Source organism: Hemicordylus capensis, chromosome 6, assembly GCF_027244095.1.
Source record: "Hemicordylus capensis ecotype Gifberg chromosome 6, rHemCap1.1.pri, whole genome shotgun sequence".
Classification (NCBI taxonomy): Eukaryota; Metazoa; Chordata; class Lepidosauria; order Squamata; family Cordylidae; genus Hemicordylus; species Hemicordylus capensis.
In genome coordinates, this window is record NC_069662.1 from 143,634,972 (window position 1) to 143,754,896 (window position 119,925).

Consider the following 119,925-nt stretch of genomic DNA (forward strand, 5'->3'; position numbering starts at 1 on the left):
AGCCAAAAGCAGTAGTAGTTAAGTACAGAGTGATAGATGAGGGAGTCTGCTGGTAGAGGCAATTTTGCAGGATACATTTGAGGTCTTTGCACCTTGAGACTCGTGTTGTGCTTGTTAAGGCCAGTGAAACAGAGCTTAATATGAGGGTGGGTGGGTGGAACCAGTCACTTCCTATGGCCCTCGCATTTGCTGTGAAAGGACAGCAATGACAGAGCAAGTAGGCCTTCACCTGCGGTTAAAAATAAAATAAAATAACCCCAAAGAAGTTACAGAGCAGTACTTCTCAATGAGAGTTTTGACAGTTGCTAAAGTTAAACTTTCATGGTGGTGTGCTTCTGGCTTTGTCATTCTCCTCATGTGCTTATCAGTAACTTCTGCTGCAGTCGAGCATGTGGGAGAAGTAACTTCTCCTCCACACTTCAGGTAGACTGTCTGCCCTTTTATATATATATATATATTAATTTGTATGTACATTAATCCTTTGCCATTAAAAATCTGCAACAGCAGTTATCAAACTGCCCCAGGAATGGGGAGGAGGAGTGGAGTGGGTTAGTGATTACACAGGTGCTAGCCAATAAGCATCCCCAATGAGTGGATTGCCCCTGGTTCAAATTGGGAATTTGTGGGACTAGTTTTTCTGGGCTTCTCCTAAGACTCCCCCCCGCAAAGGTATATTTGTACTGAACATGGTGAAGAGGCTTTCAAACTCAAACATTATGACTGCCTTCACTCTGAGAGGAAAGAAGATAATCGGTTGACTAGAGGAAAGAAGGTAATCACCTTATGTGGTGTCCTGTTGTGAAACTGGTCAGAAGCATATTCAGCCTGAAGGAAAATGTTCATCATGAAATGCTCTTTAGAGAGGGAAAAAGTGAAGTGGAGGGATGGAGGGATCACATCCAAAAGAGGCTGAACAGGAAAGTAAAAATATCTGAAGAAGGGACCAACAAGACAAATAAAAGAGAACATCCATTAAGAAACCAGACCTCAGCTGCTTAAAAAGTCAGGTGCGTGAGTTATAGTTGTCTTGAGCCAGGCTTAACACTGACTGCCAACAAGCACTTCCACTGCCAATAAGCCAAGCTGACATAACAGTTGCATTAGCACAAATTGGGGAGGGGAGGCTATAACTTTATGCATTCATGGCCCCTTTTTTCCACTTTGTCCATTCTCTCCCTTAATGCATATTTTCATTATGATCCCCTTTCTCTGTGCTTGCCGAGCAAGTGGTGTTTAGCGATGGGCCCAAGACTGGTTATTTTTAAGTTGAGCTCATAAGCACTGCAGTCTAGAGAAGGACAAAGGTGAATTTCACATTGGAATTCTTTTGGTGCCTGTGCACTCCAGTCCTGACAATAATCTTTGGTCCACAGACCGTCATTCAGGAGATTCCGAACAGACAAAAGGAAGCGTTTCTTCACACAGCATTTAATTACTTTGCAGCATTTACTGCCAGCAGCTGTGAATGAATGAGTGCATGATTTATTACCGTCATGGACTAGAATACAGAACCACAGTGCTATCTTAAAATAGAGAACTACTGTATCATCTTAAGTATCACAGACTTACAATCCAACCCACCATAGGTTATCGTACGTAAAATGTAACCTCATCAACGAGCAAAACTAAACCAAACTATCATGTTACTTAATCAGTTTGCAACCACAAGTATAAGGCGGCAGCAGAAGCAGCGCCGAACGTAGCAACTCTATCAGTTATGAATAAATTCTGATCAGGAAGAAGAAGGGAAAGATAAAACCCATCAGGCCTGCCTGGCATTTTTAGTAAAACGGGAGTGATGGAAGCAGAACAAGTGTCTTAGTAAAAGGAGCAATGCAAAAGGACATGAATGACCCACAGTTTCCACTTCCCCACTTTACACTCATTATAAAGAATGTTTCAGAATCTTCCCTCCAGGAAAGCTGATGGCAGGACATATAACCATGCCAAAGTAAAAACCTTCCAAGATTTAAGGACCGTTAATTTAAAAAAAACAACAACACCTAGATGGAGTAAAGCCACACCTAACATTCCCAAGGGAAGGGTAATTGGGGTACCAGCGGATATGGTGTTGGCCACTTAGACTAGATAATGGCTTTAAAAGGGGGAAGAGACAAATTTGTGGAGGACAGGTCTATCAATGGCCTCTGAACACCAGCCACTAGGAAGCAAAAGTGGCTATTGGCTTATATGTCCCACTTCTGGGTTTCCCAGGTGCACAATATGCTTGCCCATTATGGATCAGGGGATGCTGGACTACATGCCCCTTTGATCTGATCCAGCAGGGTACTCATGTTTATTTCTGGAGAAGCATCTTATATATGAACATCCATGGTCAAATCCTGACCACTGGTCAAAGCCATAGACCAGTGGTAGAACATCTGCTTTGCATACAGAAGATCACAGGTTCTATCCCTGCCATCACTAGATAGGGTTGGGAAAGTCTCCTGCCTGAAACCTTGGAAATCCGCTGCCAGTCAGTGTAGACGATACTGCACTTGATGGACCAATGGCCCAACTCTGACACATCATCTTGCCTCTAGGTGAATGGTCTTGTTACATCTAGACGAGGTTAGGAATACATCCCAGGACCTCCTAATCCCAACTCTCCTTTTCTGCAAGTCTCTTGAATCTTTGTTCTGCTATGGAGCGTTTGATGCAGCAGGCTCCATGCTGGCACTGGTGGTGTATTTGCTGCACTATGCCAGGGGTTATTCTTTTGTTTGTTTGTTTGTTTTTTGTTTAGAAGACTGGATGATGGAACTTACTATGGACATCTGAAGACAAAGTATGTGTCACTTAGCCAGAACCAAATGCATTAACCTTGAAGGTTAGAAGACATAGCATATGTGCTTATGAGCCTTTGGAGCAGCCAAAGAGTCTGGCATAATAATATTGACTATTCTCTATCTTTTAAACCATAGGCACTTGAGCACAAATCAGATGTGATCTTGCTGTGCATCTGTTATCACAACCATTCTATCAGCTGTGCTGGGCCAAGACACTGAAATGAGCTGCTACGTCCCATTCCTTCTACAAACTCAGTATGGTTTTCTGCATTAAATGTCTGGGCCATGATCCAACGCAGATTTGAGTGTTGTTTTATAGCTGCTTCTCTCACAAACACAAAGGAATCTTCGGTAGATTAGCGAAGTGCCCAAACTGGCTCAGGCAGCCGCAGCCGGGACAGAAATCAATTCCTTTAAAAACCAGGTAAGCAGGTCCCTACCTGCTCCTCTGCCGCCCCGCTGCTTTTCCGGGCGCGGCACTTGCTTTCCAAAAGGCCACATGCGGCTGCAGCGCTGCTCCCAGCAGCCTGCACATGGTCAGCACACACATGGCCGCTGCACATGTGTGGCGGCCATGTGCATGGTGTTGCTGACCACACATATGGCTGCCACACATGTGTGCCACAGCCATGCGCAGGCTGCTGGGAGCAGTACTGCAGCCATGTGCTGACTTTTGGAACACAAGCGCTGTGCCCGGAAAAGTGGTGAGGCGGCAAAGGAGCAGGTAAGGACCTGCTTACTCAGTTTTTAAAGGAACCGATCTCCGCCCCACTGAACCGGTTCGGATCCAAGCACCCGAGCCAGGTGGGTGCTTCCCTGAGGCACTGAACTGGTTCGGGCACACCCCTAATGTAGAGTTAACTAAGAATTTATTCAGAAATGACATCATTTCTCCTCCTCCTTTTCCTCCCTTTTCCTTTCTTGTTCCACTCCTCTCCCCATTCGCTACAGGATCCCCACTGGGACAAACTTCTAAACAGTACACCAAAACATAAAGATTACTGGACAGTATACAAGAGTGTTTAAACTTGACTGAAATTAATGGCTCTAAGCAGGCTCGACTCTCTGTTGGATTGCAGCCCTGACATTGAGCAACAAGTAAACGAACAGAACATGCATTTGGAATCCAAGGCCCAAGGAATGAACAGTTTTTTCCAAAATGGCAAGTGGTTTAAAAAAAATAACCCAGTTACTTATATTATTAAAATGGTTACATATGTTGAAACAAAAACCAGCAATTCTAATGATGTTTGGTTTTCTACATCATAAATAACTGAGATTCCGTGAGTTGTTGGCACTGCATTGATTATGCTTCTTGTTTTTTTGTTTTTGTTTTTAAAAGAAAACATTAAAAACTGTGTTTCCAGAAACTATGCAGCAACAAGATGAATAAATTAAGGGGAAATGTAACAAGAAAGGAAAAGTATTTGTTAAATTAAAAACCTATTGTTCAACTGATTTTTTTTTTTTTAATGTGGGAGTCAATTGGCAATGATATGGCTTCATTCTATAGGGATTCCAGGGACTACCCATGGTGGGTGCCACAGTGAGCCCTAGACACTGCAGCAGGCATGCTCAGTAGTATCCAAGGTCACCAGGAACCATAGGAAATGTAGTTCCCCATGGTCCCTAGGGTTCATGGTCCCTGCCTCCATGCTCAGCTGAAGTATTATAGAGAATTGCCATGGCATAGGCTGCAAGCTCTCCCTGGCGCTTTCCAAACTAGACCTTACAACAGGGTCAGGACATATCTCAGAAGTGTGCTTCCACACACTGTCCCTACGCGGACAGCAGGGTGCCGTTCACATTTCCAATGCCTTGCTTCGAATTTAATCGCTGCAAAATAGAGCTAGGACGTTGTATAAAGAAGTTGCTGTTTTGCTGGGTTGTTAGTTGCTGCAAGACTGCTCCCCCTACTATTTAGGATCTGAATGCAACTTGCCCGAACGGAGGCATTTGGGTGCTGAAGAGCAGCTAGTCTGGAAAGCACCCCTGCTTGTGCATTCAGGTGTGCTTACAACAGCATTTAGCATCCATTCTGGGTCAGGTTCAGACTTTGAAGATGGCTCACATTCACATATTGTGCCGCATCCCACAGGCATTTTGCGCGCTGCGGGTGCTGCCGTGGCTTCCAAATGCAAGTTGGCAAGTTGCACTAGAGCACATGTGTGCAAATGCCAAAATTGTGTGAGGGTGTTGCCTGATCACACAGCCTTTGGAAATAATGGAAATTGTGTGAGGGTGTTGCCTGATCGTACAGCCTTTGGAAATAATGGAAATTGTGTGAGGGTGTTGCCTGATCGCACAGCCTTTGGAAATAATGGAAATTGTGTGAGGGTGTTGCCTGATCGCACAGCCTTTGGAAATAATGGAAATTGTGTGAGGGTGTTGCCTGATCGCACAGTCTTTGGAAATAATGGCTGTGCAATTGCACAATTCCCTCGCACATTCTTTCTACTTGCGCAAGTGCGCTGTAGTGCAACTTGCATTTGGAAGCCGCAGTAGCACCCACAGTGTGCAAAATGCCTGTGGAAATGCTGTGTGATATGTGACTTAGTCTTTGGGCCTAGACCAGAGTGGATCTGGCGGGGATAAAGCCATCCAATCTAGTGGCTGAACCTTCCAGTGTCAGGCTCTGCTTCCTAGTAATGCTTGCTGCATTTGGGGCCCAGTCCCATGTCACAAGCTGCAGCTCCAGCAGCTGAGCTCAGTAACCTTGGAATACAAAGCTTATCTATCTGTCTATCCGTCTATCTAATGTATATGCTGCCTGACTCCAGAGGGTCTGGCGGTTCACAAAATGCAAGAAAAATATAACAAACTATTAAAAAACCAGAAATTTAGAAATTTAAAGCGTTCAGAGAGGTTTTGTATGGAGATATTGTATGGAAATATATTGTAGTGTCATGGTTATAGAGTGCTGAATGAGAACTGAAGAAGATCTAGACTCAAATTCCACCATTAGTTATGAAGTTTACGGCGTGACCTTAGACCAAACATTAGCTCTCAGTCTAACCTACCTCAGAGAGTTGTTGCAGAATGACCAAGGTTGCTTGTGCAGTTGGGTTGGTCTTGGTGCCTGTGGTGCCTTTTGGGCTTTGGGCTACTTCTTTCATGAGATGGTGACTCTATTATGGGGAGGAGAGCTGGTCTTGTGATAGCAAGCATGAATGGTCCCTTTTGCTAAGCAGGGGCTGCTCTGGTTTGATTTGAATGGGTGGTAGCATGTGCAAGTGCTGTCTGCTGTAAGATATCCCCCTTCAGGGATGGGACTGTAGCTTTTGGGCAGAGCATGAAGAAGGTCTCAGGTTCTTCCCTTGGCATCTCCAGGTATGGCTGGGGGAGATTCTGCCTTAAAACTTGGAGATCTGCTGCATCTCCAGTGTAGACAATACTGAGCTAGATGGACTGACTGAGTATAAAGCAGATTCCTATGTTCCTATGATATGCACCCAAATAAAAACACAGAGAGTGTATCTTACAGAAAAGTTTGGCAAGACAGTTTATTGTCACAAAATAGTTAATACCAGAATAACTTACCATAGTATGAACTAAAGCGAAGTGTTTACTTTCTGATTTTATTTAAAAACTCACATTGTTATGACAAAATCCAGTAGATTAGGTCTCAAATGTCGTTCTTGTAGGAGCCGTTTTTTGCATAATGATGCAAGTCCATCCAAAGTATACTTCAACCGTTCATACAGTCGTAACATATATTTCCTGCTTTTATGTCAATGCAAAACAGCCATTTAGAAAAAAAGTAAAAATATATATATTTATGTACAAAATATTTTTCATATCAAATCATTTTTAATTGTACACTTTAAAAAAGAACAACCACAACCACAAATTGCTATGTTACATCAAGACGCATTCTACAAGTTACATCAAGGCTGATACCTGCTTCTAGATTACATTCTAGATTATATCTAGATTATATTAGTGCAATTGGAACTGGCTATGCTTGAGAAACATTTTGCATACCTGAAAGTCAGCTTCACCAAGGGTTTGATCCTTCTTGCTCTGTATGGAAGATTGCCATATACATCCCCCACAAATTAGAAATTGATAACTTAGCCACCTGCTTTTGATAAATTCCTCTGCACCCCTATGAAAATTTAGTAGGTTGTCCAAAGATCCGGTAGAGATTTAACGCTGGGTGGTTCACACGATCACCACCAAGTCAGTATTTGTGTAATTCCAGTCCACCAACCAGTGGTTCCCAACCTGTCTGCCCAAGATTCTAAAAACTTCCACCAGACTTCCATAACCAAGTTTTAAAGTTGGGCAGAGGAAGTTGGTAGAATCTTGGGCAAGATGGATCAGGAACTTCCAGCTGGAAAGTTCACACAACACACCCGCCGGGAGTGCACACTTGCTTCTTGATTTGGCAGCAATCATGCAAACCCACCCACTGAAACCTGGTGGTTAATTTTATTCTAGCTGTATTGCCTGAATTTGAACAAGCAAGCATATAAGCAAACTAGCAAATGTATGAGAAAATCCAACCCCACTTGGCATCAGGTGCTGCAACAACCCCTTCTCCCCAGCAGTCCTCTTACACATGAAGCGCTATGTTCCCGGGAGGGTTGCATGCACCTATTGGCATATGCAGGGATGGGCTGGATTTGTCCTTGGATTTTATGCCTGACCAATGGAGCTGTGGCGATACCGCAATCCATCACAGCTCTGCTTTACCAGATACAGGCAGGGTTCATTTGATCTAGGACAACACAGGGTTGAGTGAAAAGGATTACCAGTTTTCCTGGATCATGAACCCCTTTGAAAACTAGGCTCCTCAGCTGCATTTACCAAATTAATCTGCATACCATTATTCGGATGTAACATTCAACTCCCTTTTAGGAAAATAAACCAGGTTTCAACTTTCCCCTGAACTGGACCATGGACAATCAACTCTTTTTCCAGTTTTCTTTTTACCAACTCAATATAAACTATATTTGGCTTTACTGTTGCTTATTCAAGAGGTGAACCTGATTAGAATATTTATGTAGGGTTGAAGAAAAATCCTGTATACCTCCAAAAACCTGATTTTATACAACTCACCTCACTCAATGGCAGTCAAATTTAGAGGTTTAAAATGTTGTTTTAAATGCCTAATTTAGCATCTACTTTGACTTTAGATTGCTTCAGTGCCACAGTTGTTCAGTGGTTTGTTTGTCCCACATGTTTTTAATTTGGACTTTTCACTTTATATAATATATAGACTTCATAATGCATTCCCCCCCCTCCCTCCGCCTTCACTGAAATGGGGATTGTCTTTATTTGATACATTCCGTACCAAAATAAAACAACATTCTGGATGCATTAAGGCAATAACAGTTTCCGTCGTGGAAAGTTATTGAGCTCCAGTATAAATAATAAACTAAAGCACAGGATCTGGTACCAAAAAAGAGATCTGCTTTAATTACTCACATAACAGTTTCAATAAGTCAAGTGGAGGGTTTAAAAGTAAACGAGATCTATCCACGGTTTTCATGGCAACCAGGATTTTATCACAGTGGGTGCTTATTTTATTTAAATGTCTTAACTGTACAGAATTAAAAACTGTTTTCCTATGTGGAGCTTAAACTGCCTTGGAGCTTCTGTCTTGCTATTTGTGTTAACCTCTGATCAGTGTCAATGCAAAAGAGAATCTGAGGAGAGGCACTGTTAATGTGAATAACCACTCTGGACAATGCAGGTTTTTACATTCTCATTACAAAGTGATTGAAGCAAGAGCTGTTGCAGGTCCCGGGTAAATGCCCTTAAGGAAAGCAGTCAGGATGTTCCTTTAAAAGTTTTGAGTTCTTTGCTACTGTATTGCACTTCTCAAAGTAATTATTTTGGTATTTTAAGATACAGCAAATGCAGGCAGGAAAAACAATATGTGCATAGCAACTCCTTTTTTTACTTGAGCCAAAGAAACTGTACACTGTTTGGTAATGTGGTGGACTTTCCTTTATAAGATGTAGCAATTTTACTGCAGAGATTTGCTAGTCTCTGCTTCATATAAGGCAAACAACATGCCAGATGCTCCAGGGCCTTAAAACAAAACAAAAAAAGTTACTATTCTTCACCCTTTCTGAGGTCAGCTTTAAACTGGTCAGGATGCATTTAGCAGTACATGCAAAGGTTAAGCATTATGGCATTGACACTTTGAGGCACAGTTGTCTTGAGCTATGCCCACGTTCTAGCTAATTGTAAGAAAGCAAGGCACTTATTGTTATAGCAATGCAGACACTTAATGTGCAGTTTGATTAATACAATAAAATAAGTTAATAGTTTGATTTTTTTTTAAGGGGAAGGTTGGTTTTTTTCCTAAAATTTACATGCCCTTTATAGAGTTGATTTTACATTTTAGCTAAGAAATCAAACTGGCTGACATATTGAGCAATGTTACATGCGTGTTTCAACGTACATTTGTGCCGTTCTGCAGACAAAAACACTGTGAAAATTTGGTTGCACAATAGCATGGCAATTGTTTCCAATGGCCATACTAGTGTGCAATTCTGTCTGCACAATTTCTGCCCTTGTGCAAGAGCACACTTGCACAACGGTTTGAACATTATGTTGCAACATGCATGTATATTGTGCAGTATGTCAGCCAAAGTATCTGAGCCTGAGAGAGCATTTGTTTATTGCCATAACTAAGCACAATCCATTGGGAAGTTTTCCCGTGCAATCACTATTAAAATGAATGGGAGCTGTGTGCCATGCTCTTGTGTAGCACCTCCCATTCAATTTCATGCTGTTTGTGCTTGAGAACTTCCTAATGGGCTGCACCAATTATTATTTTTACTGACCATAATATAAAAGGAATCTGTTCTTCAATACTTGCTTCCGATCTCCCAATTTGACTTTATGGAAAAACTAAACAGCACGATAAATGTCCACTTGTGGCGAAAAGAAAAGAAAAAACTCTCTTTAAAACGGTGGTACTAGTGGCATTTTGACAGTCTTTACTTCTGATATATGGGATGACTTCTGAATGATGCAGCTGGTGGTTCCCTGTAGTTTGTCCTTTCCTTGTGCAAGGTTTGTTAAGGCCATTGCTGCGTTGATCTCCTTCCAATAGGTCTCGTCTTTGTTTGATCTCTTTCTGTTAGCTGCACTAGAGTCAAGCAACAAGATATGTTTACATGTACAATTATTACCATGGTCACTTTGTCAAGCACTTTGCCGCCACTATTTTTTGAAAGCGGCTTTCATCCACGTGCAGAGCGAGCACTGTGGTGCCAATGCAAGAGGATGGGGCCATTCACATGACCTACTGGGTGGGCGGGCAGGCAGCTTCCCAGAGCTTGCCTCCCCCGCAGACAATTGTTGGTTATCCATTGGGAGTGTGGAGCACACTCCCACACCATCAGCCCTGCTCAGTGCAGCACAGAGGAGGGTGGATTGATCTGAGGCCAGGATTCATTCTCCCGGACTCTGTGAATCCCACAATGCACTGCGTGACACACATGAGGCCTTGGGGGATTCCCCCAGGAGATGGGTGCTCTAGGCACCAGACTCTGTGTCTGCTGGGGCTACATACAGCCCCAGAGAACACATAAGCAGTTAGGTCGGGTTAAGGGAGCGCTCGCTCCCTTAATCTCAGCTAGCAGACAGGTTTGAAAGCGGGACTAGGTGGTGCTGGCCTGCCAGGATCAGGCCCAATCCTGGCAGTACTCACTTGCAGCCTAACCTGGGCTGGTTAAGTCTCAATATCTTAGTTGCGCTAAAAAACGAGTGTGCGCAAGAATGAAAATGCAGTGTGTTGCACTTCCACGACGTTTGCCTGGAACGCATGCTCCAGATGTAGCACAACTAGCTAGCCCATAGCTTTGCACTAGATCCTCCCACATGTGGTAAACTGCTGTGGATGTGGGCCAGTCTCTTTGCCAAGAAAAAGGCACACGAGGACAAGGGAGAGTAAGGCAAAACTGAACTTCTCTAAAATCTCTATTTAAAATTATTTTTTTCATATTTCTATACAAACAAATATTTATATACCGCTTTTCAAGAAAAGTTTCCAAAGCAGTTTTCATAGAGAAATAAATAAATAGATGGATCCCTGTCCCCAAAGGGCTCATAATCTTAAAAAAAACCCATAAGATAGATGCCAGCAACAGACACTGGAGGGATGCTGTGCTGGGGTTGGAATGGGCCAGTTACTCTCCCCCTGCTAAATAAAGAGAATCACCATGTTCAAAAGGTGCCTCTTTGCCCAGTTAGCAGGGCATCAGTTAGCCAACATAGACATCTCTGGGCGGTTTATGGTACGTACCAAAATTTAAAAGCACAGCCAAACAATAATCAAAACATTAAAATCTTTTAAGCAGTTTAAGATAATAATTAACTACATATATATTTAATAATTGCAGAATGTAATTAGTAATAATTATTACTAAACAATTAGTAATAATTACTAAATCATTATTATTAATAATTACTAAATGTAAATATGGACTATTTGCTTGGGAGGATATGCTCCCCTTTTCCATGCCTGCACAAGTATCTATTTCAAATCTATTCAAATAAACCAAGATGAGGTGTGACATCTGAATGGACCAATCTCAGGTTATTCTAACCTACTGACTTGAAACAAACTGAAGTCTGTACCCAAGGCTTGAAGTGAGTTGAAGATCAGGGCAAAAGCTTTCACAAATCTCCACATGCCCCCTTTTTTTGGCTTGTTCACTGCCTGTTCATGGCTCTAACTGTGTGGCAAATATGTTCTCACAGTTATTTGGTACAATTCTTTTGCTCAACACAAAGCCGGTTGGCAGGAGTCACTGCTACTGCCCTTACTTTAATTTGGCTTCAGATGTCATCATGTAGCAAAATCCAATAGGGAGATCAACTGGCCCTATCCAACTCTAGCACAACCAACTATAGATACATCATAAGATCATTGGAGTGTGGGGATGGGGGAGATGCAGAGCAATCCTATATGTTTTACTCAAAAGTAAGATCACCTTGTGGTAGGGAAAGAACAGCAATTTGAGAGCTAGTGTACACAGTTGCCATTGTGGTGGCTGCTCCTTGTTTATGGGTCTTCCGGCACGTTTATCATGAGCGCATCACTGCAAACCTCTCAGAGGTGTGCAACACTATGCAACAACAGTGGTTGTTGCTTGTGTCTACCGTGTTTCTTTTTAGACTGTACATTTAGAGCCCTTTGGGGACAGGGAACCATTTTCTCATTCCGTTTGCTGTGTAAATCAACTTGAAAACTTCTGTTGAAAAGCAGTATATAAATATTTGTTATGGTAGTAGGAAAAGCAAAGGAAGAGAGTTTATTTATTTATTTATTAAATTTTACATTTACATCCATTTTCCAATGGGGTTGGTGGCAGTGTTCCCTCTAATAGGGATTCCCAGATGTTGTTGACTACAACTCCCATAATCCCCAGTCAAAGGCCATTGCAGCTGGGGATGCTGGGAGTTGTAGTGAACAACATCTGGGAATCTCTGTTACAGGGAACACTGAATGGGGGCTGTAATGTTTAATGAATAAATAACAGCCTACCCATACATTTACCAAGAAATTAGTGTTTCAACAGACACCCTAATACAAGTTAGTCAGACAAGAATCAGAAGCTTTATAGGGTTAGGTGAAACCTGGTGGGTGCCTTCTTTCATTTGATTCCTGCTGAGCTGCCCATCTACACTTGCTCTGTGAAAAGCACCAGGCTGAAATGTGCATCGTCTTACATCTATTTCTGAAACATACAAGTGGCAAAAGCAGCGTTGACTCACCTTTCACACTTGTTTGGTCCATTCTCCAGAGTCTCTGAAAGAAGAGAGTCACCAGGTTAGTTAATTTCCATATTTCCTGTAAACATTTTTAAAGCAACATTGGATTATGTGGAAAGCTGAACACATTTTTTTGAACATTAGATTTCTTTTTTTAAAGTTTGTTTTTTTTTAACACGGGCTTTTAGAATGGAGACCCTAAAGGTCAAACTAGATGGGCCATGGGAACGAGGCAAACTGAAGCAGTCACTGTTATAGAGAAATTACTTATCCTCTATGAGCAACTTTAACTGAGAAACAAGAGTTTGATTTTTATTAGTAACTAAAACATAGGCTAAAAAATAATTAACAGACTGACAGTCTCTTATTCAGAGAGAGGGAGAACCTCTCGGTTTGAATTTAGAACAGCAAGTAAGGAGCAGACAAACTGTGACTCCACCCCCAAGCCAGGATAAAGATGCATTCAAACATAGACAAGCATGCCCCAAGCAAAGAACTGAGACAATGTCCATGGCAAAATTCAAACAGCAACCTCAGGCAGCAGGGTATTGGGGTGCCAGCAAAATGCCTTTCTGGCCTCCACTTTAAGAACAAAGGGAAAGAGAGGGAGGAGGCTACGTGTAAGGGGGACAGCATTTGACGCTCTACCTCAGGTACATAGAGGTCTTGAGCCGACACTGTGTGGAAGATTCACTTTCATTTTTTAAAAAAGTTCAAGGGCTGGAGGCCATATTGGATCAGGCTCTGCATACAGAAAGTCCCAGATTCAATTCCTGATGTCTCCAGGTAGGGCTGGGAAAGACCCTTTCCCCCTGCAGAGCTACTCCAAGTTAGTGTAGGCAGTTCTGAACTAGATGGACCAGCTTTAGAAGTTCACATGGCGGCTGTCCTGCATGCATATTTGGGAGAGCAATCTTGGCAAATTCCCAGATTCAGCAACAAGACAGCAAAGCAAAGCTGGAGAGGCAAACCACCCACAGGAGGGCCAGAAGAGATCCACCCATCTAAGGAGCAGAAGGTTCTCCCAGGAACGATTGGGAAAGTGCATAAATCCTAGTGATGTTCAGAATATTGTTTGAAATTGCACTTTCACCCAGATCTCCAACTAAACAACTTGTCCAGGGATATAGCAGAGCAAGATGTAGATGGCAAGAAAGTTCTGGTTCCTATATTTACCTTTGCACAATGCTACATTTTAAAATCTAAAAATCACTACTGAGTTTATAGGGATTCTTTTAAAAAATATATTAGTTTATGTTTTTCCAACCTGAAAATATGGCTACACACCAGTGTTTCTCACATTGTTGATAGAGCTGACACACACAAAGGCAGTTATCACGGGTAGCCTATCCCTGGCTAGCCTGCTCATGTAGAGTGCCAGGATCACTCCTGATCCCGATGCTCCTACACAGCCTAACCCTACTCTGAAACCCGGCTTCTAGCCAAGGTTAAGGGTACGAGTGCACCCTTAATCCACTGCCGGGATAGTGTGACACAAAGATGCAAGCCTAGAGTGCCCATCTCACAGAGGAATTCCCCAATGCACTATGCTCATTGCACGGTGCATTGTGGGATTCCTGGAGGCGAGAATGCATTGTCTTGGCCTCCGGAGATCCATGCTGCCAACAGCAGCACGAAACATGTTGGCGTGTAATAGCGCACCCAAAGAGGACGACAGCAGTCGTGGGTGGGGGGGTAAATTTGGAACAGCTTTCCTCCTCCCTGCCCACTCACGGGGTCATGTGAATAGGCTTACAGTCTTTTTCTGAATGAAAACTGGAGCCAATGTTTCATCTGTCTGGCTCACAGAGAAGCTTGCCCCTCTATTTCTGGATGGATCATTTTTCTCATTCTGCTTCTTGATGGGAATGATGTACTTTGGAACAGCAACTCACACAGTGATACAACAGGCAGCTTCCTCTGTGAATGGCTGTGTTGGGCTCACAGGAGCCTTTAATAGCTGGATTAATTTTAGTTTCTCCTGGCACACTGGCAGATCTCTTGTGGCATATTAGTATGCCCCCAACACATTATTTGGGAATTATTGATTCATATCAGTGTTGTTACAGCTTCATGCCCACAAAATGCCCAGCATCTAAAACAAACCTGTAATAGTGAATTGAGAAATACCTCTTTTCAGCTTAATGTTATTAATGTGCTGCATTTTTAATGCATTCAGGGATTCCCAATGCTCTTTACTATGTTTGTGCAAACTAGGAAACAGAAATTAGTTGGGTTTAGGGCCAAGTCATATGGCCATTTCACCCACTGCAATCAATCATCTTTATTCGGTCCATTGACCAGCAATGGACTGCAATTTCTTCTTGCACTCATGGCTGTTGGTCCCAGTCCATGGAAGGTCAATGGTCTGATTTGTTTTCCACAAGCAGAATCTGTAGTTTTGCACAGTTTTGCACACTCTGGGAGGTTTGCAGTGATGTGCTCATGATAAAATTGCCAGAAGACCCATGAACAAGGAGCAGCCACAATGGCAACTGTGTGCACTAGGTCTCAAATTGCTGTTTCTTCCCAAGCACAAGATGACCTTTTTTGGTTGCATAGTGGATAACAGCACGTACTATAAGCTCAGAAATCCCTCACACAATCTCAGCTAAGCCATGAATTCACATGAATTCAGTAACCAGGGCAATAAGACTGACCTAACTTATGTAAGGATTTCTCAATCATGCATTTCTAGGGGAGTAATCATGTTTGTTTACTGCAGCAAAACCAACAAAGGATTGGACTACTGCAATGTGCTCTATGTGGGGCTGCCCATGAAGACAGTTTGGAAGCTTCAGGTGGTTTAGAATGCTGCCACAAGGATGCTCGTGAATGCAAGTCGCTTCATGAGTATCACATCGATCCTGTTGCAGCCTCATTGGTTACCAGTCCGCTTCCAGGCTAGATTCAAGGTGCTGGTCTTGACCTTTAAAGCTCTACATGGCTTGGGGCCAGGGTACCTGTTGGTCCACATTCACCCATAAGAACCTGCCAGGGCCCTCTGTTCAACATCTCAGGCCCTGCTCAGGGCCCCACCACTAACAGAGATCTAGTTGGTGGGGACTAGAGACAGGGTCTTTTCGGTTGTGGCCTCTGGGCTTTGGAATGCCCTCCGTGAAGAGCTTCTCCATGCTCCCTCCCTCAGTGTTTCCCCCCCAAAAAAAACTAAAAACGCATCTTTTTAAAGAGGCTTTTTAATGTTTCACTTGTTGCTTATATCAGGTGGGTTCTTCAGTCTTTGGTTTTTATAATTCTATTTTTTTAGCTTTTAAAATAATTTAATTTGAAATTTCAAAAGCTAATTCTGATTGTGTTTTTAGCTTGGACGTTGAACGTGTTTAGTTTGGTTAATTTTATTGGTCTGATTTTATAGTGTAACTATTTTATAAATGTTGTGAGCTGCCCCAAGCAGTAATGTCCTGGAGAGGCAGGGTATAACTATTTTAAATAAACAAACAAACAAATAAATAAATATAAAGTCCTTGTAGAACCTTAAAGACTAACACATAAGTCCACTTGGACGGAGGCTGGAACTTCATGCATCGGATGACGTGGACTGTAGTCCATGAAAGCTTATGCTGCTATGCCTGTGATACCTTTACGGTGCACTCATGTTTAAGATAATGGCATAAGAAGGGGTCTGCCAAGGGTATGTAAAGTCTGGCTGCAATTCTGTGCGTTTACTGGAGAGTAAGACTCACTGAATGCTAAGGGACTTACTTTTGAGTAAAAACATATAGGATTGCTCTGCACATCTTCCCCTGCCCCCCAGGGATCTCACAGTGTATCTATAGTTGTATCTGCTAACCCCTGCTAACTGGGCAAAGAGGCACCTTTTAAACGTGGTGATTCTATTTATTTAGCAGGGGGAGAGTAACTGGCCCTATCCACCCCCAGCACAGTACCTCCAGTGACTGTTGCTGGCATCTATCTTATGTTTCTTTTAATATTATGAGCCCTGTGGGGACAGGGATCCATCTTATGTATGTATTTATTTATTATTTCTCTATGTAAACCACTTTGGAAACATTTGTTGAAAAGTAGTATATCAATATTTGTCGTTGTTGTTATCTCTGTCGTATGAATAATTCAACATGCAATGAGATTCCAAACCAACATAACAGCAAGATTTGGATGTGAGTGGCGGGTAGGGGAATCTGCCAGCCACATGTAGCCCTGTGGCCTCGATGCACATGTAACCATTCAAAGCCAAGATGTACCTTAATTTGCCCACAAGGCAAGACCAAAATCCTGCAGAAAAGAAATGGTGATAGGAATCCATCCTTATTTCCCCCATTTTACAAGTGGAGGGGAAAACACCTAATCTCTATACTGTTTGGAAGATTCTTGTAGGAATGCATATGTTGAGCTGAGAAGGAAAGCAACTTATATTCTGTACTCCCACAAGTAAAACTGCATAGGTCGATATTTGCAGCTTCAGAGCTCATCATCCTATCCTCTTTGAGCTTCCACCATTGCTACTGAAGCTACTCCACCATTGTAAAGAGAGACTGTCAGCAATAGCAGGCTGTCCAGGGAATTTCAAAATTTACCATTCAGAATATACTGCTTTTAGCAGACCCCCCCCAAAAAAACCCCAAACATTTTTTCTTTGCATTACAATACTAACAATCTGTGATTCTAAAGTCTCATCACCATGTAATCTTCTCTATTATCCTGTTCCCAACAGACATAATGGCTTTATGTGAATACATGTGGGAGAAAATAGATGACTGAAACACATCCATGTAGTTTTGTGCAAATCACTGATCTGCACAAAGCTGAAAAAAGACATGGCTTTAGGCATGATGGCAGGATCCAGGCTAGGTCAGGGGAAACCTTGCTTTCAAGAACAGCCCAAAGCCAAAGTTCTGTTTGGCTGTCAAAGGAACAACTAGCAGTAGTGGTCAGTGAGTGTGCCGGTGGAGGGGCGGCAGGAGGCACCTTTAAGAGTGAAAGAATAGGGGCTTACCTCCGCTCTCGCCACACCCAGCACCCCCTGCGGTGGGGGATCGCCTCCGCCACTCACCTGGCTTCCACAGAGCCGATCCCCCGACTGCGGCCAGGTGAGTGGCGGAGGCAATCCCCGGCCGCAGGCGGTGCTGGGCGGCACACCGCTTCTCTGAGCAGCATTCAGGTGCGGCAAGAGCAGAGGGAAGCACCTATCCTTTTACTCTTAAAGGTGCCGCCCCTCATGCCGCCCCTCCACCAGTGCCCTCGCGGGCCGCTACTGACAACTAGTATCTGATCTTGCAGGGAAAGGGCTAACAGAATACCTTTCCTAGACATACAGGACGATTAGAATTCGCTGCCCTGAGAAAGAGTTCTGAATGAAACACATTCATGCCAATCAAGTTGTCAGGCTTCTTCACATAGAGGCTGACAGTGCACAGTGTTACATGTTTATTGCATTTGCAACATAATGCCCACACAGTTGTGTAAATGCACTCCTGCACTAGCGCAAAAACTTCATAGAGTTGCACAACAGTATGGCCACTGGAAATAATGGCCGTATTGCTGTGCCGCGGCATTTTCACAATTTTTGCACTTGTTCAACTGTGTGGACGTCATGCTGAGACATGCACAATAATGTTGTGCGGCGTGGCAGCCAGAATCACTTGTGGGAGCAAGGACTGAGCATAAAGCCATTGTGGATTCAGATGTACGTCCAAAATGCTTGCACAACTAGTCACACACACATCTGCACGGCTGGGGTGGCTTGAAGTAATTTGGTTTGGGTACACTTCCTAATGAATACATCTTAAGGCAGTTCACATGATCAAAAACCCTACCCAGCTTTGGGAGCTGTGATCGCTCCTGATTTTAGATCGTGTGTAAGCAAACAACCAAGTAGGAGGAGGGGAGTGATGGTATGTGAGAGAGAAGCTGGGTAGGATGGTGTCATCCCACCCAGCTCGTGTATCCAGCATTGTAACAAGGTAGGAGGAAAAGCATTTAACAAGGTAGGAGGAAAAGCCATCTGACCCAGCTCCTCTCTCACATACAATCACTCCCCTCCTCCTATCTAGTTGTTTGTTCCCACATGATCGAAAATTGGGAGTGTGCACAGCTCCCAAAGCTAAGTAAGATGCCTGTTCTACTCCATTTTTGATCGTGTGAACTGCCTTCTTATTGGGTAGAGCTTGGTCAGGGCTTGCTTTGCTCTCTCTCTCTCTCTCTCTCTCTCTCGTTAAGATCTTACAGTAATGGATCTGGACATTTGTATTCAGTATCTGCTGTGAGATGTGCATATCACAAAGCCGTTAACAAATATAGATTTTAATTCACCGCCACAAGAACTGGGTTTGTGTTTGTTTCAGGGTTAAAAAAAAGAAAGAAAGAGCTATGAAGGAAAAACAGTCAGATGGAAAAGCAAGGCCAAACTAAAGATTGCAGCACAGGAAATATTTCCTAGGGCCATTGGCGGATGCACATGCGGGCGCATATTCTCATCAAAATTCAATATGCAGCACTAAGGCGATGAAATCTACCGCTGAAGAAACTGGGCATCTTCCAGACTAAAAAAATATGCTGCTGGAGGTGCAGTGGAGTGAGTCGATGAATTGATTCTTCTAGGAGTCGGGTGCCTTCATGTCACATTGACTTAGATGAAGTTCTGTGTGTTCAACACGTTGCACGATGCAGCCACTTTGAAAGACAGAGAGGTCATTCTCCGAGGGTGGTGCCACTCGGCATTGATGGAGGAAGTGATCTCTTTCTAGAGTCCTTGAGGATGAAAGACGCTCTTATTCAACAAGTGAAAAATGTTGTTGGCTATAGCATCTTCCCCTCCTCCTTGCCTCCAGGAACCTCACTATTTCATTAGCACCCGGGGAGTGCTATTTTCTGCTTGGTTAGGAAGGCCTCATCCTGTTTTCACTATTGGCCTAATAAGACTAGAATGCCTGTTCCCTATTGCTTCCAAAAGGATTATAAATCACTTACTATTGGAATTCTACACCCTATTAATAGAATTTTTTTTCTTTTTGGTGTATAACAGTATTAAAACTGTATCCTTCGGTGCCAAGACATTAGTCACCGGTCAATAGTAGCTCTGTGTCGCAACATGCTGTTTTTCCATGCCACATATTTATTATATGCCAGTGCATGCTGAATCCTGTAAGCACACATGAAGGTCACAACACTACAGTTTTAACCAATTGAGGAAATCAGGCAGACCCCCAAAGAGGCCAGTTTCAAGAGATACCTTATAAAGAAAGAGGAGTGGAGCCCATCAGATCCTATTCAGAAATAATTCAGGCCTTTTGAGTTATTTTCTAAGACATTTTGCTTGGACCACCCATTACAATACCATGATATGATGCCCTTCCTTTTAAAGAAGAAGAAGAAGGAGGAGGAGGAGGAGGAGGAGGAGGAGGAGGAGGAGGAGTTGGAAAGGAAGGCTTGGCTCCAATAAATCCAGGCTACTAGACTTAAGGACCCAGCATTCTTTTGGAGGATTGTTGTTGGGGTGGGGGCAGAGGACTGGCCAGGGACAGGTAGATATATTGTGGCAGAGGTTTGAGAAGCCCACTTCCATTTGCGATAAAAGTAAGAAAACTTATTGCCCAGTTGAAGTTGGGGAAAGCTCCAGCGGGAGATAATTTTCCAGCAGAGCTGATAAAGAATGATGCCCTTCAATTGGCAGGTGCATGCTTGGCATTCTTGAGCCATGCTGTCGAGGCAGAGGTGATGACGTGCAAGCACTCTCAGACTATTTTATTTATTTGCACTTACAATGACATTCTGCTCTTTCTCCAAGGAGCCCAGAGTTGCCTACAAGGTTATGGTTATCCCCACAACAACCCTTTGCGGTACTTTAGGCTGAGCGATAAGTGACTGGCCCAGAGTCACCCAGTGAGTTTCATGGCTGAATGGAGATTCCGACTCAAGACTCCCTGATCCTAGTCCAACATTCTAATCTCCATGCCACTCTCACGATGCCACCAAGCAAGGCAGTGGCAGCAGAAGCAGTTCCTAGCTCAAATTAGGAGAGGGTGAAGAGGTGTACTCCAGTGGGGTGAGAAGGGGGAAATGAACAGTGTGCTCCGGTGGGGTGAGGAAGAGAGGTGGCCGTGAAGTGGCAGAGTGGCACCCAACCCAGTGTTCCCTCTAACAGGGATTCCCAGATGCTGTTCACTACAACTCCCCTAATCTCCAAGCAAAGGCTATCGCAGCTGGGGGTGCTGGGAGTTGTAGTCAAAAGCATCTGGGAATCCCTGTTAGAGGGAAAACTGGTGGCACCTATTCCCCTGCACCTGAAGTGACCACTTAACCCTACCTTATTGTAGGCCTGCCCTTGCCAAGATGTCCATTAGATAACTGGAAATAATTCAGATGGTTTCTGGACCAGCATTGGGTCTCATTAGGTCCGGACTAATAACGCCCTGATAAGAGTTGATTATGTCAATAACCTACTTTGGCACAAGATGCCTTGGCCCAGCCTAGAAAATCCAAGTTTTTGAGCAGGAGAGGGTTTACAGTTACCTGGATTCTGGCAAACCTCCTGAGGATATATCCAAGCCAACTGAGGAGAGCTGGTATTGTGGTAGCAAGCATGAATTGTCTCCTTTGCTAAGCAGGAGCCACACTCCTGCAGTTTGCATCTGAATGGGAGACTACATGTGTGAGCATGGTAAGAGATTCCCCTTCGGGGACGGGGGCCACTCTGGGAAGAGCACCTGCATGCTTACATGAAGAAGGTTCCAAGTTCCCTCCCTGTCATCTCCAAATAGGGCTGAGAGAGACTCCTGCCAGCAACCTTGGAGATGCCGTTCTATGCCAGTCTACACAGACAGTTCTGAGTTAGATGGACAAATGATCTGACCTGGTATAAAGCAGCTTCCTATGTGGGAGATTCCAGAATCTGCCACTGAAATCTGGGTTATTCCATATTTTAGCAGCATCCTTACATTCAAAGTGCATTATAAGTGATACCCAGCTGAAAGTCTCTCTGTTACTCTTTAGGACTCACAGTTTTATGTTCTACATTTTAAAACCTTTTCCTCTTCCTAGTTATTGTATGAAAGATCCTTCCAAGAAGAAGAGAATGAATAGCTGTGCTTGCATAGGGGGACTGGGAATCTCCACTGTGGACAAAGAGGCTGTTATGTGAGGGTGTACAGCAGAAAGGGAAGGAGCGAGAGACAGAGTTCTTTTTTGATGACTCTCCAATATATTTCCTTCAGTAAATAGTAAAACAAAGACTTTATCACTCATAATGCCTCCCGGGGACACAGAATAGTGCTTATTTTGAGAGTTTATACATGGCACATCACTCCAAGGAACATGATTGTGTACAAAGAAACAGTGGAATTTTGCAAAAATTTAAACAATGGAATAATGCTGAGTTGAATTATACCACAGCTGGGTTAAATAATGCAAGTGTTAAATAAGTCGCTCATCCACCAAATTGTAGATCGGTCTTGCCAGATGTGCCTTATTGTTTCTTTCTGTCGAAGACAGTCCTTTATAACAACATAGGATATCACTTGCTGTGATGCCACTATCAAAAAGTCCTCACCAGTGTCCAAAAACCTGGCTTCTAGTCTCCCCCACTCCACCCCGGGGCACAGTTCAAAGTGCTCCATCACATTCTGTTTGACTCGGTAGCAGGGTATCTAAAGACTGGCGGCCTCCACATGAACCTGCCTGCTCCTTACAATCTTCTTCAGAGACTCTGTTATTCTGGTCTATGACTGTAATAAAGTGTAAGTAAGTAAGTAAGAGACTCTGCTCCAATTGCCTCTGGAGCTTAGGCAGGTGTTTATCAGATAAAGGACCTTTCAGATAAACGGCAATGGTGCCCCAGTTGTGGAATACTCCCCTCCAGCGATGTAGTTGCAAATTCAGAAGTGCAGGCGCTCTCCATGACAGCCCCCATGACCACCCCAACAGCCAGAGAAGCCAAGAAATACGGTGCTCCCTTCCTGCGTGTCCCCCCTCCCCTACACCCCTGCTCCCCTCAGAGACATTCACATGGCAGCAACTGTGTGGATGCAGTCAAAACCATTTTACTCTCCTGGATTTCTTATTGTCTCTCTATATTTTTTTCTACTCACACTGCCACTGCAGTTTTCTGTTTGAGATTTTATGATCTGAAATGGGTTTAGTCTTCTAATGTGTTCTTATTTAATGTTTTAAATATTTTTATTCCTCCGTTATCCCCCTTGAAAATGTTTAAACTGAAAGGTGGGATACAAATATTTTGAATAAATGAATTCCTCTTAAAAATTAAATTTAAATTAAAGCTTTATATAACATTTTCATTTATTCTGAAACTCTATTACCCAATGCAATAGCTGACATCCAGTCTAATGTTGCCTGTGCCAAAGAACATTGTGTGCACGTAACAGGAGAGGGGTGATTTTCTGCAGCCATCTGTGCTGCTGAAAATATGTCCCTGAAGGTTCTGCAGCCCTCAGGGACCTATTTTTTGGGAGATACACAAGGTTGCAGACAGAAGGGAGAGATGGTGGAAAATGCCCCTCCCTTGTTGCACACACACAACATGGTGACACAACGTTATTCAAAGATAACCCTGATACACAGACCAATACTGTGTGCACAGTACTGGTCTGGCTGTCAGCGAATATTTACTCAAATAGACAAATACCCTAACCCTAACCATCTTCTTCAGTTTTTATAGAAATTGGAGGACTAGAGGGTTTGGTAGGGCCAGGGTGACCTAAGTTTAACTAGCACACTGGGTGAGGAGCGGCTTCGGTGGCCTCTCAGGGTAACCCCTGCTAACTTGGCAAAGAGGCACTTTTTAACATGGTGACATGTTATTCAAAGATAACATTGATACACAGACCAATACTGTGTGCACAGTATTGGTCTGGCTATCAGCGAATATTTGCTCAAATAGACAAAAAGTGAGTACTGTGTGTGTATTATCCAAACCTTTTACCATATTTACCTAAATAGAGGATGACTGAATTTAAGATGATCCTCATGAAAAATACAGCTTAAATACAGATTATACCTGTATTTACCGGAAAGGAAGAGGATTCTGAATTTAAGACAACCCCACTATTTCTAATATCAAAGACTGGGGGGGGGGGGACGGGTGACGGGACACACTAGTCTTGGATTCAGGTAATTACGGTATTTAACAACTGCATGACCAGAACTTTATTAAGCTTACAGTTCCCTCCAGAACAGCCATCGCCGAAAATATTTAATCTCTAAAAACCAAGAGAAAAGGACTGTTCTGTTACTTCTCTTGCACCATACCAGAAAAGGTTTGATTGTGCTGGGAAACCTAGGACATGGTGCATAATGCAAATCTGAGACGTTTGCACAAAAGCTTTAAAATCTCAATTTTCACTTCATTAAATACCCTTTGGGCAAAAATCACAGGTAAGTTATGTAGAAGTTCAGTTGAAATGAACTAGAAGGGTGAAACAGCACAGCAGTGTAAATGAAAGAGGCTTGCGCAATGGAACTTCCCAATGGATTCTCCCCAAGTTCTAAAGGGTAGAGTCCTATGGACAAAAGTGAATAATGCTAGATACTTTCCTAGGGATGATGTAGGAGTGCATCACTTTGGTAATGTTGTAATCTTTGACCCTACTCTTGAGTTTTGTGAATAAACGAGTTTTCATTAGACACTCTTGTACATGCCAGCTTCCCCAATCATTTTAAGAGAGAATCTTCTACAAACTTTCAAAATTGCTGGGTGAGTGCCACTATATCCAGTCACATATGGAACATGAGCCCATGTTACGAAAAACTGGAAGCCAGTAATTCCTCAACTGTGCTCAGCAAGGCAAAACAAAAGGGGTAGAATCTGCCACCAGGAAGCTTTTAACTAATGTTGCAGGGCCCCTTTGCTGAATGTGACTGATGTCTCAGTAAACATAGAAGGATCTTGGCCATGGGGAAGAGCACTGCTGAATAATATAGCACCATGTTAAGTGCTGTATAGAATTCTGTTTCCAGCTGACAATGGAAAAACAGTGCATAAGAGGCATAATGCTAAGAGGCATAGAGGCCAACCTAAATACCATGGAGTACAATGGTGCTTATGTCAGTCACAACTATCTTCTTCAGTTTTTATAGAAATTCGAGTACTAGAGGGTTTTGGTAGGGCCAGGGCTGACCTTAGGTTAACTAGCACATTGGGTGAGGAGTGGCTTCTGGGCCTCTCAGGGTAATTGATGGAAGTTCATTAGCATCTAGTGGTGTGCACGGAACCACTGTGGCCCGGTCCGGCACTGAGGGAGGTCTACCTTTAAGGGCAGGGGGTAGTACTTACACCTCCCACTGCTCTTCCCCCCTCCGGCATGACGGAGCTGGTGGGGGCTGGGGGGAGCAGGGGCCCCACGGCCCCCGGAAGCCCCAGTATGCCCTGCACGAGCGTGCAGGGCATACTGGGGAGACCCCCGGAGCTGGGAGGTGGCTTTTCGCCTCCCCTCCGGGGGTCTACTCATGAGTAGCTGTGGCACAGAGCAGCTGTGCTGCAGCTACTCATGATCAGATAGCCCAGGTTTGCAGAGCACTCGCTCCACAAACCTGGGCTAAGGGGAGGGTTTAAAAAGCGGGTCACCCACTTGTAAGCCACCGGGCTCGCCTGCCATCCCGGTGGTTTACACGACCAGCCAAAATCGGGCTAGGCTCTCCTAGCCCGATTTTGGCTAATCGTGAGAATAGCCCCTGATACTCTTAGGACACTCCTAGTGTTCTCTTGGTTCATTCTTCTTCCTTCCACCAAATGGTAGCTACTAGTACAGGGTGCAGGCTTTCTATCTAAATTTGTAACTTCTTCAAATAAATCTTTGCTTGTTTTAGCCCTCAAACATTTGGCTCCAGATCTCATTTGTGAGCTCTGTTCTCATCGAACTGGGCTTCCTGCTAAATAAGGGGTTGATTCAAATTCCCCCCAACAGAAGACATTCCCTAGATCACTGCAGACAGCACACTCAACAAACATCGAGCCACTGTTTGCTCAGTGTTCCCTTCAAGTAGGAACCCTGAGCAAGTTCCCGACTTGCCCACCCCTAATGCTGGCCCCGGGAAGGGCTTCCACTTGTCAGTCCCTGGCTTCTCACAGTTTGCCACCTTACCCAACTATCATGCTCCCACGCCAGTTGACACAGTGTTCTCTGTATAGCTTAGTCCTCCTTTTCCAGCATCTGACAAAAAATATGCAAGCTTCCAAATGTGGAAAGGAGGAAAGATAAATAGTACAAGGCAGGTTGCATAATGTACATATTAGAGTGATGGTCCAAAATGTAGAGGCTGTTGACCATCACTAGGCGATGCTGACAGCCCCACATATATTTGGTGACTGGCCAAAATTATGGAGTTAATCAGGAAGCCCAACAGACAGCATATGCTCCCTGACACTTACATTCTGATCTCTCTGTCACACATACACAGAGCCACTTTCCTTGAAGATTCCTTGAAGCAAGGCCTCTAGAAAGCCATCAGGCATGCCACACCCTCAGCTCCCCAATCCCAATTCCTGCTCCTGTCAAGAGTGGAAGAAAAGGCTGTGCTCATCATTTGCCCTTCCTTCCTTTGGCAGTTTCCCCTCAGCATCTTTTATATCTCACACAAACCTAGCTACAAAAGCTACTCTCCCTGAGGTTCCCTAAGGCTCACCAGACTTTCCCCAAGTTCTATTTGCTGCCACACCTTCATTCCAGACTTCCTGAGCTCCATTAGAGTTGTACTAGTGACTCAAGCAATTGTACACATTCACTGTGCCCTCTCTCCCTCCCCCAATCTCTGGACATTCACCAGGAGCATTCCCAGATGGAGCTTTGAGCTCACAACTTCAGCGGAATGGAGAGTGTGCTGCAGCTCCAGCATGGAGCAGTCCAACACCAGAATGCTCCACATCAAGTTGACCACTGTTCCTATATTCCAGCCAATGTTCCCTGTAGCAGAGATTCCCAGATGTTGTTGACTACAACTCCCATCACCCTCAGCCTCAGGCCTTTTCAGCCTGGAGTTGTAGTCAGCTGCTCCCAGCATTCCTCTGCTAGAAGGACTAAAGTTATGCTCAAAGGTTTCAGCCACTGCAAAGCCAAAACTTGGGTCTGGACTCTACACACCATTGACACTGCTGTGCCCAACCCCGGGCGCCCCCTGCCATGGTCAGGAAGGTGGCAGGACAGGTGTGGGTTGGGAGAAGACTCGAAGGAAGGCAAAGCCCTAGTGTGATATCCTACGGATCTTCTTCTTGAGAGTTTAGAGAAGCAGTGACTTGCACAATCCTGCATTGGCTTCTTCTAGAAGGGAGAGGCTGAATGGAGAACTGTCACTATGGGACGAGAGGAAGCAAAGTACATGTTGTACAGTGTGTTTGGCAGTTCATTGAGCACTTCTGATGTTCATATCAACTCTGGCACAAGCAGACTCAACAGTTCTGCTTGCCATCTCGTGTGAACTGGCTTTTGTTACTTTTGGAGAAGGCTCTGTTGACCCAGTTTTTCTAAATAATCTAGAGAAGGAAAGAGTGGGAAGAAGAAAAAAGTAGGACATGGCTGAATGACACGTAGAGTTTACATATATGATTTAGTGGCAATTTCGTGTAATTTGCTAGGTTACTCACAGTTCTTCCAAACCACAGTTTACAGGCACACATGAGGTATGCGCAGGGCAAAGCTTCACAGGGCTACAGCAAAGGGCAAAGCTGAGTTAACTAGAGTTCATATAATCATGTTGCTTTAGAGGAATTGGAATCAATCTTCACAGGGTGTTAAAAAGGGGTGTGGGTGTGGGTGTGGGTGTGTGTTATGGCTAAATCAACAATATTTGAATGAATGATCAAAAGGTATTTTTAGTGTATCAGATTTCAATTTTAGGCTACCCTATCCTGAAGGCACACAACAAGTAATATTTTATATTTATGTTATATGTATAAAATGAATATAGGTAAAACTGCACAGCTATGGTGGCACAACCCCTTAGTCCTTAGCCCCTACTATAACTAAGTTTATGTACATGTGACTGAAACAATAATATATTCTTCCCCTGTTCACCCCTGCCTCCATTTTCCTTCCTTTCCCAAGATTATGGACCTCTCTATCAGATCTAGTCAGTGAAGAAATATGGGCAACGAAAGGTATGTGGTGAATGCTAGCTGTCTTTATCTTTGTTCAACAGATTACTGGCAGTGAAAGTCTCTGAATGTGGAAACCACTGAACTTGTAAGGCGATTCATTCTTCTCCCCACTCCTCGCCAAAGACGTGTGTGTGGACAGTTTAAAAGAAACTGTATTTTCTGAGTGATACAGACTTAGACTGAATGGACACAACCCTGAAATTTGATGGAAGGCCCCTTAGGGTTAAGGGTTCTCCGGGAATCTGCTATCAACTGTTGGTGACCTTCAGGCTTCTAAGAGTGCCTGCAGCTTTGGCCTTCATAGCTTCAGGTTCCATCTGATGCTCAACTTGTATATTTGTTAAGAAAAACAAACCCAAGTATGACAACACGCAGCAAGTCCAGTAGCTGCAAACCAGTGATTCCTGGCAACCTCATGCTCCTGACACAAGATGGAAGTTCCAGTCCTGGCATGTTGTGTGAACCCATCAGCATTCAGTTCCCCAGCCTCATTTGCCTCCATCACTAGACATCCACCATCCAACTTCAAACCTTGGTTACAGATATCAGGTCGAGGAGGAAAGTGCAGCCGGGGAACCAGGCACTGGTGGGTTTGCACAACATGCTGGGATCAAAACCAACTGCTCGTGCCGGGAGTGCATGCTCACTGGGAACCAGGACTTTATGGCTACTTGGCTTGCTAGGTGTTGTGTGAGGGCTCCCAAAAATGCTATAAACCTCCAGTGAGTTATCTTCCCAAGGAAACCAGAATCCAAGCAGCACTGCCTGCCTATGGAACTTCTCACCACTTGAGAAAGTGGAGGGTATATGTAGCATTAAATTAAGTTAAAACTACAGTTATACAAGGGTCGCTCCAGAGAAGTGGCAAAGAGGGGCAAGCGATTCAGTAGCAGTAGTTTGCCCCCCCCCACCTGCTCTCCCACTTCTGTTTCAGAAATCTAATATATGGGACACACCTCACACACCCATAAATGGACTTTGCCCCTTCTGTGCCCTCCTCCCATTTTTTTCTGGTGCCACCACTGCACCAGAGGAGAGCTGGTCTTGTGGTAGCAAGCATGACTTGTCCCCTTAGCTAAGCAGGGTCTGCCCTGGCTGCATATGAATGGGAGACTAGAAGTGTAAGCACTGTAAGATATTCCCCTCAGGGGATGGAGCCGCTCTGTGAAGAACAGAAGGTTTCAAAGTTCCCTCCCTGGCATCTCCAAGATAGGGCCGAGAGAGGTTCCTGCCTGCAACCTTGGAGAAGCCGCTGCCAGTCTGTGAAGAGAAAACTTAGCTAGATAGACCAGAGGTCTGACTCAGTATATGGCAGCTTCCTATGTTCCAGTTACAGTGAGGATGTTCTCACAAACAGCCAAGACTGGGCTAAGAAAGCCAAGACCGGGCTTGGCTGCCCATGAGAACCAGGTGGCACCTTGGTGGCAAACTTGCCAAAGAAGCCTGCTGGTTAGCCTTGGGCTAACTGCTTGTGTGCAAGCACCGGCTTCTCCCAGCTGGTACTGGCACAGGAGCAGGCTCGTGGCCGTCGCCCGGGGGGATCCCCAGAATGCACTGCACCCGGCATTGTGGGATTTCCAGGGGCCAGGATGACACATTCCGACCCCGCACACCTCCATGCGGCCCATCGCAGCCATGGACCATCTGGGTAGATGATTCACACATCCAGCAATTCTCCAGGGATCTTCTGCGGGGAAGGCAAGCTTCTGCTACCTTCCCTGCCGCCCGCCCTCAAACCCTGTCACTTAATCATGAGAATGGGCTTAGTACGTATGAATAACACACTGAAAAGCAAATGCAGAATGCACAATAGTCATACTCCACTTCCTGATGATCCAGCTAAGAATCACATCCTCTCCTTCTGTATTGTTTTAGAAAACAGTAACTGAAAACTTCTGAAGCTGGGGTGGGAGTTAAGAAGCTAAAACTGAGTGCAGCCAGGATAAGCACTACTATATAAAAATCCGATTCCTGGCGGGGAAAGGGAGTAGATTTCTAAGTCATATTTCATCCTTAATGCTGACATTATAGCAGTAAAATATGATTTAGTTAGACATGCTGGATGTGAGAGTGGGAGCAGACCTTCTACAAAATGAACACAATTAGGAGGTTTTAGAAATCCTTCACTAAAAAAAAAGTCATAGAATAAGAGAAACTGCCCAGTTCCTTGCCCTACCTTAATAATACCCCAATAAAAAGGGGGAAATACCCCCAATAAAAAGGGGGAGACTTTTAGAGAGATCACTTGTACCCTGAAAAGATAAAGGGCTCAATTCAATAAAGATTTGGGGAGAAGAACTGATCTTGTGGTAATTAGTATGAATGGTCCCCTTTGCTAAGCAGGGTCTACCTTGGTTTGCATTTGGATGGGCAGCTACTTGTGGACACTGCATTGCATATATTTATTTGACACATTTTTATTCTGCCCCATACGCAAGTCCCTAGGTGGTTCACAATCTAAAAACAGTCCCAGGTTCACTCCCCGGCATCTCCAGATAGGGTTGGAGATCTATTGGAGAGCTGCTGCCAGTCAGTGTAGACAGTACTGAGCTTGATGGACCAATGGTCTGTCTTGATATAAGGCAGCTTCCTGAGTCAGAGCTGGGCACACTGAAGGCCACAGAAACAAATGGGCTTGAGCGTGCTCAAGTGCTTCTTGGATTGTGGCCCAGATGTAAAAAAGAAAAGAAAAGAAAAACAGAATGAAATGTGATTGGCAAAGCACCGGGTAGCCAGAGTGCTCCATAAAAGCAATGCAATAGAATTTAATGATAATTACATACGGGGCTCCCCTGGGGGTCAAGTCTAGGCCAGTGCTGGGCAGAGGGTGGAAAAAGACATCTTCTTCCATGGGGCCCAAAATGTCGCTTCCATGGGGCCTGGTTGCTACCAATCATCTTTCTAGTTCCATGTTTTAAAACATGCCAAGTTTCAGTGTCTAGACAGTCCCCCTTGTAGCACGTGTCCCAGTTCAAGGACACTGGCTGTAAATTTCTTTAATAGCCTGCTTCTCTGACACTAGACTAATTGGACAGCTCTGATGTCAGAACAATGGAAATAATAGATGCTGTTTGTACTCTGCAGGAATCAGTACACTGCAAAGACTGCAGAGGTAGAAACTGTGTTGTCTTGAAATCTATTTCTTCCCGAAAAGGACAAAGTGCTGATAATGTGCACCAGCGTCCTCTGAAATGCAGCAAATAGGTAACAGCAGATAACAAAGTGGGATTCGGGGATTTCTCTTTTGGCAAAACATGTGCAATAGGCTGTGGATATAATGGAAATCAGAATGGGGCGGATTGAACAAATATTTGCACTGAATGCTCTGTCGCAACTGTGGAACTGAATATTGATTTGAGCTTCGCTTTTAATGTTAGTCTTTCTGACAAGCATACAGACTTTGCAGATGTCAGTTGACTACTAAATCACTCTTAACAATGCTGGAACCAGTCCATGAGCCTGAAGAGTCTAAAATGTTGAATGGGCTTCCCTCTCTATTATCGGCTGCTGCTTTGAGAGAAAGTAGTTTTTGAAGACACATTGCACTGGTAGAAGAGAGGAGGAGAGTTTGGTGAAATAAAGCCATAGCGCTGGAAGGAAAGGAAATGTGAAGATGAGTAGGAAATTTGGAGACACAAAATTGCACACACACCCATTTGCATGCAAGCTCGGTTTTCGGTGCTAAATATTTCTCAAGTCCTTTGGAAAAAAAGATATTTTGCAAAACTAAATCTGACAGATCACAATAATCTGAGAGATTTATATTTAATGACACCGAATACTCACCCAAATGTTGTGTGAAAATTTATTGGAGAACACTGCAAAGATTGGCTGCCTTAAATACAAAGGCTTCAGGAATTTCCCATTCATATCTTTAGGCCAAGTATAAATGCACAAGTTTTGCCTTCCTAATCTGTACGTAAAATGGTTAGAATTTAAGTTTATTATTTATCACATTATCAAATACAACTAAGAAGGAGTTAAGCAGCATCCAGTCCTAAGCCAGCTAGTATGTACATGACATGTCTTAAGATTCAGAGAGAAAGAGAGAGCGAGAGGACCTCCCAGGAAGATTTTAAAGAACAAACTCAAGCAATTGGAGGAGCACACTCATAATTCATGGATTAGAATATAACCAGATGGTAGGCAGAACCAACCATACCCAGCCAGAAAACTGATGCAGCTAAGCAGAGAAAAAAGGTTCAAAGTGGCTCTTATATCCCTTAACACAGTGTACTTCATTGTAAGGCCCGGGAACCTGTGGAGGCCTCCATCAACCCTAAATGCAGCCCCTTGACTAATTGTTGGTCCTGTGTGAAGTTTTGGCAGAAGCTGGATATTCTGCACAGTCCCCATGACATCATAGGGAGACAACCATTCCCACTGTGCAGTGTTATGAGTTGCCCAGCACCACTGGGCTTCTTTTAAGAGAAACAAAGCCCTCTTAAGCCTCTGCACCATCTTGGGCGGTGTCTGCAAAGTGCTAGGAAGTGTAGCCCTTCCCGGTGCTTTCCCCACAGAGCTCTTAAGAGAGGGCTCTATCTCTCTTAAAAGGCCCTTCCAGCACAATACTGTGTGGAAAAATCAGCACCGTGGAATATAGCTCTCACAATGAAAGCTTTTTTGGCAAAGTGCCCCCGTCCCCTGCAATTTAGTGAAGATTTTTGCCTGGGCAATTGTTTGGTCCTCCAAACAATTCATGAAAAACTTGAGTTAGGCTGGCATCCTAACAAAGCACGCAAGTTAGGAGGCTCTGCATCGACATGCGCACAACCCCCTCCATCCTCCTTCACATGCGCTGCTGCACCAGAGAGGAAAACCTCTCCACACTACTGTAAGAGAGGACACATGTTGCTGGCCCTCGAACACATGTTTCCCCTCATAGAGAGCACTTCTGGAGCAACAGAAGATTGGGGGAGATGTGAGGGCCCCCTCACATCCCCACAGAGCATCCTAACATGCACTTTGCTGGTAGACTGTCAGCCCGAGTTTCGATATAAGGACAAGGATAAGGCAGCCTCCCTCTTGCATAAGGATAAGGCAGCTTCTTAAATGCTTTTGGTCCAGCTAATGAAAAAAACAAAAGCCAATATCTCTTCAACATGCTTATGTTCAGCTGTGTTGACATAGTTGTAACTTGACAAAGTCTGCCTCTAATTATACATGGCAGTCATCTGACCACAGATAAACAGATATTACACAAACGTTTGGAGGGAATAATATTTGGCTACTACAGCTTTTGGAATATTTCACTCCACATCCTGACCTTAAAACACCAAAAATGATTCATAATGTTTTTGGGATTAGAGCATAAATATTTTTGCTGAACAAAGAGATTGGCCTCTCTGACCTCCGCGGAGTTTACACTACGTACATTATTCAAGAAGAAGAATTCTCTGTTTAGGGGCTTTGAATGCTGGTGAAAGATGGTGGGTCAGAGGATTTGGGTCTCAACCTAACAAATATCAGTGATGTCTCTCCCACTGGCTTTTATGGGCTCCAGACCAAAACAACTGCAAAGCAAACAGAACAGAATGTCACAAGAGTGATGGCTTTCACTCCTTCTTGAAGGAAAGACTCTATATTATCACAGGCCTCGTGTAACTATTAATTGTTCAGCCATCTCCAGAGAGTAGAACATAGTCTAAAACCTTCGCCAACGATCAAAAATCAAGCAAATGTGCCTTGCTGTGCTTTAATTACATAATGTGTATTTTATGCAGAAACTTGATTACTCTACTGGCAGATATTTATGCAGTGAAAAAAAAATGTGCGTGTCTTTTTTGCACTCGCGAATGATATAATAAAAATGAAGCTTTCTCTTCACCCCAGACAGATGTCAATTTGGAGATATATTGGCAGACATCCAGAGCTAACACAGACACTTCTAACATTCCTGCAGCTCTCCCTGAAGTCTGGGCTGTATTGCACTCTTGTGCAAGAGTATATGTTCCAGAGTTCGCTTGCACTCCAGGAGTACTTTTTAAGATCTGAAATGTGCTGCTGATGGTCAAGCAACATGTTTCTAGTCCAAAAGAGCACTTTCAGAGTGTAGGCAAGCTCTGGAAGGTATTTGTGCTCTTGCGCAAGAGCACAACACTATCTGCATTACAGTGACAGGGGTATGTTGGACGTGCCCATGGTAGGGAAGCCAGACACTGTCAGAGGCTGTCAACTGATTCAGTAATGGACACTGGCCAGTGAGAATTTGTATACACTGATTCACACAACAGATTGGAAGGTAAAGTTAGACCCTATGTCTAATATTGGAGCCGTCTGAATTGACAAGCAAAATATATAAGAAGCTGAAAATGGCACTGTAATGCGATCTTGGTGTCAACCAGACACGTTAACGGATTCAACAGCAAATCATTTTTAAGTATAATGGATCTGGAGGGCACTCAGATTACTTTTAAACTGTGACCTTGGTTCTCTGAACTAAGTAAAATATCTCCACATTTAAGAAAAAGGTAGGCTGACTTCAGTCTTGTATGTTCTCTCTCTCTCTCTCTCTCTCTCTCTCTCTCTCTGTGTGTTTATACTAGAACTCCTGTAGTCTTCCACTGTGCTTTCAGTGTATAAATTGAATGCATTCTGAAAGCTTCTTAATAGTAAACACACAGCTAATCTGTGTTGCGTGATCTTGAGTATGCATTCTTGCTTAAAAACATAAGAAGTGCTTTGTTGGATTAGAGCAAGGTTTGCCTAGTCCAACATTCTTCTCAACAATCCTTAGGGAAGGGTCGTACTCCTGCCCCCCCTCCAGTTCTTCAAGGGTTGGCAGTCTTGTGACATCACCAGGAGCTTTTTCAGATGGCGACTTTACTGCAACTTTACTTTGGGAAGGTGGGTGTGCGTTCACATATCAGCCAGATTTACCCTGAAGTCTGTGTGATATTTCAGAGAGTACTTCACACACTATTTGGGGTTTCCCTTCCGTATTGGAACCTAGCCCAATTTATGTCTAGGGGGAAAAAAAATCCTCTTTTTGCATTGGCGAATCTGTTATGCCCCAACTCGCAGTAAAGCCCTGTGGTAAACCTGCGGTAAAACCTGCTGTCTGAAAAGCCTTCAGGTCCCGCCTTGTGATATCGCTGGGTCTCACTCTAGAAATTTCCAGTTTCTGGACACATCCAACTTGACTATCCAATTGATTACAAAGCCTATGGGTGCAGTCTGCACTACTTCCCATGGGGACTGCACAGGAAGATGTCCCATATTATATGGAAAACAGACTTTATTAAAAATCCTAATCCCTAATTTTTTAATGGCAAGAATGCCCCATAAATCAAACATCCTCTCAATATATCTTGAGACCCTCGCAAGAAAGCAAGAGACTTATTTTGCCAAGCTGCCTATATGGAAGATTAAAACATAAGAATTAATCCAGCCCCGTTTACATGACATTTATTCTACATTTAAGTTAGCATATCATGTGGCCTGCACAAAACAATACATGCTACAATGAAAGCAAGCGCAATGCATGATTCTGAAATTAAACCGTCATCTAAAACGATGACAAACTCAATTGCTATAATGTAAGTTCCATTATATTTGGGGAAAAAATTAAATGATTGCACTGCACCGATCTATTTATTACAGGGTATCAGGAACTGGAATTGTATACAGCAGCCAGGGGCGTAGCAACATTGGAGTGGGCCAAGAGACAAGATTTAAACACACACACCCCCGCCGAAGCTCAGCTCATGCAGTAAAAAAATCTTAAATGAGGCTGAATAGTGGTAACAAAAAGCATAGTAAAATTTTTTATATGTATATATGTGTGTGTGTGTGTATACACACACACACACACACACACTAGAACATCATCCTAAATTGTTTTTTTAAAGGTTTTGTAATTTGAGGACGATGCAAGTCATTTAATGGTACTAGAGAAAAACATGCTGTTTTGGTAGCTCCAGGTCTTAACACTTGCATCAGTTTCGGAGGGTGAATACAACTGAAGGAAGCCCGGGCGGGTGCACGGCTGGGGGAGTCAGTCATGTGACTTGCCTCTGGGGGGCCCCTCCCCAAGGCAGTGGGCCCCCAGACAACTGTCTCCCCTTGCCCTATTATAGTTACGCCCCTGACAGCAGCCAAAGGAGATTTAGGAATGTGGATATTCTCATAATGGCAAAAATTAACAAGAAAGGAGAAAAATAGGGAAGGTAAAATACGACTACAGCAATTTATCAAAAATTTATGCAATGCACAACCCAAATCATGGCTGACTTTTGGGAGTGCTTGTTTAAAAAAAAAAAAAAGTTGAAAGGTGAAGGAAAAAAATTATCTGCATGTACTACATGGCTCCTTGGCTCATACTCTGTCTTCAGTCAACAAACAACAACAACAAAAATCACCATCATGAGCAAGAAAATATTTATGGCCAGGCTTTGACTGTAAAGTTCTAGAAATATTCAGATTTCTTTATATTTCTGAGGGGAAAAAGGCAAGATTTAGAGAGAGCTAAGGAACTAGTTTTATAGCAAGGACAAAATCTCATCCAAAGTTGCTTTCAGAAAACAAGCAAAAAAATCTGCTGTATCTATGAGGGCCACCATTTTTTTGTATACATATTATTATGAAGAAAGAGCCCAAGGGAAGCAAAATTATGCCCAACGCACTGGAATAGGAGGGGGTAGGCAGATAAGAATTACCACCCCTCATTTTTCCAAACTATAAATTGCTTCTAGCTCCAGACGACTTAGCTCAGGGAAATTCAGTTTGTCTAGGGACTATTCCAAATTGTGCACTGTTTCCCCCCAAATGTGTCTATTTCTTTGTCTCATTTATTTGATCGTATTTTTCTCCTCTCCATCTTTATAGCACTCATCTTTCACATGGTAATCACTATTCAGTGGCTCACAAAAGCAAACACGGAAAGGAACACAGAGGAGAGAACCTCTGCATAATCATTTTATGCACACGGAATTTGATCATACACAGGGTTTAAGTCATTCATGAATAGGGCCCAAAGGGAGGCACAACTCCAGAAAAACAAGCTTGCTTGTTTGGTTGACTGGCATTCAGAAACTCAGCCTCTATTGCCCACAGTAACAATTTGTAGTCTGTTTGGCAGAGGAAGGAATCTCACGGCAGGCTCCGTGGTTTAAAGAAAATGGATCTACAGCAGCTTAGATCTGAGTTTTTAAAATGTTCCATGTTATTTTAGTCCAAGTCAAGCCTTTTAAAATTAAAAGAAAATGTTGGCTTTAAATTAAGAAGTGAAAGTTCTATTTTAAAAAATAGAAGAATGTGCTTTTCTCAGAAAGGAGAATCGTTAAGAGAAACGAGGAGAAGTTTAAAACCCATTCTCTCGCCAGGGAGAGACGATTCTCTTGCTCGCTCTCTGAATGCTTTAAAGCAAAATATGTGAAAATCATTCATTTGTGGAACAATATTTCGGATGCTTTTGCCATTGCCGCTGTGGATATTTGGCACCAAGGGGCTTTTTCCAGTATTTTAGCAGCAAGACTGGAATGAAAAGGTGGGGCATCACTGCACACTATGCTCCGCTACGCTGAAGCCCCAGCCAGAATCATTTACTCTGCTTGCTGGAATCAAATGATTCCCCGTAAGGTATGTGCAATGTAGCACATTTCACCACTATGCAAATGAAAATATGGGGCTTTCTCCAGACCCCCACTTTGGCATGGTGCTGAGGTGCTACAGTAGGAGAGGCGGCTGCTTGTGGGATCATTTCAGCAACAATGGGCCATCTGAAAACCATTACGGCACAGCAGTGGATTTTCCACATGTTCATACACTGGACAAGCAGGTTGTCCTTGAAGTATGGTTCCCTGGGGAGAGGCGGAAAACCCAGAGAAAAGTATTCTACTGTCAGATCACTATTTAGCTAGAGCCAGACAAAAATACGGCCAAGCAGTCATTAGGCTGCCTGGCTGGCAAGAGGACCGGGCAAAAGAACGGAGACAACTCATGAAGGACGCAAAAGCACTGAGGTTCCTGATGAAGGCAGGAGTGGCAAACAGAAGGGGAAGATTTTTGAATGCTGAAGAGAAAATTAAATATAGAAATCTCTCCACTTTTATTACTTCTCACACCGCTGACGTCTATTTTTATAATGTCAAGGGACTTTAAAATGCCACTCTGTCACTCCATATAATCTCTCATTTAGCTTTTGAAACGCCTGGTTTTAGAGAAAAACAATAGGGAGAGGCTTCTAGATTTTTAAAAAACAGTAAGAAAATACATGCATGGAATTTGCTGTTTAACTTTGCATTAATTGATAATGTCAGTTGAAAAGGTGAAGCAAGTTGTTGGAAGCGAGTGCAATAATTTACTTTCCACCCCCACCACCCACCACCACCCCCGCCAAGTTGAAGAAAATAATTCCCAGGAATCACTTAAACAAAAGAACTCTCATTTTTCCTGGAAAGGCAACAAGAAAATCTGGATCTACACATTTAATGAAACATGAAAGTAGTATGTACCTGAACCCTAGACATATTTTAGGAATGTAAAATCCCCTGCTAACTGGGCAAAGAGGCAACTTTTACTGTGGTGATTCTCTTTATTTAGCAGGGGGAGAGTAACTGGCCCTATCCACCCCCAGCACAGTACCTCCAGTGACTGTTGCTGGTGTCTATCTTGTGTGGGGTTTTTTAGAATGTGAGCCCTTTGGGGACAGGGAGCCATCTTATTTATTTATTATTTCTCTGTGTAAACCGCCCTGAGCCATTTTTTGAAGGGCGGTATAGAAACTGAAATAATAATAATAATAATAATAATAATAATAATAATAATAATCTGCCACACAATACCCCAGATATAACTGTAGTTGAGAAGAAAGAAAAACAAGTCAAAATAATCGACATAGCAATACCAGGGGAGAGCAGAATAGAAGAACAAGAAATAGAAAAAATCACCAAATACAAAGATCTACAAATTGAAATTGAAAAGCTGTGGCAGAAAAAGACCAAAATAGTCCCATTGGTAATTGGCGCCCTGGGTGCAGTCCCAAAAGACCTTGAAGAGCACCTCAACACTAAAGGGGCCACAGAAATCACCATCAGCCAATTACAAAAAGCAGCTTTACTGGGAACAGCCTATATTCTGTGATGATATCTATAACAACAGCAACAACATTGACAATAAAATTCAGCCATCCTAGGTCCTTGGGAAGGACTCGATGTCTGGATAAAACAAACCAGTCAATAACACCTGTCTGACTGTGTAAACAAGAGAAGAATAATAATAAAATAGACTAACCAGTCTGTTGCCAATCATAAAGGCTATGCACATGAGCAGCAAAACCCAGGCTAGCTTTTTATAAAAAAAAGCCTACCCAGCACTGCCCTTGTGGCAAAACCTGACTTTTAACCCCTGCCTTTAGCCAGGGTCATGTGCATGCTCAGGCTGCACACAGCCCAAGCATACACAGAGACAGGATCCTAGAGGGTCTGTCTCACGGGGATATCCCCCAATGCACTGCGCTCGTCATGCGGTGCATTGTGGGATATCCAGAGGCCAGGACGCTCTGTGTCGGCTGCGACCGGGTACTCCCAGCAACATGTGCTGCCTGCCATGGCATGAAAATAGCCTCATCGTGTTTCCTCCTCCTCCTCCTCCTCCTCATCAGGCAGTTTGGGAGGAAACTGATTATCTAGATCCATTTCAAACTGGCTTTCGGGCGGGCTATGGGGTAGAGACTGCCTTGGTTGGCCTGATGGATAATCTCCAATTGGAAATTGACAGAGGAAATGTGACTCTGTTGGTCCTTTTGGATCTCTCAGCAGCTTTCAATACTATTGACCATAGTATCCTTCTGGAACGTCTGAGGGGATTGGGGGTAGGAGGCACTGCTTTGCAGTGGTTCTGCTCCTACCTCACAGGCAGATTCCAGATAGTGTCCCTTGGAGATGGTTGTTTTTCCAAATCTGAACTTCTGTATGGTGTCCCTCAGGACTCCATATTGGCTCCAATGTTGTTGTTGTTGTTATTACATTTATATCCCGCTCTTCCTCCAAGGAGCCCAGAGCGGTGTACTACATACAGAAACTACAGTTTCTCTTTCACAACAACCCTGTGAAGTAGGTTAGGCTGAGAGAGAAGTGACTGGCCCAGAGTCACCCAGCTAGTTTCATGGCTGAATGGGGATTTGAACTCGGGTCTCCCTAGTCCTAGTCCAGCACTCTAACCACTACACCACACTGGCTTTCTATAGATGTTGTTTAACATCAATATGAAACCACTGGGAGAGATCATCAGGATATTTGGTGCAGGGTGCTATCAGTATGCTGATGACATCCAAATCTATTTCTCCATGTCAACATCATCAGGAGAAGACATAATCTCCCTAAATGGCTGCTTGGAGGCAGTAATGGGCTGGATGAGGGATAACAAACTAAGGCTGAATCCAGATAAGATGGAGGTACTTATTATGCAAAGTCAAAATTCAGGAGATGAGTTTGATCTGCCAGTTCTGGATGGTGTCGGAACAGGTACGCAGTTTGGGGGTGCTTCTGGATCCGAACCTCTCCCTGGTGTCCCAGGTTGAGCCATTGGCCAGAGATACTTTTTATCAGCTTCGGCCGATACGCCAGCTGTGTCCGTTTCTTGAGATGAACAACCTCAAAATAGTGGTACATCTGCTGGTAACCTCTAGGCTGGATTTATTGCAATGCACTCTATGTGGGCGTACCTTTGAACGTAGTCTGGAAACTGCAATAGGTTCAGAATGTGGCAGCCAGGTTGGTTTCTGGGTCATCTAGGAGAGACACTATTACTCCTGTCTTGAAATAACTACACTGGCTGCCGATATATTTCAAGGGAAAATACAAGGTGCTGGTTATACCCAGCTTAAGCCCTGGGTATTTAAGAGAACATCTTCTTCACCATGAGCCTCACCACCTGTTAAGATTGTCTGGAGAGGTTTGTCTGCGGTTGTCTACTTGGGAACAGGCCTGCTCCCTTGCTGCCCCCAGCTTTGGAATGTGCTCCCTGTTGAAATAAGAGGCTCCCAATCTCTGGCAACCTTTAAAAAGGCACTGAAGACACATTTATTCACCCAGGCTTTCAATTAGATTTATGGTTTTAAATTTTTAATGTTGGTTTTAAATGTTTTTAAACATTTTGTTTAAATGATTTTAATTGTTTAATTTAGTTTTGATTTTAATTGTTTAATTTAGTTTTGATTTTAATTGTTAATTGATATTAATATTAATTGTTTGTATCTGGAGGGTGGTGGAGTGCTCTGGATTTTGTTCCCTGGCTGCCTTCAGCCTGGCTATGCTACTGAGCACAGTGTTCATACCGTAGAGATTGCCACGTGTTTGTGTTGCCTTGTAACCAGGGGTGCAGACAGAATGAAGATTTGAGAGAAGTCCTTGCTTAAATTGGAGGGTGGGGAGAGAAAAGCTTTCAGGGGTGGAGAAAATATGTTTTGAGAGGACAGAAAAGTACTTGGGGAGGGGGACCTCCTCAAATGCATAGGATGGGATCCATACCCCTGCTTGCAGATTCTAAGTTCAATGGCTAATTTCTGAAATGATATTTGGATCTTTTCACAATCAGAAAAACCCAAGTTGTCCCATATCAAATTGTAAAATGCAGGGGTCCCTTTGCAAATATATAGGGGTTTCCTGGCCAACTAGTTTATGTGGAAAGGGTCCCTGGCTGAAGAATATCTGGAAGCCACTGCACTGGAAGTAAACAAGGGTTGCAATCCTGAGCATGCTTACTAGGGTCCATTGAATTCACTCAGCGAGACTTTCTTCTGAGTAAACATCCACAGCATTGGCTATTTACTGCAGAGAACACTCCGTTCCTCAGAAGACATTACCCTTTCTAGAATTTGGCTGTAATAACCCCAACGTAATATGGAGGCTATTCACATGACTGGGAGGTGGGGGGTGGGGAGAGCAGATGGGCAGTGGGGAAAGCAGGTTTGGACCTACCTCCCCCCTCCGGAGATGATCCATGGTCATTGGTGGGATGCATGGATCATGTACTCCCACATGATCTGCACTGGAACATAGAACATAGGAAGCTGCCATATACTGAGTCAGACCATTGGTCCATCTAGCTCAGTATTGTCTACACAGACTGGCAGTGGCTTCTCCAAGGTTGCAGGCAGGAATCTCTCTCAGCCCTATCTTGGAGATGCTGCCAGGGAGGGAACTTGGAACCTAGATACTCTTCCCAGAGAGGCTCCATCCCCTGAGGGAAATACCTTACAGTGCTCTCACTTCTAGTCTCCCTTTCATATGCAACCAGGGCAGACCCTGCTTAGCTAAGCGGACAAGTCATGCTTGCTACCACAAGACCAGCTCTCCTCTCCCAGACCATGCTCCCACATGATCCGTACTGCTCCAAGCAGCGTGGATCTCCAGAGGCTGGAAAAATGCGCCCCAGCCTCTGGTGTTCCCACAATGCACTGTGCAATGAGTGTAGTGCATTGGGAGAATCCTCCATGAGTTAGGCTGCACACTCTCAGTTTGTGCAGCCCATACACACGATCCCAGCGCCGGGGAAAAGGGTGCGCTCGGGCCCTTAAACCCTGGCTAATGGCTAAAAGGTTGGGCTACCCGCAAGGGCAGCGCTGGGATTGGACTTGACCCTGGCGGTACACATGGGCAGCCAAACCCAGCTGGGCTACCCTAGCTTGGGTCTGGCTGCTCGTGTGCACAGCCCCATGGCATGAACTAATCTGAAACTGTGCATGATAGCTAGTAGTTGGTGGTTGATATGTTAAGTTTATCACCTCTCAGCTTGGCTGTTGGCTCTCACTGCTGGGAATGTTTCTGCAGCATTAAGAAGCAATCATCTGTGATGATTCATCACTGGATAACTGATGACAGCAGCATTACATGTTCAGGTTATTAAGAAGTAACTAAAGTTACTGTGCAAACAATGCATCTTCTCCCCCTGACATGTTACAGTTAAGCTACTTGGCTCAATAATCTTGCATGAACTATTAAGAAGTTCTGCTTCCAGTCAGATATTACTTAGTTAGATGGACTGACTGGTAAGCCAGCCCTGTGTGTGTGTGTGCGTGCACGCGTGTATCCTCCAGTTCAGTCTCTGGAACTATAAATCCTGCTTGTTTTAGTTGTGGATTTTATCCATTCTGTTGAGTCAGAATACATAAGAATGGTTCTCACAAGAGTTAACTGAATAGGACACGCATCCTACCGAAGTTTGGGATATGTGCACACTCTCAATTTGTGCTTGTGTGCTTGTAAAAAGCCAAGTAGGAGGTGACAGTTTGCGAGACTCCTGCTGGGTAATGTGGTGCTTTTGGTTAATCCATTCTTTGATCCAGGCCAGCTTTTGAATGGGCTTGAGTTACTTGTATTCCAGTCCTGGAGTAGAGGAGGGGCTAACAAACAAGCAAGCAGCAAGAGCACTGAAAAGCTGTCTGTACTTGCTTCTCTGTATATAATGTCTATTTCATTAAACTATTAATATTACTGATGATTCCACTCCACTGTCTTGTCCTTGCATACCACAATGCTACCTTGGATTCTACAGGTAGCAGGCTGTTTCTTTTGTCTCATCAAACAGCTAGGTACAGCTGCTGAGTAGGACGGAGCCTTCCTACCAAGCACAAGCATTGAAGATGATCACTCTACCTGCCACCGACCTTGCTTTTTATGAGCACACTACCACAAAATGGAAGCGCAGACACCTCCTGAATTTGGAAAAGATGTTTGCCCTACTCAATTAATGCTTACAAGGACATTATCTAAGCACATCTCTCTCTCTCTCTCTCTCTCTCTCTCACTCTCTCTCTCTCTCATTTTACTGATCTCCTATAAAAGAATTTTGTGGACAGCTTTCTCAGTCAAGGTGGCAAACATCTTGCTTTATGGGTTTGAGGTATGACTAATTAAAACAAAAAGTGGGGGACAACTGGGGTGAAAGTACTGCAGCTGTAGGGTGCAATCCAGATGTATTAAAATCAATGAGTATTTTCATGTTGGCGTCAATGGAATGCAGATCCCACCATAAACTCTCTCTCAAGGGCTGCTGCTGCAAGCTGAAAGAATTCTGGGTTCAGCCAAATGCTTCTATCACCGAGTTTCTCTACTGTTCCGATTATAGATGAATGGCCAGTTTCAGTAGAAAACATAAATCAGTATTTTACATTATGTGATGTGAGTCCCAAACCACAAATCTATAAAGGGAAACAGGATTTGCTGAAACAGATAAGGTACTAGTTCATTGCATAAAACCTTCAATTTTAGAGGAAGATTCAAAGAATCTGAAGATATATTAGCACAATTGTCATGAGGCTTTTTAAGAGAGAGGAACATGTTAAAAAATAAACCCTTTTCAAAATCAGCCTGCAAATTTATTTCTCAGGGAGAACTCACTCAATGAAAGCAGGTATTTTATCATTTGAACAAACATTCAGAATGAAATATGGCAAAGCACTTAGGATGCACTACATTTCAGAAATAAAGGTAAAGTGTGCTGTCAAGTCGATGTTGACTCCTGGTGCCCACAGAGCCCTGTGGTTTACTTTGGTAGAATACAAGAGGGGTTTACCATTGCCTCCTCCCACGCAGTATGAGATGATGCCTTTCAGCACCTTCCTATATCGCTGCTGCCCGATATAGGTGTTTCCTATAGTCTGGGAAACATACCAGCGGGGACTCGAACCGGCAACCTTATGCTTGTTAGTCAAGCATTTCCCCACTGCACCATTTCAGAAATACTGAGTGAATATTTTCACAGCAGTGCTGTTCATTCCAGCCATACCCAATATGATTTAATTTTGTCTTTTGTAAAATGTGAATGATCAAAGCAGAAATCTGGAAACCCAAAGAGTGTCATTATCAGGGGCATAGTAAGGTTGGAATAGGCCCTGGGAAAGGAAGTGAAGCAGGGTTTCTGCCTTCCTCCCCTCTCCCCGTGTCTTTGCTGCAGAAGAACTGTAAGGGCATGGTGAAAAACAAGATATTATCCACACACCTTTTCTCTCATTCCTATCACACACTCCCCCACATATAAGAGCAAAGAGCAAGCTGTTGCCCAGCCAGAAGGCCCCCTTCCCTCAGGGACATTTGTGCCCACCTTCTTCAAGTTTAGCTATGCCCCTGCCTATTATAGTCAGCCAATATAGCAATAGCAATAGCAATAGCACTTACATTTATATACCGCTCTATAGCCAGAGCTCTCTAAGCGGTTTACAATGATTTAGCATATTGCCCCCAACATTCTGGGTACTCATTTTACCGACCTCGGAAGGATGGAAGGCTGAGTCAACCTTGAGCCCCTGGCCAGGATCGAACTTGTAACCTTCTGGTTACAGGGCGACAGTTTTACCACTGTGCCACCAGGGGCTCTGAGCACACATTCCCACTTCCAACAAATAAATGGAGCGTAGGGGCTGCATGGACATGAAAGTGTGGAGAATTCATTTTATCCCATCCTCTACAGAGTTAAGTTGTCTGGTTTTTTTACCCTAACATATATCCCTGACTGAACCCTGATGCTCACTCCTCCCAACAGAGATTGTGTGTTCCTAGTGCTGAAGCATTAATCCATACCAATGCACCAGAGCTGCCAGAATGAATGGATGGGGCCCTTAATGCACTAGGTTAGACTAGTTGTGCCATCGAGTCGGTGTTGACACACAGAGCCCTGTGGCTGTCTTTGGTAGAATACAGGAGGAGTTTGCCATTGCCTCCTACCAGGCAGTCTGAGATGATGCCTTTCAGCACCTTCCTATATCGCTGCTGCCCGATATGTAAGGGCATTACTAGAAGGGAGGTAAAACTCAGATAATTCTGAAGGGGAGGGGAAGTGGCAAGCCTAGTCAGTGAAGGTAAACGGAAAGCACAGAAAAAGTTACTCTGTACTGCAGGAGAAAACTGGTTCATTGGAGTCAACAGCAAAACTGGCATTGTTTTTCTTCTGTCTAGGAAGAGGGAAAATGGAAGTGACTGCAAAATTGCACTTTAAAAAATGATTTTTTAAAAAAACCAGACATTAAATGAGGTCTGCAGGGGTAGCTATTAGTTCTTTTCTGGGCACATCTACTCACTGTAAAACGCCTCCAGTTTTATTTTCTCTTCAAAGAGCAGGAGATTTGCAAGTGCATTAATGCACAGACTGATATCATTGAGATGTACCTGCTAAAATCTACTCAGCACAGATGGGAGAGTAAGCCTACTGCTCTGCCAAGTTTAAACCCAGACTGAATTTTTACAGCTGGGTTATAAAAGCCTGGCTACACACACACACACACACACACACACACACACACACACACACACACACACACGTGGAAACACTGATACAACTTTAAATGCAGTGGTATGAACAGCACTGTGATAGCCTCTTATTACAGTAGGGACACAGAGGCCGACCCAACAGACACTGATATAGGCAGAATTTACCAGACTGTTATCTGTAGTTGTTTCATTTACATGAAGCAGTGGAAATAGACTGGAACACACAAGAACGCCATTCCAGATATGACTTTTCAATTCAGACATTTTTCCCCCCAAGAAATAAATTTTATGGGCTCCCCATTCCTTCAGCTTTAGTGCCAAGAAATACAGTCTCCCCAAGTCCAGCCCCTCCCTCCGCCACTGCAGAATGGACCTTTTGGGCCTTCGGTTAATCATACTCTTTCTTGCTCCCCCTTGGATTCCTGTGCGCTCCAGTTCTCTTCAGCTGAGCCCCAGTGTTCAAGTATTAACATATGCTCACACAGGGTGGTTGGTGCTTGATTTGGTGACCACCTTCTCCCATGCAAAAGCCTTTGGTTGAAGGGTTCTGCTCATGAAAAATGATATTAGCTGTATATACAAGCCTTAGTGTGCTAAAGTGCATCTACAAAACTATTGCATATATGACCAACTGAAAGACTGTAAAAATAGGGTTGCCAGACTTCATCTGACTGAAGCTATCCCCTTGATGTTTTCCCAATTAGCTTTTCCAATATCTTTCACAATATCAAGCCATCAAAACCTCCAGGGCTGCTTTGAATAGTTAGCTGGAGATGGATGCCGGTTCTGAAGGATTCCAGGGCAATTCAGCAGGGCTGGCAAGCCGGCAGAGCAGAAGAGAAATGATCAGTTTTAAGTACCACAGAGAAAAAGTTTATTCTTATCTTATCATTTAGGTTTAGATACACAAAGTTAGAAACTGAAAGGATTTAAAATTTGCAATTCTTCAAAAGGGAAGTTGTCACTCATTTCTGTTTGTCTATTTCAGAACACACTTTGTGGCACAACACCCTTTACGTGGCAAATTGCAACCCAAACACACCACTATTGAGCATGGTAAACAATTAAAGCAGACAATGAGAGAAAAGACACACACCAATATTAACTTAAGCAAGAACAAGAGTAACCCCTGACCTGGAAGGCATTCCTTTTATTAGGCTCTCCATGCACCAAGCTAGGAATTGTGAAGCACCAGAACTCTATGATTACATGAAGTGCAAAAGGAAGTTGAGAGTTTGCACACACATAGTCAGGGGCGTCACCAAAACTGGGCACGCGTGTGCTAAGAACGCAAGCCCTGGGGCCCTGGAGGACGACCCATATTGCCTCTCCTACCCCCTATATTGCTTACTCCCACTGCTCCACTAGCCCCAACTCTGTGCTGCAGCAGGAAACAAACAAAAAAAGCCTGAGTGGGTGGTGGAAGAAGCAGGACACAAAGGGGTAGCAGGCGGGAGAAAAGCATTGAGTAAAGGGGCAGGTGAAGGGGTGACGTGGGTGCTCCAGAATGTGTACCCTGGCCATCTTCAACCTGACTACACTACTGCACATGTGGGAGGCACAGCCAATAGCCACATACCTCTGTGCGGAGCCAGTGGGTTGTGCGGAGCACCATGTTCTGTTTTGGCCCAGGCTTTGCACAGACCTAGTAAACAATTAGTCAGGAAGCCATGTTTAGAGTCAGTGGCAGCCACCATTGGCTCATGGGCCTCGGAGTGAAGACGACTGGTTTAGGGGCGTGCCTCTCCCCTTCCCACTCTCTGAGTTTTCTGTGGCAAACACTGGCACATCCAGGCTCCCACATAAAGTGGTTGGTATTTTCATCATCTACATTTTCATTCAATTCTCTTTAGCACCCTGTTGTGTGTAATTGGACAGCATCCAGCCTAAGTTAGTCATGACTAAGTCCCATTGAGGCATATGGGATGTGTTAGTTGGAACTAACTCGTCTCATTGGTCTCAATGGTGCTTTGTCATGACTGACTTGATCTGGTGCCAGCCTTGGTTTTCTTTCCCCACAAACACACTGCAAGTTGTCTCAAAGTGGCCAGGTGAGGGGTATCCTACATAGTTACTCTGTTCTTGGCAGACAGTCCATTGACCACGTGCAAGTAGCAGCAAGGCTGACTCTGGGTGGCTTGAAAATGAGGCCATAGCTCAGAGGAAGAGCATCTGCTTTGCATGCAGAAGGCCCCAGCTTCTATCCCCGACATCTCCATGAGGTTTTTCCATAATGGCTCTATGCCTTGGGGTATCTGAAGAGTGAATCTGCTGCAGATTCGAGACATTTTAACTTGAGGGATTAGATGGACCATTCGCATAGCCATCAGCACCTCCATCAACACGTTAGCCCCGGAGTTTCCCCCCCCACAAAGCTGATAGAAATAGAGGATCCCCTCCCCCCCCCACAGAACTCAGGCTAAGCCAGAATTCGCAGCCTCCCTTTGGAGAAAAACAAAGCCCTGTCTGCCCTGGTCCCTGATAGCCTGCAGGGAGTTTGGGTTGATTCCAGCGACTATGTGGACTGGCACACTCCAATCAGGAGTGGATTCGGGGAAAGATCTGTCTGTAAAATCTCCAGGTAGGGCTGGGGAAAACTCCTGCCTGAAACCATGGAGAGCCATTGTAAAAACATGTGGAAAATATTGAGCTAGACAGACCAATGGTTTGACTCAGTAGAAGGCAGCTTCCTATGTTCCAATTTATATATATATTTTAAAGCAAGTTGGCTAAATACTTGCCCCCTAGTTTTTATAAACAATCTCCCAAAAGGATTGTGGAATTAGAGGCACGTGCTGGTAGAGCAACCCTAAACTGAACAAGATTATTGCAGAGCACAGTGTATTTGGAATCACACACTTCAGCGAAAAGGGACAATTTCCAAAAGCCTGCAAAGCAGCCATGCGTGTGTCTGTGTCAGTAAGAAACTTGATCCATGACCCACAAACTAAGTGTCCACATGGGAGGAGAATGAACTGTTTTAACCCACCCAGCTTTGAAACATTTAAAATTAAATCAGCAACTCTTTTATTGTTTATACAAAGTCTCATTTTCTTTTCCAGTTTTCACACTCTTTAAATGTCCTATTTTTAAAGTGGTGATTTTCTTACTAATTTAATTGGCTGCAGCCCTAAAAGTGGACTAGGTGCTGGAAGTGCTTAAAAGAGGTCAGCGTCAGGGGAAAAATATTGGGGGGCAAAGAAGGGGCAATGAGCATTTCTGGGGATGGGGTGAGTTTTGTCCCACGTATTAGATTTCTTAAAGATAAATTACAGTATATTTGGGGACTTTCAAAAGCCAAATAGTCCAAATTTGGGAAGGCTCAAGTACAAATGAGGGAGCAATGGTGCCTACCCTCTTTTGCATTTTTTGTTGGGGGGAAACTTACCAGATCTCCTTACAACTCCAATTAGCTTGGTGGATGCCACCCCCTCACCCCCAGAATGCCACTTTGAGCGGGACATTCTGGGAAGGTTTCCAGTTGATCAGAGCTGCAAGGAGATCTGTTAAGTTTTACCACCCCCATAAAATCACCAAATAGCTTTCCCACTTTCATGGCAAATAAGGCTGCACAACTGGGAGGGGGCGTTTTCTCTGAAGTGAGTCCTCTGAATTTTAGTGGAGATTAACTGTGCAAGAAGGCATGTTTAGGATTGCAGCCTGATTTGAATTTCTAGCTTACGATTCAGCAATAGGTCCTGGAATTGAGAAGCAGTTAGGTGTGAACTACATGTCAGTGGTGCTTGCCTCATCTCACTCCCGCCCAGAGGTGCACCAAGGCAATTTTGGAGCCTGGACCTAAAGGCCTTTGGAGGATCCCCCTCCCCTTCAAATTAAGCATCATCATGCTCGGCTGGGCAACCACACCACCTGGGACAGACTAAAGAGGACTGGGTGGGACCCAGGGGCTGTGGAGGCCCTGGACCGGCCCAGAAGTCCGGGGGTAAGAGCGCCTCTGCTCCGACCACCTTCAGCTCTGTCTATGGTCAGCACAGCTGTAGGACTACAGCGATGTTTAGACTTGTGCCTTTTGAACATTGTCCTGTTCACTGGTTACTTTAGCTGGACAAAAACTTCCAGTTCTGTTAATCTGTTGCAAAGCCAAAAGGAGAGGAGAGCTGGCCTTGTGGTAGCAAGCATAAGTTCTCCCCTTAGCTAAGCAGGGTCCACCCTGGTGCATATGAATAGGAGACTTGATGTGAGAGCACTGTAAGATATTCCCCTTAGGAAGCCACTCTGGGAAGAGCATCTAGGTTCCAAGTTCCCTCCCTGGCAGCATCTCCAAGATAGGGCTGAGAGAGATTCCTGCCTGCAACCTTGGAGAAGCCGCAGCCAGTCTGGGTAGACAATACTGAGCTAGATGGACCTATGGTCTGACTCAGTATATGGCAGCTTCCTATGTTTCAACAAAGAGTCTTGTGGTACCTTTAAGGCAAATACATTTATTATAAGATAAGCTTTCACGCAGGGGTGGACCAAGACATTTTGCTGTCTGAGGCAGAGGATAATACAATACAGTACTGCTCAACATTCTCAGGCCATGCTGCCCAGGCAGTGGGAGTGGGAGGCACGACCTCTCAGACTATGCCGCCAAGTCAGGCAGTGCTGGCGCAGGGGCTTCCTTAGCTTGCGTTCAGGGGAGGAAGAGGAGAAAGAAGAAGCGCCACCCAGTGGGGAGAGGGGAGCCAACGAACAGCATGCACCAGTGGGGTGAGGAAGGGTATTGGCAGTGTAGAATCCAAGGGAAAGAGCCGTGGTCTGCAAGGAGGACAAGGCCGTGGAGCGGGATCAGGAATATTAACCGTTTAATGAAATAGACATGATGGACAGAGAGGCCAGTGCAGACAGCTTTTCTGTGCTCTTGCTGCTGGCTACTTTGTTAGCCTTGCCTCTAGTCCAGGACTGGAATACAAGTAACTCAAGCCCCATTCAAAAGCTGGCCTGGATCAAGGAAGGGATTAACCAGAAACACAACAGGCAGCAGGTGGCAGGGAGGCCCATGGGGTGTGTGTGTGTGTGTGTGTGTGTGTGTGTGTGTGTGTGTGTGTGTGTGTGTGTGTGTGACGCCTGTGGTGGCGGTGGGGCCAGCACTTGCTGCCCCTGTGCCCCTCTTCACAGCCATGCCTGAGGCGACCGCCTTAGCCTGCCCATGGAAGGGCTGCCCCCACTTTCATGGACACTCCAGAGACTTGTTTTTTAACTGCCCAGTGGTTGCAAAGCTCAGACAGAACAAATCAGCGGCGATTCAGGGCAGAAATAGAAGGGATGGTAGCAGAGGCATGTGTTCCAACGTTCCTGTACCAAGAACCGTCCGTGAGTGAGGAGGGCAGCATCCTCCACCGGGCAGTAGTTGATCTCGCTCCGGTCTGTCCTCATGCTCAGCTGAGCTCCACCAGCAGAAGTGTGCTTAGCTGACAGAAAAGAGCTTAGAGCGAGGACTTGCAGGGAACGAAGCAAGGCTCGGGGTGGGGCCCTTTTACTCTTTCAGCCAGGTTCCTTGCCTGCTGCTTTCTGCAGAACTGGCACAAAGAGAGGTTTTAAAAGGCACTCAGATCTTCTCTGCCACCTCTTCTAGGACAGCGGCAGAACTAACGTGAAGGTGCCACATCCATGCTTTGGAACGGTCACCACGCTAAGCAGCAGTAAAGTGCTGTGGTGACAGGAGCAGTGCTATAATGGCGTGGGGGTGGGGGGAAAGAGACAAATGTCCCTGGGCCATATGTCCCCCTGGGACTTCTGGGAGCTGCTGAGGTCCCCCTTCTGACCAGTTCACTGCCCACCCTCACCCCTGTGCTCTGTCTTGGGTCACCTGGACACCGGACGCCCAATGTGGATGCACTGTTACCCCTTCCGCTGCTGTTGCTGCCTGGGGGTCAGCTGCTGCTGCACAGGGTCTGCCAGCCTTCGCAGCCCCTGCTGGCCATCTGTCGCCCACCTGCCTCCTTCCTTGGTCAGCTGCCAAGCAGTTTAGTGACATTATGGTGCTGGCTCACATCAGAATCGTCTCTGTGATGCAGAAGGAGTGGCCATGTGGAGCATGAGCAGCAGGCGGCTAGCGAGTTGCAGGTGAACAGTGGGTGCTGGCAATGATGGAAGCTGCCCCGAATCTCATTGCAGGGGCGCCTTCATCACTGCAATGCCCCTGTGTGTGGGGAGATGATTTCCACTGCAGAAACAATGGGGCAGAGCAGAATACTGAAGCTTTCATCAAGCAACTCCTCCCTCACTTCCTTCCACCACATCAGATAATCTCAGCCTCACTTTCTGATATACAAGATTTTTTTTTAAGTCAGTAAGTACAAAACCATCCTAAAATCATTTTTAAAACTCACTTTGTGGTAATAGTTGTATATAGTTCAGGGCCACTAGGTGGCACTGTGTGGAGAAAAGGGGAAGGTCTGGAAAGGGAAGATTAAAGTTAGTTTCTGTTTCAGCTCAACATGGTGTCCAGGCTCTTTGTTATCACCACACACAAAAAGAAGCTGAAAAGAGGTGGTGACTCATCAGCATCTTGAAGTCCTTCCGGCCTTCCTTGGCCCCTGAATCATTTTGTTTCCAGCTGCAAAGCCCAGCTAGAAGAAAAGTAGTACAGGGTGAGGTTGTGTGTTGGGGTGGGGGGCAGGGCAGAGGATTTGCAGGGGTACAAGGCAAGAGAAAGGCGTTCTCCTGCCACTCTGCTGCCAGAAAGAATCCCCCCCTCCCCTGCCACCAACAGCCACTTTACAGGAGGTTGATGATGTTCAAAGGCACAGGTCTGCCGCCGCCACTGTTTCACTCTTAGGGACAACACCATTGACTTTAGCTGGCTTGAAGCCCCTCAAATCATCTATTTTTATTTGCTCAACCCAGAGTTTCCTGAAACATTTATGTTTGGTAGAGGGGCGGGAATGAGAAGGAAGACTTTTAAAAGTGATTTTATTGCTTCCTCTCATTACCCCTGCTAACTTGGCAAAGAGGCACCTTTTAATGTGGTGATTCTCTTTATTTAGCAGGGGCAGAGTAACTGGCCCTATCCACCCCAGCACAGTACCTCCAGTGACTGTTGCTGGTGTCTCTCTTATGTTTCTTTTTAGTTTGTGAGGCCTTTGGGGACAGGGATCCATCTTATTTATATATTATTTCTCTGTGTAAACTGCCCTGAGCCATTTTTGGAAGGGCGGTATAGAAATCGAATTAATAATGATGATAATAATAATAATAATTTTCAAAGATTTTTTTGTGGGGGAGGGGGAGAAGATATACTATTTTCCTTATATAAATCTGTTAACTGCTTTTTCTTTTTATAAAGCTACATCGCAAGAGTCTAAAACTTGGCAGGATTGTTAATGTCATGGTGGGCCAGTGTTTAAGTTCTAAAAACAGGTACCGAGGCTGAAGATTTTGCCAAGTCTGGGGCGGGGTTGAAGAGGATGGAATTCATCTAAAAGGTGTGAACCACCAGCCAAATTACCTTAGAGTACTTCTCAAATTAACAGGAAGGATGAAACTATGGGAAAAAGGAAAGGATATCTTTAGCATTGTCTCAATTGGACAAATGTCACTAGGCTCGAGAGCAGGCATGGGGGGTGGAATGCTATAACCATGACCTTTTTAGTTTTTGAGCCTTTTTGGGACAGGAAACCATCGTTTCATTTCTTTTGCTATATATAAACTGCTTTGAGAACTTGTTTTTGTTGAGAAGAGGTATATAAATATTCTAAATAATAAGAGTAAGAATAAATAGATAATTCTGCTCTAAACTATCTCCGGGTGATAGCAGCTAGACACACCAAGAAACACCAACTTAGAAGGACCTTCAAAGCTCATGCATCCAAAAGATTTGTGGGGGAGGGGGAAGGAGGGAAACTAAAGGCAATATTAACTTCCCTCCTATAATGTTAGATTGAGATTTTAAGACCAAACTGCACCTCACATTAGAACTCTGTTACTGGAATGCTATTTTTTTCTTGTAAAAACAGCCACATTATTTCCAACTGGCTTACTGTCGTGTAACATCACTTGTATAATTTTTGCATTTGTGCAACTTGCGTAACTCATGCAACTGTGTGTGTATGCAACATTACTAGGCTGACAGGCAAATGTGTCGTATGTCAGCCTTCAACTGTCATTATTCATATACCACTTTAAAACAAAAACAAGTTCTCAGAGTGGCTTACATAAGAACATCTATGAGAAAAATGATTCCCTGTTTCCAAAAGGGCTCACAATCTTAAGCACAAACACACACACCAGCGACAACCACTGGAAGGACTCTGCGCTGGGTTGAATATGGAAAATAGCTCTTTCCTGTATAAATGTAAGAGAGCCAACTCTTGAAAAGGTGCCTCTTTGCCCAATCAGCAGAGTTTTACAATAAGAAGCGTATGTTGCAAGTTCCAGCAATGGAGCTGTCTTTTGGCCCTCAGGAATAGCAGCAGCGATATAGGAAGGTCCTGAAAGGCATTTGAGGTGGCAATGGTAAACCCCTCCTGTATTCTACCAAAGAAAACCACATGGCTCTGTGCTCTCCAGAAGTCGACACCGACTCGACGGCACAACTTTATATTGGGCAGCAGTAATATAGGAAGGTGATGGACGCGGATGCTGACTTCAGTGACAACGGCAAAGGCATCATCTCATACTGTGCGGGAGGAAGGCAATGTTAAACCCCTCCTGTATTCTACCAAGAAAGCCACATGGCTCTGTGGTCGCCAGGAATCAACACCGACTCAATGGCACAACTTTACCTTTAATAGGGCAGGAGAGAGATCCAAATTAGGGAAATCCATTTCAGCACTACTTTAGAGGTCATTTCACTCATTTTCTACAAGGGAGAAATATCTGCATTTCTACATCTGCATATATCACCTCATGCTTTGTTGCCAATATGCGTATCAATCAGTAGTTACAGATTTAAGAGGAATGAAGCAGAACCATTTGGTGTCACTCTTGTCAACAAAGGGTGTCAATTTCTAGTGCATTTAAAAAAAAAATGCAACCTTTGATTCAGCCAAAGCACCCACTAAGTTAGTTGCCGATGCTACTTACTGAAGAAGAACTTAGGTCAATTAAAGAGTATCAAAATACTACCAGCTTTTAGAGGCTGCGATTTTTATTTTGCAGTTGATAATTAATACTGTATGCTACCATAAGACAAGAGCTTAAAATAAACAGGAATGCTTAAACATGCCCTTGAAACAGTTGACATTGCAACATTTTTAATACATGCCTGATACAGAGCGGTTTGTGCTGTATTTGGATGGTACAGTTTTCATTTTCCTTCTATGTATGCTTAGTTTCACATGTTATAGGGGCAGACATTTCTCTTCAGAATCAATTTCTTTTAGAACAATCTGCAACACATTTCATAAAAAATGCCAGCATGGTGTAGTGGCTAGAGTGCTGGACTAGGACCGGGGAGACCCGAGTTCAAATCCCCATTCAGCCATGAGACTAGCTGGGTGACTCTGGGCCAGTCACCTCTCTCTCAGCCTAACCTACTTCACAGGGTTGTTGTGAAAGAGAAACTCAAGTATGTAGTACACCGCTCTGGGCTCCTTGGAGGGAGAGCGGGATATAAATGTAATAATAATAATAATCAATGGCGAGACACTTGGACAGGTTAGTCCAAACTCAATGGCGGGAACACCATACAAGCCATAAACACCTGGGCTATACCTCTTATCAGATACACTGCAGGAATAATAGACTGGACCCAGGCAGAGCTAGAGATGCTAGATCGTAAGACCAGGAAAATCATGACCATCAATCATGCTCTGCACCCCCGCAGTGATGTCGATAGGCTATACCTCCCTCGCAGCTCAGGTGGAAGAGGAATGCTGCAAGTCCATCAAACAGTAGAGGAGGAGAAAAGAGGCCTTGAAGAATATATCAAGGACAGTGAAGAAGATGCACTTCAAATGGTCAATAACGTGAAACTATTCAACACCAATGAAACAAAGCAGGCCTACAAGAAAGAACAAGTCAAGAACTGAGTAGAAAAATGGAAAAATAAGCCCCTGCATGGTCAATATTTGCACAATATAAGTGGAAAATCAGACATCAGCAAGACCTGGCAATGGCTTAAGAATGGCAACTTGAAGAAAGAAACAAAGGGTTTAATACTGGCTGCACAAGAACAGGCACTAAGAACAAATGCAATAAGAGCAAAAGTAGAAAAATCAACCACAAACAGCAAGTGCCGCCTTTGTAAAGAAGCAGATGAAACAGTGGACCACCTAATCAGCTGTTGTAAAAAGATCCCACAGACTGACTACAAACAAACGCAAGACAAAGTAGCAGGGATGATACACTGGAACATCTGCAAAAAATACAAGCTACCTGTAGCCAAAAACTGGTGGGACCATAAAATTGAAAAAGTTGTAGAAAATGAAGATGTAAAAATATTATGGGACTTCCAACTACAAACAGACAAACATCTGCCACACAGTACACCAGATATAACTGTAGTTGAGAAGAAAGAAAAACAAGTCAAAATAATCGACATAGTAATACCAGGGGATAGCAGAATAGAAGAAAAAGAAATAGAAAAAATCACCAAATACAGAGATCTACAAATTGAAATTGAAAGGCTGTGGCAGAAAAAGACCCAAATAATCCCAGTGGTAATTGGCACCCTGGGTGCAGTTCCAAAAGACCTTGAAGAGCACCTCAACACCATAGGGGCCACAGAAATCGCCATCAGCCATTTACAAAAAGCAGCTTTACTGGGAACAGCCTATATTCTGCGACCATATCTATAACAATTGACAATAAAATTCTGGCATCCCAGGTCCTTGGGAAGGACTCAATGTCTGGATAAAACAAACCAGTCAATAACACCTGTCTGACTGTGTAAACAAGAAATAATAATAGTAACAACAATGCACAGAAATGGCTCACATGAGGATTTGTGTCAGGTACTTGAATGGCTCCAAAAAGGAGAGTACAGTTTATTGCCCATTTTAAAAGTCAGGTTATATTTTATAGTTTAAAAAAAAAAATCCAGAAAGTAAAGAAGAAGAAAGTTGGCGGGGCAAACAAGATAATATACCTATACATCTGGCACTGACTGAAGAAAAGTTGTCAAGTGTGGAGTACCTTTCAGTTAGATGGAGAGCACTTTAACCATGGCCACTGAGAATTGTTGGGTTTGACCTATCAGTACAGAATATATTAGAGGTCAGATTTCCCTTATTTTAGGAGCATCTGAGGGACTGAAAGGAGGGAAAGGAGAAAGCAAAGAAGAAAGTGAGAGCAATTCCAGAAACCACAAAAGCCTCCCAAGTATAAACACCTAAAAATAAATCAAATATCTTCAAGATCTGGATGTCTGATGATTTTTTGAAAGCAGTCCTTTCCAGGTCTTCAGTCTAAATTGCTTCATTTTTATTTGCTCTGGCTCCCTTGCCGTCCTAAGAAATATAAACTCAAAATGAACCAAAGTTGCCTGTGTTTGTGACTCATTGAGGCTATTCACACGATCTCCGCTGGGGAGGGCAAAGATTGGGGAGGCATGGTTTCGCCTACCTTCCCCCTAGATGATCCTTTGCCAAGTCTTCAGCATGCCACCGCACAACACCCAGCTGATCCGCTCTGCTCTGAGCCCTGGCCTTGATCGCTCAAGGCCAGGACTAGCTCCCCTGGCCTCTGGATGCACCACACAACAATTATTGTGCATTCGGGGAATCCCCCATGAGTTGGGCACTCTAGCTACCCAACTCAGTGTGTGCTCAGGCTGCAAGCAGCTCGAGCACACACATGACCCCGTCACCAGGGTTAAGGGCACGAAGGTTAAGGGTGCCTTCGCGCCCTTAACCTTGGCTAAAGGCCGCAGTACGATGTAGGGTTATGCGGGAGGGCAGTGCTAGGATCCGCATAGATCCTGGCACTGCACACTAACAGCCTAACCCAAGCGGGGCTGCCCTAGCCTGTGTTAGGCTGCTCATGAGAACAGCCTTGTCAAATCACAACCAATGCATTTTTTTTTTTTAAGATTGCGACCCCCTTTAGGGACAGAGAGCCATTTTCTCATTCATTTTGTCATGTTTGATCACTTTGATCACTTTTCTTGCAGAAAAGTATTCCTGATCAGCCGAATCATTTAGCACACGGGTGTCAGTTATGCTTGAAATATTTATTATTATCATTATCATTATCTTATATTTATATCCCGCTCTTCCTCCAAGGAGCCCAGAGCGGTGTACTACATACTTAAATTTCTCCTTATAACAACCCTGTGAAGTAGGTTAGGCTGAGAGAGAGAGGTGACTGGCCCAGAGTCACCCAGCAAGTATCATGGATGAACTGAGATTTGAACTCGGGTCTCCCTAGTCCTAGTCCAGCACTCTAACCACTACACTGCCCTGGCTCCCTCCAGCCAGGATATATAAATATCCAGGAGATGCTGTTTCTTTCCAACGTGGGAAAGGAACTGTGTACAACCACACATTGTTTGAGTGAGGAAACTACTGTGGATCTACACTTGTCTCTTTTTGTAAGATGCACAACCTTTCTCAAAGGACCAAACTCAGTATCAGGCTGTATTCTTGTTTCCATCAAATGTTGGCTGTACAGAATTCTGATTGACTGGCTCCTGTGACAATCCTAAACTTCTCTCTTCCAATTCCAGGCAACGCTTTAAGGTTAATAAACAAAAACAAGTGGATTGGATTCTTTTAAAAGGGTCGAATAAGTCTTTAACCAGGTAAACATGCCCAACCTACCCAAAGCGTGGTGAGAAGGAGGCCAAAAAACCAGTGCTGGATTTGGAACCAAGAAAAAGCGTTATTCAAGGAAGAGTGGGGGGGGGGAAGCAGAGTTCATCCTACAGCAGCGGGGGAAAGCACCAGCTCCTATGTGTATGTACCTACAGGTTCAGTCACATTATGTTTCACACACACTAGTGATACGAAGGCTGGCTTCAGCCAACACAGGAAATGGTGAACTGTGAATTGAGAACTGCCTAGAGCCTTTGGAGCCAGGCTGTATATAAATTAAATAAATAAAAACTGCCGGTTCTGGATTGTCATCGGTGAGCTTGACTTCTGGTGTTGGCGGAGTTGTGTCAACGTTGTGCCAAACTCACCAATATTGACATGTTCCACTTGGCATGTGGTTCCAAACCCAACATCTGTGTCGGGGTGCCATGTTACCTGGTTGCCTGTGTGGCCCTGTGGAGTCTGGAGAAGGGTGTGGCATCCCACCTATGGGGCTTTCATTCCCTATGGGGCGGCAGGGACAAGAAGGGTCCAGGCTGGTCAGGTCCCAGTGGGCTTGAGAGGGCAAGGCAGGGAGAGCTGCAGGAAACAGCTCCAGGGAGACAGCTAGGTTGGGTGGGGAGGAAACAGGAAGCAAGGTCATGAAGGGGGCAGGGCTGGAAGTTGGCTTTAAGCCCTGTCAGCTCGGCACTGGGGTATTTAAACACAAGGGGCGGGGCTGGAAGTTGGCTTTAAGCCCTGTCAGCTCGACACTGGGGTATTTAAAGACAACCCAATGCTGAGAGTCTGCTTCTGAGTAAGGGAGCCGGGAGTTCTCCAGGAGAGGGAACTGGCTGAATGCAGCAAGCCAGGATGACGACAACTCAGGTGACAGAATAACCCCCTCCCCTGGCTGTTCCTGGGCTGACTGTGCCTACCCAGTCATTCTAGAGTTCAAGAAGGGCCAGGAGCCTACCTCACCACCTGGGAGTCTGATAATCTGTAACCAAGATTTGAAGCTGGTTCTAGCTGTTGAGAACCACAAGTAGGTTGGAACATGCTGATGTTGGGGGGTTCAGATGACATCCCCAATGTCGACATAGCGCTCCCGACACCAGAAGACAAGCTCGACAATGACATCCAGGAACCAGTGGTTCATTGCTTCCTGTGTTAATTAAGTTTAACAAGAGTTAAAGAATCTGCAAACCATGTGTTAAAATACAAGAAGTGATTTTTTTTTAGCACAAAAATGAGTGACTTCTTAAAAAGAAATGGGATTTTAGCTGGGGTTTGAAGGAAAGAGAAAAATGGCACCATATATCCACCACTGTGGAGACCTGTCCCTTCAGCTGTTCCTAGCCATGGTAGCTAAAAGAAACCTCCATGTTCAAAGGCAGTATACCTCTGAATACCATATCCTGTGGGCATGCAAGAGGAAAGAGCTCTTGCCTTCATGCCCAACTTGAGATCTTCATAGCAGCATCTGACTGGGAACCAGAATGTTGTACTAAATGGAGCCTTGGTCTGATCTGAAAGGGCCCTTATGATATTCAGGTAGCTGTTATAGGAAGGAGCTCCAAGCATAAGGGGCAGGGGCGTAGCAAGGTTGGAGTGGGCCCAGAGACAAGATTTTAAAATGGGTCCCCCCTCACTGAAGCTCAGCTCATGAAGTAAAGAAATCTTAAATGAGGCTGAATAGTGGTAACAACAGAACATCATCCTAAATTATTTTTTTAAAGGTTTTGTAAATTGTGGACAATGCAAGTCATTTAATGGTACTAGAGAAAGACATGCTGTTCTGGTAGCTCCAGGTCTTAACACTCACATCAGTTTCAGAGGATGAATACAACTAAAGGAATCCCAGGCAGGTGTGTGGCTGGGGGAGCATGTGACTTGCCTGGGGGGGGAGGCAGTGGGCCCCCAGACAATTGTCTCCCCTTGCCCTATTAAAGTTATGCCCCTGATAAGGGGTAGTAGTGGTGAATGAGTCAATTATACATAGAATTGCTACCTTTATCTATATATAGATATACAATATACGTGTGGGGGGTGTGTGTATGTACGTTCACGAATGTGGGGAAAGGGAAGGATAGTTCACATCCTTCCGTCAGCTTGTGAGCTAGCAGCAGTGGTATATGTTTCTTCAGTTTTGTTTAAGAATTCTTACAAGAGCTACAGAAAACAGCCAACTGACACTTGGAACAAACGTTTTCTTTAGGCCAAAGTATTCCTTCAATTTCAAAGTGATAGTGGTTAAAGGGCTTCTTGTGTTTGGTTCCAACTCTTGTGCTCTGATCCAGTTCTAGTCCTGCTTCCAAAAAAGTAATTATGCATTTATAAATACACCATAATGGAAATATGCATCCAGTTTACGCCTAAGGCGCCTGATCCAGTAAGTGATATGTGCATGGAAGCCCACAAATGTAGATCTCCTTGGGTGGATCAGAACACATCATCTTCAAGGAACACCATTTCACAGGTTCCATGATACGTACAAGGTATAATGCAGGAGTTCCCAACCTTGGTTCATTATGTCTGGGGATGATGGGAGTTGTAGTCCAACAACATCTGGGGACCCAAGGTTGGGAACCCCTGGTCTAATACATAGAAGAATGGCCAGAGTGGAAACTGGTCCATCATACTGTTGATCTGAAAGTTTGAATGAAGCTGCAATATCTTGTTTCTGTCACTAGACACCAAGCTCCTGTGTCAAAAATGAAACTAGAACAAGCCTAAAATAAAAAGCCAGAAGACAAATGCATTCACATCCATTCTTAGCAGCACTGAATGTCTTTGCAGGGTGCCTGCATAATTTGATCTAAAATCCTTTTGTGAACAAATCCTTTTGTGGACAAAATCAATATTTTTCTAAATGCTACCATTAATCTAATAATTTACCTACTCTTGGTCAAGATCAGTTAATGCTCTAGGACAGGGGTTTGTTTTTTTAGCCAGGGTGCCTGGTAGATGATCCATGGAAATAATGGCTGCACAGAGTTTAATTTGCTTCCTAATGAGCCAGTATAAAGTTCTTGAAAATAACTACCCCGAGTACTTATTTCTTCTGTCATTTTTACTAGACTTATATTATATAAATGGGTGGGAGGGAGTGCTTGGGTGATACTTAAGGATTTTGGGTGGTAAACAGGTGCAAAAAGTGTTAAGAATCTCTGCTCTAGGAGCAGCTGCTGTTGCCATACTACTGAAGCTAAGCAGGCATAGACCTGATTAGTCCCTTGGATGGGACACCATTAGGAGTCCCATGTAGGAGCAGGATATAAATAATTTAAAATTAGTTTTAAAATACTTGGTCAATAATTGTGATTCAAGATAGTACAAACAAATATTCTGTACAAACAAATATTTAAAACCTCATTTTTAAAGTTACACTAGTATTTTCATATACAAAAATTCTGAAATAGACTGGAAAATTCTGTTGTGCCAAACATTTTACTGTTGAGGGTTGCAAGAAATGCAAATTGTTTTTGTGACATTTTGTGGAACAGAATGATCCAAATTAGCCAATATATTTATAAAACTAGTAGTAATGCTTGTATTTTAGAAATAGATGGGATACATTTTAGCTTTAATATAATTTCAAAGCTATACGTAGATTCTGCTTTTGTGATTTATGCAAAAAACTTCAAGATCAGTATATAACCATGAACTTTTTCTTTTACTATGAATCAAATGAGAATTTTATGAGAGCACACTGAATAAAAGTAGCTCTATTTTGAGTTAATGAAAGATAAGCTTAACTGCATACTAAATAGGAGGAGTTCTATGCACATTAGAACAGGGGGATTAGAACGATCATGTAACACTTTGTAGCTTGTTTTTCCAAAAGCTCAGCCTGTTAACACTGCAGTGTGGTTATCGTACAGCTGCCTCAGCCTATTAAAAGACCCTTTTTTCTACTCAAAACTAAATGCTGGCAGGCAAAAGACAGAGTCCAGTAACAATTCTATTACTCAAGATTATGCCCATTTTAAAATTCCAGTTGTATAAGTATAGAAAACCAGAAGTTTACATGTCTTAAGTTACCGTATGCTCTCTCGAACAACACTCATTTTGAAACTAAAATTTGGCAGACGATTATCTCATAATGTAGACCAAATGCACTAGGAATGTTGAAAAATAGCATTCAAAAACCAAGACATTTCACTTGGAAAACACTAAGTATGTGACCACAGCTCCTACTCTACGCAAGATGTTTTAGAACTCCAAATATACAGCACCCAAACTGTCCCCTCAGCTCAAGACCTGCATGAAAGGTGTGGTCACTTTATCTTCAAATGGAAAAACTTGTTAGATCTGGACCTTTTATACCAAGCAGAATATGCATTATTTTCCGCCAGTCAAAATTCTTTACAAAGTTTAAAGCTTTAACTCTCTGCCTTGAAATCCCTACCAAGAGAGCAGGAAAAAAACACGAAGGGAAAGCAACTACTTCAAGACGCTGAAAGTGAATATACTGTAGACATGGAGAACTTCTAGCTGCTAAAGAGTTAGGGCATGGATATTATTTCCTGTGTCTGAAAATACCTACAAAGTGGTGGGGAGTGAAGTGGTGGTGGGAAGAGGACAAACCAGTCCTATTTCTTGAGGAAAAGGCAATCTCTTCCAATAGATTTACTGCAAAGCATTACTGTCAGTATTAGTTTGAGGCAGGAGGACACAGATTCACAGAGGGCAAATCAAGAATCATAAGATGGCAGGACCTTTCTGCAAGGATCACAAAAGAAGTAGCAAAGGATCATGGGATACAAGTTGAAAGTATGCCGAGGTGGAAGACTGAATCTCATGAAAATGGGATGTTTGACAATTGTAAACTGAATCAAAATAAAGTACTATTAGTCAGTCTCATTTAAAAAGTCTAGGAACCCATTGTTCCTGGAACAGCACACACAGAGACAATAGCCAATCCAAAGCCTCAACAGGAAGCACAAGAGTAAGAAGCAGGCAGCCAGTGCAGCTCAGAGGAGCCAATGATGCAGCCGTGATACACAGACTCTGAACAGCGCCTATCTAATTGGGCTTTCTTGGAGGGCTAATTGTGCCACTAATGTAAGGCCAAGAGTTGAACCCAACCCATGAAGTATTTTATCTTGGAAATCTTTTCCCCACAAGCAACAGAAGCCACTTAATGGCACAGCAAGGAAATGACTTGACTGGCAAGCCAGAAGTTGCTGGTTCGAATTCGTGCTGCTGTGTTTCCCAGACTATGGGAAACAGCTATATCAGGCAGCAGCAATATAGGAAGGTGCTGAAAGGCATCATCTCCTACTGCATGGGAGGAGGCAATGGCAAACCCCTCCTGTATACTACCAAAGAAAGTGGTCGCCAGGAGGCGACACTGACTCAACGGCACACTTTACCTTTACCTTACAAATAACTGATCTGCAAGCAAATCATCGTTACATCCTTGGCAGAGGAGAAAGTCTTATTGAGCTAGTAGAACATGGAGCCTTATATTTACCACCTTGTGGGCAACAAAGTTGTCTGTCTGAAGAACTAGAGAAGAGAGACCAAAAGAGACATGAAGGGAGGAGAGTTGGTCTTGTGGTAGCAAGCATAAGTTGTCCCTTTAGCTAAGCAGGGTCCACCCTGGTTTGCATTTGAATGGGAGACTACACTGTAAGATATTCCCTTCAGGAGATGGGGCTGCTCGGGGAAGGGCATCTTCATGCGGAAGGTTCCAAGTTCTCTCCCTGGCAGCATCTCCAAGATAAGGCTGAGAGAGATTCCTGTCTGCAGCCTTGGAGAAGCCACTGCCAATCTGTACTGAGCTAGATGGACCTGTGGTCTGACTCAGTATATGGCAGCTTCCTATGTTCCTATGTTGAGGGAGCAGATCTAGTCTTGTAGTAGCAAGCATGCATTGTCCCCTTTGCTAAGCAAAGTCCACCAGGCTTGCATTTGAATGGGAAACCACATGTGAGCACTGTAAGATATTCCCCTTAGGGGATGGGGCCACTCTGGGAAGAGCACCTGCATGCTTGCATGCAGAAGGTTCTAAGTTCCCTCCCTGGCAGCATCTCCAAGATAGGGTTGAGAGAGACTCTCGCCTGCAACCTTGGAAAAGCTGCTGCCAGTCTGTGTACACAATACTGAGCTAGACTGACCAATGGTCTGACTCAGTATATGGCAGCTGCCTATGTTTGGAGTATATTGTCTGGAGTACACTCATCACAGAAATAGCACTGAAGGTGGTACCCCTGTGATGAGAGATGCCAATCCTGGCTGTAACATATAGAAGTATCTGCCCCATGGAGCGCCGTCACCATATTGCAAGGCACTGTGTCCACATTCGGGGTGACTTCTGGAGAGCGTGTACAATCCACAACGTGGCAACAGCATTCTGCATGGCATTGGCAAGCACTTCCTCACATTATGGACAGGGCAGAGATCACTTGCTGTGGGAAAGCCATTTTTGGCAGCACCCAATGTCCATTGCAATGTATGCTCTGAACTTAAAATGCAGGACACATAATAAGGAAGCCCAAAAACTTACCCCACAGTGTTGCTGTCAAAGTGAGCTTAATAAAGAAACCATTCACTTTGTGTATTAAAAGTGTTCTAAAAATTAAGGCTGATCTCTTTTTCTGGAATGGGTTGGTGCAGAAAGAGACCTGCCCACAGTAGCTCAAGGTCTTGTCTCTTAATATACAGAAGCCTGAGATTTCGATATCAAGGACTGGAGCCCTACTCCCCACCCCCAAACAGCCTGTAGCTAAGCCCCATTGCCACAGATTCTGCTCCTCTACACCCCTCTTTTGCTTTTGAGCTTGGCAATTGTGGTCCAGAAAACATGACTCAGGGAGCTGGATTTGAGCCAGGACCGTTGGTTGCCAGACCTACTGAGATCCTTAAATAGCTTCTAAATCAAGAGCAGGATTGATTACATGCACTCAGACTATTGAACCAAGAAGCAGAGATCTTGGGAATGAACCATCAGCATCCTGCACCAAGACTGGCCCATGCCAAAGAAGACTCTATGAAGTGCTGCATTTCAGCAGCTCATGTAAACCAGATCCATTGCAGGACTAACAAGGAATACTCTAATTTGCTTCAGCATCATCTAACTTCAAGTATCTCATCAAGTCTATAGCACCCCAACTCCCCACAAACCTTCAGGCATTTCTCTCCCTTCAATGGCCAACAGACGCATTGCTAACCCAACACTCATGTGGAGTATCTGACCTAAAGGCAGATATACTGGCCTATTTCTGTATCAACAGTGCTAGATTAAATACAGGTTTTCCAAACTCTGGAGGTATCCACTGTTAATAACAGATTTGGATTTCAGTTATCCTTACGTACCTTTCTTGAAGAAAGGAACAGTGTAGTATAGTGAGGGGCAGTTACTGTACACATGCTCAGAGACATCCTTCTTAAGTTATGCTTTGCAAATTTAGCACCAGTATCTGCCACTCAGAAGGAGGTTCCCTGAGACGAGCCCAGATTCACAAAGCCATGCATTTCAAATGAGCCAGTAGTCCAGTGGCCATGGCTCCCATACTTTGCCGCAAGTTGCCAATACAAGTGAGAGGCATGCTCACTCCTTCCAAGTAACTCAACACCCTGCCCAAACTGAGAAGACTGGCCCTCATATTGTGCAGTGAGCCACTGATACAAGCAAAAGCGATGCTTGCTGTTTCTGAGCTACTCAGAACCACCATGCCCACACTGTTTGCAAAGGCGGGGTTGCTATGTGCCAGCTACACAATGCGTCATCACACTTGCGATTGGGGATGATGGGAATAGTGTCAGTCCTGCCTTGATCAACCATGCAGGTGGGGTGCAGACTGGTTCAGAAACAGTGGATGAAGCTCTCACTTGGATTAGTGGCTTGCTGCGGAGTATATCAGCCACTTTTCTAAGTTTGGAAGTTAAGAGTCATTTTCACACTTGAGCTACAGCTGGATTAGAAACTCTCTGGAAAGGACAGATCCAGTCACTCTCTAATAGTGCAATCTTTATTATTTTTCAAGCGGGGTCCACTTTGGCAAAAAAAAACAAAAAAAAAACCTCTTCCACGTGAGAGCCATTTCCCATGGAACTGTCCTCCGCACAGCACTGCACTTTTCTCAGTGCTAGGAGGGAGGGCCTTTTAAGAGAAATTGAGTCCTCTCTTAGGAGCTCTATGGAGAAAGCACTGGGAGGGGCTACACTTCCCAGCATTCCGGCATGCCTTCCAAGATGGTGCAGGAGCTCAAGAGAGCTCCATTTCCTGGCACTGGCACTGCAGAGTGAGAATATTTGTCTCCAGAATAAATTAGTCAGGAAGCCACACTTGGGGTTGATGGGGGCCACCACTGGCCCGCAGGCCTTACAATGAAGAACACTATCCTAATATATCTATCTGTAAAATGAGAATAATAATGACCTACCTCACTGGGTTATTGATCAGACGAGTGCATTTTTAAGTACTTGACTCACTAAGAGTGTCATAAATCAAAACAACTCTGAAAAGACAGATTATTGTGACTGCAAGGCAGGTTGAACGAATAAACAGAAGGGAATGACTTTTGAAACAATACCCTACCTGTCCGGTAAACAAAATTGCCTTCGGTCTCAGAAGATGACGGAGACACCAGTTCCTCTTCAAATTCGTTGGAGCTAAATGAGCCCGAATGATTCCTTTGCCTCGTTTTTTCCAGCATGGCTGCGTTTGTGGCCATGACATGCCTCAACGAGTCATTCAGGTAGCGATTCAACAAGCTGCTCTTGTATTTGGGGGGCGAGACGTAATCCTCGTTGGCACTCCCTTCTGGTCTGACCCCAGATTTTATTACTGAGCTTTCAGTTTTAATCACAGTGTGATGAACTGGTGTGTTGTATCCCCCTTCATTCATGTGGCTTCTTGGAGGGTTTTCACCATCTGAAGAGAGAAGACCCATCAGAGAGCAGCATTACCTAGGTATCGGTTTGTTGTTTTTTAAAAAAACACCTTATAAATAAGCCTTTGTGGGGAAAATGAGATCAGACTAGATTACCATGATGGTCTTTTCCAGGATCTATTCACCTGTTGCCAGCTACATATTTTTTTCCTGTCCAAAAAGCATTTGCAAGTAGATAGGCTCCCCGCCCCCACCAAACAGAGAGGGAGTATTTACTACAGTGCAGTCCTATGCTTCTGTACTCTAAAATAAATCCCACTGTGTACCAGGTAAGCGTGCATGTGAGACTGTGGCCTAACACACTTTTCTGCTCCTCAAGAAGACGTGTGCAAAGTAACTTGCTAAAGGGCAGTCCGATACATTTTGCTACCGGAGGCAAAGGATAATAGGACACCTTTGCCCACCTGAGGGCGGGTGCTCAGCATTCTCAGCATCCTCTCATGCTGTGGAGGCAGAGATGGCCTGTGAGCACTCTCAAACAATGCCACCAAGCCAAGCAGTGACAACGGGGGCGTTCCTAAATTGCAGCGGTGGGGGGGGGGGGGGAGAGGGAAAGAAGAGGCCTGCCTCAGTGGGGCAAGCAGGAGAGAAGGAACAACATGCCCCAGTGGGCTGAGAAAGGGCAGCCATGAAGGGCAGTTCCCATTGTGGTGGAGGGGCTGTTGCTTGAAGTCCCCTCACTCCCACGCCTGAGGCAATTGCCCAACCCTGCCTCATGAAAGGACTGGCGCTGTCTAACAGCCTAGGTTTGATATGCTGAAGAATTTTAACAGATGTCATTCAACATTTACCGTATTTTACGGACTATAAGACGCTACAGACTATAAGACGCACCTTAATTTTAATCCAGTTTTTCAGAGTTTTAACATATTAAACTGTTAAAACATATAAGACGCTCCTGAATTTTGGCGGATATTTTTCAAGGAAAAAAGTGAGTCTTATAGTCCATAAAATACGGTATTCATTGGAACCCACCAGTTGGACACAGGATAGATGGCATAGTGTCAGACTCAAGACAATCTGTGATGGGAAGGAAGGTAGCACAGGGGATTAAATGGGCCTGACTCTGGAGTGGGCAAAGCAAGAACAGCCTGGCAGGCAATGACTACCAACTGGACAAAGAGAAATTCCCCGGATGTTTGTTCTGAGAAAATGGAAGCAAGTGAAAAGAGGCTTCCCCAAGGCCTCTTTCGTGATCTGTGGGGAAAGAGGACATGCAGAATGAGGCTCTGAGCAGCGGGGTTGCTAGGGGAGGGGGGCTCATGTTCACCCCTCTCTCCAGCAGCCCCTCGGAGGGAGATAATGAAGAAAATAGGGAGGGGTGGAGCTGGGGGCCCAAAGGAACTGGGGGCCCAGGTTCTTGGAAACCATTCGCTCAATTACAGCTACATCCCTGGCTCTGAGGCCTAAAGGGTGGGTTCACAGAATCTCCACTGCCATCAGTTGGCTAGTGGATAGCTAGTGGGGACTGTACAAGCAGAACTGGTTGAGGAAGTGGATTAATTTTAAGGATCTGGGACTTCTAGGTATATAAAGAAAATCGAGTAATACATAGCCCATCTGCCATGCAAAGCATCAATGGATCTCAGTGAGGGAGTCTACTAATTTCTCGCAGGCTGCTAAGTATGGGCAGGATTGACAGGAGAGGTCTTTTCTCTCTAAACAAAATTCACCGGGCAAGAACCCTGGCCACTGCAGGCAGGAGTGCTAGATTAGGAGGAGTTTTATGGTGAAGCAGCAAGGAGGCCACTTTACATCAAAATACTGGTATTGGATTGTGGATTCCTGAACCATGCACATGGTAATAAGGCTACACAATAAAAGTTCCCACAGACAAACTTCTTTTCCCATTAGCAGATATTTAACTTGGTTGAAGAAGCTGTCACATTAGGAAGACAGAATATAAGAATAATTCTAAAGTGACAAGACTAGAACATGATAATTTCACCCTCTGAAAACCATGTTTCATGTAGCTTTACAAAACTCTACGTACAGTCGTAACTCTAACCAGTGGATTCTGTTTTGAATCCTTCCGCCACAGTTGGTTGCTTTTTGGAAAAATTGTTTCCCTCATAGTGAAGGAGACTAGTGTTCTCTCTAATTTTTTTCATCTCTGTGCGGAATGACTTTTGTTCTGGGCGGCAGTATAAAGGCAGTGTGTGTGCACATGCATTCAGAGTGGGGCCTTCCTGATTCAATCTGAGCAGGATCTAAAATTGACTGAGCAGACATAAAAAAAATGTGTGAGCACATACACATGTGGACGCCTTAGAGGAAAGACTGAAGGAGACTGCAGTTATTATCCAAGATGAAGTTCAACACACACTCGCCCACTAAGCTAAAAGAAAGCCTCTAGAAGTCCTATCAGCACACCATCTCACTGGGAAATTTGCATGCTACCAGTTACATCAGTTTGTAGCTTCCAAAGCAAGTAAGGGGATAAGCATGTTATACAATATCAATATTTTCAAAATGAAATATAGAGAAAAGACATGAGAGTCGTGATCTAGAAGAAGGGTAGGCAAGAGAGAATTCCTTACACAGCCAGAGTTTTGCTTGCTGTTCTCTCTCTAGCAGTATCCACCTCTGAAGAGCCAAGCTGCCCAAGAAGTACTTGCCTCTTCAGCAGTAGAACTGGTGCAGAGAGAACAGTAGTGTTAACAATAGTCCACATCTGCAGTCATTGTGCAGCTCTAATTCTGTTCTAAAAAAAAAAAAAAAGTAGTATCTTCCACATGGATAAATGTAGAGATTTACGCATGGGGGAAATGCCAGATGACCAAGCTCAATGACATCATGTAAAGAGTACATGGACAAGGTTCAACAATCCCAGTCTAAACACACCACCTGGAAGAGTCTCCGTGTGTCTCTTCTTTGGATTCCGGCTATAATTCCATTAAGATTTAATCCATACAAATAACTAGTAGGGTGCAAGGGAATTTCTCCTGCTCCAACATGGACATATCCATGACAGGCCCAAAGCTTGGGAGAAACTTGCTCTGAAGGACATTCAAAAGGAAGCTACTGCTCCCTGCAAGCCAGCACAACATCTTGAGATTGCATCATCTGTGCTGGCTTGGCTGTGGTTCTGATCTGGTATGTAGAGGGAGGGAGAGTCCTTTGCCTCAGACCCATTATGGCTGCAGGGATCGTAACACTGACTGACATACAGAGCAAGGATGCAGTGAGAGAGCAGCCTCACAGAACTTCCCAACAGCCTGCATGGGTTGTCCGGCAAAAATATGTCCCAGAGGGTCATGCAGCACATGGGGCCATTTTTTCAGGTGGCACAGAGGACTGCTTGGGAGAAGGGGAAGCGTCAACAAATGCCACTTCTTTGCTTCACCTGTGCAGGCAATTGGGAAGTTCTCTTAAGCTGCTCTTTCACTGTACAGGCTCATCCTTGCTCAGTATGTCAGTCACTGATCTTGCCCCAAAGCCCCATGTGGAAGAACCTTAAATTGTAATGGATGCATATGAAAGAGAGAGTGTGAATGGCTTTCACAACTGGAGACAGAGCTCAATACAGAACTCAGCATGTGAGAGCATAGACTTCTTGAGAGGTATCACCCATTTTCACTAAACCGGCAATTTTACTGGCTTTGCATGGGCAACATTACAAAAATATTAAAACAAACCTTCTGAACATGAATCATCGCTGCTTACACTAAGTCTTTCAGCATTTCCTTGAACATACTTGTTGTACAGCTTTATCCGTAAAGCCCAGCTGAGGTCTGGTTGCCGGACAGTATTTTTAAGGCGACGCCTGGCATTGGCAAACCAGTTTGATACCTAAATGAAAACAAATGCATCAGTTTTCCATCCCATCCAAAACATCAGAAAGAGCAATGAAGAGACCTCTGGATTTGCACACCCTTTTTGTGAGTGCTGAAGAGACAGAGCAGACAGACAAGGAGACTGTTCCCAACTAATTTTGAACAATTTTGCTTTTGCTTTGTACATAGGTAGCTCAGCTGCCTTATACAGAGTCAGACCATTGGCCGATCTAGCTCAGATCTGTCCACTCTGACTGGCAGCAGTTCTTCAGGGCTTCAGGCAGGGGTTTTTCCCAGCCCTACCTGGAGATGCCAGGAATTAAACCTGGAATCTTCTGCATGCAAAGCAGATGCTCTACCACAGAGCTATGGGGCCATCCCAATTGTGAAAGCTGACAATAGGTTGGCTCACATGATTATGAGTAGAGTAGGAGAAGCTAGTTCGGGAGTTGTGTGCACTTCCATTTTCTGTTCATCTGCGAGTTAAAAACAAGGTTGGGGCACCATCAACAGGGGTGTACGCAAACCGGTCTGCAATGAGCCAGTTCGCAATGAACCATGCCCATTTGACAGTGAACCAAACCAGCCTCCAGGAGAGGTGGTTTGGTCCATGATCGAACTGGACTGAGCCCGATCCATTGCAGACTGGTGAGTCTGGTGAAGATTTCCCTTTACAAGCAAAGGCAAATCCTGCCTTTAAAAGGCTTCTAAGGGCAGCTGGAGAGCAGCAGCGAGAGGGTACTTTTAAAAGTAGGTGCTTACCGATCCTCTGGCAGCAGCAGCACGGAAGCTGGAACTGCGCCACCACAGGATTGGTAAGCATCTACTTTTAAAGGTGCCTTCTCCCAGACACCCTTAGAAGCCTTTTAAAGGCAGGATTCCCCTGTACAAGCACAGCCCCATGGGTCATAGAACTGGTTCGAACTGGTTCAATCGAATGGACCAGACCGTCCGGCCGGGTCTACTGAACTAGTTCGCGGACCAGCAGTTTGGTTCGAATTTGGTCTGAATTCAAACTGAACTGCAAAAATTGGTCCGTTCATACCCCTAACTGTCGATGCTTATGTGTTAAGCAGCAGCAGGGTCAGAGAGCTCCTTCCTACCTAGCAGCTGTAACCAGGTCTTTCACAAGGTAGGATGAAAAGCCCTCTGACCCAGCTGCTGCTTAGCATACAGTCACAGCTGGTGCCTCTGACCTTGTTTTTAAACTCACAGACAAATCAGAAAACTGGAGCATGTGCTGCTCCTGAACGAGGGTAGGAGATGTCTCCCATCAATTCATAATCATGCGAATGAGCCTAATCCTTAGCACAATCTCAAGAGCAGTGGTTTCCAACCTGGGGGCCTCCTGATGTTGTTGAACGTCAACTCTAATCATCTCCAGCCACAATATATTGTAGCTGGGGCTGATGGTATTTGTAGTTCAGCAACATCTGGAGCCCCCCGCCCCCAAGGCCAGGAACCACTGCTTGAGAGCAAGGGGGGGGGCAATTTTTAAAATCCAGATCCAACTTTAATACAAGTTTAACATTATTTTTAAGGAAAGCAGCTTTCATATATAAATAGACCTTCACTCTAAGGTCATATCCGTATGGTCCTGCACGTCTGATGCCCTGGAGACAAAAGGAGTAACAGAGCATTGCATTGTTCGCCTTCAAACAGGACGGATGCAGCATGCTGTGCTGACGGGGCTCTTGTGGCTGTGCAAATGTGGGATGCAGCCAGTTTCAGGAATTTGGTGTGTGCTAATTCAGCATTACTGGTCCCCGCAGCCCAGCATGCTGCTACTTGTTGCAATCGCTCATCAGTTCGCATGCAACGTGTCCAATGGAGAGTACTGTGGGGCCAACCCAGGGCCATGCAATCTGCCAGTCGGAACAGGCCGTACTGGGCCAGATGGGCCAGTGTTCTGACTCCATCCAAGACTCCATCTAAGGCAGCTGCGTATGTTCGGTTTCCCAGCTGAATACTTTAATGGTTGCAACAGTTGTCTAGGAAGTTGCCAAAAAGCAGCACAGAAGGATACCTTGGCTTTCTCCGACTGCCACGTGCAACAACAGAAAGCAGGGTATTATCCACATAGCTCTTTATACAAGCAATAAACCTTGCATGATTTATGGGTGTGCTACTATTTTGTCGAAAAAGCCAACAGCAAACAGTATGTACTCAACATTTCCATGTCATCTGTGAGCATTATTCATATGAATATGAACAGTTCCTGTTTAAAGCATTCCAGAACGCAGGGGGGGGAAAACCCTATCCAGCTATTAAGGATGAAATAAGATGGTTGTAATAAAAGAATGCATCCTCAAATAGTTGTATTCTGGGTGCTCTCTTGCCCTCATGGAAACAGTCATGGAATCAATTTATATTTGGCTGTTTGGGGAACAATCATCCCTTTGGGTTAGAGATGGTTAAGGAGGGATAAAGTTCATAGTTCACTACAGGGTCTCGACAAGAAGGAGGAACAAATGCTAAAAAGGGCCATGGATCCGGCAAAAAGGAACAATATTAAACTAGAGTAGAGGTATGGATTTAGACCAGATGGGAAGAAAAGCTTCTTAACTAGAGAGGAGAGTTGGTCTTGCAGTAAAAAGGTAAAGTGTGCCGTCAGGTTGGTGCCAACTCCTAGTGACCACAGAGTGCTGTGGTTGTCTTTGGTAGAATACAGGAGGAGTTTACCATTTCCATCTCCCATGCAGTATGAGATGATGCCTTTCAGCATCTTCCTAGATCGCTGCTGCCTGATATAGGTGTTTCCCATAGTCTGGGAAACATACTAGCAGGGATTCGAACCTGCAACCTCTGGCTCGCTAGGCAAATCATTTCCCCACTGTGCCATTAGGTGGCTCCTGGTCTTGCGGTAGTGAGCATGAATTGTCTCCTTTGCTAAGCAGGGTCTGCCTGGTTTGCATTTGGATGGGCGACAATATGCAAGTGCTATCTGTTATAATATATTCCCCTTAGGGAAGGATGCCATAGCTCAGTGGGAAAGCATCTGTTTTGCATGCAGAAAGTTCCAAGTTCACTCCCTGGCATCTTCTGGTTGGTCTGGGGAAGACTCCTGCCTAAAACCCCGGAGAGCTGCTGCTAGCCAGTACAGACAATACTAAGCTAGATGGACTAATGATCTGACTCAGGATAAGGCAGTTTCCTATGTTCCTGTTTAAGACCAATTTGATAGTGAAATCATTTATTTGAGGTGTACAAGGTCAGATGCTTCAAAGCTCCTGTGCTACTATGGAGAAGCTGAGATGTGCCTTATATTCCCCAAGATTTCACAAATGAAAATAGCAAGATGCTTGCAGCAACCCAATTCTTTTATCAAGGACCATTGCTTCAGCCCCAGCCATTGGGATTCTGCCTTCCATTTTCTGTACAATATATATATCTAATTGGCAATCACCAGTCTTCCTCCCATTGAAAAAAACCAGGAGGATTTTTGTTCTTTTGATTAACCACGTACTAGATAAAACATAACCCATTGTAAGACAATGATCAACAATTCCAAATATACCTCAGCAGCTGTAATGTGACAAGTGGCCCAGCTGTGTACTACAGGGTGCCCTAGTGTTGTACACAATAAAATATAGACTAGAGAGAACGAGACAGCTGCTCACTACCCTAGGATTCAACTTCTAGAGAACCTGGGGAGGAAACTGAACCCTGAATTCTAACCCTAGCAACTCACACCAACATTTAACAGCCAAAGGCAGAGATAAAATAGGATGCATGGTCCATGTGTTACAAAAGCTTAAGAGGGCAGAGCAAGAGCTCCATCCTTGTATGGAGCTGGTTAACTAGTTGCACTGAAGGCTTACCATGCAGCATGTGGAGAGGGGGAGGAGAATGAGATTTTTGCTTCTCTCCCTTTCCCATAAAAAGCCCTTTTCATTACCAGGAATATGTCCCTGAGGATCACACAATCCTCGAGGACATATTCATGGCAGCAAAAAGAGCTTCTGTGGGAAAGAGAAAGAAGCAAAAACTACATTCTCATCTGTGTGCTGCTAGACAAGTTCAGCGAGTGTACTGGCTCCTTGCAAGTATAGAGATCTTGCTCTGTCTTTCTATGCCTCAGCAACATGTGTGGGCCATTGATTTACTTGGAACAGGTGCCAAGAATAGAAATGGTTCTTCACCAACTGGGACAATTGCAGTGCTCCCTACATGTTAATGTATAGGGCAGGTCCTTATGCCTCACATTGGATTGGCTCAGATGATACTTTCCCCCTCCCCAAACTAAACTATGCAATTAAGGGGGGTGCACTGAGAGCACGCCCACCCCATCATTCCTGGACATCCTGATGTCCTCCTAGTACATTCCCTTACTGCATGGGGTGGGGAGGTGGTTTGTCTAAACCATCACTCTAGATGTGATGCAAATACTACTTTCAACTAGTAGTTGGGCCGTTTGGACAAACTGCACCCCTCTATGCAATTAAGGAAAGCACTGGGAAGACATCTGGACATTCAGGAAATAAGCCAGGACAGGCATGCTGTTGGTGTGTCCTCCTTCTTAATCACATTGGCCAGATTGTGGGAAGAGAGTATTGTCCAATTCAATCCAACATTATGCACACTCAGCAGTGGGCTGTGGCACACACAGTTAGATTGCGGGTTACAGAATCAATGATCTTTTCAGAAGGCAAGAGCGGCAGATTAGTTGATCCGGCCTTCATACTTCTCCTCCAACAAATGGCTCCTAAGCACCTGACTGGGGCTTTTTTAATAGCTCTGGGAAGCACACATATACAGTATCCATTTTCACATAGGGCCCCTCCAGCAAATAGTGGGGAAACCATGTGAGAAAACCCTGCAAAGTTTCTTGGGAAGTACCCTGACATTCCACTTCAAATTCATTTATTTGTTTTATATACCACCCTTCCAAAAATGGCTCAGGGCAGTTGAAATTGAGAATTTCAATTTCTCCTTGGAGAAGCCCTGGAAGTCTCTTCTGAAATCCACTTAGGAACAATTTTGTTCCATCCATAGGTCTGCCGGCATGGTTTGAAGGCATGATGATGCAGTAACCTTACAGAAACTAAGCAAGTCTGCGGCCAGCTAAAACTGGAATGGAAGACTGTTTGGGAATCCGTATGTACCTCAGTGTCCATCATGGGAGAACTGTGGGATATGGAAGTTTGTGTGTAGAAGCTAACTTCAATGACCGTATAGTCCTAGATGGATTGGAGCAACTGACTAAATTACTTTGCATGGTTTACTCTTCTTACTACTTTCTATGGTCATCAAGTGTTTCCATTCAGGAAATGTCTTTCCCGGGGAAGGGGGGCATTTTACTTTACAGCAGTGTTACCATTTTCCAAAACTAAATTAATGATTAAAATAGGAGTTATTTTGTTCCTATTTTTATCTTGGCTTCTGGAAAAAACCTATTATTGTGATCTCACAGCCATCTAAAGGGCCTCTAAAAGAGTCTTGGGGAAAGGATCCGTCTGCCTAAACTTAGTCGGCTGAATTTCGTGCCTGCTTAAATTCATACGATCCGAGCAAAGCCAATGGAACAGTATTTAGTACAAGTGAGTAGATTTTGGACTTGGAAACTTTATACTCCTGAAACTACAGAACTAGAGCAGAAAGCCATATCCGTCTAAAAGCCACAACCTATATTTATCTCGCCAATTAGCTTCCAATTTGGAGGCTAGCAATTTGTCCTGCTAATTTGCAATGAATATGTCATGTTTTCATTTGCCCTATTCCCGGAGGGGTGGATTTATTTTATTTTAAATTGGGGTTTAACCATTCCTATGAAATTAAAAAGAGAGAGAGAGAGAGACTGTACATTCTTTCCAGAAGGGGAAATATGAATGGCTTTATTGTTAAATATGAAGTTATTTGCCATAGTATGACTAATATAGTGGTTCTGGGCTGCTGAGAATCTCACAATATTCAGGTTTTCACAGGCATATATAGAACATGGTTTACTCAGGAAAGAAGTTTTTGAGTCTAGCTTCCGTCAAACTCATTGACTTCTGTCGTTTGATATATGATATCACAAGCCCTTAAAAGAGTCCCTTGATTCACCAAAAATCCTCTATTACAGAGATAGGCAAAATACTTTCTATTGGGAGTATCCAACCAGCTTGAGTTCTACATTTACATACCCTGCCTTTACCAAACCCTTCAATACAGGCCATCTGTCCCACATGGGGGTCTACTTAAGAGCTCCTATTTTATACTGCTATGCCATCAATTTTTTCCTTTCCACTTGCTTTCAGCCAAGTTTGTGGTGCTGAAGAAAGAATTGGCAGCTGCAGAATGCCTGCACCTCTTTTCCCCTCACACCATTCCCTTCACCCATTGATGAAGGGAGAGGAGAGAGGAGAGGAGAGCTGGTCTTGTGGTAGCAAGCAAGACTTGTCCCCTTAGCTAAGCAGGTTCCACCCTGGTTGCATATGGAAGGAAGACTAGAAGTGTGAGCACTGTGAGATAATTCCCTCAGGGGATGGAGCTGCTCTGGGAAGAGCAGAAGGTTTCAAAGTTCCCTCCCTGGCTTCTCCAAGGTAGGGCTGAGAGAGACTCCTGCCTGCAACCTTGGAGAAGCCGCAGCCAGTCTGTGTAGACAATACTGAGCTAGATAGACCAATGGTCTGACTCAGTATATGGCAGCTTCCTATGTTCCTATGATCAGGCTTCCATACCCGACTCAGCAGGCCCAGTCTTGCCATTGATGGCTAGTGGCTTACACAGAGGTTAAAAGGCAACCATTCTGCAGCTAGAATGTAGCCCTCTAAGACAGAAACCAGGATTGTTATCGCTAGCTGACAAGGTAGAGCCTTCGGAGCTTCGCAAAGCTGTATGCTGTTTCACAGACTAGAACTTGTCTGATTGTTAGCCTACTTCCTCTTCTTCTCAACTTGTACATAACTGGCTATATTACCAACACACCATATATCTGCAGAACAATCTCTGCATAGCAAAAGTTGACCTGTAAAAGGCTGCTTACGGAAACTTGCTACTGCTCATGGCTAGGCCTTTTTTAAGGGGAGCAATTGCTCTAGGCCCCACACATGGAGGGGGCCCCATCCAAAGTACGGGTCAGTTTTTGATAGGATCAGATCAATCCTTTTCATTCAAGGCAGTAAAACCAATCAGTTAAAAGGTAACCCCAGGATTAGGAGTTATTTCAGTATTTGGGGTTCTTACATCGACACAGGATGTAGTGGCAGGCATGCTGTGCAATGTTATGCATGCAGTGGAAGGTAACATTTGTGCAAAAATTACACAGATGGAGTTGCACAACTGTGTGACCATTATATATAATGGCCGCACTGTTGCGCAAAGCCACATGAGTCATTTTTGCGCTTGCAGAACAGTGTTCTGGCCTAACTCTGCTAACGTTACATTCTACCACCTGCGCAACGTTGTGCCGGATGCCAGCAAGAGAGGGAAGAGTGGGGCGGGAGAGGGCTCAAATGAACCTACTGCCCATGGGCCTCTCAAAGTCTTAAAATGGGCCTGGCTCAGGGGTGTGCAAAAATCTTATTTTTATTTCATATAGGCTTTTGACTTGGTACAGAACAGCTGGCCTTTCAAGTGTATCAGTGCAAATGAAATTAAAGAAAGCTAGCAAGACAGACAGACAGTATAGCTCAGGGCCAAACCGTGCAATACACACGAGAACCCTTGACTAGATCTCTGAACAGGATTCACTTGCAAAAAGCTGCTTTGAGGTGTGTGTATGTGGGCGGGGGGGGGAATATTTGGAGTAGGACTGCAGCATGGGGAGAGGGGAGGTCTGACCTTTCCCACAGCACAAATTCCCCAATGCATGCCCCACCCCCCCAAGCCCCTGTTATTAGTGGCTGAGAGGAAAACATAAAAGAACTCCTATTGTGCATGCTTGCTTTGCCCTGTATGGCTAACAGTAGCTCCAGGGGGCAATTTGGACCAGAGGCAGGACAGGTGGAAGGGGTAAACCATGGCTGAACCCTTCCACCTGCCCTGCCTGTGGTACCAATTGCCAGAGGCAGGACAGATGATCATATGCCTATGTTCCAAATCATACCTGTGCAGGCTACTTTGAGAACATTAATATTATGTGGGGAGATCCCATTAGGGATCTCTTATGTAGCAGGTAGCTGGGCTCTCAGCATCATGGAAGATTCAGAACAAGGGGAGCCACTCAGAAGCTCAACGCTGTGTTTGGAGCTCCACATGTGATGGTGTTACTCCAAAAGGCAGCCACAAGGGATCCCAACTTGGCTTCAGTGGGTGGGACTCCAACCTTGAGCCATGATGCCAACCCAAACTGGCCACCTCGAGCGGCTATTGGCCACAGAGATAAATCTGGATTGGGTCTGTAGTGCAGGGGGAAAGGGTTGGATTCCCCTCCCCTGGCTCTGACCCAAACTGGGACCCCCTGAGGCTGCTTTTCAAAGGAAAAAGAAATTACTTTGGGCACTCTGAACACAGAACTCCAATGGAACACAGAGTTTGGTCCTGAGAGCAGAAGCAGCCAACATAGAAAAGCTTGGCTTCCTGTATCTCCGGGAAGACTTTAATTAGGGCTGCCACATAGAATGCTGCTTTCTACTAAGTTAGACCATGGCCCATCTAGCTCCGTACTGGCTACGCCGACTGGCAGCAACTCTTCAAGTCTTTTCTAGCCCTACTTGGAGATGCCAGGGATTGAACCTGGGACCTTCTACATCTCAACTGCAGCCCAATCTGCAAATATCCCCATCCATCCATATGCAGAGCAATCTTATGCACACTTACATCTGAACAAGCCACACTGTATTAAGAGGAGTTTACTCCCAGATAGGTATGCATAAGATTGCACCCTTAATCAATCTGACTGATTAAACACATCTCAATTTCCAAAAAAGAGATGTCCAATTAATTTAATACAAGAACTCCAACCTGCAAATGGCAAGCACTGTCTTAAGCAGTGGAGGCACTAGAGAAAATGCGGGGGTGGGGGTGGGGGTGGGGGTGGGGAGAGGAGTGTATTTTTGGTGGGTGAGCTGTGTCCCACATTAGATTTCTGAAACGTAAGTGGAGGGGGCAACTGCTTTTCTGAGGGATGTCTGCCCACCTCTGGAGCCACCCTTGGTCTCAAGAGAAGCATTCTCACCTCTGCTAGACCAGAAGAGAAATGATGATGCAGGCATAATCTAAAACTGAAGTACGTGGGGTTTTTTTTAAACAATGTATTTCTCATGCGTAAGTTCATGCGAATTTAATAAATTAATTTGTACTGGTTTTAGCCAGTTAATCTTTTGTAAGAAGGTGACTGCCTTGCTTTTAACTGTTAGCACACATCTCTTGAAAATGTATGCATTTAAAAAAAAAAAAATCAGCTCTGATAAGAAAGGTTTGACAGAACAACTTGAAATAAAACAGCAACCCGAATGATGTGACAGTCTAACCAAATTAAAAGAACATTGCAAAGCATTAAGGAATTGGACGGAATAATGGGAAGAGAAGAGGGCCAATCTAAGCCTTCAGGAATGTAGGACGAGGAAATACAAATCAGGAAAACACATTTTATTTGGTCTCCTCCACAGAAGTGTCCTGGCACTTTGTGATGCTAGATTAAAGCCAGTCGTGCAAAACCGTTTGATAATCTGGAATGTGCAGTTTTTGGAATGAGAAACATTTTCAAACGGTTGTGGAAACATAACCCAGTTCTCACAGATACATCAATGTCATTTTGAATCTGTTTGGCTGCAGTAAAGTTATTCTACAGTTAGGCAGGTGCGATTTAAGATTGTGCCCTGCTTGTGTGACTCTGAGGATCAGCTCTTTGTGTTCAACAGTCTGATCTGGAGCACAGCTTCATTCTTTCTTTCCCCCTGAATGATCTGTTTTCATACAGATGTGACAGCCTTTCTGGGCAGTGTGTAGAAGCAGCATCTGGATTTTTTATTTTTTTTTAACCACATGCCCCTGTCAACTGAAACAGATTTGCAAACAAGGAGGAAGTGTTCTTTTACCAAACATGCAATTTTACTTGTTTGGAACAAACCAACATGAGAGGTTGAGAAGGCCAAGATCAAAGAGAGAGAGTGAGGTCAACTCCCATAGGCTAAGCCACCAATACCAAAGCCAAGGTGGTCAAGGAAGGCAACTATTCTCTAGTCCTGCTCCATTTTGGCTTCCATAAGAGGCTTATCCATCACTGCTCTGTGATATCTACAACATCTTAGAACATAATCTGTTGGTAGCCCTTGGAGACAAGCCACAGGCCAGGCTAGTCAAACTACTGGCTTGATCTTGAACAGCCTTAGGTACCCATCATGGCGGTTGCTTAACCTTTATTACGGGACATTCCACCAAAAATTCACGGTTGAAGACACATTCCCAAGTAAATTCCAATTAAATCAAAGAAGTGAGGTCGGAGGCTTGATTTGGACCTGTACGTTTTCAATTGAAAGCATACAGTCCGCCAGTTCTTTAAGTAGTGGAGTTGCAATTCTTTAGATTTAGTCAAAACTGAAGTTTCAAACTTGCAGTCATGCTATAATAGAAGGGTAGGCAACTTTCAGCACTGCTGTTGCCTACAACGCCCACCATCCCCAATCACAGTTTATTTATATTGGTTGCCTCCCCCAAATAATGTGTCAATTAAGCTGAGCTCTCATATCTTATCAGAACCTGGTCCTGTGTAAAATATTTTACTTTCAGGCAGGGCTGCACAGCTTCTGGCCCTCCAGCAGTTGTTGGTGGCCACTGTTGCTGGGGATGATGAGAGTCGTAGTCCAACAACAGCTGGGGGGCCAAAATTGCGCAGCCCTGTTTGAAGGGAATGGTCTTGCATTTTTTCCATGCTAGGAGGCTGTTCTCATGAGCCACCAAGACCGGGTGAGGGCAGCTAAGCCTGGGCTTGCCCGTGGGAACTGCTGGGAGTGGCTTGGCTCCCAGAAGCAACTTGGCGGCAAACCCATCTAAGCCGCCTGGCTCTTAAACGAGCTTAAGGGCGTGAGAGCTCCATTAGCCCCGTTCAACTGACCGAGTGTCAGCGCTGAAACACTGACAGGTGCCTGTCACATGACAGGGGTGGTGCACTGTGGGATTTCTCACAGTGCATTGTGGGATTTCCGGGGGCCAGGATGACACAACCCGACCTCTGCACTGCCCATGGCAGCCCCAGACTCTCTGGACATGCAATTTGTGCACCCAGCAACTCCACGTTGCTCATCCATGGGGAAGGTGTGTCTTGCTGCCTTCCCTGCTGCCTGCCCGCCCTCAAGCCCTCTCACTCAGTCCTGAGAAAGGGCTCTAGGAGTTGCAACATGGACAGGTGAGAGCATAATCTAGGGTGTTCCCCTAAATCAGCAGGCTTGGGAACACCACAATCCGTCAGCATGACCAATGTATCACAACACCTTTCGCCAGCAGGATTGGCATGTCAATAAATCTTGCTTGGCATTGTGCTAGAGGAAATGTGGCGTGGTAGGATCCTTTTTCATGTTTAGTAGCCTTGCATCAAAAGCCACCTATTCGGGGCTCAGATGTGTATATGAAGAAGATTGCAGGACCCGGGTTGCACTTGAGCCTGCAAGGATACTATTGGGAAATCTCTACAAAGATCTGGCCCCTTATCTCACAAGGCAACTTATCTTCCTGCTCTGGGTACTAGCAAAATTCACTAGAGCTGAAGGCAGGAAGCATTCAAAGCCCCTCCCCATACAAGCATGGTTTTGACAGAGCGTGGGAGATTCCAGCGCAAGACAAAATATCCATACCATTAAACAACTCAACCTATAAACCCTCTTCCTTGAAACACTGACTGCCCTTTTTGAATTATCAACTCCTGGAAATCATCATACAGATATCCTGAAAGACTAAAACCAGTCTTTATTCTTTGATGTGCCATGAGTTTCTTATTTCCACAAGTTCTTTGGGAGCACTGGTATTCCCCTATTCTCTCTTTAAAAAAAAAAAAAAAAGATAGCTTTTTAAAAAAATTTGATTTCTATACTACCCTTCCAAAAGTGGCTCAGGGCATTAGAAACAGGTGCTAGTTTGACAACCATTTGTGCAGTTAAGGTACCCAACTGTTCTGCCATACTGCTGCTTGTAAGGAAACCCTACAGCAGAAGCAGGTACAACTAACCTCGTGTATTTATTTTCCAGTACGATTTAGGAATGGGCCAAGAAACATCTTCAGATCAAGACAGCAGGAGTCCTGGAACCCAATTTCACGGTGCTCTTTCTGGAATGCCATCTGCAAAGCCCTGCTGCTGCTGCTGCTGCTGCACAACTTCCATCCATTTTAGTGGGAGCACTTCCTAATAGGCAGGTGATGCCAGGGCCAATGAGCCACATGACTGAACCTGAGCCATGCAGAATACAGGGGGTCCGATTTAAACAGCAAGTGGGATGCTGAACCCTCCCCTTCTTCCAGCTTACTCCCTGAGGTCTGCTACCTGAACTCCCGCCCACACCAGATGTTCCAGATGCTCAGCTAGGAGGAGAAAAGTGCCTGGGGCAATGGACTGTGAGGAGGTAAGCCAAAGGAGATGTGCAGAGAGAGTTCCTTCTTCTGCAGGCCACATTTTCTGTTAAAAAGAGATGCCCTACTCCTTTCTATGCAGCTTAGGCAGGCCCAGGTTTAAAGATATGGATCTGCCACTATTGTGCCTAATGGAGTCCAAAGCAAGTGGCATAAGTCTACAAAAGCCAATCTTTAAGAGCATAAGAACCACCCCACTGGATCAGGCCCATGCGGTATGTGCATGCCCTCTCTCCTGCTATTACTCCCCTGCAACTGGTACTGAGAGGCATCGTGCCTCTGAGGCTGGAGATGGCCCACAGGCACCAGACTAGTAGCCACTGATAGACCTGTCCACCATGAATCTGTCTAAATCCCCTTTAAAGCCATACGGCAGTGGAAGGAGAGGGAGGGAGAGAGAGATCAAGGCAGCTTCACACATAATGACAGACCTAAGGTTCATTCAAGCACTCACAGCCTTGGGAGCGTGAATTCCTCCTTTCGCAGCATGAGCTTCTACTTCCTGTTCAGGTTCCAGTATGCCAGGATTGATGAGTTCAGATGTCATTATCAGTCTTGGTTTACTGGAACCTGAACAGGAAATAGCTGCTCATATGGGGAGGAGGCAGGGGAGGTGCACGTGCAAACCTCAGATGCTGCATTACATGTGTATCCAGAGAGAGAGAGAGAGAGAGTCAGAGGCACATAGCTCATGCTTACCTGCACCAGAGTCATCTGGGAGCCAAGAGCAAGCAAGATCTTCTCCGTCTTGGTGGGGTACGGATTGTCTCGGTGCTTGTACAGCCACTGTTTCAGCGGCCGTGCCATGTCTTGCAGAGCCTGGCGCTTGTGTCTCACCTTCCCACTGTTCTGCCGAGTGCTGTATGATGGTGGGGTGGAGAAGAGGTAGATTAGCCAAACCTGACAGTCAGCCATTGACTCATGTAGGCCTCTAGTCTGCCCTCCCTCTTTCCATAGGCCAAGGGTCCCTAAACTTTGATGGAGTCGCATACCCCTCTCAAGAGCTGAGACAACTTCAAGTACCTCCACCAAAGGGCCTTGCTGGATTGTTTCATGGATGAACAAAAAACATGGGGCAAACTATCATGTTTTACTGATATTTTACAAGGGAGAGCCTACAGGATACCTCCAGGAAAGCCCCCAAGTCCCCTAGTCTAGGGAGGAGAGCCGGTCTTATGGTAAAGGTAAAATGTGCTGTTGAGTTGGTGTTGACTCCTTGCGACTACAGAGCCCTGTGGTTTTCTTTGGTTGAATACAGGAGGGGTTTACTATTGCCTTCTCCCATGCAGTATGAGATGATGCCATTCAGCATCTTCCTATATCGCTGCTGCCTGATATAAGTGTTTCCCATCGTCTGGGAAACATACCAGCAGGGATTCGAACCAAGAGCCTCTGGCTTGGTAGTCAAGCCATTTCCCCGCTGCGCCATTAGGTAGCAAGCATGAATTGTCCCCTTTGGACCGAAGCAAGGTCCAGTTTGGCTTGCATTTGGATGGAAGACTACACGTGAGCTGTAAGATATGGCCCTCAGGGAAAGGGACTGTAGTGAAGAGCACTGCAGAAGGTCTCAGGTTCACGCCCTGACATCTCCAGGTAGGGCTAGGGAGAGACTCCTGCCTGTAACCCTGAGAGCCATTGCCAGTCAGGGTAGAAAATACTGAGTGAGATGGACCAATCGTCTGACTCCATGTAGGGCAGTTCCCTACGTTCCTACCCCTGAAGCCACAGTTTGAGAGTCACTGTTGCAGGGCAAAACCCTATGAACGCAAAGCAAAGCCAAACTGGAATTTTAGGATCCGCTCCATGAAATAGAGAAACTGGACTTCAGTGCATTATGCAGAGGAATGTCATGGTGTGGATTTGTATTCTTCCATGTTGAATAGCAGATACCATATACACTGCAGTAAATATGAAGGGAGTGAACACTGTTCTCGCTTGCTACATAAGCCCTGAAGTTATAACAGTGCTGTAGAAAGCTAGAAGCTGCTGATAACTAGATATGTCATTTGTCCTCTCCTTGAGATTTTAAAAGATAAGTTGTCTGACAAAATTAAAGTGTGGGGGACTGACAGCTTCAACAGAAAAGAGAGAATTCAAGTGGTTCCTTAAATATTTTATTCCCCCTGTCTCTCACTCTCACAGATTCCAGAGACTGGATTCTATTAATGTATTTATCCATTTAGTATATCTGTATACCACCTCAAACCTGAGTCTCTTGGCATTTAGCCACAAATACAACCTAATTAAAACAGCAACTAACACAGTTTGACACAATTTACAGCTTTAAAATCTAGTTAAAAGCTTGGATAAACAAATGTGTTTTATAGAATCCTTTTATAGGACTCTTAAAATCCTGCCCTTCATTCAGTTGAAATCGTGATACAATAGACAGGAACATAGGAAGCTGCCATATACCAAGTCAGACCATTGGTCCATCTCGCTCAGTCTTGTCTACACAGACTGGCAGCAGCTTCTCCAAGGTTGCAGGCAGGAATCTCTCTCAGCCCTATCTTGGAGATGCTGCCAGGGAGGGAACTTGGAACCTAGATGCTCTTCCCAGAGCGGCTCCACCCCGAGGGGAATATCTTCCAGTGCTCACACTTCTAGTCTCCCTTTCATATGCAACCAGGGTGGATCCTGCTTAGCTAAGGGGACAACTCATGCTTGCTACCACAAGTCCAGATCTCTTCCCTGTAGCTATCTAGCTAGTCCATCTAGAGAATACAGTCCCTTCTGACTGGCAGCGTCTCTCCAAGGTTTCAAGCAAGAGTCTTTCCCAGCCCTGACTGGAGATATCAGGGATTGGACCGGGGCAGAGCCACCATTGCGTGAACGGGTTCAAAGCACCCGGGTCGCCACACTCAGGAGCCGCTCCTCACACTCCAGTCACGCCCCCTGCATCTAACGTCAGATGTAGGGGCGGGGGCGTGGATTCACTTGCAGATGGGGCCACGTGCCCCATTTGCAGGCAAATTCCTGTCAGCACTGGATTCACAGTGTGGCCAGGAGTGTCTCTCCCCACTTTAAAAGTCAGGGAGACATGTTCCCGGCCAGGCTGGGAAGCCGGTGTTGGCTAAGCTTCTGAAAAAAATGGAGCCGCGTGTCAGACACAGGGTGTGTGGCTGGTGGGGCGGGCGCTGACAGTGGGCTGAACCGGGGCCGGCCTCTCTATGCCACTGGATTGAACCTGGGACCTTCTGCCTACAAAGCAGATGCTCTTCCACAGAGCTACAGGCCAATTCACGAAAAGTTATTGCTGTGAGCCTGAAGATGGCTACACGTTTTTCCTCCACAGACAAATAGCAACTCTGGGGAAATGATGTGGGAGAAGGGTTAACACCCCCCACCCCCACTTATTAATTATTATTATTATTATTATTATTATTAATTCGATTTCTATACCGCCCTTCCAAAAATGGCTCAGGGCGGTTTACAAAGAGAAATAAAACAAATAAGATGGCTCCCTGTCCCCAAAGGGCTCACATTCTAAAAAGAAACATAGGACACACACCAGCAACAGTCACTGGTGATACTGTGCTGGGGGTGGATAGGGCCAGTTACTCTCCCCCTGCTAAATAAAGAGAATCACCACGGTAAAAGGTGATTTAGCAGGGAGTTATGCAGCAGTCCTGATACAAACCAGGCTTCTGCACAGTTGCATTTTAAAGAAGTAGGGGAGGGGGAATAAGAACTGCAACCATGCCTCCCCTAGTCTTCAGCCCCATCCGATCAACCAACCAAGTTCCCAAACCAAATTAATTGTGACTTGCTGGAATTAAGGGAGCAAATTGGTCATGATGACCTGAAATCCTATTACTTTCTATTCTATCGAAAGTAATGTCCAAGGAGACATTACATTGAGTACATGGTTGCGTCTAGCATGCTTGGTTTTTTTAATTCAGTAAGCAGCAGCTGGATTCCTCCCCGCTCCCCAAGCCTTGGGGCTGCAACATGGGATGGGGGAGAGGATCAAGAGTCTGGCCCAAGAGCTGCCTCCCCTGCAGCTGCCGTTTACTTTGGGGCAGTGATGCCGTTGCAAATTCAACTACACTGGATTTAGTTCAGTGTAGCTGAACTAAATTCAACTATACTGCATTTATGTAGCAGGCTCCATGGCCGTGCCCATCCCAACAGCCAGAGCAGCAGAGAAGTACTGGCACTCTGGCCCTGCATATCCCCCTCTGCTACACCCCTGCTTTGGGGGTGGGGGGGGAGGTTCCTATTGGCATCCGTGAGAGCTTTCCCCACCCCCTGCCCAAAGCAAATAGTAGCTAGTGGCAAGGGAGGGGATCCAGTTCCTACCGTGGGGATGGATGGCCACCTCTCCCACTGTGGGAACTATTTACTGAAACACACACACACCGCATGTTCAAAAGGAATGTCTTGTTGACCTCTAGTCACAACTACCTTTAGCTAAACTGGACCCTGGAAGAAAGAGCCAAATCCTACACATGCTTACTTACAACTCAATGGGACCTACTTTCTGCAACAGGACCGCCGTCTTACTTGAGCAAACTCTCTATTAATGCTTGCAGCTCTAATACAGTCCTATCATTGTACAGTACCCACACCAGCTTAGTTCTCCATATGATCTAAAGGAATGGTTGGAAAATCCATGGGTAACATCCACAATGACACTTTTTGCTGTTGCCATGCTCTGCAAAATCATGCTACCACCAGGTGAGGAAGAACCCAGCCTGATGCATGCTGGGCAAGACGTTCTCCATTTGCACAAGTATGGACTTGTGCAAGGGGTTGTGCAACAGGTTGCCCGGAAGGTTATGCTAGTGTAATAACTAGTCTGGAAAAAGGTAAAGTGTGCTGTCGAGTTGGTGTCGACTTCTTGCAACCACAGAGCCCTGTGGTTTTTCTTTGGTAGAATACAGGAGGGGTTCACCATTGCCATCTCCCGCACAGTGTGAGAAGAAGCCTTTCAGCATCTTCCTGTATTGCTGCTGTCCGATATCAGTGGGGATTTGAACCAGCAACCTTCTGCTTGCTAGGCAAGTCATTACCTGCTGCGCCATTAGGTGGCTAACTAGTCTGGAACAGAGGTGAATTTCCTCACACAGCTCCATGTTGTATTAGCATAAAGATGCAAGACTTATGCTAGTCTTGCCCTAGCAAAAATGCAGCCTTATGCATTTAAGCTAAGGCAAAAGAGGAGAGCTGGTCTTGTGGTAGCAAGCATGACTGGTCCCCTTAGCTAAGCAGGGTCTGCCCTGGTTGTCTATGAATGGGAGACTTGATGTTTGAGCACTATAAGATATTCACCTTAGGGGATGGAGCCGCTCTGGGAAGCGCATCTCGGTTCCAAGTTCCGTCCCTGGCAGCATCTCCAAGACAGGGCTGAGAGAGATTCCTGCCTGCAACCTTGGAGAAGCCTCAGCCAGTCTGTGTAGACAATACTGAGCTAGATGGACCAATGGTCTGACTCAGTATATGGCAGCTTCTGATGTTCCTAAGGCAGGTCTGGATCCTACCCAGGTACTTTTAAATGGGCTCATGAATGATAGAATGAGAGTCTGTACTGTATATGCATACTGGGCAGAATCGTTCTTCCATATTTTGAGCAAAGTATGCTGTTAGGTTGCAAACAAGCAAAGAAGGGCTTGCCCCACCTCTGATTTTCTAGCTTGCACGGAATTCATAACGACTAAACGTTATGCCAACAACATCTATATATTCATCAAACCAGCGCTGCATAAAAAACAAAAGAAAGAACTCAAGGCTGCAGCTCAGGGATACGAGGCAGAGAACCTGCCAAGCTGTATGCTTCAGTAACTTGAACTGTACAGTACAGTAGTTCTGGAGACTACACATGGTCTCTGAGCTTCTTAGGAAAATAAGAGGCCTTCCTTGATTAAGCAAGTTGTTGAAACACAGCCTGACCTTGGAACAGGGATACTAGGCAGTGGGGGGCAGGGGAGCAGACATAACAGTATTTGCTAACAGAAAACATTTGGTGCTTGACATAACTTCTTAGCTTCTTCCTTCATGTCCCGGAGGTCTACAGGGGAATTCCTCTAGCAAGACCTTAAGAAAAAGTTGCTAGGTCTGGAGCCAAAGAGACAGAGTACAGTACAACTGGTGAACTTTTATTCAGTCTCATATATACAGCACTGCCTTTGTTTGAAACAGAAGCTATATCACCACCAGTGGTATAAGGGCACCATTGTTATCACAACTCACAAGTTCTGGTGCAGGGAAAAAGCACCAGAAATAAGCACCAGTGGCAAAGGAACAAAACCAAGCACACGCGCACACACAGCTGGGGTACCATCTAGAACTGCACGACACAGTACTCACTCCGATGTTAGAGGACAGCAGGAAGCTGCCTTATCCCAAGTCATAGCATCATCTTTATTCAGGTCTTTGACCAGCATAACAGCAAAATAGACAAAAACGTTTCAAACAATCTACTCCTACAAAATAATAAAAAGTCTCTATACAATTACTTAGTATAATAAACAGAAGAAGCTAGAAGTTAAAACTATGAACTTAAAACTATATATAAAAGTTAGTCAACATTAATAACAGAATGACACTGAGTATAAAGGTAGCAAGACAGCAAAATTCTGTAATTAATACAGAGCATTGTTAAATCTCATACCATATTGTATTCTATACTATGTATGGCAGCAACAAATCCCAAGCCAGACAATTGGTCCATCTAGCTCAGTATTGTCCATAGTGGCAATCAGCTGCTTCTCCAAGGTTTCAGGCATGAGTCCTGCCCATCTCTACCTGGAGACGCCAGGAACTGAACCTGGGACCCAAGCAAATGCTCTACTACAGGGCTTCAGCCCCATCCTGTTTGTTATGTATTCCACAATCATCCAGGGACCTCAAGCGCCTGATGTCTAGTTCCCTAGCAGTCTCCCATCAAGCACTGCTCAGGGGCCAGGATCCACAACTTGAGTAGTTGAACCATTCTGATAACTTTCTAAGCCATTCATAACCAGGGCTCCAGACATCACTGGTGCTTGTACTGTTAGCGGTAGTCTTACGACTTTGTGTCCAATATAATTTGCTATTTCACAGCAATATTTCATTACATCAGAGCAGGAAGCAGGCTGTTAACCCTGAAAGGAGTGAGCAACTTGGCAGCAAATGCTGCAGAGCTAGGTTGTAGAGCAGTGGTGAACAGGACTGAGATGCAATAAAGAAGAATAAATATTCAGTGCTCACTAAAGTGCTAGATGGGGCCCTGCAACTGATCCACGCAAGCATTAACTCAAAAACTTTCCAAGCAGCCCCTACAGTTCCACTCAAACCTTATCCTTCCTCCTGTGTGGAAAAGCTTGGGATGAATGAGATTTCTACATCAGGCACAAAAATCACAAGGTGCTTAAAGATTACAAAAAATTAAGGGCGGGTCCAGATGGCCACCTTGCAACAAACTTTTAGTGAGATTTTTTTTTCCCCTGGCCACCTGCAAATATCATGCTAAGCTGTTAGAAAAAGTCCTTTTAGATGGGTTAATAAGTCAGGGCTTTTTTTAAAAAGGGAAATTCAGAACTGCACGATGGTTTGAGAGTGTGACACACATATGTGCATTTTCCTTGTTAGAGCACACATACTTTAAGAACATAAGAACAGCCCTGCTGGATCAGGCCCAAGGCCCATCTAGTCCAGCATCCTGTTTCACACAGTGGCCCACCAGATACCACTAGAAGCCACAGGCAGGAGTTGAGGGCATGCCCTCTCCTCTGCTGTTACTCCCCTGCAACTGGTACTCAGAGGCATCCTGCCTTTGAGGCTGGAGGTGGCCCTCTGACTAGTAGCCATTGATAGACCTCTCCTCCATGAAGTTATCCAAACCCCTCTTAAAGCCATCCAAGTTGTTAGCTTTCACCACATCCTGTGGCAGAGAATTCCACAAGTTGATTATGCGTTGTGTGAAAAAGTATTGTTTGTTGGTCCTAGACCTTCTGGCAATCAATTTCATGGAGTGACCCCCAGTTCTAGTGTTGTGTGAGAGGGAAAAGAATTTTTCTCTCTCCACACCAAGCATGATTTTATAGACCTCTATCATGCCTCCCTGCAGTTGTCTTTTTTCTATACTAAAAAGCCCCAGGTGTTGTAGCCTTGCCTCATAAGAAAGGTGCTCTAGGCCCCTGATCATCTTGGTTGCCCTCTTCTGTACCTTTTCCAGTTCTACAATGTCCTTTTTAAGATGTGGTGACCAGAATTGTATGCAGTACTCCCAAGTGTGGCCGCACCATAGTTTTGTATAAGGGCATTATAATATTAGCCGTTTTATTTTCAATCCCCTTCCTAATGATCTCTAGCATGGAATTGGCCTTTTTCACAGCTGCCGCCCATTGAGTCAACACTTTCAACGAGCTGTCCACCACGATCCCTCTCCTGGTCAGTCACCAACAGCTCAGATCCCATCAGCATATACTTGAAATTGGGTTTTTTTGTCCCAATGTGCATCACCTTACACTTGCTAACACTGAATTGCATTTGCCACTTTGTCGCCCACTCCCCCAGTCTGGAAAGATCCTTTTGGAGCTCCTTACAATCTGTTTTGGATTTCACTACCCAGAAGAGTTTGGTATCATCTGCAAATTTGGCCACATCGCTGCTTACCCCTGCTTCTAGATCATTTATGAATAAATTAAAAAGCACCAGCCCCAGTACAGATCCCTGGGGTACGCCACTTCTTACTTCTCTCCATTGCGAAAACTCTCCATTTATACCTGCCCTCTGTTTCCTGTCTTTCAACCAGTTAGCAATCCACACATGTACTTGTTCCTTTATCCCATGACTGCTACGTTTCCTCAGGAGTCTTTGATGAGGAACTTTGTCAAAAGCTTTTTGGAAGTCCAGGTAGACTATGTCAACTGGATCACCTTGATCCACACACTTGTTGACACTCTCAAATAACTCCAAAAGGTTGATGAGGCAAGATTTACCTTTGTGGAAGCCATGCTGTCTCACTCCCAGCAGGGCCTGTTCTTCTATGTGCTTTACAATTTTATCCTTGAGGATGCTTTCCATCAATTTGCCTGGAACGGACGTTCGGCTAACCGGCCTGTAATTTCCCAGATCGCCCCTGGATCCCTCTTTGAAAAGTGGTGTTACATTTGCTACTCTCCAGTCCTCGGGTACAGAGCCCGATTTCAAGGATACTTTGTTTCCTTGAGTCACATTCCTCAACATTTAGAAGCCTACATATAAATCCATAGAACTGGGAATCTGACAGCAGTACTGTGGGAAAGTGTTATATAATTCAGGAGAACTCTAGGGAGTCTGTGGGAAGCAGCTTAGGCAGGGGGAGGATACGTGGATAGGTTTGATCAGGTCCTGGGTTCTAGAGGATACCTGGACTACCCACACCAATTTCCCCATCATCAGTCACTTTTTACAACATCTAATATAATACAACTTTTGCATAGCTTGCATTTTTGAACTGCACAAGTGTTTTTAGAACTGTACTTTAACTGCACGTTGTGTGCCCAATTGCGCATTTCAGAAGCCCTGCACCTCGTTTTGTGTCTGAGCATTCGACTATTCAGAACTTGGCAGGAGTCACTTTCTTCCTCTTCAGTGGTCCCAGGCCCCTAAGCATTGACAAGCCAGTTGCCATGAGGGCTCCTCCCTTCTTCGTGTCAAACAATGTGCACCTCAGAACCAGGCCACTCCTAACTGGAGGTCATCTGGCCTTTGCAAACAATCCAGCAAGCGCTTGGCATGAACATTTTCGCTCTGCCCTAGAGAATCAGACACACAAAACAGGCGATATGATATTTTTTACTAGCTAATGAGTTCTACAGAGCTCTCCACCAGGAGAAGAACAGGTTTGCCTTTTGGAGTGCCTGCGTATGCTTATGCCAGGAGGAGTCCATCCAATGGAAGATATTAGTTGCATCTTTAAGGTTTATCAGAAACCTCCCATTTAACTAGGTGCGGCCTTATTTCCATAGACAAGAGAAAGGCCACCAAGTTCACTCAGACTCAACACCCAGGTACACATGCACTGGGTTGCATCTAGACTGTCCTAAATAATTACATTCTTACGAGCAGTATGCAGCTGAATTAGACAGAGGGGCAAGTGTCTTACACTCAGGCCAAGCCGTTTTGGTGTCTGGAGGCAGGAAATCCAAATAGCGCACCCCACCCCCCACAAATACCCAGACAAAGGAATATAGACCACAATCCTCCATCACAAGCCCCAAAGAAGTGTTTGGCGACTACTTAAGAGCACAGCTTTTGTTCATTTCTCTGGGGGCTGCTCAGGAGAACTTCCTGGTAGGTTGTGCCCCATGGTCCATCAGCCCAGCCCATCTCCCACTCTACTAGCCCAGTGGCATGCAAAAACCACTGCCTTGTCTAGAGTTGCTTCTGTCCTCAAGTTAAAATGCCTGTTCTTTCACTTGACTAAGAGATATGATGCGACTTAAGATTGCAATACCAAATTTTTCCCAGAAGGTGCTGCTCTCATGCCACAGCTGCTGGCTTTTTACTCTTCCCCCTCCCCATTCTCACCTTTTTTTCTAGCCTCTTGGGCATTTTGCCTTTTAATATTTTATTTGAAATCTAATTCTGCCTGAATCAGCTGGCAACAACATCTTGATGAAACACAATCACTGTATTGCCAACCTGAATTGCTATTAGAAGTAGTATAAGCTGATGCAATCTGTTAAACTGGCAATTCAACAACAAAGAAAGCTTTCCCGAGGATTCTGCATTGGGGCATCTTACACACACCTTGCCAGAGCCATCTCAATCAACATCACTTGAACACAGATTTGAACACCTGATACTTTGTGTGTTTACTTCAGCCAAGTCTCCTTTTGTTCGATGGGTAAAGGTAAAGTGTGCCGTAGAGTCGGTGTCGACTCCTGGTGAACACAGAGCCCCGTGGCTGTCTTTGGTAGACTACAGGAGAGGTTTACAATCGCCATCTCCGTGCAGGATGAGATGATGCCTTTCAGCATCTTCCTGTATCGCTGCTGCCCGATATAGGTGTTTCCCATAGTCTGGGATATTCAATGGGACTTGCTTACAAGTAGAAGAGTACAGAATGACCTTAGCCCGATTCAGATATTATGCTGTACGAGTGTACAGATATCTGTACACTAGAACACATGTTTGTGTGAATGACTACTCCAGTGTTGATTTTAAAAGTGAACTTGCATACAGACCTTTCAAATGCATGGTACAGATAGGAAGTGTACTCCTGTGTCTGCATTCAGAGTAACAGGGGAATGACTGTATCGGTGTACAGATCTGTCCCTGTGTGCACTGTACACTTGTATGAGTGTTGAACATAACATGTGAATGGGCCTCTTATTGAAGGGAAGATGTAGCGTTTTCCTTTCTGCCCATTGCAGAGGCCAATTGGGGGGAAATTGAGCTATTTAGGGCATTTAAGTTACTGCATACTCTGTTACTATTATTTATACACTGCTTTTCAACAGAGGTTCTTCAGGTGGCTTATGTAGAAAAGGCATAAGGCCAAGATGGTTCCCTGTCCCCAAAGGACTCATACTCTAAAAACCAACATGAGGCAGACACCAGCAACAGCCACTGGAGGGATGCTGTGCTGGGGATGGATAGGGCCAGTAGCTCTCCCTTGCTTAAAATTAAGAAAATCACCACTTTGAAAGATTCACTAACTTATTCCAGTTAGCAGATAAGAATAATAAAGAACTTTGTATCTCAGTAACCACCGTGACAATCAATGTAAGGTAACATCTTGTTCTTTGGCAGAACAAGACTTGGAACATACATGAAATCCTTTTTGGAGGTACATGTTTTTAAAAAGGAAACTGAAAACCAGATCGGAAATTATTAATTTATACGCTGCTGGGGATGGAGATGCCCTTAATGCCACAAAACTCTTTCTTGTCTTCATAGTCAGGTCTGACTTCATCACTGCCTATTGGCAATTCACAACTTATTGCTTGTTCTGCCTCTCAGAGACACTTTTGATCAACACACTTTCCTTCTTCCAAGTTCTGGGGCTTTGGATTTAAATTGATCCTTCCATTATTCTGTTTTCAGCCCTACTGCTCTCACACACTTTCCTTTTTTACACGCACTCACACAATCTACAGGGAGAAACAGCTGGTCTCAAATATAGCAGCCACTTGTTGAATACATTACTTCTAGCTCCACCCTGCCAACTCCAACATAACTTCTAGCCCCAGGGTGGCCTGAAAGTACAAAGTCGTGGCAATCTTCCTGAAGCTAAAGGAGGCTGGGTCTGGTCAATGCCTGCGTCTAGGAACCACTATAGGCCACCTTGGAGCTTTATCCTGGAAGTGAGGTGAGGTGACAAACAATATTTAAACCAATGACTACACTGCAGTGAATTGACTGGACTTCAACTAAGCATGCCTATAGGATGACAAAGCTAAGTGGAAGAAAACCCACAAAAACTAACAGGGCTTACTTAACAAAAGGGGATGTTGGGCTGCAAAGCTGAAGCAGTTAAGATTGCTCAGAAATCGGGACATTTGGAAAGAAAAGTTTTCAAAAATACCAAATTGACAGTAACCAAGACAACCCTTCCATCACAAACCTTGATGAACTTCTTGCTCCCTTCCTCACACACACACACACTAATCGATCAGTGGGTTTCAAGGGTGGTCTTACCCTGTCCTCCTGTGCCGAAGGCTGAGGTTGTCTTTAATGGACGCGCTGTCAGGAATGAGCACCTCCGGATGGGGCGAGACGTCGAGGACCCCCGTGTACGGCCGGCTGCTGCTCCTGTCCCTCTCCTTGGCGCTTTCCTCGAAGAGCATCTGGTTGCTGAGCTTATTGAAGACGATGGTGTTCATGGTGGCGCGGAGGGAGCTTCTTCCGGCGAGGGCAGCCCGGCGGGGACGTCGGTCTGATGAAGCGGGGAAAGGCGCGCGCCTCAGAGGTGGGGAAGACCCGACGGCCGCTGGGAAGGAGAAGCGTCAGGTTACTCGAAGGGGGGAACACACAACATCAGTCATATTGCAGCAGCAGCAGCAGCAGCAGCAGCATCGCCCCCAACCAAACAGTGAACAAGATCAAGGCGAGCAGCGATCTTGGCAGGGAAGGCAGAGCTGCTGGCTGGGAGCGCGGCGGCGGCAGCAGCAGCTACCAAGCGCGCACGCTTCGCTTAAGCCCTCCATGGCTAGTGGGAGCTGTTGGGCGCAGCGAGGCGGGGGAAGGAGCCGGGGTCAAAGGCGGGCGAGCGTCAGAGCGGCGTGTGGGGTGAGCCTGTAGGCGGCGGCGGCGGGTCAAAGCCAGTTGAAGATTAGTCCGCGTTTAAACGAATGGCACAGGGGCTCTTGGGGTCAACCGAGGGATAGGACACCAGTGCCCGGGGTTGTCTGCAACTTGTGCAAGGAGCAGAACGAAAAGAGTTTGTTCCCCACTGTGATCAATACAATATTGTTCTCCCCGCAAAAATGCACGGTCCTGGGTGACCCGTCCCAGCCAAGCCCCCTGTTCGGACAGCCTTGTGAGTGCCGTTTCACGTAGCTGGTACCCCCCGCCCCACGAATATCTCAGCAAATGAATTGGGTCTTTTTCTGAGCCTGCGATCCTCTGTAGTTGCATTCCTGCCCCACACGAGGCTCCCAAATGCAAGGCGCCTCTTCCCTATACGCGCTGCGCTGGTCATGCATACTTGAGAACCCAGTGAAATAGTTGTATTGGGAAGTAGGCAGGCACTGCTCGCTCCCAGTCTGTGGGGACTTACCTCCACGTGCCGATCGGATCCAACAAGCGATCCAAGTGCGCAATCTCTTCTCCGCCCCCACCCCAACCCATACAAACTGCAGCACTCAAGAGTTCCTCTCCAAGGAGACTCCATTCCGCGATCCTAGGTGCTAGATCGCCTCCCAGCTCAGGTGCGCTCGAGATAAAGTTTTCCCCTATTCTTGCGTGTCGCAATGCAATTTCTAGATACCTACGTTGCTGCAAGGAGGAAAATACTCTAGTTTCTCCGTTTCTCCCTCGAAATAGTTTTCCCCTTTCCTCCTCCCCGCCACCCTGCCCCCCTTGTAGAAGGAAATGAATCGTCTACGATCACCCTGAAATCCAAAAGGAGGGATTCTTAGGCAGTCAAGAAAATGCAAAAGAGCAGTAGCGGCCTTCACAGGCCTGAAGGCAGGCCAGGGTATAGGACAGGGGGGAGAGGGCGCCCATGTTCACCCCTCTCCCTGGCGGCCCCTCGGAGTGAGGGAGATAAGGAGGAGGAAATAGGGAGGGGTGGAGCTGAGGGGCCGGGTTCTTTGAACCCATCCGCCTCAATTATAGCTACTACACCCGTGCCTGAAGGTTGATGCAAGGTCCCCCTCAGGAAGTGTAGTTGAGATTTAGAAGGTGGTGGTGTGTGTTGCTTTAATCGCACAAGGAGTCTTACGATTGTCTTGAGCGTTAAACTTTCCTCCACAAAACTTTGTTTGTGTAGACGTGAAATAATCCAACCGGGCAATCTGGTTTGGCCCCGCCGTAGAGCGCTACTATTGGGCAACACCGTTTTGAGCCTCGTGCGTTGCTGACGCGTGATATATTCAATATTAAAATAGTTCAACACCTTTGGGTGATTCCACAGCTGAATCGGCTTTTCCTTAACCCCCTCTGTAAATAAGAATGGTAAAGCAGCCCTTTTCAAATTATACCCCTCATTGACAGATGGCACAAATACCCATTAGATATGTTTAGATATGCATGTGAAATCTGCATTGGCTACAAAGTGTGCAAAGGAGCTCTATCCTCAGCTGAGGGCCAAAGAAGCACTTAAGCCTGACGAGTTAAAAGGTGTTCCTATGAAAGATACTTTCCATGCTTAGTTTCTAATCTGAGAGGTGCTGGGGTTCAAGACCACCTGAAAGTCCTAACATCTGGCTTGAAGCTCATCTGCATTTTTAGACACGAGTCGGTTGATTCAGGCTGCAGTAGGAGAAAAGCATTCTGCAAGCCTTCATAAAATAGTATTCATTTAAAAAGCATTCTGCATGCGTTCAGAGTCACTTTTGTTACTTTTCTATGTTCCAGAGAGCCGAGTCCCACTTCAGACTAAACGCGTTTAAAATGTGCTTAGAGTCGACCTCAGATTTCAGTAAGTCTGTGTCTACCGGAGGCAAAGGCTATCAAAATGAAGAGGGCTGGGAAAGAAGAGGCTCAAGAATTCCAACTTGGCAGACCACCACTAGCTAAAATATAAAATAATAAAAGGCGGGGCGCACTTGACACACGCAATAGTCCTATCATCTGCATACAAAGAAAAGCGCTGGGATCAGGGTTAAAAAAAAGACGAGGACCTGAGGCCAACAGCCCTACTCAGACACTATGTTGTACGAGTGTACAGATGTCTGTGCACTCGTACATGTTTGTGTATGGATGACTGTACCGACGTTCAGTTTTAAAAGCTAACCTGGGTACAGGCCCGTCAAATGCGTGGTAGAGCTAGGAAGCTGCGGTCCAGAGTACAGCTAGGAAGCTGTAACTGCGTTCAACCTAAAGGGGGAATAACTGTTCCAGTGTCCACACTCATTGTAGGAGGAGTGCTGAACATCACGCGATAAGGCGCTCGCAGCGAGCCTCTCTCCACGGGAAAGATTATAAAGCAAGTTAGTGGTGCTCCTTCAGTAGCACTGGAACCCAGTAGCGGGAGGAGAGGCTGCGCGCGCATACATGCATCCTGGGAAGGATAGGCAGGCACCACAAGCCTTCCGAGCTGGGCCGTCCGTTTGCCCTGCTTCGCCGTCACCCCGCCTATTAAAGATCGAGGGATTAAACCGTCTTTGAATGCAGTGCCGTGTTTTTATTGTGGAATTTCAGCCATGGCACAGGAGGGAGCACACCACCACACGGCGGAGGAAGCCTTTTATTTATTAAAGTCTTTTTATGCCGCTTTTCCAGACTTGAGATCAAGTGTCCCTAGAATCGCGGCGGACCCTTATTTTCCCCCAATGCGTTTGGGGGAAATTATTCTTTTTCTACACACACCCTCCAATGATTCTTTTTTTTTTCTGCGCTACAAAGTGCTTTGATAACTGTGGGTGTTGAAAATCGGTGTATAAATAGTAACCCCTGCCGCTCTTCGCTTTACATCTTGGAAAGGGATTCTCTTCTCATTCCCCTCCTCCAAGAGATCATCTACCTAATCCAGGTGCCAAGTCCGAGCGTCTCCCCGCTCCCCTCCCCCCGGGGCCCGGCAGCCCAGGGGCAAGGAGAGGATCGCGTGCGCCGCAGCCCAGCAGCGGGCCTCTTCCCGGACCCCCACCCCCCGCCACGAGACATGCAGACACAGGCAGCTTATTCTTTCAGGGGGCCGCTGGCTGCTCTCCAGCCTTGGCATTGGCGAGCCCCTTTTGTCTCTTGGCCGGGGGCTTAGTGGCTACATTGCAGCCCGGAATCCGATCAATCAGCGACTCAGCCGAGACCGGGAGCGTTTCGCTTCCAGCAGCCAGCGTTTGAAAAACGCAGCTGACCCCGGCGGCTACCGAAAGGCTCTCCCTCCTCTGCCCCCAGGAGAGCGCATCTCAGGCAGCCCGCCCGCCACAGCTTTTCCTTGAACGAAAACGCTCGAGTAACTCAACCCAGAAATTAAACCCACTGTCAATATTTGCGAGGATGTCGTTCAGACGCTATTTGACTAGTCCGTATGAAAACGGCTCATAGAGGGCTCAGATCCTAAGCACACACTTTGCTGGGAAGGAAGCTCCACTGGAGGCGGGGCCGGGGGTGGTGGAAGGAAGGTAGCTTACTTCCAAGTCCCTGTCTTCAGGACTGCGTGATCGTACGCTCCAAAAGGCACGCCCTGGGGCATGCGGTGCGTGTGTTGTGTATACAGGGATGCGTACACACTACAATCGCCTCTTTATGTTTCCTCGCGCAAGCCTGTTTTGATGAAATTGGCCGGCTTTCGATCAACCCATCATCCAAAGCTGTGATTTAAAAAATAAAAAAAACTTTGAAGGGAATTGTTCATTTATGGTTTTAGAAGGTGTACTTTTCCGACTTCCTTGTTTTGCAAGCAGGCCTCAGTCCCTTCTTCCTCGACACCGCAGTTCTGTACAACTTTCGCTTTGCAGAAAAGGAGTCCTCAAGTTATCATGTCGCCAGTGCGGAAGATCCAGACTGTAGTCAATCCAGAGGAACCCCTGCGGTTGTCAAGCGGTGTAGGGAAATCTCTCCCCCACCCCGCCCAAGTAAAAGCATAATTGGGGGGGGGGGCGGGGAGAGAAATCCATCCGCTTTTTACCACCCTGGATGTGTGAAGTCAGGACATACACACACACCGGGAGGCGAGCGGGAGAGCCCGTTAACCAAATTGCGTTAAAATGACTTATTTCAGCAATCCCAAAAAATACATGAATCGAAAGCCGCAGGTGCCGGGAGCTCAAACTTAACAAGGCAGATCTGCTAACTTCCCCCACCAGTCTTGCGTCAGCAACGGCCAGACGTCTCAGATTCCTTGTTAACACACAACACAGCCTAGAACACATGTCCACGATCTCTGGCTCTGCAGCCCCGCATTCCCGCGAACCAGGGAAGCAGAGGAATGCAGGCTCGGTGGTGTCCGCGCGCGGCCAGACCTTGTTTCTGCAAAGGTCACTCTATAGGACAAGCTGCTGGCAGGCGCGGCGGGATTGTCAGTCTGATCACATACGCTCAAGCACACCAGCAGGAGACCGGCGCATTCACACATCACCATTATCTTCTCAATGGTCTCACGTGAAGTTATGCATGGGCACTGCACTGAGAGAACAAACGACGGTCCGCAGTCAAACCGATGTCTAGTACAGAGCCAAGTCGCTGCCTCGATAGACGCCGCTCACAAAAAATACGAGGAGACAATTTACAGGACGCATTAAGTAAGTACCCACTGGTATTCGGGGCAAATGCGCGCTCCTGGCGCGTACACGCACACACATTCGAGCGACAGTGTGACTTGCTAGGCAGAACCGCAATTACATTAGACAGTAATGAAACATTTCTGAATTACTCGATTTCACATGAAACAAGTACAAAAACACAAATCCAAAAAACAAATCCAAGGCGATTTTTAATGACACAATCGAAATATCCCTCCGATCTCTCTCTCTAGTTGTCATTTCTAGTTGATCACCCTGTTAGATCAGTTTCAGTCCAAACACGCACCACCACAATTATACATGCACGATATAAATTATGTAGTGTACATGTTTCAAAGCACACTAGGCATATCAAGACATGACACCCACAGATGCCCTGAAGCGGGGATACGCGGCGCCCTACACAAACATCTATCGTACACATTCTTCCTTCCAGGTCGCCAAGCCCTTCATGCGCTTTGCGGTGGCCGCCACACACCAGACATTTCACAACAACGCCACCCCACCCCGCCGCCGGTCAGAGTTACGCCAGGAGGAAAGCCGCGGAGTGTCCTTGCAGCGTCGCTTGACGCTGGGGCAGAACCACTAACTACCCGAGGAAGAGGGGAGAAAATCGGCAGCCGGGGGAAACACATCAAACAGAAGCAAGAGCTTATACCAGAGCTGCAGGGGCCGTTCAGTTTGTGTGCGCGTGGAAGGGTCGAGAGGTCACTCTGTCCCCCCCACACCCCCACCCCATTGGTCGGGGCGACAGGGCACTTCAAAGTGGCGGGTCTCTCCAGAAAGGCACACGTTATTTCTCGAGATCTCTCAAGAGAGTCCAGTGGCCATACCTGGCGCCTGAGGCAGACGGTGGCGGCGGTGGCGGCTGCGGCTGCTTCTCGGCTGGTCTCCGGCTCTGCTCGCTCGGCGGCTCCTACTCCCATCCCAGCTCCGGCCACACGTTTCCAACGCGCGCAGCCCCCGAGAGCTCTTTAACCACAAGCTCTAACCGCGGCGGCCGCTCGCCTTTATTGCCCAAGCGGGAGCTCCCGGGCCCGGGAACGTGAATAGCCGCGCCTTCTCATGTTTCCCAGCTGGCCAGCTCAGCCTGCGAACATCCTCCCATTGCCGTATCCAGCTTCCCGGGCAGCTCCGGGTTTGGAAAGCCGCGGCGTTTGTCTGACAAGAGGACCCAGAGCAGGAGGGAGGGAGGGGGAGAGACGGGGAGGGGGGAGAGAAAGGAGAGGGATTCGCGCTGCAGGATCGGGACCAGACTTACATATGTTGAGGGAGGGGGAGGGAGCCCTACATCCACATTTGCTTTAAAAAGATTGAGGGAAAGCGAACAAAAAAGTCGCTTGGATGCACCTGAGAGCCAATTCTGACGTGTCCAGGAAGGTGATAAAAATGCAGGATTATTGGAGGGTTCCCACCCGCCGCGTCTAACCCTCTATTGTGGAAAATTATCTTTTAGCAGAATCAGAGGGCTGAAAAAGACTCCCTCAAATAAACTAAACCAGCCCTCTTGTTACCCTATTTAGCTGAATCTGAATCACTTATTTCCAAGTTCTTTGGTGTGAAAAATCGGGGGTCGCCTGAGTCCTCCTCTTCCTTTCGGTTAAATACAGGTATAACCTGTATTCAACCTGTTTTTTTTTAATGGGGGGGGTCCTCTTAAATTTAGAGTAGTCTTCTTGGATTGGGGTAAATACGGTGCTAAGGTTGCAATCCTATGCACATTTACCTGTGGGTAACGCCACGGAACGCAGGGCCATGCATGCGTCCCCCAATCCTAACCATGCATGGGTCCTTAAGTCTGCAGTCCTTATGTATCCCTTTGAGGCTCACTCAAGGCATTGGGACTTACTCCCAGGTAAACATGCCGAGGATCCCGCTGCCCTTAGGGCGGACAAGCGGTTGTCAGCGAGACTTCTGGTCGTTTTCCTGGAAGGATGCATCGCAGAGGGAAGGGAAATCATTTCTAGAGACTTGGGGAGGTCGTGGCTGTCTCGACGCAGATCTCAGACAACTCCAAGCAGGCATTCAAAATAGTTCCACGCTTTTGAAAAAGGGACTCCTTTTCACCCCACCTCCACATAATGACTCGGTAAATCATAACTCATACAGCCATCATTCTCAACACCCGCAACCTCGCATTGTGTCTATTAATGAATAAGATGATGAATCTATATATATACGAATACGACGAATATGTATATATCGCTTTTCAGCAAAAGTTCCCAAAGTTTACATAGATATAAATAAATTAAATTAAATGGCTCCCTGTCCCCAAAGGGCTCGCAGTCTAAAAAAGAAACATTAGAGAGACATCAGCATCAGCCACTGGAGGGATGTTGTGCTGGGGATGGATAGGGCCCGTTGCTCTCCCCCTGCTAAATAAAGAGAATCGCCACTTTTAAAAGGTGCCTCTTTGCTCAGTTAGCAGGGGACTATCTTATATCTGATTATGGTAGACGCTCTCGTAGATGTGGTATAGTTGCAGTATCTACCTGTTGTGTACTGGATTCTGTGCACACCTATCGATACCTGAACTACAGGTAGTGAACCAAAACGAGGCTGCCGAGGTGTCACTGTGACCTCAGAACACCCCCTCCCAAAATCTTCGATACACTTAAATTAGCACACTGTGGCTGTTCCAAAACCTGAGTAAGATCTTAAAATGAATATTCACGGATTGTTATCCTCAAGACGCACTTAAAACGCTTCTGTTCGTGCACGGTTTGGATCAACGTGAGAGGAGTGTGTAAACGCTAAACGGCATCGTAAAAATCACACCATGATTTGAAGAGCAGTTTCACTCCGTGGAGTATAATAAAACAAGCCAGAGAAAACAAAACGAGGGGAAAGTATAAAGATCTGCGGCGCTGTACACGCTTACTTGGGAGTAAGCCCTACTGAATTAAGTAGTGGGACTTACCTCTGAGTAAATATCCATAGGATCGGGCTCCTTTTCCGTCAGTCTGGAAAGGGTTATTGCCTAGCTCACCCACTTAAATTCTAATTTCGAATAAAATTCAGCGCTCGTCCAAAGGGAGTAAACCAAATTCAGCAGTGCTTCTGTCCTCTTTCCTGTAAAGATTAAGCATTGATGGTGCCTCGTGGCATTTAATCGTGACTCGTCTGTAAAGCACCAACAGAAAGTTACAGGATGCAACGCTGTGTTTAGGGCCATGTCAGAGTGAAATGGTCAAAGAAAGAGCACGGGATGGAATGGACTGGTGCATCGTGACTGCCAGTCGATATGGAAACTGCAAACTCCTTGTCACATCAAGTTTTCCCAATCACAATTGTCTGTGAATAGAAACACAATCGCATGATGATGCTTTAATTGCACTGGTATTGTGTACTGCATACAATAATTGAGTGCTTATGGAATTGTCCCACAATCTCCATCAGTAGCAATTGTCCAATAATTCCTTCGATAAACTGACTCTTCTTCAGTGTGGTGTGTGGGCCCTATCAACTCACCATACTCCTAGTTTCATGTGACATTATGATGTGTGTGGGAATAGGAGTGTTGCAAGCACTCAACTAATGCTGGTGGGTGCACATGGTCATAATGAATTATACTATGTACAATTGGGAAGGGAGCTATCCATCAGGGCTTTTGTATGTGCAGACATAAAATGTGCAGTTCTTAAAGAACATCTGTGCAATTCAAAATTTGAAGTCATGCAACAGTTGTATTCCGTTAGATGGTAAAGCAGTATATACTACTACTACTACTAGTAGTAGTAGTAGTATTACTACTAGTAGTAGTAGTTCTAGTAGTAGATGATGATGATGATGGTGTTAAAAACAACAATAACAGTAGTAATAGTAACAGATAATGTAAATGTGATAAGAGTAACAAAAATGAAGTGAGTAGGCCAAGCTCCTCTAGAATCCAAACCCTGATCAAGCGGACTCATTATTCCTCCCCTTACCAAAGATGCTTCCTGAAGACTTCACAGCTACTCCTGACAGAGTCCTTGCCAACCAATGAATACAGTACTAAGTTTAATGGGACTCCACCATAAGTAAGTTCAGAAATACAGGCTTCATGATTTGAACAGTTGGGAGGTGTGGTTCTCCACCAGAAAAGAGCTTTTTCAGAAAACATAATCTCAATCATAACTAGAAACTATTTCAAATTTCTGCATGAAGAACATATAGCCTCGACCTAAGTCTGATTTTTTTTCCTCTGATGAAAGAGAATTCCTTCATTCTGACTCTAAATGTTCTGAACAGTTAAATATTTGCTATATTTAAATATTTGTTATATTAAGCAAAGTATTTTTGGCTGATTCAAGCCAAATTTCTTTCTAAAAAAGACATTTGACTACAATACTATTTTAAACAAGGTACACAGTGTACCATCAACCCCTCTTCTCACACAGGGTTTCCTCTGCCAATATCTTAGTTACTGACCTGCTGAGGCTTTCAGTACTAATTAATACTTAGGGCTGTTGGCAGTAGTGAGTATTTTGCCATTGCATTCAAGAACCTTACAAGTTGCTTAAGTAAGCATAGGTTGGCAGTGACCCCCAAAGTGGACAGAGCTATGTCAGATGCAAACTTATAATAAATAATAGACCTGAGACCAGAACTTCAAGAGAAAAGCAAGTTGTGGTTGTGGTTGTGGGCTGATATACTGACTAACAGAGCACTTATGAACAGTGTTCCCTCTAACAGGGATTCTCAGATGTTGTTGACTACAATTCCCAGCACCCCCCGCTGCAACAGCCTTTGGTTGGGGGTGATGGGTGTTGTAGTCAACAACATCTGGGATTTCCTCTTAGAGGGAATACTGCTTAAGAAATGAACAAAATTGTGCTAGTTCAAGAATATCATATAGCTGTGCTAAAATTTGGGATTTCTTTTGGAACGGCGCTCTTGTGCAAAAGTTCCCTTTAAAGCAGATGGGGCACGAAGAAGCAGAAGCGCAATACTCGTCTGGAACTCAAGCTCCAGACTTAGCACAAGGAGAGAGTGCAACAGCTTTGCTCTCATGCAATGTCCTTTCATGAGCATTTGTTAGGATGTTAGTCATTATTATTAAAAATATCTATATACTGCTTTAAAAAAAAGAAAACTCCTCAAAGCAGTTTACATAGCAAAAAGAGAGAATGGTTACTTACCCCCAAAGGACTCTCATCTAACACAAGCACATGCATGTATGCACACATCATGCACACACCATCACCACCAGCAGCCACTGCAATGCTGGGCTGAACTGTTCTAAATAGAAGATCCACCATTTTAAAAAGGTGCTTCTTGTCCATTTAGCAGGACACCTGTTAACACGTGCAGATTTGAGACTGTTGCCCACTGAACGTGGCATTCGTTAACCAAGGCAGGGATTCTCAACCACTGGGTCCCCAGATGTTATTGGACTTCAACTCCCATAACCCCCAACCAAAGGCCACTGGGGCTGGGGATTATGAGAGTTGAAGTCCACTAACATCTGGGGACCCAACGTTGAGAATCCCTGAACTCAGGTATCTAGCAAAGTTTTGACCAACCAGTGAATGTGAAGTGTTAAAACTGATCTAATAAAGGTAGTTTGGGCTTTTTTAAGGGGCCAACATTACAGATGTTAGAACATGCTCTCTGAATCCCTTCTGCAGACAGTGGCCATTCTGTTCGTTTGTTCCCTAACAGAATTTATATGCTGCTGTTCCTCCAAAGCAGCTCACAAGAAAACACAAAATAGTCAATAAAACCAAACCAAGCCTTCAGCAGAGCCCTTAAAATGTATTTGTTTGGCCTGGCTTTCCAGGGTTTTTAAACCTGTTTTAATATTCTAACCCAATTTTGGGGTTTTTAATCATTGTAATTGTTTCATTGTTGTTTTAAAATGTTTTTAAATTGTTAATTGTTGTTATATTGGTTTTAATTTGTTTTAGCTCTTTATTGTTTTAGTGGTTTGTTTTAATTGTAAACCGCCTTGAGCCATTTTGGAAGGGCGGTATACAAATCAAACAAACAAACAAACAAACAAAGTCAGATAAGTTAACAGGAGTACAAAGACAGCATTTGTTACACATAACTGCATGGTGAGGCACATCCCATCTGCATCAGACCCCATCCATCAAATGCAATGGGGGAATGATCAGACAGAGATGCACCTAGGTAATTTTGGAGCCTGGAACTAAAGGCCTTTGGAGCCCCACCCCCACTCCTGGCTACAAGTTAAGCATCACTCCCCGACACACACACACACACACACACACACACACACACACACACACACAGACTGTGACATGCACAGTATTTTTAACACATGGGTTCTTGAGGGCACAAACAGCAACTGAACTCACACAAATGTAAGCATACAGAACAGGTATATTTATGCAAATATGCAATAGCAGAAACATTTCAACACACAAGTTAACATCTTCCCCTCCCACCATGACAGAAACATTAATATTACTGTTAGACAAAAGAAGAGACACATAAAAGGCCGATGGCCTACCTGGGAATTTGGACAAGGTAGTCACCTTAAGTGGCGCAGCAGGGAAATGCTTGACTAACAAACAAGTTGAAGGTTGCCGGTTTGAATGACACACTTTACCTTTAGGTAACAAAAGTGCCGACCAAATATCCCTATAAAACAAACAGTAGAGCAGCAGGTGATCAGTCATCTCAACCTCTCCTGACTGACACGGGCATACCTGAGAAATGCCAAGATAGCAACCCTCTAAAAGAGCTGAGGGCAATGCATTCAAGCATGCCAAGGTAAATGCCCTTCTCATTTTAACAAGAAGAAGCTCATATAGATAATTAGCTGGTCTATGGGGGTGAACTACAATACCAAAAAAGGAGAAGTGCCTAGCTCAAGTCCTATCTTCCTGAGTCGGTATATCCCAGATCCACTGCCTAATTAGCTCCTTGGCCTTTAGCATCCCCAGGGAGACCAACACTGGGATACATAGCCCATAACTTTCTAAATTTTTCGCTCAACTCGCTCTCTCCATGCAGATGCAAAGTGGTCATTCAGGACCAGAGGTGTGAGACCTGCTTGGCCAAGCTGAAGTTTCAGAGAGTCAGAGATCTTGGCAAGAGGGGGTATGGAGGCCCCGACGGCCAGGGATACAAGTGCCTCTGTGATCGGACATGCATCAGCACCATTTGCATGGATAGATCAGGAGTGATGCCTTTGCTAAACCATAAACTCATAGGAAGCTGCCTTAGACTGAGCCAGACCATTAGTCCATCTAGCTCAGTATTGTCTTCACAGACTGGCAGCGGCTCTCCAAGGTTTCAGGCAGGAGTCTTTCCCAGCCCTACCTGGAGATGCCAGGGACTGAACCTGGGACCTTCTGCATGCAAAGCAGATACTCTACCACTGAGCTATGCTCCCTGTCCTTGATTAGTCAGTTGCATCACAGACAAGTTACCACTGAAAAAGGGAGTTGGTTCACTTAGAACTATTTCCCACTACCATGATGTGCTTGATCTAGGGCTGCATCCACAGTAGCACCATGCTGCAGCACACCATGCCGTTGTCCCCTTAGCCCTGGGGCCCTCCTATTAGCCCTGGATGCTCTCCTTAGCCCTGGATGCTCTACTATTGCAAGGTCAGTTTGCAATAGCATTGAGCTAGCAAACAGTTTACCTGGGACTTGTGTCTTCTGGACTTGGCTCTTTGAAATTGTTCCTCCCACTGTAGCCACATTGTCAGAAGGAACATGGCAAAAGGCACAGGAGGAACATTGGAAGCTGCCTTCTACTGAGTCAGACCATAGGTCTATCTAGCTCAGTATTGTCTACACCGACTGGCAGCAGCTGCTCCGAGGTTGCAGGCAGGAATCTCTCTCAGCCCTCTCTTGGAGATGCTGCCAGGGAGTGAACCTGGGACCTTCTGCATGCAAGCAGAGATGTTTTGCCATTGCACAGCAGGCCCATATCCTAAGGCCTGCAGTGCAGATGGTGCTCACATGTAGGCACCCATCCAAATGCAAACCAGGGTGGACTCTGCTTAGCAAAAGGGACAATTCATACTTACTACTGCAAGACCAGCTCTCTCCTCCCTTTGCTGATCTTTGGGTGGGGAATATTTCTTAAAGCAATTCATAATTAATCTGTGGAATTCATTCCATCACCATCCTGCCTCAGAAGTATGTGCTAGCCACTGGCAGGTGCAAGGTTTTGTAAGACCGGGCAAATTAATCGCCCTGTCAATGGCTGTTAAAATATAATAGGCACAAATTGAACCTCCAGGTGAATATATAGTCTATCTTCTATTCCTAGGCACTGGGGAGGAAAAGAACAAGGAAGGCCTATCTCCATCTTGCAGTACTTGTCAGCATCTGTGGGGTCTCTGGCTGTTGTCCCACAGTCAGAGCAGGGGCTGTTCTAGAACAATCTTGGCACGGGCCAACTTGGCAATTACTATGTTCTTCAATGGTGCCGTTTCCTCATTATGAAAGCCAGGGGCGTAGCAAGGTTGGAGTGGGCCCAGAGACAAGATTTTAACTTCCCCCCCTTAAATCTTAAATGAGGCTAAATAGTGGTAAGAAAAAGCATAGTGATATCTATCTATCTATCTATCTATCTTTCTATCTATCTATCTATCTATCTATCTATCTATCTATCTATCTATCTATGTGCCACAATAGAACATCATCCTATATTATTTTTCAAAAGGTTTTGTAATTTGTGGACGATGCAAGTCATTTAATGGTACTAGAGAAAGACATGCTGTTCTAGTAGCTCCAGGTCTTAACACTCACATCAATTTCGGAGGATGAATACAACCGAAGGAAGCCCGGGCGGGAGTCAGTCATGTGACTTGCCTTGGGGGGGGCCAAGGCAGTGAGCCCCCAGTCTCTCCTTGCCCTATTATAGTTACGCCCCTGATAAAAGCCTAGGCAGAGTTCTGCATAGTAGCAACTCTGTCTCTATCCGTGTTTCTAAATGAAGCAACTCTGTCCCTAAGACTGTGTCTCCCATCATTACAGATTTCTCCAGAGAAAAATAAAAATAACTTAAGCAGGAAGCAGAAGCCTGCTGGTCCAGTGGGGTAGGCCAGCTCTCTGGATGGGGAGCAGGTTGAACTGTGAGCCATGCTCCTTGCCTGGTTGCAAAACCAAGAGGGAGGAGGTTGGGTGTGGCTGTGGGGTGGGGGGAGAAGAACAAAAATGAAATAAATTGGCATTTGGAAAGCAGTGCTGGAAAAAACAAAATGATGTATAGAGAAAGCCCTGCCAATAGGAATAGCAGGAGCAACTGGCACCAATGCAACAACGCCATCCACACCTTTAATGTAGTGAGATCTACCAAATAATCACATGCAAATTTCTCTCTCTCTCTCTCTCTCTCTCTCTCTCTCTCTCTCTCTCTCTCTCTCTCTCTCTCTCACACACACACACACACACACGAAAACTCTGCTCTTTCCATCTTTTGTTCCTCAGATCACATCTGGGAGGGGGGGAAAGTTGTTAATGAAAACAAGGTTAACTCCTGTTTCTATTTTCGGAGCTTGTTTAACATCCAGAATGGGATACAGAATGCAGGCTTTGTGTTTTTAATTAAGGTCCTTTCCCCTCAAACTGTGCTGAAAAGTAAATCAGTTGCTCTCTGAGCCAGCTCTTAACTCGGATCCAGTCACACTTCATCCTTTCTCCGGGGGGGGGGGGGGGAGATGACAGCAAGGCAGATGCGGCCTCAGAATCCAGAGGAGGTTACCAGAAAAGCAACCCTTATTCAAATATCAGCTGTGCTGAGGTCATGTACAGAAATGGGCCTGTAGCTGGAGTTTTGGAACGGAGGTCAACCCTATTACAACTGGCCCAAAGTCAAACGGCATAGTCCATCTGCACAAGCCCCACTGAAATGATGGGGGTTGTCAAGGGGACAGCAAGACCCCAAAAACTTAAACATGTGAGAAACAGACCCACAGAACAATGCGTTAACATCCTAAAGCAGAAGCAGATTTCTTAAGTGGTGGAGATAACCTTTATAATCTGGAAATGCTATGCGAGTAGATTCAGCTGTTAAATATATCTGAAAGGGGGCTCTTGTTTCCTTGTGATTGGGTGTTAACAGAAAATTTAAAACAGAGACAAGCATGACCAGTATTTCCAGATATTGAGGGATGGGGATTGAGGGGCATTACAAACCATGTAATAAAATTTTATTACTAGAGTGAACATACTAACAGATTACTTTTACTATCTGGACTCATTTCAGCCTGGTATCAGATCTGGATTTTGGGACAGGACACCAACTTTATATGTGTGGCACTGATTGCCAGCTCATTTCTGGGCTCAATACAATGTGCTAGTTCCTAGTTAAAAGCCCTAAAGTTCAAAGCCAGGTTAGGGGGCCTGGATACTTTAAGGAGTGTCTTCTCCTGTAGATCTCTGCTCATATACTTCACCCTTCGTCTGGGGCCCTTGCATCAGAGATCTGGCAGGCATCCACTAGAGCAGGGCCTTTTCAGTGCTGGTGCTGGCTTTGTGGAACATCCTCTTATTGGAGCCTTATGTGATTCCCATGTAGTGTTCCTTCAAACAGTGAATCAGTGTGACTGCTCTGTTGTGCATTTGGAGGTGGCCAAGAAGACCAAGATTGCCATGGTGTTCTTGCTTTTGAGCAGGGCTGCACAACTTTGGCCTTCCAGCTGTTGTTGGATTACAAATCCCATCATCCCCAGCCATGGTAGCCAATATTTATTTTTATTTAAACTATTAGTTAGGGATGATGGGAGTTGTAGTCTAAGCTGCAGGAGGGCCAGAGTTGTGCAGTCCTGCTTTTGGGTTTGGGAGGTTGCTGGTTCTGGGACTGCTGTCTTTTGGTGTTGTTGATGTAGAGTGTTTCTGTATTTTTATTGCATCTCATTATTATTGTGTTGTTGACTATGTTCTTGCTGTTAGTCACCTTAGGTTGCCTATTGCGAGAAAGGAAGGATGGAGATGTTTTGAAATAAACAGACATCAAAATTTACTGTTTTGTCATTAATTGTGCAAGCTTTCAAAATGCATTGGTATCCCTCTCATTATTTGCCAATTTGCTTATTACAGATAGATTATCATTGTCATCACCACTGCAGCAACTAAAAATCTTTAATATATTCATGGCAGCATTCATACTGTGCCCACAAAGGGCTGCTTCACCAGTTATGTAGCAGTGAGCAACCGTGACAATTCTATCCCGTTGAAATGGGATTTGCATCCTGTGAATCTATCCATATTTATTTGGAAGAAAATCACATGGATTTCAGTGGGACCCTTTTCTGGACCCTCCTTCTGCCCAAATGTGGAGCAAAAAGAGAGCTGGAGCAAAGACTCACTTGCCTGCAACTGCTTTGAGGACTGGTAGTCCCTCTAGTCACTGGGGCAAGGCGTGTGTGTGTTCCCACCACACATGATGCCTTGTTCTTGTTTTGTTAGAATAGTTATTTGGACATTGTCAGAGGGAGTAAAAGAAAACTTATAAGGATTAAAACGGGCTCGGCTGAGAATTCTCTACCAAGAATATTCAGCCAAATTGGGAGGGGTGTATTTTCAGGGGCACAGCAAGGTGATGTTCAGGGGAGGGGCTCTTGCCCCCACCTTCTTTTTTAAAGAGGTGTCGAGCAGGAGAACAAAGAGCAAGCTGTCAACCAGTCTGTGCCCCCCCCCACACACACACACTTCAGGGGCCCAGGGACATTTGTCCCCTCCTTGTTCAATTGTAGCCCTTTTTTGCCTTTTGGAGAAGCACCACAATATGTAGGGATGAGGGTGGAAGTGCAACTCTTCAGCATTCTTCCTGGCCTCTTTTAGCTGGTGGCTGCCATTTTGTCTTCCCACCCACACAGACAACTCCAGAACACCCCAGACTGACATCATGATGTAGCATCATTCTGTGACATTCAAAGAGGCTGATAGGAATGCTGATAAGTTTGATCCCCCACCCTTCAACCCACCAGCCCACCATTTTATTACAATCTGTGGCTGATCATTGGGAGGGGCCATTTAGGCCATCTCTAATTAAAATGTCATTACATATATGATATATATGTAAATGTGTACAGGCAGGGAGTGCATCTTGATCTTACCTATAAAGCACCATCCTAACAATCCATATTCTAGGGATCGTATGTGTTAAGTATGGATTAAGTTTTGGGGTAGGACTTTGTTGTTGTGAAATTTGTATCAGTGCTGCAGTTCTTTGAACTAGATGACCACTGAGCGCCCCTTCCAAGCTCTAAAATTATATGAGCTGCAATGTTAACTTGCCAATAATTAATTAGAAAAGGTAAGGGCCAATGCTTAATGGCCTATAATAAATGAGAGGAGGGGCAGAATAAAAAACCCTTGCACTCCATTTCATCCATCTGGGCAGCCAGAACTGGATGAAATATAATATTTTTATTCTTCAGCTGTCTCCTGTAACGGAATAAAAAATTTTATGGCAAAAAATAAATATTTTTTATGGTGCTAATATTTCTTCCCTAGCATCACTTAACACAGCACTTTTAATCAGCTGCACTGCAGCATGTTTCAAAGGGCCAGAAACTTATTGCAGACTGTGTGCCCTCTAAGCAGAGAAGTCACAACTTTTTAACACAGTGTGGGCACTAAATCAACTTGATGTAGAAGATGTAGATACTGGCTGACATACAGAGCAAGGATGTACTGGTTCAACGAGAGAGCAGCCTAACCGAATTTCCCAGCTAACTGCACCAGTGCTGTGGGGAAGGGGCAATTTTTGACAGCCTCCCTTCCCTAGGAAGCCCTCTGTGCCACCCCAAAATATGTCCCCGAGGGTTGGCAGGTCCCTAGCACTGGCATTCCCCTGCATGGGATATCAGCCAGTAGGAATATTTTACTACCAGAGGTGTAGCTATAATTGAGTGGATGGGTTCAAAGAACCCGGATCCCCCAGCTAATGAGGGCCCCTCAGCTCCACCCCTCCCTATTTTCTTTATCTCTCTCACTCCGAGGGGCCACCGGAGAGAGGGGTGAACTTGGACCCCTTCTCCCCTAGCTATGCCCCTGTCTACTCTCAACTCTGCTACTCTCCCCTGCTAACTGAGCAAAGAGGCACCTTTTAAAAGTGGTGATACTCTTTATTTAGCAGGAGGAGAGCAACTGGCTCTGGAAGGAAGGAAGTCTCAGATTGGACATGCCCCACGTGATTTTGGAAGAGAAACGGTAAGTGTCGATTCCTGAGTGGCCAGCACTTCTTAAAGCCCACATTTTCTTCACGACATTCCACCTTGGTTCTCAGAGGGCTTATAAGCAAACCTTCTGGCCGCCATGGGAAAGAACAGAGGGCTCTGTTAAGGGCTCTGTTGAGAGCAGTTATATACTGGAGACAGTTCTTGCTTATGGCATTGAGGTACGGCACCAGTTTCCTGGTGTCGCGTGGTCTTCCATCTATTTGTCACACTGTGTTGCCATCTTTGGTCCCTCATTTCCCGTGGTTTGTTTTACTTTCCTCTTTGCTTTGGTTCCTTCTTTCACCCATAAAAAGCAATGGAGACATTTAATGAACTCTTTCACCCAATGAATCTGACGTTATGTGGTCTGCTTGTGGCTAGTCCATTTGGCAAGGGTGCCAAAGTATGAGGTAGGGCCATTGAGTGTGTACTGCACTGCAGGGCATATGCAGCCTTCCTACGAAGTTAGAACAACGCCCAAAGAGCCATTTGATTCACAACGATCCCTCCAGTGATAGATGTCAATGTTTATCCTCTCTTTCTCTCTAAAACTACTTCAGTAACTCAGTAAGCTTACACAAAGATTCTGTCAGTGTTTGCAGGTTTGGATTCTATACTCCTGGAGGACTTTATTTATTTATAATATTCTTGTTTGTTTATAAGGTATCTTTATCCATCCATCCATCCATCCATCCATCCATCCATCCATCCATCCGATTTATATGCCACTATTCTTTGTGAATGAATTCATGGTGGTTTACAACAAAATTCATTTAAAAAGCCACAATGAAACACAATAAAACACAAAAACCATATGATTCCATAGTAAAACTTAGATATCACTAAGATCAAATCCTGGTTAGGCGGTATGTGAACAACCATGGGGACCACACACTTCCTCCTTCTCCCCTTCCTCTTTTCACACACACAAGTCTTTCTCTTTGTTCCGGGTGCACAGCAAAACATAGTTTGCAATTTCATTTGAACCAGGAAAATTATGGTTTCTACTAACCATGGGTTTCTGCACAGACCCATGGACCAGCACAGCAAACCATTTTGAGCAGGTTGAGATGATACACCCCACCCCCAAGAACTGATCCACACAATTAAATTGAAGATGTGCTGAGAGTACATGAATTGTGATATCTTTTGCAGATGTCCCAGCCTTCTGGCATGTTTCTTCAGTGTGTGTGTGTGTGTGTGTGTGTTGTGGAGGGGATAATCTGTACTGCCACTCTGCACATGCTTCAAATACTAGTTTAAACTAGTTTTTGGAATGCATGTAGAGGGTGGTTTGGAAACTTTGGATGATCTATTCCCCACATGTGATAGGAATGGGGAGGAGAACTGGCCTTGTGGTAGCAAGTATGAATTGTCTCCTTTGTTAAGCAGGGTTCACCCTGGTTTGCATTTGAATGGGAGACTACATCTGTGAGTACTGTAAGCTATTTTGCTTAGGGGATGGGGCCACTCTGGGAAGAGCACCTGTATGCTGCTGCTATTATTATTATTATTATTATTATTATTATTATTATTATTATTATTTCAATTTCTATACCGCCCTTACAAAAATGGCTCAGGGCGGTTTACACAGAGAAATAACAAACAAATAAGATGGATCCCTGTCCTCAAAGGGCTCGCAATCTAGAAAGAAACATAAGACAGACACCAGCAACAGTCACTGGAGGTACTGTGCTGGGGGTGGATAGGGCCAGTTACTCTCCCCCTGCTATATAAATAGAATCGCCATGTTAAAAGGTGCCTCTTTGCCCAGTTAGCAGGGGTTTATGCAGAAGGTTCCAGTTCCCTCCCTGGCATCTCCAAGATAGGGCTGAGAGAGACTCCTGCCTGCAACCTTGGAGAAGCCACTGCCAGTCGGTGTAGACAATTCTGAGCTAGATGGACCTAGGGTCTGATTCAATATAAGGCAGCTTCCTATGTTCCTATGTATGCCTCAGGGCGCTTTCCAGATTAGACCCTGCAACGGGGTCACGGTGGATCTTGGAAGTGGGCTTCCACACTTCCTGCATCGTGACACTGCAGTCCCTCCGCAGACAGCAGGGTGCTGTTCACATTTCCAATGCCTTGTTTCGGATTTAATCGCTGCAATATAGACCTAAGAGGGCTGCAGCAGCTTTTCTGATTCCTATGTCCATTTTGAATTCATTCATTACACAAAGTATCTCAAAGTTTCTGGGATCCAAGGATGTGCCATGGTTTGAACTGGGTTCACTACACGACATGAGTGAAGAAACATGTGTGCATTTATGCAATGGCTTCAGTGTAGAAAGCAGACAAGGCTTATGGTTTTAAAAGGTGATATTATAAAATTCAATGGCTTTTCAATGGAGAAATTCAATGGAGTGGTTGCCAAGCCTGGCTAATTTAATGGATCAATCTCATCTTTTAAATGCTCTGTTAATACAGTTTGCTAAACTTAAGCATTAAAAATGGAGCTAAAGGGAAAAAAAAAAAACCAAGCTGCAGACAGACAGATCTTCAAATAGCACCCAAAATCTGCCGAAATTGTACGGCTGATGTGCATAACATTTCATTTAAACACTGTTCTTTTGTCTGTCCTTGTGGCATCACTTAGGAACTGTGAGCGCCACCTGTTGGTCGTGCTGGGGTCATGCAGATGGTTTTAAGGGAATAAAAAGTCAACTGAAGAAACAGGTGACTAACCTATCCTTCTGTACCCCTAGTCAGTTTTAGGGCAGTGATTCTTGAAACATGCTTTAAAATGAAACAGAACTACCATTTCTGTGAGACCTCATATGGCCACTCATTAATTAAGAGCACTTTGCTTACTTACAGATTGCTTTCATATTTATGAGGGAGCTAAACATGAAATCAGACTAGTGGGTTAGCCTCAGCTTTTGTTCTTTATGTATAGGTGCAGCCATTCATTAACATATTTTTGATCCAGATAATGAGTTTAAAAGTTTTGGACAACAGTAAAAAAATACCAACATATTTTTTGAAAATACACAGATTTGACATTTCTTACATGATTTCAGTGTCCCCACTTTTGGCCATGGTCACAAGAAAAAATAGAGAAAAAGAAAGTTTAAATTGTTTTGATTTTTAAAAACAAGTTATATATGTAATAATAACTGTAATGATCCAGTGCACATTCCATTTTATTCACTATTGATTTCGTTAGAATATATAGACAAGCAAGTCAGCAGTATGTAAGAAGGAATAATTTTGGTATATGTTTAGAGCTGCAGTTGCTAAGAAGTGCAGGGATATCTCTGCTTTCTCAAATAATAGGTTGCAAATAATAGGTCTCTCAAATAACATGTCCTATCTTTGGAAGATAGGAGAAATAGCCGGAGTAATATAATATATACATTGAAAAGATAGTAAACAGAAGGTAGAAAGCTTTATCAGTAGAAAGTTTCCATTGATTCAGCTTATGAAAAAAAATAGTTTGGGTATTAATAAAGTGTTTCTCTATAGATTGAATATTTGTATCTTGGTGTCATATTCACTGTCATATTTATTGTTGGTTTGTAGTTATTCATGATTTGAGGGTTTTTAATACATATGATATAGTTATAAATAAAAGAGTTAAAAGAATGATAATAAAAGAATGAAAAGAATGATAATTGTCTGGTAGACAGACAGACAGATGCATAAATAAATAAATAAACAACACATTTTTTAAAAAGTGCCCTTCATTCAAATAGACTAACTAATCGACAGAGCAAAAGGAATAGTAAAATATCCTCCAAAATGACAGAATATGTGCCGTGTAAAGTGTGTAGCACGTCTACTTATCAAAAGAGCATGGGGCAATATTCAAACTTTGTACAAGAGCTGGTCTCCTTGGAATAATTACACAATCATTCAGTCAAGTTTCTAGCCCTATGAAGATAATGAAGTCATTCACACAGCCAAAGACTGTGTTCTACCCAGGTTTGGGAGCTGTATGTACTTCCAGTTTTCAGTAGTGTGGAAGCAAGGGAGGAGGAAAACCTGGGTAGCCCTAACCCTAATCCTACAGCTGTTGCTGGACTGCAACTCCCATAAACCTTAGCCACAGTGGCCAATAGTAAGTAAGGGATGATAGGAGTTGTAATTCAACATCTGTAGGAGGGCCAAAGTTGTATAGGCCTGGTCCAGATGTTGGCCACAACCAGTGGCGCTCTTACCCCTGGACTTTGAGGCCAAAGTCCAGGGCCTCCACACCCTTTGCCCCCCTGCCACAATCCTCCTTAGTCTGTCCTGGGTGATGTGGTTGCCACTGGCCCGCACTGCGCTGGGCAGCCAAGTGTGATTGTGGCCTGTGCCAGAGCGGAGGAGTGGGGAAGGAATAATGTGGGACTTAATATGTTAAGTTGCATCTTGAAAGGTTTCTGCTACTGAATATTCACATAAATATACCCCACATGTTAAAAATACTGTGTTTGTCACGGTGTGTGTGTGTGTGTGTGTAGAGGGATGATGCTTAACTTGTGGGGGGAGGGGGCTCCAAAGGCCTTTAGGTTACCCTGCTAACTTGGCAAACCTGCTAACTCACCCCTGCTAACTGGGCAAAGAGGCACCTTTTACCGTGGTGATTCTCTTTATTTAGCAGGGGGAGAGTAACTGGCCCTATCCACCCCCAGCACAGTGACTGTTGGTGGTGTCTATCTTCTGTTTCTTTTTAGAATGTGAGCCCTTTGGGGACAGGGAGCCATCTTATTTATTTATTGTTTCTCTGGGTAAACCGCCCTGAGCCATTTTTGTAAGGGCAGTATAGAAACCAAATATAGATAGATAGAGGGGGGGGGGCGGGTTCAGGCTCCAAAATTACTTAAGTGCACCCTCTGGCCATGCCTGCTGCTTTCACCATTTTTATATATATATATATATATATATATATATATATATATATATATATATATATATATTTATTTATTTATTTATTTATATTTATATTTATATTTATATTTATATTTATATTTTTATATTCTTAAAATCCCTCAAAAACATCAACAGAAAAATAATGTCATCCTTTGTTCTGAAACAGAAGAGGCTTGGTAGGATAAAAAGCACAGCCCTTGTTCCCGCTGCACATTCAGCAAAGACAGGCCGCGGTTAGCAACTTGTTGGAACATGCATTTTCAGGCTGGGACACCTAATTCTCCTCTTTGACGGCGCACGCCCCTTTACTCCAGTCTGCTTGTCTCACAGCAGAATTAAGACTTCCGTGTAAATGGTCCTTTATAGAAATGGCTTCCCAAATTTGCAGCAGTATGGCTACGTGTGCCAATGGCCAATCCATTCACGAAATCCCCCCAGTGCTACTTACGTGTGTAT

The 119,925-nt window shown here is 44.8% G+C and overlaps 1 protein-coding gene across 2 annotated transcripts; it reads right to left on the bottom strand.

Annotated features, from left to right (window-relative positions):
- Nucleotides 1–6,267: 6,267 nt before the first annotated feature.
- Nucleotides 6,268–102,441, bottom strand: MKX (mohawk homeobox). Of its 2 annotated transcripts, none has more exons than XM_053258897.1 (7): nt 102,311–102,441; nt 96,271–96,562; nt 84,358–84,517; nt 71,037–71,190; nt 67,044–67,379; nt 12,534–12,567; nt 6,268–9,900 (listed from the first exon to the last, which is right to left on the bottom strand). In XM_053258897.1, the coding sequence occupies exons 2-7, from the start codon at nt 96,453–96,455 to the stop codon at nt 9,714–9,716; spliced, it is 1,056 nt and encodes a 351-aa protein (XP_053114872.1). In that variant the 5' UTR covers nt 96,456–96,562; nt 102,311–102,441; the 3' UTR covers nt 6,268–9,713. The 2 variants fall into 2 exon arrangements, with proteins under 2 accessions (XP_053114872.1, XP_053114873.1); XM_053258898.1 differs by having other exon boundaries at nt 9,804–9,895.
- Between the last annotated feature and the right edge of the window lie 17,484 nt (nt 102,442–119,925).

Coding starts and splice junctions, on each gene's coding strand:
- MKX (XM_053258897.1), bottom strand. CDS start 96,455: ATGAACACCATCGTCTTCAATAAGCTCAGCAACCAGATGCTCTTCGAG. Junction 67,380..71,036: donor CGATGATTCATGTTCAGAAG/GTTTGTTTTAAT, acceptor TTCTCTCTTCAG/ATGGTGAAAACCCTCCAAGA. Junction 12,568..67,043: donor CAATTTTGTTTACCGGACAG/GTAGGGTATTGT, acceptor CTCTTCTTTCAG/AGACTCTGGAGAATGGACCA.